The sequence below is a fragment of the Pseudopodoces humilis genome, chromosome 21, assembly GCF_049639895.1.
Source record: "Pseudopodoces humilis isolate 2021_Gansu_Grassland_sample_001 chromosome 21, ASM4963989v1, whole genome shotgun sequence".
Lineage (NCBI taxonomy): Eukaryota > Metazoa > Chordata > Aves > Passeriformes > Paridae > Pseudopodoces > Pseudopodoces humilis.
Genome location: NC_142220.1, coordinates 10,903,562 through 11,020,969, shown reverse-complemented (window position 1 = coordinate 11,020,969; position 117,408 = coordinate 10,903,562). Strand labels below are relative to the sequence as shown.

The 117,408-nt window shown below is 56.8% G+C and overlaps 5 protein-coding genes across 21 annotated transcripts; 1 reads left to right on the top strand and 4 right to left on the bottom strand.

Moving 5' to 3' along the window:
• Positions 1-14,760: 14,760 nt before the first annotated feature.
• LOC102100746 (TBC1 domain family member 24-like) lies at positions 14,761-19,772 on the bottom strand. 3 transcript variants are annotated; one of them, XM_005530954.3, is made up of 7 exons: positions 19,730-19,772; positions 17,672-18,710; positions 17,234-17,392; positions 16,818-16,881; positions 16,325-16,420; positions 15,846-16,122; positions 14,762-14,983 (listed from the first exon to the last, which is right to left on the bottom strand). In XM_005530954.3, the coding sequence occupies exons 1-7, from the start codon at positions 19,770-19,772 to the stop codon at positions 14,838-14,840; spliced, it is 1,824 nt and encodes a 607-aa protein (XP_005531011.2). In that variant the 3' UTR covers positions 14,762-14,837. The 3 variants fall into 3 exon arrangements, with proteins under 3 accessions (XP_014115149.2, XP_005531011.2, XP_087921673.1); XM_088065547.1 differs by lacking the exon at positions 19,730-19,772 and adding an exon at positions 18,797-18,964 and having other exon boundaries at positions 14,763-14,983; XM_014259674.2 differs by lacking the exons at positions 17,234-17,392; positions 19,730-19,772 and having other exon boundaries at positions 14,761-14,983; positions 17,672-18,964.
• A 5,461-nt stretch (positions 19,773-25,233) lies between these two features.
• Positions 25,234-28,613, top strand: CCDC42 (coiled-coil domain containing 42). The gene is made up of 7 exons (XM_088065605.1): positions 25,234-25,298; positions 25,574-25,679; positions 25,795-25,899; positions 26,253-26,450; positions 27,078-27,299; positions 27,751-27,909; positions 28,545-28,613. The coding sequence occupies exons 1-7, from the start codon at positions 25,234-25,236 to the stop codon at positions 28,611-28,613; spliced, it is 924 nt and encodes a 307-aa protein (XP_087921731.1).
• Positions 28,614-29,844: 1,231 nt separating this feature from the next.
• LOC102100384 (bMERB domain-containing protein 1-like) lies at positions 29,845-41,525 on the bottom strand. The gene is made up of 7 exons (XM_005530952.2): positions 41,355-41,525; positions 36,005-36,125; positions 33,993-34,066; positions 31,772-31,886; positions 31,568-31,641; positions 30,889-31,042; positions 29,845-30,122 (listed from the first exon to the last, which is right to left on the bottom strand). The coding sequence occupies exons 1-6, from the start codon at positions 41,428-41,430 to the stop codon at positions 30,924-30,926; spliced, it is 579 nt and encodes a 192-aa protein (XP_005531009.2). The 5' UTR covers positions 41,431-41,525; the 3' UTR covers positions 29,845-30,122; positions 30,889-30,923.
• Positions 41,526-42,920: 1,395 nt separating this feature from the next.
• PIK3R6 (phosphoinositide-3-kinase regulatory subunit 6) lies at positions 42,921-76,686 on the bottom strand. Of its 6 annotated transcripts, none has more exons than XR_015774315.1 (21): positions 72,433-72,744; positions 64,415-64,511; positions 63,057-63,140; positions 62,028-62,119; positions 60,052-60,120; positions 59,464-59,596; positions 58,497-58,566; positions 57,937-58,120; positions 57,095-57,242; positions 56,093-56,179; positions 55,075-55,519; positions 54,438-54,531; positions 53,557-53,673; positions 52,946-53,056; positions 51,235-51,325; positions 50,546-50,616; positions 50,259-50,349; positions 49,797-49,867; positions 46,462-46,574; positions 43,114-45,819; positions 42,921-43,000 (listed from the first exon to the last, which is right to left on the bottom strand). XR_015774315.1 is itself a non-coding variant. In XM_005530951.3 (21 exons), the coding sequence occupies exons 2-20, from the start codon at positions 64,425-64,427 to the stop codon at positions 45,663-45,665; spliced, it is 2,241 nt and encodes a 746-aa protein (XP_005531008.1). In that variant the 5' UTR covers positions 64,428-64,511; positions 72,433-72,744; the 3' UTR covers positions 43,081-43,841; positions 45,650-45,662. The 6 variants fall into 6 exon arrangements, 5 of the variants coding, with proteins under 5 accessions (XP_005531008.1, XP_087921502.1, XP_087921501.1 ...); XM_005530951.3 differs by lacking the exon at positions 42,921-43,000 and having other exon boundaries at positions 43,081-43,841; positions 45,650-45,819; XM_088065376.1 differs by lacking the exons at positions 42,921-43,000; positions 72,433-72,744 and adding an exon at positions 76,587-76,686 and having other exon boundaries at positions 43,081-45,819.
• Positions 76,687-76,750: 64 nt separating this feature from the next.
• Positions 76,751-115,666, bottom strand: PIK3R5 (phosphoinositide-3-kinase regulatory subunit 5). 10 transcript variants are annotated; one of them, XM_088065371.1, is made up of 20 exons: positions 115,543-115,629; positions 114,110-114,193; positions 94,245-94,354; positions 92,365-92,465; positions 92,029-92,097; positions 91,210-91,348; positions 88,964-89,033; positions 88,190-88,364; positions 87,546-87,699; positions 87,020-87,103; positions 85,705-86,437; positions 85,477-85,627; positions 85,249-85,374; positions 84,910-85,035; positions 84,102-84,195; positions 82,888-82,964; positions 82,278-82,371; positions 80,952-81,034; positions 80,658-80,770; positions 76,751-79,295 (listed from the first exon to the last, which is right to left on the bottom strand). In XM_088065371.1, the coding sequence occupies exons 3-20, from the start codon at positions 94,339-94,341 to the stop codon at positions 79,154-79,156; spliced, it is 2,628 nt and encodes an 875-aa protein (XP_087921497.1). In that variant the 5' UTR covers positions 94,342-94,354; positions 114,110-114,193; positions 115,543-115,629; the 3' UTR covers positions 76,751-79,153. The 10 variants fall into 10 exon arrangements, with proteins under 10 accessions (XP_087921497.1, XP_014115152.1, XP_087921496.1 ...); XM_014259677.2 differs by lacking the exons at positions 114,110-114,193; positions 115,543-115,629 and adding exons at positions 99,327-99,416; positions 100,369-100,491; XM_088065370.1 differs by lacking the exons at positions 114,110-114,193; positions 115,543-115,629 and adding exons at positions 99,327-99,467; positions 100,369-100,467.
• Between the last annotated feature and the right edge of the window lie 1,742 nt (positions 115,667-117,408).

Below are 117,408 nucleotides of genomic sequence, written 5' to 3'. Positions count from 1 at the left end.
CGTTTGTGTGAGGATGTGGGGCTTTTCCTTTCCCAGTTCTCTAACAAGGGCAGGTTGTGCCTCATGCAGTGTGGGAAGAATGGGTTTATCTAGAGCAGCTCCTGGCTCACTGAAGAGAAAAGCACTTGTTGTTTCTCTCTGGCCAGTTTTGGCCGGACACTCAGGCCTGGAGCATCCCACGCGAGCCAGAGCTGCAGTGCAGGGAGGGAGGGAGGAAACCCAGGCAGGGCTTGGGGAACCAGAAACCCAAAGCAACTCCTTAAGGAAAGTGGAGAAAAGCCTAAAGAAAAGTGAGGGGACTGGAGAGTCCAGAGGCAGGAGCTGAACTGAGAGCTGGATCAGAACCTGGTGTTTGTTAGAGGGGGATGGATGGGAAGGGAGAGCCGACAAACATAGCCAAGGAAATTGGTCTAAACTGAGAGGGTGAAACTCAGTCATGTTAAAAACCCCAAGCCTGCCAGAATTAAGAAGCACTGGGCAGTGAAATTTTTTTTCCCCGGGAACCTGTCAGCACGCCCCAGCTGCCCCCTGTGATGCCAGTGCAGGAATTCTGACAGCACACATCAGCCAACGACCGAAAACTGAATCAGTGTCTTTCCAAGCATAGGCAGAGGCACCCCATGGCTGTCAGTGCATCCCACCCGGCCTGGAGCAGGCAGCGGTGCCTTTCCCACAGGTAACTCCAGTTCATTCCAATTTAAGGCAATTTGCACACCGGAGTGAGCCTCAAGAATGCTCACCGTGTGAATCTGCCTTTCAGTGGCACTGTATTTGTCATCTTCCTTCTTTTTCAGGTCATTCTGAACGTGATGCCTTCCTATTCAGGCTAAATCAAATATTTATCAATGCTGCCGCATCCGGCACTGCTGGATTGCGTCAGCACTTTCTCCCTAAAATGCCTTTTTGGGATCTCCTGGCTCTCTCCAGCTCCTGCCTCTCAAGCTGCCATTTCCTGCTTCGGCTTCAGAGCAAATGTGGGGTGGGCAAAATCTGAGTGTCAAATACAACGAAGGGATGGAAACGTTTGGTCACTACAATGGAAAATTCCTTGTTGCTGGCATGAACTGCCTGGGACACCAGACAGCGGGATGGATACAAAAACACGGAGGGTTTGGGTTGGATTAGGGAGACACGGGGACAGGACAGCACTAGAAATGTTCCCTCTAGCTGGGCATCAGTGCCAGGGAAACGCTTGGATCTCCAGATAAAATCCTGAATAGATCTGAGCTGAACTGATTCAGGCCAGAGAGAAATCCATTTCCACGCTGCCAAATCATCCTGATACTAATAACAGAAAAGAAAGAGAAACCTTCCTCCCTGCCTGCTGCTCTCTGCCCTGGGACAATGTTTGCTTTCTTTGAGCTTCTCCTGCTCTTTTGGCACGGGCTGGGAACATCTGTGCTGTGGAGTGGAAATGTGCTTTCAACAGCCCCATCCTGCTCCCAGCCTGGGGGCAGCTGGGGGAGCCTGGGTGGGGCTGGGAGCGCCGGTCTGGGCTGGCAGTGCCCCCTCCTTGTCCCCTCCCTGCCTGCAGCACTTCTAGGGCTCAAGGCAGGCAGAGAAATCTCCCCCCTTGGAACCCCTCTCTCAGCCTCTGCAGCTTGGATTAAATTATAGATAGCAGAGCGAGTTATTTAATGCCCCATGAAAGATGCATGGGGCCTGCCTTTTTTGGGAGTCTCTTTGAGGAGGGACAACATCAAGGCAGGGAAATTCTGCTTTCCAGGGCTCAGGCTGATGAATAGAGCCGGCCATGCTCCGCCGGTTCGGAACGGGAAAGCAGCAGATAACCCCGAGCTGCAGGAACTCCTGCACTTTGTTTGCAGCAATTTCACTCAGGTTTTAATGCATTTGCTCCATCCCTGGCTGCTTCACTGAGCAGGTGTCTCTAGGCTCTTTCCACCCATTATCCCTGTGAACTGAGACGATGTGATCCCGCAGCAGGAGCTGGACCTGGGCGTGGGGAGGGGCAGCTGCACCTCGATCCAGCAGCGCTGAGAGGGGCTTGTGCCTGGAAAGTGCCCCAGGCTGTCCTGGGGGCTCAGCCAGGCTGGGGGAGCTCAGTGACCTCGGCTGGGCACCAGCCTTGGATGTCTCGGGGTAAATAAACACCTTGCAGAGGTGAGGCTCCAAACTCTGCCCACGGGGACCTGGCGGTGACAGAGCTCCTTGGGACCCCTGGGCAGCTTCACAGGCTCCAGTGCCCTCCTCATTCCCCCATACAAGCACAGAGCCTGTCCCACATTCCAGCAGCTGGGTCCTGGATCCCAAGCCCAGCGAGCCCTGCTGCAGAGCCTGTGGAACCTGCTGGTGTGTTTATGGCTCAGAGCACCAGGGGCTATGAAGGAAGAGAGCATGGAATGACCGAATTCCTGTGCTGAAGGCTCCAGTAATGAGAGCAGGGAATTTTCAGGCAGAAGGAAAAGGATTCGTTCAGTGTTTGATGGTCAGCAGAGGGGCACAGTCCGAAAGGATCCACCTTTGCTGTGCTGTGAGCAGGAAATGCTTTTAGTGGCATGTGAGGAAAACCAAGCAATGATACCTTTAAATGCCTGTCCCCCACTGCCTTCCAGAACTGTCAGTGCAGGTGTAGAGATAAATCATCTCCATTAACTAAAACATCTGAGATCCCCAGAATTAAGGGCTGCAGTGTTCTGCTGCATTTTAATTGATGACAGAATTCTCCCAGGTCTCCAATGCCTGCAAGAGAAATCCTTCACTTGCATCACTTCCCTGGCTGCTGCCTGCACTGATCTTTACACAAACAGTACTTGAGAGCTGTTGCTTTTAATCCTAGATGTGGTACTGAGCTAGTAATAAGTGCTTCTTCCGTGCAAATTTGGAGCCTATTTGAAGAATCAGGCCAGTGCCCAGGAATCAGAGTGTGTCTGGCTGGAAACACCCAGGCATTTTTAGCAGAGACTGCACTCTCCAGAACCAGGTCCCTGAAGAGAGCTTTAAATTGGACACTGCAAAAGAAGCAGCCCCAGCATCCCTAAATTCTTTTGAGAACATGGGGTTAAAATCTTGGCTCGAGAGAGCTTCCCAGTAAATGCCAGGAGTTGGATCTGACAGCTTTTTCCTTAATCAGGACCAGACAAATTAAAATAAACACAGAAGACTGAATTTACACAACAAGTCATTCATTAAAGGCAGGGCAGAAGAGGGGAGGGAAGAGGGATGGAGTGAAAGCGAGAGAGCTCCAAGAGGGAGCAGATCTGAGTCAGGCTGTGCCAGGAGCCTCTCGGGAAAGGTGGCAGTGACAACATGGAAGTGTTATAACAACAGCCAAGATGATTCTCAGAAGTGAGGAATCCTTCACGCCAATCTGAAAGGAACAGAAAACTCCTGGTCCCCCTGAATGAGTCAGACCCATTTTTTCAGTGCTGTGGGGGCTGTTGGGGAATCTGGTAAATGGATGACAGGAAACATAAAAACAGAGTCTCCTCTAATTGTAAAAATGCTTCAAAGTTACCTCAGCTGTAAGGAGAAGGATCACCTGGAGTAGCTGAGGAAGCAGCAGCCCCACAGCTCCTGTTCCAGCTGCTTGTGCGAGTCTGGGGAATTCTGGAATCCTGGAACCCCAGAATCCCAGAATGACCTGAGTTGGAAAGGATCTTAAAGCCCATCCAGTGTCACCCTTGCCATGGGCAGAGACACCTTCCTCTATCCCAGGCTGCTCCAAACCCTGTCTAGCCTGGCCTTGGACATTGACAGGAATGGAGAGTCCACACCTCTCTGTTCCAGCGCATCATCAGCCTTGTAGTGAAAAATTTCTTCCTAATTTCTAATCTAAACCTTCCCTCTTCTGCCTAAGCCTGTTCCTGTTTTCCCCACAGGCAGGGGGACATTCAGATATCCCTTTGCTTTTGGCGGGGTGGGTTAATCACTGGGGGATGTGACAATTTCTGCTTTTCAGCTGAAGCAGAGTCAGTGCCCAGCAGAGTGCAGGGCCTGCAGCAGCAGCTCCTAGGGAGCTGTGGCCAGAAATTGGGCCAGTAGCACAAAGGGCCTTCAAAAGGCTCTTTACTAGAATCCATTCCTCAGGTTAAAAGAACCGACAGCAAATCCATGGATTTAGCTACAGGCAATGCACACGATGCCACAGCTCCCTGTGCCTGAGGAGCTCCCAGAGGAGATGTCACAGAAGTGGCAACATGAGAGCCCGGGGCTGGCTGGAGCCTGCAGTGATTCCCACTCCTCCCTGGAGCCTGCCAGGATCCTGCACGAGGGCACTTGGACACAGCCCCCAAGCGCAGGAGAGCAACAGTGGAGCTAAACCAGGAGCAGAGCAGGGGGAAGCTTCTGTTACCTGTGTTCCCTCTATTCCCTGTGCTCCCTGTATTCCCTCTATTCCCTGTATTCCCTGTATTTCCCTGTATTTCCCTGTATGCCCTGTATTTCCCTGTATTTCCCTGTATTTCCCTGTATTCCCTGTATTTCCCTGTATTTCCCTGTGTTCCCTGTATTCCCTGTGTTCCCTGTGTTCCCTGTATTCCCTGTATTTCCCTGTATTCCCTGTATTCCCTGTATTCCCTGTGTTCCCTGTATTCCCTGTATTTCCCTGTATTCCCTGTGTTCCCTGTGTTCCCTGTATTCCCTGTATTTCCCTGTATTTCCTGTATTCCCTGTATTTCTCTGTGTTCCCTGTGTTCCCTGTATTCCCTGTGTTCCCTGTATTCCCTGTATTTCCCTGTATTTCCTGTATTCCCTGTATTTCCCTGTATTCCCTGTATTCCCTGTATTCCCTGTGTTCCCTGTATTCCCTGTATTTCCCTGTATTTCCTGTATTCCCTGTATTTCCCTGTATTCCCTGTGTTCTCTGTATTCCCTGTGTTCCCTGTATTCCCTGTGTTCCCTGTATTCCCTGTATTTCCCTGTATTTCCTGTATTCCCTGTATTCCCTGTATTCCCTGTATTTCCCTGTATTCCCTGTATTTCCCTGTATTTCCTGTATTCCCTGTATTTCCCTGTGTTCCCTGTATTCCCTGTATTCCCTGTATTCCCTGTATTTCCCTGTATTCCCTGTATTTCCCTGTATTCCCTGTATTCCCTGTATTTCCCTGTATTCCCTGTGTTCCCTGTATTCCCTGTATTTCCCTGTGTTCCCTGTATTCCCTGTATTCCCTGTATTCCCTGTATTTCCCTGTATTTCCCTGTATTCCCTGTATTTCCCTGTATTCCCTGTATTCCCTGTATTTCCCTGTATTTCCCTGTATTCCCTGTATTTCCCTGTATTCCCTGTATTCCCTGTATTTCCCTGTATTCCCTGTATTTCCCTGTATTCCCTGTATTCCCTGTATTTCCCTGTATTTCCCTGTATTCCCTGTATTTCCCTGTATTCCCTGTATTCCCTGTATTTCCCTGTATTTCCCTGTATTCCCTGTATTTCCCTGTATTCCCTGTATTTCCCTGTATTCCCTGTATTCCCTGTATTTCCCTGTATTTCCCTGTATTCCCTGTATTTCCCTGTATTCCCTGTATTCCCTGTGTTCCCTGTGCTCCCCAGGGGACACCCGAACCTTGTTGCACTTGCACCTCTCAGTGCAAGGCCGAACTGCAGCACCTGCCCAGGCTGGGTCACAGCCCTTGTGCCAGTGCCTTCCCTCAGGGCTTCATTCTGGTTTCCCCTTCAGCTGAGCCCTTTTAGCTCCTTGTTTCCTTCCTGCCATCCTGGGTTCACTCCTCGCTTCTCCTGGGTTTGCCGTGACCTCTGGTCTGCTTTTACCCCCTGACCCGGGACAAGGTGTCCCCATGTGAGCGATGGCCCCGAGCAGCCCCTGCCCTTCCCTGGCTGCAGAGTCAGCCAGCACCTCCCAGAGCAGAGGGAGGGCTGTGCTTGGAGGGCTCAGGGACTGCAGCCCTGCCTTGGAACACAGCCTGGGGGCTTTCACCACATCACAAGCCCCAGACTTTGTGTTTCTGAGCTGCTGCAAACACAATTCCTGCAGGTTTGCTTTCCCTTCCGTTTGTTCCTCTGGGGGCTACGTGGTGCCCTTCATGGGAACATACACCTGAACTGAGCTGTGTTTTCTTGTAAAACACCTGCAAAATGTCTCTAAATCAGGACAAATCAGCAGGGCCAAACCCTAGACTCCCAGTGCCTGCACGATCTCTGCCTCGGATTTCTTTTTCTGGGTATTTTTGGGTGCTGGTCTCAGATCAGTGTTCCACAAAGCCTTTTGTGGTCATCAGTTCTCCCACCTATCACCGCTGCCCTGTGACACTTCTGCTCTGCTGTCATAAGAAGTGACATTTTCAGTCCAGGAGCTCTGTAGGTGCTGTTCAGCCAAGCCTTCCTGATCCTCACCACAATGCAGAAGATTTGGGATAGCTCAACAAGAGTCATAAAGTCCTGGAAAGCAGAGCCTAAACTCAGGAAATCCCCTGCTCCACCCCCTTGGCCAAGCAGGATCCAATAGGAGAAAACAACTTGAGATAAATGTTTGTCAGACTTTTCTGCCAGCGGAGGTTCTGCCCTCCTGGAGTAGATGGCTCTTTCTGGTAACTTCTCTTTCCAAATGCTCTTTGCCCCTCCTCCTCGCTGTAAGTTGTCCCAAAAAGAACAGAGTGACCCAACACAGACATTCCCAGCACTTTAAATCCTTTGCAGTCCTCCTGTCTCCCTCATGAGATCCCAGATGCTGCACATTCCACCAGGGCTGTTGTGGCACTTCCTCATCTGCACACAGGACACAGCAAAGGCTCCTACAGGGCTCCCTGCAGTTTGTGGCTCTTCCCACCAACCTCCCAGACCCTCAGCTGGAAATCAGCAACAGCCCTGCACCCCTGTCCCTCCTGGTCCTGACTGAGCTCAGCCAAGGCTGTCCTGAGCTCTTCTGTCTCCTTAGAACACAAACAGCAGCTCAATCTCCACAAGTGCCAGTGTTTTCCTGGGATGCTCTCACATCTGCCTCCTTCCACTTCTCTGGGTCCTTGAGTCCACTCCACTTGGCTCACAAATTCCTGGCCATTAACCCCAGCCCTTGTTTGGACCACATTCCCACTCTGCCTCACTTCGCTTTACTCATTCCCCAATGGGGAAAAAACCTCCAGTCCATGAGACATCTCCAGTGGTTCTTTAAAGATCAACAAGCAGAGCTGCTGAAATGGAATACAAGGAGCTGCTGCTGTTTGTGCCACACACAGTTCCAGCCAGTAAACACAAGCCAGCCTTTAAATCTCTGGTGTGAGATCTGGGCCCCAAAGCACCTCTTTTCCCAGGGGTGGTAGCAGCCAAAATCCTTTGGCTTTGAGGACTTGATCTCACACCTTTCATTTGCTGTCCCACTAGTGCCAGCTTCATTCATTTTTACGTTCCAGTGAGGGCAGATCCTAGGGAAGATGGGGAAATGCAGGCACTGCCATCAGAAGCAGAGGGAGCTGATCATCCCCATTTCCCAGCCTGAGGCTTTGTTAACCCCAGGATCAGGATCCGGCTCCCACTGCAGGAATGATCAGAGCATCCAGGTCCTTTAAGGGCCCCTGAAGTGGCAGCTTTGAGGGACTGGTTTGGACAGAAACACGGGTGTTTCAGAAGAGCTTTTTTGTGTTCCCAGTGAATGCTGCAAGTGCTCCCCTGCAGTTCTCATTTCTATTTAACCAACCTTTCGCTGTAATTCAGTCTCAGCTGCCTTTGTCAATTCAGGGATGAAGTGAGCAGAGCCTGGGCCAGTCTCTATGTGGGAAACAGGATCCAGGGCCTCATCCAGTGTTAATCAGCCGAGGCACTTCTCTGTGCTGCTCCCAGGAAGGGCTGGAGTGCTCATCCTCTCTCCTGCCTTTGTTCAGGGAGAGGAGGCACTGCTCTAACGAGAGCGGGGGCAGAGTGACTCAGAACGATGCTCCAGTGGTTGGGACATCAGCCTGAGCTTTGGAAGCCAATTCCTCACTCCTGCTTTCCCATAGCCTCTCCAGCACAGCTCTGAGCCCTTCAGCTCATAGGGAGATAAATCACAGTTTAATCCATCACAATTCAGTGTCTGCCTCTAACCAGACACAGGGAGGACACCCAAAGCGAGACAAGAAACTGAACAGGAGCCTTCCAAGCCTAATTACTGATTTTGAATATAAATAACCCCCTGTGGTAGAATTATTTAAACATCAGGAGAGGAGTTTCACTTTCCTGACTGAAAAGAGCCACTGCTCTGTGAAGCAGCCAAAGTACATGGAGTTTGTTGTGTATGGCTGGAGAAAAGTGGTTGAATGATGGTGCCTACAAGATAGTTTTTGGTTTTATTATTTGTATTGGAACATTTCCATACTGCATTGGAAACAAAGTTGTTATTATTAGAGTCTCATTAACACTGTCACCTAAATAGGGAGTGCCATTGCAGGAAACGGGGAACTCACGCCACAGAAAGTGCAGAGATTTAAAATGAGCTCTTTGCTGTGAAATAAATCCAAACAGGTCACTGTGCACAGGACAAGGAGCTCTGGAACTCTGACGGAGAAAGTCTCAGCTGGAGCACAGATGGAGCCTTGGAAGAGGTGTCAGAAGCAGGTGTTGCAAATCCAGGGGAGAGACATGGACAATAAGAACGAGGAGCAGATTCTGCACTACCAGGATTTCCTGAGGCTGAAGAAATCACATCCTGCCCTGAGCCTTGCATCTCTCAGAGCCAGGGGTTTGGGCTCAGACCTTGCTGAAGTGGAAAACAAGAACAGCTCACCCTGACTGAGCAGTTCCTGACAATTCTGTGATAAGAGAACAGAGCTACTCCAGGGTTTAAATAAAAATTTCCTTCTCTTCATCTCCCCCACTAATGATTCATTCATCCATTCCCATGCACTGGGAGCAGCAATTCCTGCCACTCCCAGGCTTTGGACACTGTCAGTCATTGGTCCTTCAAGGCATGGGATTCCCTGCCATTCCAAGCTGATGAACATAAAGACACAGACAACCCAGGCCAACAGACTTTCCTTTTCTTTTTCCTTTCCCAATTAACCCTTTGTTAATTAAGTTTTTTTAATTAAGGTTTTAAAATATGCCCCCCAGTAGGTCACTGATGTACACGTGAAAACCTCTGTCCTGCAGAGAGAGTATCAAATAAGCCATTAATGTTTAATCCCCTTTTTATTTTTGGTCAGGGAGAAATTAATTGAATGGGTTCCCCTTTCTGGAAGCTGTGAATGTATTTCCCATATTTAATGTATTTCCCTACTGGATGCATTTCCACACTGAATGCATTCCCACACTGGATGCATTCCCATACCAGATGCATTTCCCATATCCAATCCCCAAGCCCTCCCGTGTTGCTGTAACAGACACAAAGGAGGTGTGGAGGTGCTCCTGCCCCGATTTAATGCCAAGGACGTGCAGCAGCCTCACATTGTGAAAATGCCATTTTTTCTCTCTCTCTCCAGCTGGTTCCTGCTCAGCATCGCTGAGGGCAGTGGGGAGGATGGCAGGAGCCTGTTTGGAACACACTTGTTCTACTTGTTGGAATAAAAGAGAGCTGCCACAGGGCTGATGCTTTCAGATCAGCTCCAAAGCACACAAATCCCAGGGATATGACAGAAAGGGAAATCTAGAAAGAACCTCAGGCTTTTGTTCAACGTCCCCTAAAAGTCACAAAGATGAACCAGGGCAGGGAAAAGTGGCACAACAAAAGGGGGCCCCTTTCAAGCCCAGCTCATGAGGTGCTTTGTAAAGCAGGAGAACAGCAGCAATTCAGGTCTCCTGAAATGAGCCAGAACTGGGAAATTGAGGCTGGATTTCCTCATCAGGGATGTGCTTTGTCAAGAGCAGCTAACAGGTTAAAAATGAACCCTCAGTGCAATGTGGTGCTGTAGTCCTCACAATTCCCTCCAAGCCCAGCCCCTCCAGGGAGCTCTGGGGCAGGGAGCAGTCAGGGAAGCTGGCATCACATAAACCCAAAGCTGCAAAGGGTTCACCCATTCCTTCAGAAAGGTGTGGATTTCCAGGCTGTGCCAAGCAGGGAGAGCCTCCTGCACTGCTGGACCATGGAGACGTTTGCGCCTTTGTGCCATGCCAAGTAGTGATCAATAACATAAAATAAAATAAAAACCATAACAACTTTCACTGGGGACAAACTCTCCTCCAAGGCCAGGTTGGATAGGGCTTTGAGCAACCTGGTCCAGTGAAGGGGCCCTGCCCACAGCAGGGGATTGAGATGGGATGATCCCTCGGGTCCCTTTGCACCCAAACCAGCTCCAGGGCTGCTTAACACAGGAATAGAATTAATGAGGGTGGCAGAAAAGAATACTGAAAGAAAGTAATTCCTGATTTGTAATTTCCTCGCATGGGATTTGTTCCTTGGTCTGTTTCCAGCATTTCCGTGGTCTCCTGTAATGCCAGAATTGATCCCTGTGGAAAACACAGCCCCCAGCAGGGATTTCCTGCCTCACTGCAACAGCACACCAGCCAGGCAGCAGCTTCAGGCAGGTACTGAGCAACAGCAGGAGATCAAAGGGATTCCTTGAATCAAGAACACGATCCACCAACAAACCCTTCCTGAACAATGTCTTAAAAACTTTCCTATGAGGTGTTGGCAGAATTTTAGGAGCTGTCTGTTATCACAGCCCCATCAGATGCTTTTGATCTGGAGCTTTGCAATTTTCCCTGGAAAAGGCTTCCCCTGCCATGACCTTTGGGTGTGGCCTTGGGACAGGTGGTGGGATCAGAAATCAAACCTTTGGCTATGGAATTTCTCTGATTAAAGCTCCCTGCTCCTGCTGATAAATGAGAGGGTTTGCAGCACTGCCAAGGATACTTTAATTTTTTCAATGAATTCTCTTCAGTTCTTCACTTTGTGAGAGAATAGGGGATTAAGACAGAAAAAAACCACCTTAAACTGTATAGGATTCAATGTCAGGCTCATGAAATCATGGAATCCCAGAATGGGTTGGTTTGGATGGGACCTTAGAGCCCATCCAGTTCCAAACACCATCCCTGTGCAGGGACACCTTCCCCTGTCCCAGGCTGCTCCAACCCCAGTGTCCAGCCTGGCCTTGGGCACTGCCAGGGATCCAGGGGCATTCCAAAGATGTGTTTTAGTGAACCATCACCCTTTATCCCTAAAACCTTGCTCACAATGGGAATTACGAGCCCCTGGCTCCCCATGAAACTCTAAACCTGGAATCCACAGCCCTCCAGGAGAAGTTTATCTTTAAAGAAAGGGTTTCAATCTGCTGGGGGAGGGGAAGATGTTTATTGAAAATAAGTCAGGTCAACCTTAAAGGAGCTCTGCCTTAGATATAGGAGAACTTGTTTATTCCCTCTGCCTGATCTGAAGATTCCTTTGTTTCTGTTTTGAGAAGGAGTGGCAGAACACTTCAGTGGGGTGATGATGATGTTCCTTGTTTTCCACCTACATGGAATTATCTGTAGGTGCATTCCTGTGAGCTCTATAAATACTGGGATAAACAAGAAAATTTGTTTTGATCCCTTTCACAGCCGAGCAGCTCCAAGGCTGCTGAGGCAAAGGGGTATGCACCACTGGAAATGCGTTTCCAGAAAGGGTAGATTTGCACAGAAAGAAAATTAAAATATGTATTTAGAGGAGGTGAGCTGGAAGAGTTCACAGGAGATCAGAGCAGGACAAAGAACAAATATTCCTGCAGGGGAAGGGGTGGGCAGGCAGGGTTTCTGATGGTGTTTTTATTTATAATCACACTTCAAAGCATCAGGTTCTTGCTGTAAGGAGTAAATAATGAATGGAGATATTTTTAACCTCCTACACAGACTCTGTGTTTCATCCACGAGAGGTCTGGCAGCAGACAGAGCATTAATGGAGATGCCTGGCTCCTGGGGTAGCGAGAGCAGCCCCAAGATCCCTGTCTACAGCCTGGGCAGAACAGAAGTACAATTATGGAGTTAACATGGAAATCAGAACCTGGGCAACTCTGTGGGACCGGGCTGGGAGAGCTGGGGGTGTTCACTTGGAGAAGAGAAGGCCGCACAGAGAGCTCAGAGCACCTTCCAGGGGCTAAAGAGGCTCCAAGAGGCACTTGGGACAAAGGATGGAGGGACAGGACACAGGGAATGGCTCCCACTGCCAGAGGGCAGGGCTGGATGGGATATTGGGAAGGAATTATTCCCTGGGAGGATGGCAAGGCCCTGGCACAGGGTGCCCAGAGCAGCTGTGGATGCCCCTGGATCCCTGGCAGTGCCCAAGGCCAGGCTGGACATTGGGCTTGGAGCAGCCTGGGACAGGGGAAGGTGTCCCTGCCATGGCTGGGGTGGCACTGGGTGGGATTTGAGGTCCCTCCAACCCAAACCAGTCCGGGATTGTGTTTTTCAGATAAATTACAATGAGGTGCTGAAAACAAATGGGAGGGAGGGAGGGAGGGAGGGAGGGAGGGAGAGTTCCACCAGGGGCTGCATGGCCCAGCTCCCCTCCACAGAAGGGAAATTCCCTCTCAGGACAGGCAGTGCCCATCCCCAAATCCCCTTTGAGCCCAGGGCAGCTGTGCGCTGAGGGACACCAGAGCTGGAATGTTCCATACGAGCCCCAACACCTGCTGCATTTCCAAGGAAAAGTCCAAAGATGCCTTGTGGAATCACCCAGCTCTGCAGGGGGGAAATAAAATCAACACTTCTCCCAGGGTTAGCAATTCCAGGGACTAAATTGTGTGGAAACACATTTGTTTTGATAAATGCTGTGAGTCTGACTGGAAAAAACATCTGCAAAACCCCTCCTGTGGCACTGAAGGCCCTGCTACAGCCAGAAATTTCTGCCATCAGACATTAAATGTGAGTTCCACGAGGAGCTGGTGACAGTGTAGTGGCAAGGAATTGTTCATGTGTGCAGCAGGTGGGCGGGAGGGGAATCACTGCATGGAGTTGGGAAAGGGAAATGGGAAGGATGAAAATGGATCCATCAGTGGTAGGAGAGAAAAATGTACCAGGACCTTCTTCCTGACTGCAAGAACACCCTGGGCCTGATGGATTTCCCATTTCAAGGCTCTGGAAGCTGCATTTGGTGAGAGTGAGGGAAGAGGGCAGGGAGGAAGGAAAGGAGAGGAGAAGGGAGGAAAGGTGAACGTTTGTCTGCTCCAGAATCCTGGCTTTGAACAGAAATGTCTGGTTCAGGCAGCAGGAGAAGGGGGAGGCTGGAAGCACTGCTGATTACTTCCACCCTGTGTCCCTCCTCCCTCCTCTCCCTCTCTGTCTCCAAGCCCTCAGTGGACACCTCCTTTCCCAGAGACAGCCCCTGTGGGAATCAGCTGTGGGGTGAGAAAGGGATGGTTTGGGACACTCTGAGCCATTTTCCGATACAGTGTAACTGCACCACTGCAGCCAATGCAGAACCTCTGCACCACCACCTCCAGGGGAAGTGGGAAAATTTCCAAGCCCAGCATCCAGGACGACAAGGGCATCCACAGCCCCCCCAGATCTCCAGGGAAATCAGGTCTGACTGTCACAAAATGTGCTTTTTGTAGCAATTTGTTTTACAAGCCAGTGGCCAATTGTCCCTCACCTCTGGTGGGGCAGGAGATGACCCAGACCTGCAGGATGGGATTGTCACTTCATTAATTTGTTGTCCAGAGCCACTCTGGGGCTGCTCTTGTGCCAACAGTGGCAGCTCCATGTTCCAAAGGAGCCCAGAATCCTGCTCAGGGAACAGGAGTCAGCCAGGTGGGTCCCTGTGCTGCTCCAAGAACCCTTTTGTGTGGCCAAGGAGCAGAAGTGCCTCAAAGGGGTGAGCCGAGGGATATTCCAGCTCCTTTTGGAGCACACAGGGGCTGAAGTTTCCTTGGATTTCAGTAAAGACCCTTAGTCAAAGGAAACGGGCTAAGGGGGTGGCAGGGTTGGGCTACCCTGGGGCTATAGGGTGAGGGGTTGGGATGATGTGGCACTGTAGGGTGAGGGGTTGGGATGATGTGGCGCTGTAGGGTGAGGGGTTGGGATGATGTGGTGCTGTAGGGTGAGGGGTTGGGATGATGTGGTGCTGTAGGGTGAGGGGTTGGGATGATGTGGTGCTGTAGGGTGAGGGGTTGGGCTGCCAAGGGAACACAGGGTGAGGAGCTAGGGTGCTGTGGGGCCATGGGGTAAGGGGTTGGGGTGCTGACCCTCTCCAGGGAAGTGAGAGCAGGACACAGATCTCTTTATATCACATTATACATACCTGCTCCCCCACTGTGTCTTTGTGCTGGATTTCTTTTTTTTAATTCTTCAAGAGTTTTGAACTTTATTCAGCAATGGAGTAAGGGGCAAGAAGAAAGGATCCCTTTCAGCACTGTAAAGGCTCGGTGGAGCTCGGGGATCCCACAAACTCCAGGCAGGGTTTTGCCATCACCGGCAGCACTTCCAGCTGGGGACAAGAGGAGTCTCTCCCGGTGCTGGTGGATCCCAGGCAGTCCTGGGTACCCACGGGGGCTGCACAACTCCGTGGATGGCTTGAAGGGCTGTGCTGGCCTTGGGTCCCGGGGGAAGCGGATCTGAGGGTGTTTCTGGTGAGCTCTGGAGCTCGGTGTTTGGTTTGGCCTGGGCTCAGAACTCCCACAAAACCTGCTCGTGCCGACACCGGTTTGCTGAGCCCCGCGCTGCAGACAGGCCAGGGAGGTGGGAGAAACTGCAGAGCGGCTGCCCTCCCCTCCAGCACCCCAAACCGGGACAGAGCGGGTGGGGAGGGCCGGGCCCGAGCTGGGACGGCCGCTGGGATGTCCCCGGGGGCAGCGGCCGCAGTCCCGGCCCCGGCACGGCCTCGGCCTCTCCCCACAGCACCGCGAGGCCGCTCCGAGCGGGCCCGGCCCGCTCCGGCCGCCGAGGGCCCGATGGAGAGCGGGGCTGCCCGGGCGGCCACAGCCCGGCCGGGGGCGGCCAGCGCGGGGAGGGGTCCCCGTGCCCCGCTCGGGGGCTCCCCAGGGAACTACGCGCTCCGAAAGCCCCACACTTCCAAGAGCTGCACCTGGAAGTGCTCCCGGCAGAGCGGGGGGTTGTCGAAGGTCTCGCAGCGCTCCGTGTGTCCCCAGAGCAGGCTGGCGTCCAGGGACAGGGCCTGGCCTCCCCCTCCGCCTGCGGGAGCAGCGCAGGGTCGGGCCCGGCTCCCCCAGGCCCCGGCGGGGCCGCGCCCGCCCCTCGCTCCCGGCCCTTGTCCCGTCCTGAGCCCGCTGCCGGGGCTGGAAGGGGCTCGGGCTGTTCCTGCGGGCCTTCCTGACCCACTGCGGCTCCTCTGCCGGCCCCCCCGGCCCCGGGACACAGAGACCCGAGCCCGAGCCTCGGCGCCCTTCCTCGGGCCGAGCCCAGCCCCGGCTCCTCTCCCCGCCCGGAGCGAGGGAAGGGCCGAGAAGGGACGCGCCAGCCCCGGGCCGCGAGCCTCGCCGGGGTTTGGGGCCGTGGGGCTGCCCTGGGGGCTCTCGGCAGGAGCTCCCTGCACTGGAGGAAGGGGAGCTGCCCTCGCCTCCCGGACTTGAACCCGACAGAGCCGGGAGCTCTTCGGGGAACCCTCGGGTTTTAACCCGGAGCGGGCCCTTCCCAGCGAGGCAGCGGCGGGCGATGCGTGCCACCCTGGGGAGTTACCGATAGCGACCCCCCTAATCGATATCGATCCCTTTTACCGATAGCGACCCCCCCTTATCGATATCGATCCCTTTTACCGATAGCGACCCCCTTATCGATATCGGCCCCTTTTACCGATAGCGACCCCCCTAATCGATATCGATCCCTTTTACCGATAGCGACCCCCCTTATCGATATCGATCCCTTTTACCGATAGCGACCCCCCCTTATCGATATCGATCCCTTTTACCGATAGCGACCCCCCCTAATCGATATCGATCCTCCATTATCGATATCGATCCCTTTTACTGATATCAATCCCGATATCGATCCCCCTTACCGATAGCGATCCCTTTCACCGATCTCGACCCCCCCTTACCGATGACGATCCCGTCCCGGGAGCCGGCCATGAACATGGAGGCAGTTTTGGAGGGCAGGAGGAAGTGCCTGATGGCCAGGAACGGGGACAGGCGGGCTCTCCTCTGCGGCGAGGGCACGGCGAGGTGCTTGGGGCTGGGGCTGGGGCTGTCCCGGGAGGAGCCGAGCGGGGATTCGGGAGCGGGGGAAGGCGAGCGCTGCCGGGAGCGCGGCACGGCCTTGGCCAGCTCCGGCTTCTTGATGAGCACCCACTCGTACCTCTCTGCCTCGGGGCGCACCTGGGCAGCGGGACACACCTGTGAGCCCGGGCCTGGCCCTGCGGCACCTGGCCACCGCTGGGGGAAGGTGCTGCTGCTGCTGCTGCTGCTCGGGGGGCTGGGGCCAAGGGCTGCGTCCAGCTGGGCCTGGGGCACGGAAGGGACAGGGTGTCCTGGCAGGGCAGCAGTGAAGGGACAGAGCCGGGCATAAACCGTGACTTACAGTGAACACAAAGCACTCCCCTGTCCCAAAAAAGCCCGATGTGGCTCCGCTCTTCTTCCTTTCGCTCCAGTCGGAGGAGAGAAACGCCCCACACACCTTGGGAGAGAGCACAGGGAGCCGTCAGGGGATGGCCGGGAGCAGAGCCAGCCCCGGCGGCGCCGGGCATCGTCCCGGGCTCTGCAGGGCAGGGGCTCTGCCCCGTCCCCTGGGGAATCAGAGCCCAATCCTGCTGTGCCAGCCCCATCCTGCACTGCCCATCCCTGGTGCCCTGCAATTACAGTCTCACTCGTGGCCTCTCTCCCCCTCACCCACTCCTGTTTCCCCAGCACCCCCGGCTGAGCTGTGCCCCGGTGGCCCCGGTGTTCTCTCCTGGGAGCTGGGACAGACCCGGGGTGGGCAGGACAGGGACCACACAGCCCGTGGGTGCTCCAAGAGGAGCCTGTGGGGTCACCCACCCTGCTCCCTTCCCCAGCTCTGCCTGGGAAATGCTCACCTCCCCCTCGGTGGTTTTGATGAGCAGCACCGTGGGTTCGTAGCCCTCACAGCACGTGTAGAACCTGCAGAGATGGACAAGGGGTGGGTCAGGGGGAGCTGGAGCCTTGGGCAGGGTGTGCCTGCTGTCCCTGGCCGCTCACAGCGTGCCTGGCACCGTGTGGCACACGGGGACATCCCAGCCTGGCACATCCACAGGGCTCCCTGTGCCCCGGGCGGTGCCCAGGTGTTGGTGGCCACCTGGCCCAGCCTCTGCCCTCTCCCCTGAGTCACAGTCAGGAGCCTGAATCGAGCCCAGGAGGGTCCCCAGTAGCCCCAGAGGTGCCCCAGGGCGTTTGTGTTGCTCCTTTCTCCAGCACCGAGCCCTGCCCTGGTTTCCCCCACACGCCCGACCCCGCCGGGCAGGTGAGGCTTCACCTCTGCAGGCTGCAGCCGTCCTCGGAGGTGGAGAAGAGCAGCAGCGGGGGGAAGAGCGAGAAGCGCTCGGGGATCCAGGACCAGATGAGGCGCATCTCCTGCGCCGTGACGGTGCTGGAGCTGAAGTTCTGCATGTCCACAGCCAGGTGGAAGGACGGCCTGCGGGGAGGGACATCAGGCCGGGCTGTGGGGCCCCTCTGCTTTTCGGGGCACGGCCCCTGCACCAGGGTCTGTCCTGCTCTTTGCACCGTGAGCTCTCTGCCAGCATCCCCAGCTCCGGCCGTGCCGTGGCCCCTGGCAGGGTCCCCCAGGGGCTGGGAGGGCCCAGCACAGCCCCGGCTGCGGGAGGTGCCTGCAGCTGCCCCCGGCTGTTCTCCACAGGAGCTCACGTTTTGCCTGCTCAGCCCCCAGAGCCGGGGAGCGCAGAGCTCTCCTCACCTTCTCTGCACCACGGTGATGCCCCTCTCCACCAAGGCCTTCCTGTTGGCCATCTGGAGAAGCCAGATCTCCTTGCGGGAGAAGAGACGGATGCCAAAGGCTCTCTCCAGGAGTTTGTCCACAGTCACGTGCTCGGCAATGTTCCTGGCGAAAGCCTGCAGCTCCGCCTTGATGTCAGAGCCCTGCAGCCCGGTGGGGGCCACCGAGAGCCTGAACTGCCTCAGCAGGGCCAGGGCAATGCGGTACAGGACCTTCTGGCCCTCCAGCAGGAACACGTCCAGCACGCGCACGGCGTAGCCGAAGGGCAGCCCGGGGAAGAGCCACGACAGCCACTCCGAGTAGACCTCGAGGACGTTCTCGGCGGCGCCGGCGATGAGCTTGTGAGCTGCCGGGCAGTGCTTGCTGGCCAGGTCCCCGAAGGTCATGCAGGAGGCCTGGTGGGCCAGGAAGGACTGGTCGATGTAGGCGGCGTGGGGAGCGTTGCTGGCGATGAAGCGCGAGATGCTCTCGAAGCACTGGGCCTCGTCCTCGCTGTAGTGCAGCAGCAGCGCGGCCAGGGCCGGCAGGAGGGGGCTGTGGGTGATGTCGGGGAACAGGGCGCCCACGCAGATGAGGATCTTCTTCAGGGCGGTGACCCCCCGCGGGCTGAGGCAGTAGGTGGGCACGGGGCAGCCCTCCAGGAACTCGGGCAGGGGGTGGGAGCTCACGCTGGGCTTCCCGAAGAGCCGGGCGGCCACGTCCCTGTAGACGAGCGCGTCGGGGGTGACGAGGCGGCAGGAGACCTGCTGGATGAGCCGGGGGTAGAGCCGGGCCCGGCCCGCGTGGCTCCAGCCCCAGCAGCCTTCCCTCGCCAGCCTCTTCAGCTCCTTCGGGGGCCTGCCCAGGACGTCCCGCGGGATCTGCGCCGGCTGCTGCGGCTCCGGCATCTTGTCCCAGTCCACGAAGGGCCCGCAGCCCAGGCCCAGGGAGGAGGTGTCGATGTCCCAGGTGTCAGCCTCGGACGTGACCACGATGGTGATTGGGGATGAGCCGAGCACCTCTGTAGGACAAAGACCTTTTATTGAGCATCTCTCAGCGCCCCGCCAACAGCGTTTCACCCTGGCTGAGGGCGCTCTCAAGTCTCACAGCCACGTCCTGGATTTCTTTGCTCTGCCCTCCAAAGGGAAGGGTTTCAGGCTCTGCCCTCTCCCGCTCCCATCAGCTCAGGGCCCTGGAGAAGCGTGGGGCCAGGTCCCAGTGGGTGTCAGGCTTTCTTCTCACACCGTGAGGGGCTTTTCCCCCCTCCAACAGCTCTCAGCCCCGCGCAGGGCTCGGGCAGCCGCCAGCCCGGCGCTGGGAAGAGCAGAGTCCGAGCTCCTCCTAGAGAGACGGGAGCGGCGTTCCCGGGGCTGCGGAGAGCTCGATCCGAGCCCTGCGCGGGGCACGGAGCTGGGCACTGATTAGCGGGCAGGGATAAAGTCAATTAGCGCCCTCATTAACTCTCGGATGTTTTTATCGTGGCTGTGCTCAGCTGCTGGGGGGTCAAGGATGGATTCGCACTGAGCCAAGGGGACAACGGGGGGACCGCACGTGGTGGCACATCGGGAGGGTCCTGACGGCCGGGCAGGCTCCGGCTCTCGCTCTCCAGCTCAGTTTGGCGCTTGCCCAAGGCCAGCAGGAGCAGCGGCTCGGGCTCAGGCTGGTTCAGGGCAGCAGCTGTTGGATCCGGTGGCTCGGGCCGACTCCCTGTCCCGGACACAGCCCGACCCCAGCACAGTCACGGGGCTCCCGGCCACGGAAACCAGGCTGGGACAACACCGGGGGTGAATCAGGGGCTGTTTGCTCCCCAAATTCACCCCGTCCTCTCCGCAGGGTGCTGCCCTGCCCGGGTACCGGGGAGCATCAGCCCGAGCCCACCCGACCGCCGGTGCCCCGGCCCCGAGTTCCGAATGGAGGCTCCGGCTCCGCCCGCCCTGGGACGAGCCGGGGGGGGCTCGGGGCAGGAATTCGGGTGTGGCGCAGCCCCTGCGCTCCGCCGGCCGTGTCCCGGCACGGGCGGGTCCCGCTCGGCGCACTCACCTCGCCCGGTGCCCGTGTCCTCGCCCGCGGCCGGCTCGGCCATGGGGAGGGCGCGGGCCCCGGGGCAGGGGGGCGGGCGGAGCCGCACCGGCAGCTTTGGCCAGCCCGGCCCCCCCTGCCGGCCGCCCTCCGGCCGACCCGCCTGGCCGCGCTTTTAAGGCGAGGGCCAGCCCGCGGCAGCGGCGTTTATTTGGGGTAAATACAGCGAGGGGTGGAGCAGCTCCGCGCCCGCATCGCCCCTTCCTGGCCCGGTTCCGCGCCCAGCGATGCCGGGGGGCTGCCGACAGCCCCGTGGGCTGAGGTACCATGGAACAGCAAGGCGAGCAGTAAATGAAGCCTTCCTCTTCCCGAGGATCACCTTCGTGCTCCCGCTCTGGGGCTCGCTCCCTCCGCAGCGCCCGGGGCAGGAGGGGCTGGGGGCCCCGGCCACGGCCCGCTCCGGAGCGGGGAAAGCTCGGCCCGGCGAGCGGGGCTGGCTCCGCTTCCCGCTGGGGGGGTCCGGGGAGCCGGGCAGAGGAGCTGTGAGCAGCAGGGCTGGGAACCGGGGACGGGGGACACCGGGCCCGCGGAGAGAAGCGACCCCCGGCTGCCCCCGCCGGGCGCGGCCTCGGGCGCGGCCGTGGGGCCCCGGCGTTCCCAGTCTGCCCCCGGGGAATGGTTGGGACCGATGCTTGGAACAGCTGGGAGAGGCTCCCAGGACATCGGCCCGGGCCCACGGTGCTGCCGCAGAGCTCACAGCGCTTAGCAGGCACTTTTATTGGCATCCTAACATTTTAAAAGATTTTTATTTGCCTTTAAAATCGAATTGTTTCCGTTGTGATAAGAGCAGCTGCAGGTTGTTCCTGACCTGCCTCCCTGCCTTCAGGCTCTGAAACCTCCGACAGACGCTCCGGAGACGGAGATGGAAGCGAATTTGGGACAGGACGAGAGGACCTGTCGCTTCATGCGTTTTTAATGGCGAAATGTTAAATATGTAGAGGCCGTGGGGCTCCGGCTGAGCAGCAGCCGAGGGCCATGAATGTTTGATGGGCGCGGCTGCGGGAGCATCTCTGGGTGTGCGGAGAGCCGGGCCAGGGGACAGAGCCCACCCCGGGGGCTGCCGGGGCCAGCGGGGAGCTCCGAGCCCCTCAGGGCACTGCTGGCACTGGGTGCCCCTGGGCAGGAGCGGGGATCGGCCCCGGGAACGGGGGAACAGCGGGGATCGGCCCCGGGAACGGGGGAACAGCGGGGATCGGCCCCGGGAACGGGGGAACAGCGGGGATCGGCCCCGGGAATGGGGGAGAAACCCCAAATAAGTGGGATTTGAGGGTGGTATTTTCTCTGGCTTTGGAGTGTTGGAGGTGCAGATTAAATTCCTGCTTTCAGGACGGTGATGTATCAGAGTTGTACAGATACACCTCAACAACAGAAGACCAATAAAAAGATTGCTGCTTAATCTGTATTTATAGAGGGCAAAGTCCTCTGTTGCCATCAGTGCCACCTCTGAGGAGTCCAAACCCAAGGAAACGTGGGGTTGGTGTTGTTTGGAGCCTTTCTGGGGCTGGAACTCTCCGAGGTTGTGTTTTATGGAAACATTGCACGGGTGACTGACTTCTCCATAAAATCATTTGTTCCGTGCCCTGTGTTTTCCAGCTTCCTTTAATCCAGTAACAGGTAAAGAGGAATATTTAGCAGTGTTTGATTCTACTCTAAACAAGTTTCCAACAACGAGAGAGGTGTTTTCATAACAGAAACGCCTGTTGAGAAATCCACGGCTGAGCAGTCGCGTGTCCTGTGCCTCCTGAGTGCTGTAATGCAGGAAAATGTCTTTGTACAATCTTGGCCTTTTAGGAAGAATGTAAACAGGTTTTTATTTTTATAGTATTTTGCAATTAGCATGGCTGACAAACTTCTTGCATGTTGCTGAGCCAAAAATAGAGCATAAAATCTAAAATGGAAAAATAAACTGTGAGGAAAGATTTTAATCCAGCACTTACCATCTGTGAACTCTGCTCCATTGAGCTGATCTTAGAGTTTCCACTGTTTTTTATTCTTTTCTGTAATGGAAGTGAAATATTTTGTTCTCGCCGTGCAGTGGGAGCCAGCAGTGGGGTCTGTGCTCAGTGGCTTTCTTGGCTGTGTCTCCTTTGTGCTGTTCTGGGTCAGTTAAATTTCTCCACGTGGACACTTTTGGCATTGGTGGGAGCCACACAGGAGCTGCGTCCATAGCACACAAACCACGTTGGGCACAGACTTGGAATAATTCTCTTTTTCCTTCCATGTGTTTAAAGCACCCAATGAGTTAATTCCCAGAGAAAAGAGAGGAGGAAAGGGGTAGCAACAACCCAGCCTTGTTCCTCAGCTGGTAGCCAGCTATGGACAGCAAAGTGACTCTGCCATTTCCTCCTGAGGGGTGAGTTCCCACCCCTTCCCAACTGTCCATGTGGCTCTGGGTTTCAGGGGCTCAGGCAGAGACACTCAGGCCTTGAGTTTTGTGCCAGGAAATCCAACTTTGCTCTCTTGCCTGAGCCTGGGCTCTGTGTGGGTCTGTAGGGAAGGGGCTTGGAGAGATCTTGGAAGGACTTTGGAGGATCTTGGAAGGATCCTGGCAGGACCTGGCAGGAGCTGGTCTCAGGCAGGGAGCCCCCAGGGTCTGCAGGGCTCAGCTGCCGTTCCCAGCTCAGGGTCCCTCTGAAATCCTTGCAGAGTCCTGGCCCAGCTTTGGGATTCTGGAGGTGGCAGAGCCCACCCTGGAATGTGCCTGGAGCTGACACTCAGCTTTTCCCTGCATTAGAAAAATCAGCACCTGGAGTTTGATGAAGCTGAGCAGCGACACTTGCCTGGCTTGTGCTGCTTTTCCATATCTAATCCAGCCCTGATGTGACAGCCCACGGTGCCCAGGTCCTGTTCTTGCCAGCAGCCCTTCCTTTCATTAACCTTCCTGCACCACTGATCACATATTTATTGTCCCAGGGCCTGGGGCTGGGAGGTTTTCCCTGGAATTAAGCTGCTTTGCGTTTGGTCACCACTCAGTGAGTTTTACATCCTTTGAAAGCTGCTCTGAAGCTGTTTCTGGGGTGCAGGGCTGTGCTTTCATGCTCTCAGGGTTGATCCCAAGTGACAACTGCGGGCAGGACGCTCCGTGGCTGGGGACAGCATTCCTGCCCCTTCCGGCCTTAATTAAGGTGCCACTGGAATTTTCCAGGGAAAGGTTGTGCTGTTTGCCTGCCTCCCCTTGAGCAGGGCCGGTTACATTTCCTTTAACTGTCTTGTAATAACAATTTCAGTATCTTCTGCCCCCTTTCTCCTTGGGAGAGATCTGTGCAGGTTGTCAGAGCAGGGGCTTTAATGGGGCAGAATTCCCAGGGTTTCACTCCATTCCAAAGGCAGGGGTGGGAAAAGCAACCAGGAATGTTGGCTTTCTGTATGCCCCTCACATGTGTGAGGAATTTCGCATAGAAACAAGGAGAGGTGTGGAAGGAAGACACTGGTATTTGACAGGAGGATGGAAAATGCTGGAATTGATGGAAATGCTGATTGTAGCGTGTATTTTGAGGTCTTGGCTTTCAGTCAGACTTGTGAAATAAAATGTGGCCTGGAGCACCAGGCAGGCTCTGCTTTGGTGTTCAGCATCACTGGGGTGGTTAAGGGAGATGCTGTGATTTAAAACAAGTGGAGTTTAGTCACTTTTAGCAAAAAATAAGAGGGTTTTTCCCCCTATTTTTCTTTCAGAGAGGTTCCCTTGAGCTGGAGTGCAGTGCCCACGTTGCAATGGCCAGGGAGAGGAGCTGAGGAGCTCTCGTGTGTGGCTGATTTTCCAGCAGTGCTGCTCCATCCCATGGCCAGGAGATGTCCCCAGCTGCCCGGGATTCCTGCAGGAGCTCCGGGCCCAGCTCTGGGCTGTGCTCAGACACCTCCAGTGCCAGCAGGGCCCTGACCCCTCCTGGCCCCGCTGTCCTTGTGCACAGTGACCTCCTGGCCCGGGGCTTTGGCCACAGAGCGATGGCCAGCAGCTGTGGGCACCGGGCAGCATCTCTGCAGAGCAGCTCCATCAAAACTCAATTCAAAACATCAAAACAACTGCAACATTCAAATTTATGTTGTGGTGTAACTAAAAATCATTGAGAATTTGAGAGATCCTAAAAACTCTCTCTGTTATTGGGTTGTTTGTGGAAGTGCTCTGGGAAAGAACAAGTAAAAGTTTTATAAAGTCAGCAAATCGGCCTCTTTAGATATTTTTATGCTGTAGATTTTATTTTACATATTTTCTATATTATTATTTTATATATATTTTATTTTACATATTTTACACATTGTCTATAAAGCTATAATATATTATATATATAAATATATAATATATAATCTATTGGACATTATTATGTATTCAAATAAGTCTACATTTTTAGTATATTTTAGCATTAGTATTTGTTATATCATTATTATAGTATTTCTTAAGGGGGAATATTGGAACTGCAGTTTGGGAGGTTTTTCTATTTTCACTGTTTCAAGGCTTGTGGTGGTTGTTCTTTAAACAGAGACCAAGCAAAGGAGGTGCTGTGAAGGATCCAGGAGCTGGTCCTGGTGGGAGGAGGAGCACCAGGGACAGGGACAGTCATTAAAGTGGCTTTTGTGGGTTTTGTACCCAAAAATGCTCCCTGCAGTTGCCAAAGGGGCTGGAGCACTGTAAACCCTCTGTTCCAGCCGCTGCTGCAGCCCCTGTGCCCTGCCCTGGGCTCAGAGAGCAGCTCTGGGCTCAGCCTGGGGGAAGGCAAGTGGTGACACCCCCCGGGAAGCAGCAATTCCAAGGGCTCCATCATCCCCAGCTTCCCCCAGCTGGCCCATGAGCCCCACCCCTTCATTTTGGGTGGTCCTTGGTCACGGGCCCTCTTTTGAGGGAGAAATTAAATCCCTTAAGAACCAATCAGCTGATTTTTGGCAAACGGGAAAGCTCAGCCTGACCCAGAGAGGGAGCCCTGTGCAGAGCAGTGCTCAGCCCTCCCTGGGGATGGGCCCGCTCTGTTCCAGCTGGGCTTCGGGAGAAGAGCCTGGGAGTGTCAGGACAGGGGATGTGGCTGCCAGGGGACTTGACAGATCCCCAGGGCAGCAGAGGGCACAAGGCACCAGGGCTAATTCTGGGCAGAGAAAGAAGCAGAGAAGATTAATAAAAGAGAAGGGAATAAAAAAAGTCCCTATCCTCAACACAGTGGTCAGTTCCCCTGATGCCAAGGGGATCACAGGAGCTGTCACAGTGATGGCAGTAGCCACGGGATCTGTCACAGTGCTTGGAGTAACTACAGGAGATGTCACAGTGGCTGGAGGAACCTCTGGAGCTGTCACAGTGCTGGCAGTAGCCACTGGAGTTCTCACAATGGTTGGAAGAGCCACAGTGCCTCTCTCTGGGACTGAGAGTAGCCACAGGGCCTGTCCTGGTGGGCTGGAGTAGCTGCAGGGCCTGTGCAGGTGTTGCAGGAGCCCTGGGCTGTGCAGAGCCCGGGCCAGCAGCCGGACGTGCTGTGGCCGCAGCGATGGAACACGAGGACATCAGCTATTACCAGGGGCAGTACAAGGACAGGCTCCTGCCCCTGCTCAGGTGAGGGGCTCCTCCATCCTCTCCTCCAGTGTCTCCATCCTGTGTCAAGCTCCCATCCCTTATCTGTCCCCTCTGTACCTCCCTTTCCCTGCGCTGTTGTTCCCGGAGCTGCCCCGGCCGTGCCCGGGGTCCCTGCAGGGGGATCTGGGGAGGCCACGCTGCCAGAGGGGCTCTGAGGTGGGGCTGGGGTTCTGCCCACACCTGGGACACGGTCCAGAGCAATCCAGCATCCTGCCAGGACCGGATCCAGTGTAACCTCAGGAAATGTGTGGCAGGGAGCTCCGGGCCAAAGAGGAGGACTCCACAAACTCGTTTATCTGCGTCCTGAAGAAGATGAAAGAAGTGCGGCTGATGGAGAAGGTTGTGGAAGAGACAGAGGAGGTGAGGAAGCTGGGAGGGTGCTGGGACACAGCTGGGGGGCTTTGGGGGTGGCAGGAGCAGGCAGGGAGGGGCTCTGGCTGCGGCAGCTGTGTCACCCTCGCTCCCATGCTGCCAGGCCTTCACGGAGAGGATGGAGGCCCTTGCTGAGCAGTGGAGGGACCTGCACGCCAGGAGGGCCCAGCTGAAAGCCCACGTGGTGACATCTGGGACGACTGTAAAGGTACACCTGGCACACCTCGTACACCTGGCACAAGCAGCACACCTGGCACCGCCCCTGCTCAGCCACAGCACCAACTCCTCTCCCCTGGGAAGAGCCTCGGGTCAGCACTCAAAGCCAAGCCTCCCCTGAGGCTGGAGCTATGAGGAACAGGAATTTGTACCCTGGCTAGGAGAGAGCTTGTCCCATGCCCTGGGACCTCCCAGGGAAGGCCCCGGACACAGGGAGAGGGGGAATGGTCCTGGGGTGCTGCAGTGTTGGGGTCTCCTCTCTGGAGGAGTCTCTTCCCAGTGCCCTTGAGTGACCCAGCTCCACCTTCCCTTGCCCTCCTTCCCCTCTGGCTGCGTGTGGTGCAGGAGAATGAAAGGCTGAGAACCCAAGCTCTGAAGAAAGCCAAAGAAGAGAAAGAGGAGAATTCAAAAAAGGAGAGTGAGCTCTTGAGGGCCAGGGAGAAACTGGAAGCTCTCAGAAAACAGCACCAGAAATTCTCAAAAAAATTGCTGAAGTACTCCCTGTTCAAGAGGTACCTGGAGAATGTGGTGAAGAATTCACAGGTGAGTTTGGACATGGCTCAGGGAGGGCCTCACCTGGGTTTGAACTAGGGGGGATGAGGCAAGGCCAGGGAAATCCACACTCGAACAAACCCAGAGACTCCAGGTGGGGTGGGAAGGGTTCCTTTGCAACCAAGGTGGGCCACAGGGAGTCAGGAGAAGAGAACCAGAACAGATGGAGGATTGAGAAACTGAATGGAAACCATGTGAAGGGGAGAAAGCTCAGCACTCAGGGGTGTGGGGCGCCCTTGCTGTCATCATCCCAGGTCACACTGATGGCTTGGGAGAGGTGAGAAGTGCCCAGGGATGGGACCCAGGCAGTTGACAGGAAAGCTGTGCCTCCTCTCCAGGGTGCTGGGACATCTCTCCACGCATCCCTCGTGCTCCTGCTGCCTCCCAGGGCCTGGGCACATGGAGCTACTGTTTCATCCCAGTGCTGCTCCCCTGGGGCAGAGCTGTGACACCTCCCCTGTGTCAGTGCCAGGCCTGGTGCCCAGGGGATGTGGCCGTGCCCAGGGACGATGGAGAAGGGAAGATCTTCCAGCTGGGGAGGCCTTGGCCCTGCTTAGGGCAGGGAAAGCCGTTGAGGGGAGGGCAGGATGTCACTGACCCCAGGGTCCCATGCTGCAGTTCCGGGACATCGAGGACATCATCTCCTACTACAAGGCCCTGCTGAGGACACGCAAGGACCTGCTGCAGTCCCAGTGGTGGTACCGGCAGCTGATGGAGCAGGGCAAGGTCCTGCAGCAGCAGATCAGGGCAAAGAAGGAAGCTGAGATGCTTCAGTGCAAGAATGATCTGGGGCAGCTCAAAGAATCTCTTGAGCAGGCTCAGAGCGACATCCGCCAGTGGGTAAGGAGCTCTGGGTGGGCAGGGGAGCTCCCCAAGGCCTGGTGGAGTCAGGAGCGGCCGCTGGCTCCTCCTGCAGCCGCGGCTCGTGGCAGGGCTCAGCAACAGAGCTGCTGGTGGGAGGAGATGCCTGAGCCCACCCTGCCCCACGGGGCTGCAGGAGGAGCAGGGAGAGCCCGGTGGGAGCAGGTTTGTCATGAGGAAGAGCTGGAAGCAGGTCAGGGATGGGCAGTGCTGCTGCTGTCCTTGTGGTGGGGAGGGCACGGGGCTGGCAGGGAGGCCATGCCAGGGTGAGCTGCAAAGCAGCTGGGCTGGTTCTGGATCTGCTCCCACCACACCGGGCTGAGCAGGCCCAGCCCTGGGCAAGGCCGCGTTCTGCCCAGCCCGGATGAGGGTGGAACCTGGAGTCTCCGAGCTGAAGCAGCTTTGCTGGGATGTGTCTTGTGCCCCCCAGGAGGATCACTGGGCCGAGGTCCAGGAGAGGGCTGCAGGGAAGGCCACGGAGCTGAAGTCCCTCACCATGGCCATCCACAGCCTCTTCCAGGCCGCCAGCGCACGGCTCCAGCCAAAGGGCAGGGTGGCAGCTGGGGACAGCCACAGGCAGCTGGACATGGTAAAGCCAGAGCAGAGCCTGCTCCCCGCCCAGGAAAAGCAGCAGGAATGGCTCTCCCAAGGCGAGGGGGAGCCCCCAGGCCCAACACAGCCTCCCTTCCCCCCTGGGGTCCTTGGGCAGTGGTGGGACACCAGGGAAACCTGGCCTTTCCCAGCAGCTGGAGCAGGGAGTGGGAGCCAGGCAGGGACAGGGGTTTCAGGGACAGGCGGTGCAGGGACAGGCGGTGCAGGGACAGGGGGTGCAGGGGGTGCAGGGATGCAGGAGCTCAGGGATTCAGGGACAGGGGGTGCAGGGGGTGCAGGGGTGCAGGGATGCAGGAGCTCAGGGATGCAGGGACAGGCGGTGCAGGGGTGCAGGGGTGCAGGGGTGCAGGGGTGCAGGAGCTCAGGGGTGCAGGGACAGGCGGTGCAGGGGTGCAGGGATGCAGGGGTGCAGGAGCTCAGGGGTGCAGGGGCTCGGGGGTGCAGCGATGCAGATCCAGCCATGGCCAGGGTTTGGTTTCATTCCCCCATGGAGGCAGTCTGGTGCTGCATGTGCTTTCTTGTGCTGCCACTTAGCTTGGGGACATCTGTCCTGCAAGAGGGACAGGCTCTCCTCTGCCTCCTGCTCCCATTCCTGCCCTCTCCCTTTCCCAGATCCAGCAGTTTATCTACGACCTCCAGGACTTCACAGAGGACATGAAGGAGCACAGCCGACCTCTGTGAGAACCTGCCCTGCCAGTGGGGGAGCAGCAGGGCAGGCAGGGAAACAAGAGATGAGAGAACCCTTCAGATATTGCAGACTAAAACAAATAGCAAATATTTTAAGGCATCTTTTCATTTCCTGCTGATCTTCCCTGCTCTTCTGTGAGCCCAAATTCTCAGAAGCAGAAGAGAGAGAATAGCAGGAGGGACTGAGCCCTGCAGGCTCCCAGAGGTCTCACAGAGACACTGACGGTGCCACCAAGAGCTGCTGCCTGCTCTGGAAAAGTCAGCTCCTGCCCCATGCCAGAGTGCAGAGGATGCTGTGCCTTTGTGCCCTTGCATCTCATCTCATCTGTGACATTTCCAAAGGGATGGGATCATCCACAGCTGCCCTGAGAGCTGACTCAGCTGTCCCCTCCCAGGCCACCCTGTCACCCACATGGGTGCCTCTCGGTGGTGGCAGGAGCTGATGGGACAGGAGCAGCTCTGCCCCTGCCTGTGAGGGACAGCTGGGGGCACGGCTGCCCGCAGGGGCCGGTGGAGGACACTGAGGGACCAAAAGTGAAATGTGGGTCAGAGCCAGAAGTGGAAGGGTTGGGGCTGTTGCTGCAGCAGCAGGAGCTGCTCTGGGCCTTCCAGGGAATGCCAAAGCCCAGCCTGGCTGTTTAGGATCAGGTTTCTGCTTCTCTTTGCCCATCCTGGCCATCTCTTCAAAAGGTCCCAGGTAGGGAAAACGCCTACAGAGCTTCCAACAGACATTTATTCTCTTGGGTTGAGATCAATGCACATGAACCAGTGCCACTCCTGTGGGCTGGGCACTTTCCCAGCTGTTCCAGCAGTTCTATGTGCCCAGGGGAGCAGCCTGAGCCTTCTCCAGGAGCAGCCTCAGGGACTCAGGTGGGACACACAGACCCTGCCTGTCCTCCTGCCTGCACCAGCACTGCTTCCAGCCCAGGCTGGCTCCACAGGGGCAAGTTTGGAATCCAGGGCTCTTCCTGGCCTCTGGCTCCCTCTCAGCCCCACCAAACTCACTGGCTGGGTCACTCGCTGTCCCAGTAAGGCCCTGGGAAGGCAGGACAGAGAGGAGCCTTTGGGGAGTGTGGATCAAAGCAAATCCCTGTGGGCCAAGCAAAGCAGCCCTGGAGAGTCTCTGGAGGAGCAGAGAGGGACTGGCCCAGGATGGGATCGGTTCCAGGACAGGATCAGTTCCAGGATGGAACCACCCCAGGGACACTCCCAGGGTGGAGCAGGATGTTCTTCAAACAGCAACTCCAGGTGGTTTTTATCCCTCAGCCCAGGTGTGGGATGCTCTCTCCTGTACCATGGGCTCCCCGCTGCTCTCACAGCTTCCAGGCCAAGGTGGAGCGTGGTGTCTGTGCTGCCATGGAGGACATGGGGCCATCAGGACCTGTGCCAGCACCCAGACCTGCCCATCCAGCCTGGGGGCCCTGGGTGCTGCTGCTGCAGGGGAACTGTGGACAGTGATGGACATTGGATCTCTCGGAGGAGAGCAGGACTCTGGCTGCAGACCTGGGGAGCAAAGGCAGGAGGTGAGAAACCAGGAATTGAAGCCACAGATCCCCATGTGCCCCCTTCTCCAGGGGCCATGGAGCCAATCCTGCTTTCCAGAGCTCCCACTGCCCTGAGATGAACTCCTGCCTCTGGCCACAGGGAAACCTCCACTGGCATGAGATGAATCCTCCCCCAGAGGCTACAACCCCCTGGACCCCTGGCACCAGCACCTTCCCCTCACACAGAGCTTGTCCCACATGGGGTCAGTGGGGTGCTGCAGCTCTGTGCTCATCACCCAGGGGGTGAAGCCCACCCCAAGCTGCTTAGCCTTGCTGGCCTTGTCTGCACCTCCAAACACTGGTTTTGGCAGCAGGTGCTGTGGAGCAGAGCCATCCACAGGGCAGGGAAGCAGCTAGAGCCAGGCACAGCTGCTCCAGTGGGGATCCCAGCCCCACCTCTCCCAGGTCCCTTCAGCCTCCTTCTGGGGTGAGCTGGGGAGCCCACACCAGGCTGCACAGGCAGGCAGCACCTCGATGGGTCTGAATTCCCCTGGAGTTCAGGATGAGGTATGTCCTGACCCACTGGCACAGGATGGGAGTTGCCTGGTTGGCTCAGCAGCCACAGGATTGCCCTGTGCCACTGACAGTGCACTGGGCAATCCCTGTTCCCAAAATCTTGGCTCATCCCTGTAGGGTTCTCCAGGGAGAACCAAACAGCTCCAAGGAAGGGCCAGCACCAAGGAAGCCCCTCCTGCCCGTCCCAGACTGTCATGATGTGCCCCTACCATGGCCATGTCCTGTGCCAGGGGCTGGAAATGCCCTACAGGATGGAGCAGGTGAAGCCACAGCACTCCTTGAGCAGGGTCAGGCCTGTCTTGCTCATGTAGGGAGCTGACGTTTGCTGTCCTCTTGATGTCATCTTCTTCTCTCGGGCAGGAGCTGCAGGAAGAGGAGTCTGGGTCTGCCTGGGGACAGGGCACAGCCCAGGGCTGGTGCTCAGAGTTCCCCTGGGACTGCTGCTGACCCCTCAGAGCCACAGCTCTGCATAGCCGCACCACCAGCACACTGCCCTGGGTGCTCTGAGGTGTCCCCAGGGCTGGGAATGCCTCCCTGGGGAAGTGAAGGAGCACAGAGAAGGGGCTGGCTGTCATCCAAGGATGTGGTGTCCATCCTGCATCCACCTGAGGCGTGAGCCAGTGTTAAAGGGCCAGATGAAGTCTGGCAGCTCCAAGAGAGCCCCTCCCCAGCCCCATTCTGATAGGACATGGTGGGAAATGCCAGGAGGAAAATGGATTCCAAACATGTGTTCCAATTCCAGGTGGTCCCACAATGTGATCCCCCCGTTCCATTTCCCCACCCTCCTCCAGGTAAGCCAGTCCCAGTCAGTAAAATCTTGGAGGCAGAGTGCTTGGTGACAAATGCCCGTTAGGTTCAGTGCAAGGAATAAACGCTGTCAGCACCCACTTGCTCTCTGGAGGTAGCTTTTGGAGAGCTTGCTCTGCAGGAACTCGGCCATTTCCTTGTCTTCTTCCCTTTCCCTGTGACAAAGAGCTTGGTTACTGCTTGGGAAAGGAGCAGTGAGGCCCCCAGGAACTCTGGGAAGGCAGGACACAGCTCAGGGGATGGATTGCATTGTCCCCAGCACAAGCAACAGCTGACACCAGCTACCTGAGCCTCTCGAACTCCACATCATCCACCAGGAAATCCCTCGTTTCCACCAGCTTGTGGATCTGCTGCACCAGCTCCTCTTCCCTCTGCTTCTCCTCGTTGGATTTCTGGTTCTCTGCAGCACAGGGAGCACAGTTCATACCCACAGGGAGCACATTTCACACCCCCACAGGGGTCATCCCCTACCAAGGCCAGGCCTGCTCCGTTCTGCTCAACTCTGAGCGTGGGAGCAAAGCCAACCCAAAGGAAGCAGAGCAGGAATCTCGACCCAACCCCCCTGGCTGGAGGTGACAGCTCTGCTGCCCTCACATTTCAAGGTTTAGCTTCTCCCCAAACTTTTCCAGGGCTGAGCTCTGCCAGGTGCCACCATAAGCTGTGCAGAGCAGAGAAAGGACCCCTCAAGGTGCCCTCTCTGGTGGGAGGTGGCCACAGGGCCCTGCCCTGCTCTGCTGCAGGGCCCAGCAAGCTCAGATGTGTCAGCTCAGGTGTTGTCCCACAGCTGGGATGTGTCTGACCCCATTTCCCAACCCATGGAGCCCCAGCTTGGCCCTGGGGCTGGGTAAGAGCCCAGAGACCTTGGAGCCAGGTCCTCCCTGTGCCTGAGGAACCGGGGATTCAGGTGTCCAGGGAATTGCCAATGTCAATTACCCTGGGAACACCTCCCACCGTTCATTCCACACATGGAGACACGGAAAGCCTCACAATCCACTGGGTTCTATTTAGCGGCCTTATTTCCTCACTGGTCCTGGCAATCCCACCCTCTCCAAACCCCTTCCCACCCCAGCCACAAGTGTCTGCCAGGCTCTTCTGGAATCCCTCAGCCTTGGTTGTCACTGAGCCCCTGACTGGCCTACCCTGGGCAGGACCCACCCGTGCCGCAGCTCTTTGGGCAGCGAGTGAAGGCCTGCAGGACTCTCCCAGAATTCCTGTCCTGTGTATGGAATGGGATACAGTGGGATACGTGGAGCCAGCAGCCAGGGGGATAAGGAGTGGGAAGCTTCAATGGAGAGCCACCTTAGCTGGGAAGTCTGGCTGTTTGTGCTGTGTAATGCCAAGTCTGAATTCTCTAGCCAGCTCCAAAACCAGCCAGATGGATCAACCACGAGCCTTCGTCCAGCTAAATAAAAATACAGCAAAATTCACAGGATGGAGCCAGCTGGGTCTCAGCAGGTCCTAAACCAAGGATTGATTTGTAGCTGGAAGGATTGATCCAGGTGCTGCCAGGTAGGAGGAACCCCTCAGACACATCCTGTTGTAAAACATTCCCAGCAAACAAAGGATTTTCCTGTGGTCTGGTGCAGGGAATGAAGTCCCTGGCACAGGGACCTGCTCTGGCCTGGGGGCCGGGCTATCCCAGCCCCTGAATTAGTGCAGGGACACATGGGCACTGTCTCTGAGCAGCCCCCACCTGTCAGAGTCCCACTGGACAAACTCTGCTCCTTCCCCCCCCAGCTGATGTCAGAGCCCATCATGCCCGTGGTGATGATGATCTGAATCATTAAAGGCACCTTGGCTGGGGACATTTTGAGCCCCAGCCCTGGCTGGGCTCTGAGTAAGCACTGACGTGTTCCTGTCCTTATCCAAACCCAAGGCTGCTGTGGCTGTCTCACAAGAACGGGGATGTGCGGGATTTTTCCAGCACGGTCTGGTCTGAGTCAACTTATAAAGAAGACAAAAAGAGCAGAATTTCTGCTCTCAGCTGAGTCTGTGAGTGCTGAAAAGGCAAGAAATGAAAGCCCAAAGCAGATGAAGGAAAGCCAGGCTTATTTCTTCAGTAGCAGAAAAGACCAATTTATCTCTGCTCTGAGCCATGGTTTAGGGAAAATCTTGGTTTATGGACTGGAAGGGGTTGGAATTAAAAACCCCCTTGAGATTTAGGTCTGTTTTGCAAGGAGCTCCTGTTTTTATGGCAGGATGTTCTTGGCTGAGCCTCCATCTGGATGCTGAGCCAGGTCTATTGAAGTGAGCAGCACCTGAACATTAGGCAGCACCTGGGCTCTGCCTCCGTGCTGCAGGTTGCCAAGCACAGCCTGGTGGCACATGGTGGCACGGTGGCACCTGCCAGGGCCACGCTGGGCTCTGGGATAGCCCCGGGCACAGCAGTGAGGAGGAGCCTGGGGACACAGCTGTGCACAGCTGGGCCCTGTCTGTCCCTCTCCTCACCCCACCTCTGCTGGGCTGGGGAGCACAGCAGCCTTGTGGAGCTCACCCTGAGCCTTACCTGGCAGGGCCAGGAGTCTCTGGAGCTCTGTTTTCAGCCGGCTGATTTCCTTACAAAGCTGGATGTCGTCCATCCTGCGGAGACACAAACACAACCTCTGAGGGGGAAAACTGGGAGAGAAAAGGTTCAAAACCCCCAGAGCAACACCCAGCCAATTCCTGTGGTGGGGATCCCATATTTCCCTGCCTTCCCATGGGAAATGCCAGCTCGCTGCATCCCAGAGTTCTGTTGGGGTGCTGGTTGTTGGCAGAGGAAAATTTCATTACCTGAATTATAACAAAGCCTTATCAAAATCTGGCCCATCCACCAGACAAGAGCTGCTGTGCTTCTCCTGGCCCCAGAAAATAATCCCCAAAGAGCAAAATCCAAAAAGAAGTGGAATTTGCTGCCATAGAAAGGATCTTTTCTATCCCACCTTCCTGCAAAATTAAATAAAAGAAACATAGAAATGTGAAATATAACAGAGAGGGTGTCCAGAGCACCACGGGGGGGCCACAGGGACAACAGAGATTGCTGAGGTCACACTGATTAAAATGAAAATGAACAGTCAGACGAGAGCTGAATGATTATTACATTTAAATGAAATTAATTCTGGAAAATTTGATAAGGAGAATATAAAATAATAAATTTTATTTTCAATTAAAATTAGGAGGGGTTACAGGGACAAGCACGCAGGAGGCTCCTGCTGGGGCTGGGATTGTGGTGACACCTATGGCAGCATCAGCCGGAGCCAGGTGTCCCTGGCTGGTCTCAGGGAGCACTGAGGGACCAGGGTGGAGCTGAACCTCCCACAGGAATTACAGACCTTGCCTTTTGCTCTATAAAGGAGAAGTGTTTGGTGCCTCATTGTTTTCCAGAGCACAGACACCTCAGAAATGCTGGAATGTTTCAGTCTGACATTTCCAGCTAGGAGCAAGCACTGGTTTTTATCGAGGTCACTGCTCTGTTCAGCTGCACATCCTGGGAGTTTTCCATCTCCCTGGGCCCTGCAGTCCAGCCACCCTGAACATCACCTTTTCCCCGCACTGGGGAATCAAAAAAGGCCTTGCAACCCCAGCCTCCCACCTCTCTGAGCCCCTGCATAGCCCAGCTCTGGGATCCCCCTTCTTCAGCAGCAGTGCCCCAGGAAGCTCCTCAGCCTTCCCAGCCTCCCTCCTGGGCCCTGCAGAGCCAAGGTCGATTGCCCATCGCACCCAAAACCTCCCAGCCAGGCAATTCTGGCGTGTCCCAAAACCCACGGGATTGTTTTTGCAGCCAAGCCTGTCATGAGGTCTCTGCAGGAGATTTGCCTTTGGTTTCCAAGGGAGAAACCAAACAAAGCGTTAAGGAAACACCAGAGCTGGGAGCTTTGACAGCACCTGAGAGGATCAGGTACTGTTGCCATGGAAAGCCTTGAAGAGATACACTTTTGATGATTTCCAAAAATCCTCTTCAATGAGCTCAGGGGGAACTGTGCCCGGAGAGGCTCCAAATCCTCTAAGGCAGCTCCCAGCCCCACTCACAGCGGGTTTACCCAGGTGGTAAACCCACCCAGGTTGTGGGTCCCTCAGTGCAGGGACCAGTGGGGACCCAGTCACATCCAAAAGGCAGCACAGGAAGTGCTTCAGCCCAGGAAATGTCACCTTCGCCAAAATCCCCGTTTGTGCTGGGCTGGCAGGGTGGGATCTGAGGGTTGGGCTAACTACAGCCCTTTAGTGATATCAAAGAACTTCATCAACCCAAACTATGGATATTAGTCAGGCCTTTTCCTCCAAAGATTTAAAATGTCCTGCTAGACCCATGGAAAATGTCCTGTGTCCCCCTGAGTGGTGGGCACCACTGCAACACAGGGGCTTAGATCTGAAAAACCTGGAGAATTTTATTCCAGAACTTCTCTGATTATTGAAATGGAAGCAAGGTGGGAAGTAGCCTCAGCCCTGCTCATCTCTGGGATTGAGCTGTGCTTGGCCAGGCAGGAGGAGACCTGGGGTGTCCCTGGGAGGGAGCAGCACAGGAGGGGGACAGGGACTCACATGTAGCGCAGCTCTGACTCCCTGCGCACCAGAATCTCCCGGATCCGCTCAATCCTGAAGAGCTCTCCCTCGATCTCATCAATGGTGGTGGTGGAGTCGGCCATGGACACGATCTCGTCCTCTGGAAAAGTAATGGGAGCTTCCTGAGACAGCAGGAGCCCAGCAGGGACCTCAGGGCAGCCTTGGGAACAGCAGCACTTGCCCTGCTCCCAGGGCTGTGCCAGGCTCTGTGCTGTTCCCAGGGCTCTCCCCCTCTCTGAGCAGCAGGAGGCCAAGGGAGCTGGGAACTGCTGGAGGGAAGGATGGGAATGTCTTTTTCCAGAGCCGTGGAAGCCTCCAGCATGTCCAGCACAGAGACCTGAACCTGCCCAGCCCTCTTGGGCTGCACAACCAGGAGCAAACCCAGGGCACACAAAGCTTGGAGCTGAGGAGTCAGAGGGCTGAAATTCCTTCTGCTGCTCCCCCTCTACCACACGCTGGATCAACCCCCCCATCCTTCCCAGCCCACTGGAGTGGAGCCCCCCTGTTCAGCTCCCTCACCCTCTGCACTGCTGGGGATCACATCCAACCCCCACCTGGGGAAACTGAGGCAGAGAAAGGGGGGTCACCTGCTCAGGGTGAGAGGCAGGAGCTTCACCGAGAAATGTGGGATAAGGGGGCTGTAATTGATGTTTTAGAGGGATGGATAGGATGAAAGCCCATCCACCTCCATCTGTGGCTCTGACCAGCAGCTCTGGCTCCCCCTCTGTGACTCACACACAAATCCCACACGTTTGCTCCAGACTGGCCCACGGGTTTCCTCGTGGATGCTGTGTGGATCCCACAAAGACTCCCAGCCAGCTTTATGGGAAGAGCTGAGGATTTACTCCAGGCAGCTCCCAGCCTGGTCTGGCTCTCAGACACAACACTCAGCCTGTCACCAGCGTCAACACCTTCCTCACATCCCAGCTAATCCGACATTCCTGGGATGTGCTGGGGACAGGGGCTGCAGCAGAGCCAGGCTGTGGGAGAACATTTCCAAACCCTTCCAAATATTCCTTCAGGGGCTAAGTCTGCTTCCTTTGAACCTTCACTGGGCACACCTCCCCTCTGAGGTTTTGCCTTTCTGCAGCCCTGGGACTTTCCCAATGCAGGGAAAGCACGGCCATGGAGCTGCTCCAGGAGTGGGATGCCAGGCAGGGATGTTAGGAGATGTCAGGGTGTGTGGTGTGGGCATTCCAAGCAGGAGCCAGGCCAGTGCTGAGGGTTACAGGGCAGGAAGAGATAAACTCTAAGGCACAAGACCAAACAGTCTGCACTTTCTGTCCTCTCCTCATCACGTAACACTGCTCAGGAAATCATTTCTGGAGTGGGACACGTTTCCAAGACTTCCAGCAGGAAAGGTTTATTATGGAAATCTGATGGTTTGGATTCATGTGAGTGGTTTGGAGAAGAGTTTCCCACTGTTTCTGACTTGGAAACTCATGAGGACTTCTTGCAGGTTCTCTCTCTGCCCCCAGGCTCGAAGACCATGCTCAGCTGATGCCAGGGCGACTCCTCCCTCATTCCCTGTTCAGAGTGTCAGGATGCTCCCAGCAGCCAGTGCTTGCTCAGGACAGACAAACCCCTGGGCTGGGTGGGGTGTGAGGCTGGATGAGCCCTCCAGCAGCTCCTGCCCGGGCTCTGCACAACCACCTCCCTTTGCCTCGATTCCTGACCAGGTTGCCAAGGGACCGGCCTGTGGCTGCTACAGCATCACGATGTGGTTGCTAAGGGACCAGAGTGCAGTTGCTAGGGGACCAGGATGCCGAGGTCCCTCATCCCAAGTGCTCTGGGGCTCTGCTACCCCAAAGCTCCTCTGGCCTGGGATATTTTGCTGCAGCTGCACCCTGCTGAACAGCTGGGGATGGCCCAGGCAGATACTGGCAGATGTGCAGGTACCAGCACAGCTGGAGGGGCAGGTGGCACAGCTGGGATGTGCCTGTGGGCAGCCACTCCCTGGGGCTGTAGCTCAGCTCAGCCCCAGAGCTGTCATCAAAAGCTGCAGTGCTGTGTCCCCTCTGTGCCAGGGCTGGTGGCTGTCCCCGTGTGCCAATAAACACAGAGAGATCAGCCCGGAGCTTCCTGCTGCCTCCACCCCCAGGGACACACCGAGCAGCCCCGGGAGCACAGGGGTGGTGCTGGCAGGGGACGGTCACTCCCGGCCTGCCCGGCTGGGGAATAACCCAGAATGCTTCTGCTCTCTGCTGGTGAAATCACTGGCTGAGCTTCTCACAGGTATTCCCTGGGGGTGCCAGGGCTTGGAACAGCTGGCAGCATCCCTTTTCCTCCCTCTCATCCCAGAATGTCATTGGCACAAGCATTCCAGGTGGGAGAGGTGAATCCTCCCCTGTGTAGGCAAAGGGAGGAGGTGGCAGGACTGGAAGAGAAGGGAGTAACAGGGCTGGGAGGGGAGGGGGTGACAGGGTTGGGAGGGGAGGAGGTGACAGGGCTGCTTTGCTTTCCCTCACCTGCAGCAGGAGGCTGGGATGTAATTCCAGCCCCTGGGCAGTGCCCACAAGAGCAGAAAAGCTCCTGGCTCAGCTCTGGGGTGTGTCTGGCACCACCCTGCCCTCACACACTGCTCCAAAATCACCTTTCTGTCCGATGCCCACCAGGTCAGGAGTGTCCTGGGACATGGGGACAATGGGAAGGTCATGACACAGCCCAGCCAGGGCCACAGGGCTCAGCTGGAGGGTGCCAGCCCTTGGCTGTGCCTTCAGGTGCTGTGCTCAGGTCCTGGCACCCTGCATCCCTCAGGCCTTCCAGGGAACTGCTCCCCAAACCAGTCAGTGCTGGACAAGAAGCTCTGACAGGACCTTTGTGTCCCTGGAGCTGCTGAATTCAGGGCAGAAGCAGAGGGAGGGCAGTGCCAGGAGAAAACTCCTGGAAAATGAGTCCCATGAACCCTGGGAAGGGGTACCTTGAGAAGGTGATACCCAAGGCAGGGTGTTCTTTGAAGCTGGGATCAAGCCCACAGTCCAAATCTTCCTTTGGGGATGGACAGGGATGGCTCCAAGTGTGGCCACATTGCCCAGGGGTCCCTTTGCTCCCACAGCACAGCCACACACAGAACCCCCACTCAGAACCCCACACAGAAACCCCCCAAACAGAAACCCCACACACAGAAACCCCACACACAGAACCCCCACACACAGAACCCCCACACACAGAACCCCCACACACAGAACCCCCACACACAGAACCCACACACAGAACCCCCACACACAGAACCCCCACACACAGAACCCCCACACAGAACCCCCACACACAGAACCCCCACACAGAACCCCCACACAGAACCCCACACACAGAACCCCCACACACAGAACCCCCACACACAGAACCCCCACACACAGAACCCCCACACAGAACCCCCACACACAGAACCCCCACACACAGAACCCCCACACACAGAACCCCCACACAGAACCCCCACACACACAGAACCCCCACACAGAACCCCCACACAGAACCCCACACACAGAACCCCCACACAGAACCCCCACACACAGAACCCCCACACACAGAACCCCCACACACAGAACCCCCACACAGAACCCCCACACAGAACCCCCACACACAGAACCCCCACACACAGAACCCCCACACACAGAACCCCCACACACAGAACCCCCACACACAGAACCCCCACACAGAACCCCCACACACAGAACCCCCACACAGAACCCCCACACACAGAACCCCCACACACAGAACCCCCACACAGAACCCCCACACAGAACCCCCACACACAGAACCCCCACACAGAACCCCACACACAGAACCCCCACACACAGAACCCCCACACACAGAACCCCCACACACAGAAACCCCACAGTGCCTGAGCCAAAGGGATCCTGCTTGGCACCATTTTGGCCTGCCAAACCAAGGAGGGGAGAAAGCTTTGACAGAAATTTGGAGATGCTCTAACCATCACATCCAGCCCAGGGAGGGCCTCCTCCACTAATGAGGGGTGTAATAGCCAGAGACTTCCATTCCAGGTGGTTTGGGGAAAACATTTGGACAGCCAGCAGCAAGCCTGGGATGAGTCACCACAGCCAACAGCACAGGGTGAGTTTCAAGCAATTTTCTTCCTGATTAACGTTGGGAAATTGATTGACAGCCTCCTGTGGAGGGGTTAGAGCTCTTTATGGGGGCACCATCCCAAGAAGCCTCTAACTCAGCCATGTGTTTTCCTTTGCTCCTGACAGCAGCAGGGACAGGGGACGTTCAGCCCAAACTCCAGCAGGACAAGAGGCTCCAGGAGCTCAGTGCTGCATGCCTTGGTCTGAGCTTTCCTGGCTGGGAGCAAGCAGCAGAGCAGCGTCCAAACAGCAGCCAGGGATTACTGCCACGTTCTCATCCATCCCAAGGTCCCCAGGAGCTGGGAGCTCACAGAACTGCACTGAAACAGCAAAATCGCAGCCACCACAGCTCACAGGCACCCATGGGGGATGTCCAGGTCATACCCAGCACCCTGAGTCCAGTCCCTGGCCCACCCCGTTGTCACCCAGCTGCTGGAGCAGAGGATGCTGATGATGAAGGTTCTCAGAGCCCCACAGGAGGTGTGGCAGAGGATACACACTGCCAGGAAAGGCACAAAGAAAAAAAGGACCAAAACTTCCTACAGCTCACCCAGGAGCTGAGCAGCTTCCTGGGCACCACACACCCCCCCAGGCAGTACCCAGCAGGGTACTGGAGCTGGCTGATCCCTCCTCCCCTGCCTCTCCAGCTGCCTGTCCCTGCCCCACTGTGTGCAAGGGGCAGCAGAGGGGGACAGGGAAGGGGAGAGGTCGGACAGGGGGCAGAGCAGAGGGACTGCAGGCGCCTCCCCTCTGCACAACCCAGCACTGCGACCCTTCCTTCAAGGTCGAGAGCTCTGCTCAAGGCAATTCCCCTGCTTGGCATCCCCCGCTCTTCTCAGCTGGAGTCCTACTTGAGGAACTGGTCAGAGAGGGGCAAAGGCGGTGAAGGACAGGGTGAGCCCTCCTGTGCCCCGTGTGCAGCTGGGCAGCAGCAGTGAGATTTGACCGTGCTGCCCCGGTGTGTCCCTCCAGACATCCCCCCTGCCACCATCCATCCATCCATCCATCCATCCATCCATCCATCCATCCATCCATCCATCCCCACTCCCTGTGGCCGCTATACGGGGCTCCAGCGGCACCAGTGTCCCGGTCCGGGGACCCCGGCTGGGCTTCTTTTGGTGGGTGAAGCCGCCGGTTCCCGGCCAGCTCCCTGGGCTCCGGATTGTCCCGGAGTCCCGGGGGCGGGGGAAGTTGGGCTCGGGAGATGCCGATCCCGGTACCGATCCCGGTGCCGTCCCGCTCACCTGGCCCCGCGCCGGCCGGCGGCCACCGGGTGGATTCCATGGATCCGTAGCGGGGAGAAGCGCGGCTGCCCTCCATCCGCAGCCCAGAGCCCTGCGCTCCGCCGGGGCGGGGGCTCGCACCGCTCCTCCCGCACCGCTCCTGCTGCTCCCTGCGCTCCGATCTGATCCTGCTGCTCCCTCCGCTCCTCCCGCACCGCTCCTGCTGCTTCCACTGCTGCTCCCACCGCTCCTCCCGCACCGCTCCCACCGCTCCAATCTCGCTGCTCCCTCCGCTCCGATCCCGCTGCTCCCGCCGCTCCCACCGCTCCCCCTCCTCCGATCCGCCGGGGCGGGGGCTCTCACTTATCCCACTGCTCCGATCGGTTCCACTCCCTCCGATCCCATTGTTCCCACCGCTCCCTCCCCTCCGAGCCCCCGCCTGCAGCCCCCGGCCCCCGCAGCTTCAGCCGGTACTGAAGGCACCCAAGCTCTGTGGGGAGGGACACGGGGTGCCAGGGGTAAGGCACAGCACCCAACAGCCCCCCAAACCTGCTGCTGAGCCAGGGCAGCTCTGCTTTCCGGTAGATACAAGTTTTCCCCATGGAAAAACCCAACAGAAAGAGTTTGGACAATGCTCCAAGGGCTGAAATCCAGCAGGACCCTGGTGGTCTCTCTTCATCCAGGGCGACAATGGCCAGTGCCACTGTCCTGAAGGCTGGGCCCAGCAAATGGGCTCAGGAAGGTGGGGATGGGTGTGCGTTGCAAACCCACGGGGGTTTGTGCTCCCAGAGTGCTTGGGTGAGGCTTTACAGCTGTGGAGGGACACACCTCAACACCCCCTTCCCCAAAACACACCGAGGGGACACACAAGCGTCCTCTGCTGTGACACTTCTCAGCCAGCAGGTGCCCGTAGGTGACACTGCTGTCCCCACGCACAGGTCCAAAGGCTCAGGGACACTTTGGGAAGTGCCACTGGCTGGAGAACAGGGACACAGTGACACCAGAGAGGGCTCTGGGGCATCAGCCCCTGCCCAGAACCAGCCCGTGGGCTCTGATGGCAGCAGCCTCACCTCCAGCCAGTGAAACACACACCTAAGCAAATCTTAGAATTCCCACCTTCAACAGCCAAAAAAGAGCTCTAGTCAAGTGATTTGGAGCAGAACATGTGCCAGAGAGATGGGGCTTCATTCTTTGAGGATACCAGTGGAATATAAACATAATGAGGAGGCAAAAATTAAGTCTCTGTGTAAAAACAGGGGTGGGGAAAGACAGGACATGGGAGCTGCTGCTCTGGGATAGAAATGCAGCAGCAGCTCCTTGCTCCAGAACTCTGAAAATGCAGATGCACCTCTCCCAAGAGCAGCACAAAACCAGGAGGCCATGGAGGTGGGCTGTGAGCTGAAAGGGTGGTCCTTGCCAAACAGGGAGTTCCAGTATTCCAGGGAATTGCTCAGGAATGCCCTGGGTTTGTAAGGACCTGCCAGGCTCCCAGCTGTGGGACAGGGCCACCCCGGGATTGGTTTGGGTGTTTGGATGTGCAAGGAAGGAGAGCCATGAAGTGGCTGCCTCTCAGCTCATTAAATGATGAGCACCCACCAGCCCTGGAACCAGCAGGGTTGCAGTGACTCACCTTGTTTTGGTCACTCTGAAGCGCAGAGAAAATGAACCTGTAAATATTTTAATCATTTTTTCAGGCAATTACTCTCCAGGATGACTTTCACTGTGAGCAGCCAGATCTGCTGGGGGCTGAATTTGAGTTTAATGCATTTTATACACTCACTTTATCCCTAATAAAAGCATAGGAGTAAATCAGGCAGTCCAGAGTCTCCCACAGTCAGGATACAATTCACACACCATTGGATCTGGTGGATGGGATGGAATCCTCCTGGGAAAATCCACAGTGTGGAGGAAAGTGTAGATTGGGGACAGGAGCAGCATGTGCTCCACACCTGACAGGAGCAGCCTGGGCTTCTTCCCTCGCCCAGGTTCTGGAATTCTGAGGCTGAGGAGATTCAATGGATCTTCCTCTTCTCCTTAGGGAGATGCACTCGTGCTGTGAACATGCAGGATTCAAGAGAATGCCCAAAGCTGAATGTCAATGTAATAATCTTGCACAAACAGGTGTTTTTTTTAAGGTTATCAATCCATTAAACACATTTGGTGCTGATTCAGGGAGCTCCAGGATGGACAGGCACCTGTCACTCCGAGGCCTCTCCTTGTGAAACTGGAATCCAGCAGCTGCTGCTGTGCTGAGGCAGATGGAAAGGGCACAGCTCTCCCAGGTAATCAGCTTCTAACGAGGGCAGCACTGGCAGCTGAAGCAGCAGCTGCATTTCAAACCATTGCAGCTCTTTCTGTGTCTCTTACAAAGGCTCTGGATGTGCTGTGTGCAGGGATGACTGAGTGCAGGCAGATCCCCATTAACTCGCTTTGTTCCTCAGGTATTACACAATAACAAGACCAGGAGAAATTCTTGACATCAAAATTGCTCCACTCGTGTTTGAATTCCTGGGAGAAGATAACATCTTAATAAAAAGTTCCAGCTATTCTTGGCACAGGACAATTCTATCTATAGAGCCATTCCAGCAGAGCATTGTGCTGGCACAGAGGATTGGTGCTGGGAAGAGAGAGAGCTAATTACCCTGAAAGCATCTGATGTACAGATAATGCGGGATTGATTCATACAGAGAAAGGAATTATCACCCAGGAGTCCTTTCCTTGTCTCCAGCGCTTCCTGCCGAGCCCACAACACGGCAGGGTGACACACTGCCAGGCCATTTGCATATGCCATATTAAATATGCATTTCCATAAATATTCTGCTTTTTGCAGCTGCCTGTCTGGGCACTTGTGAGCCACTCAGGCAGATGTTACTAAAATCCATCCTTCTTCACAGGAATGATGCGATTCCCTGACCAAGGAATACCTGATCAATTGACAGCAGCCTTTGCTGGTGGCTGAAGAGACTCCAAGGCTCATTTAAACCCCACTGAAGATTTTTTGATGACATCAGACCATCGATGTTTCATTTATAAGCAAAACTTACCTCCTGGAGAGCAGCTGAAATCTGTGCCTTGGAGGTGAAGGCAGGGTGGGGGTGGGTAAGGAGGCTTAAGCCAGGAATGGGTTAAAAGAGGAAGGCTGAAAGCCAGTGGCTTCCAGCTGGGAATAACCTGGGATAACTCCATGTGGAGGAGATCCTCTGGTATGGACCAAGTGCTGCTCTCTGCTTGTGCGCCTGTGCCCAGGTATTGCTTTGGGGGTCCCCTGGTTAGTGAGGGACAGAAATAAACTCCCCTCTCTCTTTCTGGGGTTGTGGCTGTCCCTGCCTGGCTGTTTCAGCAGCTCGAGGAGCCCTGCTCAGGATCCATCTGACCCAGGCAGGATCAGCTTCCAGCAGTGCCAGGCTGGACCGACACCCCATCCTGCCCTCCAGAAATTTGGGGCTCGGTCACTGCACAGGGCAGAAACTGAACCTCATGTTCAAGTGGAACTCCTGGGCATCCATCCCCAGCCACGTGCAAACTCACAACAACAACCAACTGGCAGTTTCAGCTTGGGTTTGTCTTAATTTCTTTAAATTGGCATTAAAAGGATTGCACCTTCTGGTACAAGTGATCCATGACACCTATACAAATAATTTATCATCCATCTATGTAATTTACAGCTGTACAGAACAAACTCTGGACACACAGCCCACACTCCAGCCCAGCTCAAAGCCTTTTGGCTTTTTGAGCATTTTCTTTGTGTGTACAAACCCCGCAGTGAAGCCCCAAAGAATCAGAGGGGCATAGAGCCACTGGTCACCCCTAAAACCCCACGTTATCACAACAACAACAGCTGCTTGTGCAGGGTTTCCAGATGTGCCTGTGAGCCTTCTGCCTCCCTTCAGCTTCCTTCAGGGACAGGATGTTTGCTGCCCAAGTCTGGCATAGGGGAGCACCAACAATGTTTGGGCTGTGAGGTGAAAACCTGATCCCTGCTGGGCTGTCAGTCATCTTCAAAATAAATATTGCTGCTGCCAGCTGCGCTGGGCTCCAAAGGACAGCCAGCACCACCTCCCATGGGTCTTCCTCACTCTTCCTGAATGGAGGAGCTCAAAGCTTTTGCCTGACTTGTGCAAAAGGTGAAAGCTCAGTCCTGCAGCTTGGCTGTGCCCTTGGCAGGGCATGGTCACACTGTTACCAGCAGGGCATGGCTGTGCCCTCTGAGCCTGTCCACCTCTGCTGGGGCAGCTCTTTACACCACTGCTGTTTAAAGTCACCACTGGCAGCTTTTAGTGTGTGTTCTCTTTCCATGTCCTCTGTGCTGACCCCACCTTTTTGTTTCCTTCACTGGATGACTCCTGCAAAAGTGTTGATGGGCAGCAGCAGAGACTTGGGCAGGTATTTCACAAGCCCCATGTCTTCTGTTTTGTGAAGGTTGAATTTCATGGTCTTTGTCTTCTGCAGGCAGTAGCTGGGCTCGAGGCAGGGAGACACCTCCAGGCTGGAAGAGCACAGAACACACTCACTGCATATTCAGGTCTAATCTCTGAGTGAACCCCAACTCTCTGCACTGTCTGATGCAGGAGAGCTCTCCCACTGCTAATTTTATGCTTTTTCCAGCTGGGTTTGATTGCAGAGATGAGCTGCTGCGTGTCAGTGTTTGACACAAACCCAAGGTCCTGAGACTGGCTCAGTGTGACTCAGGAATTCAGTTTGTTGGCTGAACCTTGATGCATCAGCACATCCCATGTCACTGCAGCTGCTCCAGGCACATTAATCCTGGCCATTTCCACAGGGCTGGGTCCTGTCCCCCACCAGCACCTGCTGGAGACCCCCAATGAGGAATGCAGGCAGTGCAGAGAGCATCAGCATCATGATATAATTCATAATTCAGGAGGTCTAAGCTCTGTTTGTCCCTGGAGGTGCCTGCTTTTCTACTGTCTCAATGACAGCACCTTTTCTGCAAAGAACTGTTTTGTTCCTCACACCTTCACCTGAAAACACAAATGCAGGAGAGCCCCAGTGTGCCCTGCTTTCCCTGGAGAAGGAACATGAGGTTTTTGTCATGTATGAGGATCAGGGCTCCCTGGCAGACAGTGGGGGTGCAGGGCAGATGTGCAGAGCCTGGCACCCCAGTTCTCACCCGATCACATCCCTGTAGGTTCTCCTGCTGTCCTTGTCCAGCCGCACCGTGAAGGGTCTCTGCTCTGGGCTCCTGATCTTGACAGTCCGTGCTTTGAACCTGTTTGCCACGGCCTGGATGGGGAGAGGAGGGAGAGCCTGCTGAGGTGTCCCTCCCCTCCCCGGACTGCGTGCTGGGTGTGACAGGAACAGAAAATGACATTTCTCTGGTTTTCTTTTTCAGCCTCAGATGTGACAAAAAGCGAATCCTTCCTCTGCACTCAGAAGCTGGCCATGTTCTGAAAGGACAGACTTTCCAAACTGGCAGTGTTGGCTGAGTTTGGGATGTCTGCTGTGGGGTGTGGTCTGTTCTCCATGGCCATGGAGTATCTCTGTGGACAGTGGGGCTGCAGCACCTCGGTATTCCCAAAAGCCAGGTTAGAATGAGCAAAATGTGCTGGCTAAAAACACCAGCTGGGAGCCAGGGGCCCAAATGACAAGGCACACTAATATTTAATGCCATTGAAACTGCAGTGGCACATTACCACGGGCAGTGTCTCCTCTGGGGTCTGCTGAAACTCTCAAGTAAAACAAAAAGGACACAAGTCAAAATTTCAATCCTCACTCTTACAAATGCATCTTTGTGAGCTGATAAATAGATTCAGTGAAGTTCCTGTTTCTTGGCACTGACCAGCAGGGAGGGCACTGACCAGCAGAGGTGACACTGACCAGCAGGGATGACACTGACCAGCAGAGGTGACACTGACCAGCAGAGGTGACACTGACCAGCAGGGATGACACTGACCAGCAGAGGTGACACTGACCAGCAGGGATGACACTGGCCAGCAGAGGTGACACTGACCAGCAGAGGTGACACTGACCAGCAGAGGTGACACTGACCAGCAGGGATGACACTGGCCAGCAGAGGTGACACTGACCAGCAGGGATGACACTGACCAGCAGGGATGACACTGACCAGCAGGGAGGGCACTGACCAGCAGAGGTGACACTGACCAGCAGAGGTGACACTGACCAGCAGGGATGACACTGACCAGCAGGGATGACAGTGGCCAGCAGGGATGACACTGACCAGCAGGGATGACACTGACCAGCAGAGGTGACACTGACCAGCAGAGGTGACAGTGACCAGCAGAGGTGACACTGACCAGCAGGGATGACACTGACCAGCAGGGATGACACTGACCAGCAGAGGTGACACTGACCAGCAGGGATGACACTGACCAGCAGAGGTGACACTGACCAGCAGGGATGACACTGACCAGCAGGGATGACACTGACCAGCAGAGGTGACACTGGCCAGCAGGGATGACACTGACCAGCAGAGGTGACACTGACCAGCAGGGATGACACTGACCAGCAGGGAGGGCACTGACCAGCAGGGAGGGCACTGACCAGCAGAGGTGACACTGGCCAGCAGGGATGACACTGACCAGCAGAGGTGACACTGACCAGCAGGGATGACACTGACCAGCAGGGATGACACTGGCCAGGAGGGATGACACTGACCAGCAGAGGTGACACTGACCAGCAGGGAGGGCACTGACCAGCAGAGGTGACACTGACCAGCAGAGGTGACACTGACCAGCAGGGAGGGCACTGACCAGCAGAGGTGACACTGACCAGCAGGGATGACACTGACCAGCAGAGGTGACACTGACCAGCAGGGATGACACTGACCAGCAGAGGTGACACTGACCAGCAGGGATGACACTGACCAGCAGGGATGACACTGACCAGCAGAGGTGACACTGACCAGCAGGGAGGGCACTGACCAGCAGGGATGACACTGACCAGCAGAGGTGACACTGACCAGCAGGGAGGGCACTGACCAGCAGGGAGGGCACTGACCAGCAGAGGTGACACTGACCAGCAGGGATGACACTGACCAGCAGAGGTGACACTGACCAGCAGAGGTGACACTGACCAGCAGGGATGACACTGACCAGCAGAGGTGACACTGACCAGCAGGGATGACACTGGCCAGCAGGGATGACACTGACCAGCAGAGGTGACACTGACCAGCAGGGATGACACTGGCCAGCAGAGGTGACACTGACCAGCAGGGATGACACTGACCAGCAGAGGTGACACTGACCAGCAGGGATGACACTGGCCAGCAGGGATGACACTGACCAGCAGAGGTGACACTGACCAGCAGGGATGACACTGACCAGCAGAGGTGACACTGACCAGCAGGGATGACACTGACCAGCAGGGAGGGCACTGACCAGCAGGGATGACACTGACCAGCAGAGGTGACACTGACCAGCAGGGATGACACTGACCAGCAGAGGTGACACTGACCAGCAGGGATGACACTGGCCAGCAGAGGTGACACTGACCAGCAGGGATGACACTGACCAGCAGAGGTGACACTGACCAGCAGAGGTGACACTGACCAGCAGGGATGACACTGGCCAGCAGAGGTGACACTGACCAGCAGGGATGACACTGACCAGCAGAGGTGACACTGACCAGCAGAGGTGACACTGACCAGCAGGGAGGGCACTGACCAGCAGGGATGACACTGACCAGCAGAGGTGACACTGACCAGCAGAGGTGACACTGACCAGCAGGGAGGGCACTGACCAGCAGGGATGACACTGACCAGCAGAGGTGACACTGACCAGCAGAGGTGACACTGACCAGCAGGGAGGGCACTGACCAGCAGGGAGGGCACTGACCAGCAGGGATGACACTGACCAGCAGAGGTGACACTGACCAGCAGAGGTGACACTGACCAGCAGGGAGGGCACTGACCAGCAGAGGTGACACTGACCAGCAGAGGTGACACTGACCAGCAGGGATGACACTGACCAGCAGGGATGACACTGACCAGCAGAGGTGACACTGACCAGCAGGGATGACACTGACCAGCAGGGATGACAGTGACCAGCAGGGATGACACTGACCAGCAGGGATGACACTGGCCAGCAGGGATGACACTGGCCAGGAGGGATGACACTGACCAGCAGAGGTGACACTGACCAGCAGAGGTGACACTGGCCAGCAGGGATGACACTGACCAGCAGAGGTGACACTGACCAGCAGAGGTGACACTGACCAGCAGAGGTGACACTGACCAGCAGAGGTGACACTGGCCAGCAGGGATGACACTGACCAGCAGAGGTGACACTGACCAGCAGAGGTGACACTGACCAGCAGGAAGCCCATTTGGGGCTTTGGCTCAAACATTCAGACTTTTCCATGGAAAGCAACTACCAAACACTGTCTGAGCAGGGTGGCCCCAAAGCCCTCTCCTCCCCACAGGGCTGCCCCTTTCCCTGCTGCTGTAAGGGATTGTGGCCCCTGAGGGCCTGAGCCATGAGTACTCACTGAGAAGGACCGTCCTGCCAGGTTGTTGATCCTGATGATTTCGGTGATGGTCACACTCAAACAGCCCAGGCCTGTGACAGAAGCAGAGGGCTGGTCTGGGGCCACAGCACAGCCTCAGCTCAGCTTTCCGGGGCTCTGCCCCACATTTGGGTGCAGTGCCTGTGGACACACAGGGCTCCAGCAAGCTCCATGGGCAAAGGAACTGTGTGGGATCATGTCAGGGTGGAAAGCTGTGCTAAGGGCCAGGTGAAAGAGGAAGGCTGGAGCAGAGGGAAGGTGTTTAAATCCTGTCTGAGCCTCAGGCACGTCATTCCTGAGAAAACCCCAACCAGACCATGAGGACACCAATATTCCTGTCACTGATTCCCCCCACCCCACAGCCCAGACACAGCTGGCACCAAGGACCTGGCCAGATTTACTCCACTGAGCACCAGAAACCTCAGCAAAGCAGGAAGAACCCACCTTCAGCCTCCTCAGCAGGGATGGCTTTCATCAGCAGGCCTGTGGAGCGCAGGGCCAGGGCCAGCTCCTTGTGCCGGTCACTCAGCACAACCTGTGGGCAAGGCCAGTGTCCTGTCAGTGCCCCTGGCAGGGGCTGGCCGTGGGGTGGCTGTTCCAGAGGACAGCCTGGAGAGCAGTTCCAGAGGTTCCAGAGGAAAGAGGGAGGGTCAGACTCCCTTCAGGAGGTGTGTGCCCTGCTGGGCATCCCTGGGAGCAGAGACACTTGGGGTGCAGGGAGCCTCACACACCTTCCTGTAGGTCACGGTGAGATCGATTCCGGGGCCGTCCAGGCTGCTTTTCCTCTTGGTTGTGCTCAGGTCTGTGAGGAGGGAACTGGGTGGGATTCAGTGTCCCTCATCCCACCTGTCTGTGCTCAGCAGAGAGGGATCCTCCCATGGGCTGAGCTGCCCTCGTGTCACACAGTGGCCTTCTGTCACACTTTGTCCCTTCTGTCCCTGCCCTGGGAGCTGAGGCTCTGTGCCAGCAGGACAGACTCACTGCAGGCTCTGTGCCCAACCTCAGTGACAAATATCCGCTGGACTGGACACCAGAGTGCACTGATGGAGGTGCTGATGGGACTTCTGGAACAGTCCAGCCTTCAAGCACTGTTGTTCCATCCCTGGCAACTCGAGGAACTGGATTTCTAACCAGTGCCTGTGAAGCCCAGCTTGTCTCCTCAACTAAATCAGAGCTCTGGTCCAACTAAGTGTCCTGGAGCCGACCAAAGGCACAGACTACAAACCCTGGCTGAGCCTAGGAGCCAGCAGCCACCAGGTCTCCATTTAGCCTGATTTCCTGACTCCAGGAAGGAGATGGAGGCATTTGGGGAAGTCCTGTGAGGAACAAGGAGTACTGCCCAAGGCCTGGAGCTCTGCAGGCTGAGGGATTGGGGGGTGCAGCAGTCCTGTCCAGGCTGGGGCTGGGGGGACGCACACACCTCTGTGTGAGGGGCTGTCCTGCACCTGGGTCAGCAGCTCTGTGAGGAACACGTCCTCAGCTGGGTCCTGCGCTGGGTCCCGAAACAGGACCTGGAAGAGAAGAACATCCCTGGGAGAAACATTCCTGAGAGGAACATCCCTGAGGGGAACATTCCCATCCCTGACAGGAACATTCCTGAGGGGGACATTCCCATTCCTGAGGGGAACTTCTCTGACAGGAACAACCCTGAGGATGTCTCCTCTGTCCCCCTGAGGTGTCACACGAGGCTCGTAGCATGAACAGCTTCTCCAGAGCAGCCAAGGGGAGCCGGGACCTTTTCATGGCACTTAGGGCTCCTGTGGGACAGGGGAACTGCCCTGGCTCTGCTTCCTGAGCTCCAGGAGTATGGCAGGATTTGCCAGGAGCCACGGGGACCTGGCCAGACGAGCCACGGGCAGTGTCCCCTGCCACTGGATGTCACTGTGCCCTCAGAGACGAGTCAGCTCCCAGGCACACACCCACATCACCGGGGGCACTTCCCCAGGCCCAGCTGAGCTGCTGCTGAGCTCCAGGGGACATAGTTTCTCTCTGTTTCAACCTAAATCGCCAGATCACTCCAGCCCTATGGAATATTTTCTTTTCATGGGCTTGTGTTGGGCAAGAGGTGAAGAGCAGGTGCTGGAGAACCTGTCCCAGGCACTCCTGGCCCCAGGGCCAGCTCCTGTGGGATGTGGCTCGCTCCTGTGGGCAGCTTCCTGCAGCCAGAGAGGAACAGGGGGCTCCAGCCCAGGAGTGAAACTGGGGCAGTGTTGGCAGCCTCAGCCTGGCTGGCAGGAGGGCAGCTCAGGGGCCTCTATCTGAAAACCACATCTGGAGCCAGCTCCTCTTCCCCTGCCTGAATCACCTACGCTCTCACTGCCCAGTTTCACCCTGGAGGAGATATGACTGCAAGACAATTTCACCAGAAAACCAAAATGCCCAGCCACAAACCAAGGCCCAGGTGCTCCAAGAACTGACAGGCCATGGGTTATGAGTGAAGTCCTGGGGATGCTCCACCAGGAATTAACAAAGCTCTTTGCAAGCCTCGTGCCAGTTTGCTCATGCTGGGGCTCCTCGGGTGCTGGAATAGGTGCAGTGGCTGTGAGCAGATTAAAAGTGCATCAGTGCATCAGCCTGAGCTTTGGAGGGGTTGCCAGGGCTGCCAGAGCTGCCAGAGGAGCAGGGAGGGGAGGGTTAATATTGTGTGCTTGAACTTTGCCCTTCTTTGCTCTCCTATCAAGTGCCAGGCCTCGCTCTGATACCATTTCAGAGCAAAGCTGGCAGGAAATAAATCAAATGGTGCTGCAGGAAACCCTGCAAAGCCCCTGCAGGTACAGGCAGGTTTGGGCAAAGCTGCTCAGCAAAGCCCTGTTGGCTCCCAGCATCTAAATCAGGAGGAGGTACCAGGGCCCCTGAGCACCCTGAACCCAGCAGAGCAAGAAGTCTCTGACCCTGTGGGGGATTTCAAAGCTCCCTTGCTGAGCTGAGATCCTGAAATGGCCTCACCAGGATCATTGGCTCCAGCCGAGCTGAGCTCCAGGGTCAGCGGCTGTGGGAATGGGCAGGGAGGGCTGGGCTGGAGGGAACGGGAATCTCTGCCACAAGCCCCCCGACCCCCTGGCTCTGCACAGCTCTGCCAGCACTTGTGGGGGCACTGAAGGCCTGGGGACTGTTCCAGCTGTGCCACCCACCTTGACAGAGTGAACCTGGAAGCAGACGGGCTGGGTGCCCATGCGTGCGTAGTAGGCGATGACATCGGTGAGGAACAGGTCGGTCACCAGGGCCCTGCTCGGTGACGATGGCTGGGGGGCAAATCACAGGCTGGGTCAGCCCCTGCCACTTCTCAGAAACCCCACCACAAAGCCTCAAACCTTCCTGGACTCAGAGTGAGGGATGAGCTGTCCTCTGGCCTTGCCACTCACACAGAGTGGGAACTGCGCCCACCTCTCGGCCCTTTTTGTGCAGGCTGTCAGTGGAGGCTCAAACTGCCAGGAAATGAGAGCTGGGGGATTTCAGCAAAAGTTTTCTTTCTTGAAATCTGCAATTTCCTGTCCCCTGGTCAGAAAACCCATCACAGCAAATGGCTCTTGTGGGCTGGGACAGTGTCAGATACCAGCACCTCCTGGCAGGGCCCTGGCGAGGGTTTGCAGGGAGAAATCTCTGGGGATGGAGAGCCCAGCAGGGCCCTGGGGAACGTTTGCAGGGAAAAATCTCTGTCTGGGGATGGAGAGCCCTGCAGGGCACAGACCCTCTCCTCAGGTGCTGCAGGTGTTTTTGGGAAAGGGGAAGGCTTTCCTCGTACCATGCTGGCCAGCTTGGGGATCATGTGGCACAGAGTGTTGATGTTGCTCTCGTACCAGGGGTCAGCCCTGCCCAGGTACCCGGCCACTTCACACAGCCCCTCAGGGCCAGCAGCATCCTGCAGGGGAAACACAGCTCACAGTCACTCCAACCCGAGGATTGTTTGCTTTTCCTGGGCTTGTATTGAGCAAAACATGAAGAGAAGGTCCTGGAGAACCCCTCCCAGCCACTTCCAGCCCTAAATCCAGCTCCTGTGGGACTTGGTTCACACTTCTAGGAAGCTTTCTGCAGCCAAGGAGGAATGGGAATTCATCATATCAGGAGCCATAAGGAGCTAGAGAGACCTGTGACATTCCCCCATCCCTGTCCTTTCCCTGCTCCATCCAGAGAAGCTGGCAAACTCATTTAGCAGATGCTCCAGCACAAAACTTCTGTGAGGAATGAAAAAAAGGAATACTGATCTTTTAACAGCCTGTTTGTCAGGGGTCACAGCCAGCTCTGGGCCAGCTGAAAATATCCTAAATGCAATTGTTCATTTACCTCCGTGTCGAGGCTGTCAGAGGGGAAGGGATGTGACTGACATAAACCGCGAGTAGAGACTCACAGACCTAGAACTGGGGCCATGGCCAAGGGGGCAAAGTCCTCAATGAGCAGCAACTGCTTCCCCTCAACATTTGGGAGGTAGGAAAATCATCAGTCCTTGGCTAAACTTCATGGATCCTCCTCTGCTGAGGCCTGGAAGCAGGACTGAAGGACCGAAGGAGCTGACACCCCAAAATGAGCCCAGCAGCTCCATGTTGGCTGGGACCAGGCAGGAATGGGCAGGAATTCCTGGATCCCCCTGCTCCTCCCCAAAAAACCCATCCCCTGCCAGGCCCTCACCGCAGCAGCCGAGGGGTGTCCTGGCAGCACAGGGATGTGGTAGAACTGCAGGTTCAGCCTGGGAGTCAGGAACACTCGCCGGGCTTCCCGTTTCCTGAAATGAAAAATGAGATGTGCCAAGGGAAAGGGGCAGAACGCATCTCCTGGGCAAGGCTGGCCAGTGCCAGGACACTGCAGCTGCTCTGACATGTGCCCCCCTCGCTGCCTCCTTTCCCAGGACGTGCCCTGGCTTCCCCAGTCAAGCCGGGGGAGGTGATGGGGAGCCTCAGAGAGGTTTTTGTCAGGGCCCGGTGTCCCTGTGCACCCAGCTCTGCTCCCCAGGCTGCCCACACTGTCACCCACCCCCAAGCCTGGGGAACAGCTTCTCTGTAGAATGTTTCCCTTTGGCATGGGAAAACACCTTGCCTCATTTAACTGAGCCCAGGGACAGAGTGGAGGACTCACTGTGTGCATCACCTGAGCCAGGAGAGCAGCCAGTGGCAGTCGAGTGCATTTGGGAGCCAAACCCCCAGGACCCAGCCTGCCCCAGGTACTACCGAGCCCAACCCCGTCCCCAGCCCCTGGCTGTTCCAACAACCTGCAGGGCAAAGCAGCCACGCAGTCCTGCTGCCCGCAGAGCACAGGTGGCCGCAGGTACCTGAGGGAGTGAAAGGCTTGTGCCAGGCGGCCCAGGATGCGATCGTCTCCCAGCAGCATCACACGGGCGGTGTGCCGCCTCTGGAGCGGGGCCAAGGGCTGCGGGGCCGTCCCTGACCTCCTGGGCTGCTTCCCGGGGGGCTTCCCTGCAGGGACAGCGCTGCCAGCCTGCAGCAAGGCCACGCTGTCCAGCGGGGACAGCTTTTTCTTGATGCCGCCCTTCCTGTGGAGCCGGGCGGGCTCCGTGTCCGCGGCGCTGGGCTCGTCCTGCGCGGGCAGGTCCCGCTCGATGCCGCTGTCGGTGGACAGCACGGAGAAGCGGCTCTGCTCGCAGCAGCCACAGCCCGCAAGGATGTCCTGCATCTCCGTGGGATCCAGCTCCTGGCCCAGGCAGTCGGGCTCACAGCTCTGCGACAGCGGACGGAGGAACAGCACCAGCTCCTTCCCTGCGGGCACGGAGCGGCTGCAGCAGGGAGAGCCAGCAGCGCCAGGCTCAGCCCTGTCCTGCTGCAGCTTCCCCCCTCCCAGCGAAACCGCAGAGCTGAGATCTCCGCCGGCGGCTCCAAGAGCAGGCAGTCCCATTTCCCATGCAGAGAGTTCAGTACCACCCCAATACCAGAATCCCAGAATCCCGGACTGGTTTGGGTTGGAAGGGAAGATCATCTCGTTCCCATCTCTGCCAAGGGCAGGGATGCCTTCCACCAGACCAGGCTGCTCAGAGCTCCATCCAGCCTGGCCTTGGGCACTGCCAGGGTTCCAGGGGCAGCCACAACAAAGTCAGATACTCTGGGCATATCCTGCTGCAGCCCCAGCTCCTTCACCCCTTCACACCCCAAAGCCCCTGGCCTAGCCCCAGAAGCCCTCAGGGCTAGAGCAGTTAGCACAAATCTCCATGAGTTTGGCCTCGGGACAATGGTTCTAAAACTCCCTACCGAAGGTCAGGGCTAAGTGACCCCTCTGGGACACTGACCCTCGGGCTCAGACTGCCCCCCAGCTCCCCCCAGGCCCAGGGCACTCACAGAGCTGCTCATCTTCTGTCCACAGGTGGAAGCTGATGTTGGGGTTGGGCAGAGGAGTCCCCTGCAGCCCTTCCTGGGGAGCATTCCCTGGGAAAACAAGGATGCTTGGGGCACATGGCAGCATTTCCCCACACAGGACCACGAACCCCCGGGGCTGATGCTGGCTGAGGCAGCCCTGGGGCTCTCCCACCCCAGTGCTCCTGGCCAGATGTGAGCCTGTGAGGCCTCTGCTCTCACAAATTGAGCCATCACAAAGTGTCTACCCCATTGGTGGGAGGGAGAAATGAAAAGGGGGAAACAGGGGCACGGGCAGAAGTGAAGGACCTCGCTTGGCAGCCAGCAGAGGGATTGCAGAATAAACATTCTTCCAATGCACGTGGTGATCTGAACCCTCTGACCCCACCAGCACTGGCTCTTTTAACTCATGAGAGCTCTGTGGCAATAGTGGGACAATTTAACACTCACCACCCCCTAAAAAGTGATGGTCCTCTACCCCCTCACCACCCACAAAAGGTGATGGTCCCACACCCCTCCCGGCACCACCAGCTGTTCTTCCCAAAATCCTGCACTGGGACATTCTCCTGCCTTCTGGAGGAGGTTGGGACACTGGGAGTAGCCAGGAGAGGAACCATGACCCCATTTGCCTCTGGTTGTCCCAGATCTCTGTGAGGAGATGAGAAGGGTTGGGATTTTGTTGTAGTTTGTGTAGCCCCAGTGGCACCAGGCTGGAACAGAGCATGGTAGGGATGGCAGGAGGTGGCAGTGCCACCATCCAGCACATCAGAGAAGGGTTTGGGCAGGAAGGGACCTTAAAGCCCTGAATCAGCAGCAGGAATTTCCATTGTCCCTCTCCTCAGTCACAAATCTGCCTTCCAGGGCTGGTTCTCCCTGCTAGCCACAGGGTCACACAGGGAGCCTGCTCCTGCTGCTACAGGGGATGGCAAGGACACAGTGGGGACACAAGGGTTCCCTGTCCCAGAGCAATGTCTGGCTGGGGCTCACCTGCAGGCAAGGAGCCCAGGAGGCCATGGTAGATCCTCTCCAGCCGCGCCGTGTGCTGGCCCCGGTCCGAGCCCCCCTCACTGGCTGTGCCCTCCACGGCCACCACCACCTGCTGGAACCAGTGCTCCACATCCCCTGGGGCCAAGGCCTGGTGGGAGAGGGGCTGTGAGCACCTGGAATCACGTAGGGTCGCGACAGGGGCAGAAAGAGCAAATGAGTCCTGCAAAAATTGTTTCTTAGGCACACACAAAGGTCCTGTTGTGCCCAGGAGAGATGCTGTCTGTGCCGGCTGCTTAAAACTCCTTTTCTGGCAGCTTTGCAGCTGATGGGCACCGTGTCCCTTGGGGCACCCTCAGCAGTGCTGGCACTTGGGGTGACTCTTGGGAGAAGGGGACACCAGGCACACAAACTGTCCTTGGGGTGGAAATTGCCAAGAGCCCCTGCAAAGTTTCTGAGCCAGCCATTTGTGTTCCTGTGGCCCCACAGCTCCTCCCAGGAGGTTCTGGAGAAAACTGATTGGAACCTTTTCCCTGAGAGGTTCCTGCAGTGCCCAGGAGCCCTCAGAGGAGATAACAGAGGCTCTGTTTCAGCTCTGCTGGGCAAAACCAACACTCAGACTAAAGGTTCCAAACTCTGGCTCTGCTGTAGCCACTGCTTTCCATTCAAAGGAAAACTCATTTCCATTTGAGTTCAACCCCAGCCCAGCTCTGGGGCTGCTGGGGCTGTAGATCAGCATTGAGGAGCTGGGGGCTTTCTCCACTTGCCAAAACACCTGTTGTTTCTCCAAGATGTCCAGCCAGAGCAGGACCATTGGAAAGGCACCAGAGGAGCTGCTGCATTACCTGGAGTCGGGCCCTGAGGCCGTGGATGTCGCAGGTGTCACCCAGGGCCGCCTGCAGGGCGTGGGTGACCACGCAGCTCATGCAGCCCCGGGGGCTCTGGGACACTTGTGCTGCCTCGGTGTCGGTGACCAGCGCATTGCAGATGGCTTCAGGCAGCAGCTCTGGGTCAGCAAAGATGAAAATCCTGGGGGGGCAGCAGGGTGCGGAAAGAGGGAGATGCAGACTCGCATCACCCACATCAGGGCTGGCAGAGCAGCTCACGTCTCACTTTTGCCATTGCTGCTGTTGATATGCCCATTCTCTACCCTGTTTCCCCCCACAGGGGCAACTCCCTGCCTCCCAAAATAATTTGGGACACAGGAGGAACGTGCCCTCCCGACGCAAAGTGTCACTGAAATGTGAAGGATGTGGACGTCACCCACTTGTGTCCCCCAAGACCACATGGTTTAGGCCCAGGTTGTCTGTTCCAACCAAGACTAATTCCAAGTGTTGGAAAAGGACAGGTTTCCCTAAAAGACCACAAAATGAAAGCACCAACCCCTCCAGAGAGGAGCACTCACTTCTCCTGGTAAGGGAACGGGGCGCTCCACAGGCTCTGCTCGGAAATGACCATTCTTTGATACAAGGTTCCTGGGAAGGGCACAAGCACATGGAGTGAGAGCAGCAGGAATAACGCAGCTCTTGGGGCAGGTGTAGAGGCTGAGGTGGCTCTGCCATGTCGGGGAACACCCACTGAGATGAGGTCAAACAGCCAAGAATTGGGCCAGAGCTAAAAACAGCCAAGGACAAAGGCCAGGCTCCAGAAAAAGAAACCTCCTTCTATTCTGGGATGATTTCCTGTGTTTCCCTTCCTTTGTTTAGGGCATTATGAGCTTGAGAGTGGAGTTGGAGGCAGGAGGAAGAGCTCTGTCCCCAGGGCCACATGGGCACCATATTTGGGGCATCTGAGAAGCACCAGGGATCTCTGGATCAGGAGAGAGGCACTTCCCCCTCCCCCTGCCCAGGGGTGAGGATCCATCCACCTGCCCTGGCTCAGGGACAATCCTGTGCATCCTGTGCTGCTCGGAGAGGAGCCCTGCTGGAGATGCCCTCTCTCCACCCTGAACCACTCCTGTACCAAGAATCAGGGGAGATAGAGGTACCCCTTCGAGCTGCAGCCAAAGCAGTGCCAGGGCAGAGTGGTTGGGGTGGGCTGAGACTCCCCAGAATGGCACCAAAATTCCCCACCAGGTTTCTCCTGTTTCACCTCCCCCTCACAGGGTGTCTTCACCTTGCTCTGCTCTAAAGGACTGCTTTGAAAGGCTCCTATTAAGGAAAACTCTAACTAGAAGAACTTGAATGAGAATGGACAGAAAGAACACAGGGGGAAAAGGAACCAGGTGTCCTTGGGTTTGCTTCCTATGTGGGGTTCTTCCCTGCAGCCAGCACTGACATCTCAATGTCCACGGGGCTGGTTTAGAGCTGATTTTCTGCAGGCCAGCCCTCAAGGACCCTCAGTGCCAGGCTGGGACAGGGGCACCCCCTTACCTGGGGCTGTCCTCTCCACCTGCAGCCTGCTGGCATAGTCCAGCCCGATGGTGCAGAAGGGCTTGGGCAGGGTCAGCAACCTCTTGCAGAAGTCATAAACCCTGGCACAGAGCTCATCAGGGATGCAGGGAGCCTGCAGGAGGACAGGGAGGGGACAGGCAGTGATCCCTAAATCCCCTCCAACAGTACTCCTCCCTAGGGCTGGGAGGGCACCAAATTCCCTGCACCAAATTCCCTACGGTTTTAAATGCGAAAAACAGAGCAGAATTGGACCCTGCAGTGGTTTGGGAACCTCCAGCAATACCCACTGGAGGTTGGGGACACATTGTTTTTGCCAGGTTGTGGTTTCCTGCACCACCTCCAGAGAAGGGGTCAGGTGGAAGGACCTGGCACAGTGTGTGCCACAGGGACACAGGGAATGCACAGCTGAGCCCACCTGGGACTGAACCAGGGCTCTGCTGGTTCTCAGTGGCTGTTCCAGGTTGTGAGTGGCTCCAGGTGGCCTCTCCTGTGGCCCGTGATGTGCCTGGATGCTGCCCCAGGCCAGTGTATGGAAGCACAGCTCACCTGCATGGAGGCACAGCTCACCTGGATCAAGGTGTACATCAGCGTGTGCAGCAGGGGGATGATGTAGTGCCGCAGGTCCCCTCGCTCTGCCTGTGGACAGGGGGCAGGGAAGGCACAGTCAGGTCCTGGCAGGATGCTGGGCTGGGCAGGAGCAGCCCCAGAGTCCCCAAGGTGTGCCAGGTTCTGTCTCTGAGCACGGGAATTCATCCTGGCTCGAGGGTGACCCCTGAGTCAGGGTGGGGTTTGGGATCCCTCCCCAGGCTTTTAGGGTGGGCAGGATGTCCCTGGGGAGGGGCACAGAGGATAGTGGGAGACGGTGAGCATTAAGGAGCTCCTTTCCACTCCCATGGGACCACAAAACCTCTGGAAAAAGCCTGGCTTGGGTTTGGAGGGAGCAGAGGGAACAGGGAGGTGTTCCCATCCCTTGTCCCCATCCCTGCCCATGGGAATCCAGGGGATGCTCCAGCCCCTCCTGCAGCCCTGACTGGCTCTAGCAACAGCTTCAGCATAGGGATTGCCCCTGGATAAACTTGGGAAAGAGATTCCCAGCCCAGAGATAATTCTGGCCCCTCTCCTCAGGGCTGCTGAGCTCTGATGGGTCCGAGTTAAACGGAGCTGATGGCAGCAAAGCCTGAGAAAACATCGATCAAATGAACTCAGGGAACTGCTGAGTTGATACCGGCCCTGGAGGAACTCGGGCATGAAATTCCTAAATTATCATCCCTGCTTGGTGCTGATGGCTCAGAGCTGCTGAGAGTGAAAAAAACCACAAAAGCCCCAAGTAAGAGGAATTTCCTGGAAGAGCTTCAGGGAATTATGGAGCAGGAGGAGTGACACCCCTCCTGAGCAGGGGAAGAGAAGAGTGACAGAGTGATAACAGCTAGAGGGGAGGATTGGCCTGGCTGCTGCAGAGAAAAGCAGCCCTGAAACCCTCAGGGAGAATCCCTGAATCCACAACCAAGGGTGGCATGGGGGTTCCTGTCTGGATTTGTGAAAGCCACTAAATGAAATCCCTTCCCAAGGCACTGATGGAAACTGAACTGCCACAACACAAGAGAGATCCTGCAAATAACTCCAGAGCTACTTCAGAGACTGGAATTGGGATTGGGAGTGGGAGTGGGATAACTGCTGGATCACAGGGGAGACACGGGAGTCCTGGGGGAGGTGACAGGCTCAGCAGGGCTGCTCCAGCCTCCCAGGTCAAAGAAGAAATAGCAGAGATGCAGAGAAAATGGTCCAGGACACAGAAAATGGTTCTGGACAGGGGACAAGGAGTGGGGGCTCAGCTGTGGGGTGAGGAGAAGCAGGAGGGGAATGATGGCTCTGAGTAAACTGAGGCAGGCTCAGAAGAATGCAAAGGTGTTGCTTCTCCACAAGACACGTCCCCAACCCACCAACCAGGTCCCACCAGGATGCAGAGGCTGCTGGAGGTTTGTACCAGACCAGAAGATGATGTGGGAAATCAGTGAAACCAAAACCCATCACAGGTTTCCATTGATGGCTCCAGGGCAGGTTGGGTGGGGTGGAAATGAGAGAAGCGGGGGAGAAATTTCCGCTCTATCTGAGCCCACAGAGGGTGGGGTGGGGGAAGTCTGGGCTGTTTGGGAGGGTTTGTAGGGTGAGGGCTGCCTGCCTTGGGCTGCTGTGCAGGGACCAGCCTGGGGGGTCCTGGCTCGGCTCAGCTTCTCTAAGAACAAAGCCTGGCCCCTGAGCACCAGCTGGGTGCCATGGGTGCCTGATGTCCCTCAGGGTTTCTCACTCTGTCTTCTGGAGGAGGTTGGGACACTGGGAGTAGCCAGGAGAGGAACCATGACCCCATTCGACTGAGCCCCAGTGCCCAGCCGAGCCCCAAAACCCCTGCTTGGGGTGGAACTGAGCCCATCCCTCTGCCTCCCCCAGCACTCAGCACAGAGGGGCCAGCCCTGCACTCAGGGCACGTCCCTGAGGTGGCTGTCCCCTCTCCAATGTGGCTGTCCCCTGTCTGAGGTGGCACTCACCCTTTCCAACTCCTTCACCAGGATCCTGACCAGGACACAGCTGGTGCTGGGGTTCTGTTCGATTTTCTTGTGCAGGGTCCATCGCAGCATTCCTGAGAAGGGAGAGCCAGGGCAGGGCAGCTCACTGAGGGAGGGATCTGGGTGAGGTTTCACAGGGGACTCAGGGACCTGAGCACTAGAGTGCAAAAATCCCCCCTGGGACGCTGCTCTGCCATCTCTGAGAGCTAAACCAGCCTCCTCTGCCTTCTGCTCTCTCCTCTGACCCTCTGCAAGGGCCAGACCAGCCCCTCCCTGGCTCTGGATACAGCATCGGTGTGTTGGATCTAATTCTGGGAAACCCTTGGGAATGGCTCCAAGACCTCCGAGGGCTGGAGAAAAGCAAGGATTTATTTCCCTGCTCCTCTTTATGCCCAGCTGCTTTCCCCACCTGCCCCAAGGAATTTGGGATCCTGCTGCTCCCAGCACTGGACCTTCAGAGCAGGGACCACAAAACCTCTCAGCCCTGAGGATGCCATGGCTCATTCCAGGCAAAATCCAATTTAATTAACTGTAAAATATCCTGTGTGTTCCAAGGAAGAGTTTTTTCAGAATTCATTTGGTTTCCCCGGGCTGTAAGAGTTTTATCCTCCAAACCCACAACACGGAGGAATCAGCTGGTCCCTCAGGCAGGGACGAGCTGGGCAGGGCAGAGGAACATTCCCACGGAGAGGCACCGGGAGAATCCAGCTCGGGGCTCGGTGTCTGTGTCACCCTGGGGGCTCTGCATTGATGTCCCAGCCCAATGCAGGACCCAGGGTAAGATAGAGTGTGCAGGGGTGACAGAAGGGTGACAGAAAGAGGGGTGACAGAAAGGTGACAGAAGGGTGGCAGTGGCTGCTGGGGCACGGATACAGCTGATGCAGGATTTGGCACCTCCAGAACAGGGTTAGGAAGGGCAAGTGAGCGAAGCCACCGTATCCCCACATGGCTGTGGAGGGGAGTTGGGCGCTGTGGCAGGCAGTGCCCAGCAGGGCAGTGCCACCCCCTCACCTCGGTCACTCTGGCAGGAGGGGTGGTGCCCGTCCAGCTCCCGCAGCAGCGCCCGCACTCGCCGCAGGATGTCCGACTCCAGCTCTGCAGGGACACGGGGCCGTGAGCCCGGAGCACAGAGCTGTGCCCAAGGCCACTGCAGCGGGTCAGGAGAGCCAAGGGCCCCTGCAGGGACACGGCAGAGCAGCTCTGCAGAGCCCAGGCCCGAGCCGTGCGGAACCTTCCTCTCCCCTTGCTCAGTGAAAAAAAAATCTCACATTAAACACAGAAATGAACAAAGCTGGAATGAAATGAAGGACCCGGAAGCTGGCATGGGGAAGGAGCCGAAGCCCCTCAGCACTGGGCACTGCCCAGACTGAGCCCCAGCCTCACAGGCAGTGCAGCCAGGGCTGCTGCCCACCCCAGCACGTCACCCCCGTGGGGACCCCGGGCAGGGCTCAGGCTGCAGCGTCCCCTCGTGCCCCCACAGGACCCCCACAGCCTCGCCCCAGGGCCCCGAGCACCCCCTGCTCCCCAGGCAGGGACCCCGGGCAGAGCTCCTGCCTGGCAGCCCCTTGTGTCTGCCAAACCCCAGCTGCTTCCTGCTCTCACCAAAAATAACTCGGGCAGCCCCAAAAAGAACTCTGACAGCCTCAGCCCCTGTCTGGGGCACGGCTCAGACTGGGAGCTCGAGTTTGGGGTGGGAGCTCGAGTTTGGGGTGCTGCTCGATTTCACTCTCCTGTTTACTGGTTTGGCACACAGGAATTATGCTATCGAGGACTATTTGAAATTTCCTGCTCTTTTCCTTTGTGTGTGTTTGTGATCACCAGGGGGGGCTTTTCCTGAGCACTGATATCAGTCCTGTCCTCTCCTCCTGGATCAAAGCAACCCCAGCACTGAGGGTCCCTCACAGCGAGCAGAGCAAAGAGATTGACCCAGCACAAACAAGAGGCACTTTGATCTAAAAACAGAAAAAAAACCATAAAAATATAAAAATCCCAGCAACAAACAGCAGTGGCTTAGAAATGGAATAAAACCTTTCATCATTGACATCCTGACCGTGGGAGATTAACAGCACCTCTGAAATAGCATGAAAATAAAACATGGTGGGGAAATGGACTGAAATACAATAATAATAATAAATATAAAACTACTTTAAAACTCAAATGTTTTGTTGTATCTGAGTGCCCCACACTCAGCAAAGCTTTTGGCTGCCCCTGAAGTGCTTTGTGCCTCTTATCCCATCTTCCAGCAGCACCTGCCAACACCTTGGAAATCATCCAGGTGTTCAAACAGAGGAACATCGAGGGGTAAGAGGTGGCTGAGGGTTAATTCTTGGCTCCCCCTCCCCAGCCCCGGGGGGCTCAGGATCACCCACCTGAGCTCTCCATGGCCACACTGAGGCTGCAGCTCGTGGGGGAAGTGCACAGAACTCCTCACTGCACTCGGGCATGGCCTTGGATCTGGGGTAACACCTGCAGAAAATGAGGACACCCTTGGCTCAGGTGGGGGCGGAGATCAAGGTCAGAACCTTGGGGGAGCACAAAGTCATCAGGATGCTGTGGGACCCCCATGGGGCAGAGGCAGAGCCTAAAGGTGAACCCAGGCTGTGTTTGGGGCAGAAACCAGCTCAAAGCTGATCCCATTGGGATATTTGGCCCCCAAATCCTCCTGCAGCAAGGAGTTCCCCAGGGATGAACAGCAGCCGCCTCCCTGAGAAGGACAGGATTGGGATCCTCATCCTCCCAGGATTTAAAAAATGTCCAATTTAAGTCAAAATGAGTCTGAAATACAAAGTTCATCTTGGAATAAAAAGGAGGGGAGAGAGCCTGAATTTCCAAGATTAAATTTTTTTTTGTTTAATTTGAAGATTTAGGGCCAAACTCCACCCACCCAGGTAGTTCCTAAATCTGTAAATCTCCATCACCAAATCCAACAAACTGCAGCTGCAGGAGGAGGAGAAGGGACACGTGTGGGAGAGTTCCTGCCAAGCACCACTCGGGCACCCTGCTCACAGCAGCTCCCAGACACTCGTTAAAGGTTTCCTGCAGCACCCGGAGCCTCCAGACCCCTCCCCAGCCCTGCGTGGGTCCTGCTCTTGCCCTGGGGCTGGAGAAAGGCTCCGGGCTGAGGTACTCCCAGGGACTTCCATCTCCCGCTAGCGGGGAGGGCGATGCGCCAGTGCCCTGCCTTCCCCTGGCACCGGCGCTGCCCAGCCAGGCTCCAGGCGGCTCCAGAGACAGTGAGACAGGAGCGGGATGTGCCCGCTGGAATGGCAGCCTGGGCCACCGCAGAGCACCGAGCCACCCTGCTGCTGTCCCAGCTCACAGACCGCCCCTGAAGCCCCGGCTGCAGAAGGAAGGGGATGGTGCTCCCGGTCCCTGCCGCGCACAGGACACCGAGCAGCGTGCCAGGGGAGGAGCTGCCAGTCCCGGAGTTCAACTTGCTGGGCAAGCACCGCGCTCCCTGGAGCCACGGGAGACCCCCGGCGCTGCCCTCGGGCTCCTCCCGGCTGCGCTGCCGGAGGAAGCGGCGCTAAATGCGGCTGAAGGTGCCGGTGGCTTCCCACATCCGCATCCTCCTGACAGAGCGGGGGCTGCTGGCCCGCCGGAGCTTCCACATTTAGCAAAGACCAACGTGAGAAACTTTGGCTCTCGGTTCACCTGTCTGCTCCAAAACGGCTCCTTCTCTTCCCTGGCAGCAAAGGGCGGCTGAGGCTGAGCCCACAGTGCACGTGCTTGCCCCCAGGGCTTGGGTCTCCCCGGAAAATTCAACTTGAAGTGACAAGAACTGGTCCCCAGCACGTTCAGAACCCAGCCACGCTGCCCAGGGGAGGACAAGCAGGTGCCATGGGTGAAGAGGATGAAAGGACACGCACAGGAACAGGAAGAGTGGCGTCAGCCAGGGTCCTGCCAGGCTCCAGCCATTGCTTCTCCCTTGGCCAGGACCAGCACGGGAACCCAAACGAGCAGAAATTCCCCAGGTTTCCCTGGGATGTTTTGTGCCTGCTGTGCTCCCCGAGGTGAGGGTCCAGCCCCTCAGCCCCGGCTGTGCCCGGTCCCAGATCCCAGCAGGGCAGGCAGGGGTGCTGCCAGCCCAGAGGAAGGGGAACTCTGGGCACCAGTGCCAGCCTCTCTGTCTGCCACAGCTCTCCTGAAAGGATCCCTGGCACGAGGAACAGGAATTGTCCCCATTTCTGGGGATGGACCCTGAACTGGTCCCAGCACCTGCTGGACTCAGCCCCTTTCCCTGGGGACCCCTCCCTGCTCCCAGAAGTCTGGGAAGCTTCCCTGATCCACACCAGGAGGGTTCTCTGCTCTCTGTCCCCCTCCTCTCCCTGGATCTCCCTGCAGCAGACACAAGGCACAGCTCATCCCAAACCCGGGTATTTTATTGTCTGCCACCTCAGCAAGACCAGAGCCTTCTCTGCATTCATCCCACTTCTTTGCAGAGCTGCAAATCTCCACTTCCTCTCTTCAATTCTTAAAATACCCATAGCATCAGCTGGATTTTATTCCTTTTTCAGGGAAAAAAATTAAAAAGGAAGGGCAAGAAGAGAAGTTGCAATTCTTCCTCCAGGTTTTGATAATTCTGAGATTCATAGTGCAAAAAACCCCAAGTGACCCCAAAGCCACCTTCCCCAAGAGTTTGGGGCAGTTTTGGGAACACCTGGCTCTATTCTTAAAAATGAAGGACTCAGCAGTGAAAGTGCAGCTCACCCTGGACACTGGCAGACAAACTCACAGGTTAAGGGACTTACAGGGTTAAGAGGAATCCTCCTGTTCCAAACTGCAGGTGCAGGAGACAGCGAGAGTGGGACCTGGCTGAGCACCCCACAAACCCCTCCTGAGCCCCTCCTCTGCCAGGCAGTGGCCGTGGGGGCCCAGGCTGGGGAGAGGCTTGTACCACTGCTCCATCTCAGCCCCACTAATCCAAGGTGAAGTTCTGTCCCATTTGGGGATCCTCTGGCCTCTGCCTCCCTCTCACCTCTCCATCCTCCCACTGCTCATCCCACTGAAGCTCCTTCCTCCTAAGCAGGGATCCTTGTTTGCTCAGGCCCAGGTGTGCACAAGGAAATTGTCACCTCCCTCCAGGGTTGTCCCTTCCCTAATCCTTCCAGGCAGAGAGGAACACTGGGGACAGCACTACAAGTGCTGGGGACACTACCCTGAATACTGGGGACAGAACCCCAAGTGCTGGGGATGCCACTCCAAGTGCCCTTGCCCTTCTCTGAGGGCTGATCACCAAGACATTGTCACCTGGTGGGTTCCAGCAGATCAAACATCACCCTGCAGGCTTTGGGCATGTCTGGAGAGTCCTGGGCAGCAGCAGGTACAGCCAGTGGGTCACTGTCCCCATAGGGCCATCGGGCCCCACACAGAGCCCAGGCTGGGCTGCTCCTCGTCCTCCACGAAGGAGGATCCACATTCTCTCAGCCCTTGTAAGGAACTGCTGAAGGAACAGTTCATCCCAGGATGAACAGGAAAGCACAGCCCCGTCCCCACAAAGGGTATTTCCCTCTTAGCCCCGTGGCAGGGGCTGAAGCTCAGCCCTCTGTGAGGCGAATGGGGTGAGACTGAAGATCCCATTCAGAGGGACAGGGACGTGTCCCTGCAGGTGGGTCACTTCAGCCCCACCGTGGTGACTCGGGCTGTCCCCGGGAAATGTGGGGCTGCACAGGCTCCCCAAAGACTTCCTGCTCTGTCTCACAGGCCATCAACACTGGCAGAAGTCACTAAACCCCAAACCCCCGACCAGGTGAAACACGAGAGGCACAGAAATAGCTGAAGCGAGGCAGAAATAGCTGAAGCCACGAAAGAAAACCTAACCCCAAACCTTTCGGTGGGAGCTGGGCTGGCAGCAAACGAGGCTCCCCTGGGAAGCTCCAGCATGTCCAGGATCTGCTCCCGGCACACCCTGCCTGGCTCCCAAACACCAGCGCCTGGAGCAGGGCTGGCCACAGCCAGCCTGGAGGATGTCGCTGTCCCCGCTCCCCGTCTGCCCAAGGACAGCGGAGCCACAGAGCGAGCACATCCCCTCGCTCTCTCCAGTTACACTTATCGGCCCCAAAGCCATCTCCCCACGCCTCCTGCAGCCCGTGTTTAGACACGAATTCATCGCCCAGGCACGGCTGAGCTTTCCTGGGGCTGTTTATCAGCTCCACCATAGAGAGAAACCGCACTCCGCACGGGCACAGGGCACGGCTCTGCCCTCTGCCCGTGCCACCGCAGCCACCGCCCCCTGCCAGCCCTCCCCAGCCGGCGCTGGCCCCCTGAAGGAGGGGCACAGATCGCACAGATACCATCGGAGGATGAGCGAGAGGCTCCGCGCCGGAGCGTCCTGCGGGAGCCGCGGGGACCCGAGCGCACGGGCTCCGAGTGTCGTCACTGCGTGACAAATGGCCCGGGGACAGCCCAAATCCGCCACCCCCTCGTGCCCGCGGCTTCTGCGGGCGAGGCTGGCTCGGAAAGCGGCACATCAGAGCCTGGCACGGCTGCCGGCACCCGCCCAGCCCGGCTTCGTCCCGGCTGGAACACGGGACGGGACGGGACGGGACGGGACGGGACGGGACGGGACGGGACGGGACGGGATGGACGGGACGGGACGGGACGGGACGGGACGGGACGGGACGGGATGGGATGGGATGGGAACCAGAGGGGAGTGTGGGAGCTGAAGGGCCGTGTCCCCCAAGCTGCGCTGGGGGTCTGACATTGCATCCTCTGGGCTGCCCCAAACTGCACTGGCAGTTCCCAAACACTGAGAAACAGCTCCAGCAGCATCCCTGACACCCCTTAATTCCTTATATCCCTTCACCCCCTACACCCCTAGCTCCTTACACCCCTAGTCCCCTAACCCTTTCCATCCCTCACACCCTCACCGCAGACCAGGCTGGAGCTGCAGGGCACCCCACCAGAGGCAGATCTGTGTCCTGTTTGCTCCCTCCTCTCAAACTCTGTCTGCCAGTGCAGCATCCACTGTCTCTGGCCTGGATCCCGACCTCCAGCCCAGCTGCACAGCCCAGGTAGGAAAGCAGGACAAAGGCAGCTTTCTCTCCTCCAGCCCTCCTGGCTGTCCAGGCAACAGCAGCTCCAGGGCCCTCTGGACCGTGGCCAAGGGTGAGCAGCGAGGGCAGGCTCTGCTCCTCTGCCTTCCATCAGCCGCTCCAATGGCTCTCTGTTCAAATGAAAACTGGGAAAAACTTTGGGTGTGACACTCAAACCCCACAGAAAGCTGCCCTGTCTCCTTGCTGGTCCCTTTGGACATGCCACTGGAGTGGAGACCTGCAGGAGGGCTGGGAGCACCACATGTGCTGGGGCCCAGCCTGAGCCCCACTCCTGCTCTGATTTCCAGTTTTAACTCCAACCCTGGAAGGGCTCTGGCTCCAGACAGCTCTGAGATGAAAGTATATGCTCTCCCTCGGGCTCCTACTGCCAAGGAAGAGAATCTCGAGCCCAGACTTGGCTTTTCAGCATCTCTTTGAGGCTCCATTTGCCTGCTGGCTGCTCTGAGAAGGCACAGCCCTGCCAGGGGAGCCCTGCCCATGGAGGGGGAGAGCATGGATGGCTCTTGGGGGCAGTTCAGTAATGAAACGCCTCCAGTGGCACTGCAGTGGGTGTCCAGCAGCCCAGCAGGAGCTCCCAGGCCTTTGCTGAAGCTGTGGAAGTCCAGCAGCTTCCTGGACACCACCGACTGTTTGGAGACTTCCTTGCCAGCGTCACATTTCATTCTTCCTAAGGAAAGAAAAGAGTTTTCCGGAAACAGCAGCTTTTTAGATTTAGAATCTCTTTCCATCCCCAGAGTCGACTTTGGAAAAACAATCACAGGGAAAAAATATGTGTGATTTGAAAGCCACTGCCAGGATTGTGCTGACAAACAGCAGACAGGCAAACCCTGTCCACCTGAGGGGAAATAAAGCAGGGACAGCTCAAACTTCCAAATGTGGCCAACCTGGGAGTGGCCAGGCTGCTTTCCTGGGGTGGGAGGGGGCACAGCTGTTCCCAGCCTGCCTCCAGCCCCATTCCCGGGGCACTCCTTCCCTTGGGCAGGACCGTCAACCGGACAGCCCTGCACTGTCACAGCCAGCTGTGTCACCGGCTGGGACAGAACAGTGTCCCCATGCCGGCTCTGTGCAGGGTCACAGGGCTGTCCTGTCCACAGCAGAGGAGCCCCAGCCTCTGCTGGGAGCTGCCCGCAGGTGCCGCAGCGGAGCTGACTCGGGGAGGCCACGGAGGAATGGCCTGGGGGTGACAGGAAGAGGGTGACCAGAGTGAGCACAGCACGCTCTGCATGGCTCCCACCCCTGTGGGCAGCGGCTGCCCGGGCTGGGAGTGCTCTCTTGGCACCGTGGACACAGAGGGATGTGACAGCTGCTGGCAGGGAGGGTGCAGAGAAGCCCTTAGCAAGGAAGGGACGAGGGTTTAGGGTTGCACCGGGACAATGAGGTCAAAAAGGGAATTTAATTACAGGGCACAGACAGCAACTGCCCTCTCTGCTTTCAGCGAGCACCCCAGAATTCCAGTCTGGCCTGTAGAGCTGCAGCACCCTAAGCCTCAGTCAAACCCGGACCAGAACAGATCTCTCACAGCAGCTCTCCTGCCCCCTCCACTTCTTCGAGGAGTGTCACACCTCAGAACAGAGATGTGACTCAGCCCCTGCCTTCAGAGCAGCCAGGAATAGAGCACAGCCCAGCCAAGGCAGAAAGCCACAGGGAAAGCAGCCCCTGAGAGCCCCCCTGGCCAGGTGGGGGCTGTGCCACCACTAAGACAAGGCTCCTCCAGGGTCTGTGCCTTCCCAAGCACTTGGAGCAGTGGGGTCCAAGGGAAAATCAGAGTTTGGCTGCTGGGGAGGGGTCCTGCCCACATCCCACCACATCCAATGGATGAAAGGTCGTGGTGGCCCTGTCACGGCAGCAGCTGTGCCTACCCCACCTGTCAGAAGCTGGGGAGGAGGTGGGAACCTGAATCCACCTGAGCTGGGGAATGTGAAAACCCCTGCCAGCTGTGCATGACCCTTGTCACCTGGGCGGTGACACCACATCCCAGCGGGGCTGCTCTGAGCTCAGAGGACCCCAGGGGGAACCCTCTGAACACGCAGAGAACACGGGAGCTGCTCCGGTGGGGATGCACAGGTTGGTGCCTGAGCAGGAGCCACTCATGGCCCTTCCACGAGCAGAACTTCTCTCATTTTGGGGCAAAGAAAGAAAGCAGTGTTTGTGTCACAGAGCAACCTGGACACATGGTCCCACAATTGGGAACTCCAATAAAACTACTGCTGGCTGCCTGTGCCATCTCACCGGGGCCAAGACAAGTCTGTGTGATACTCAGAGGTGATAAATAAGTCCTGGAAGCCCAGGGGAATTTGTTCCTGTGTTCAGGCTTAGTCAGGAGGAAGAATCCCAGAACCCCAGAATCGTTTAGGTTGGAAAAGACCTCCAGGATCACTGAGCCAAAGCTTTAAGTGAAAGAAAAGAAAAAGAGCTGCTGACCTGCACAGATGCCTGGAGAGCTCTCGTGGGAGGGAACAGCATCCCGGGGAAATAAATGGTCGTGGGGAGATGGCTCTGAGCAGCCAGAGGATGCCGAGGAAAGCACTCAGGGAAGGAGCACTAAGCCCTGCCTGCTGCAGAGTTGGCTCACCTGCATTTTTCACAGCTCGGGCCCCGAACTTGCAGATTTTTGCTTCCGTTCTGGACGGGGGCCGCGCTCTGTGCTCGTTATCGCCGCTGCCATCGCTCTTTATTGCCCTGTCACTGCAGCTCGGGGCCCCAGGGGACAGCAGAGGCTCCGGGCCAAGGGCAGGGGAGCTGGGCAGCCGCACTGCCGCGCACAGCCAGGGCCAGGGCCGGCAGCACCCCCGGCCGTCCCCAAATCCCCAGCACGACCCCTGGCAAGGGAGCTGGGACACGGAGCCCCGGGGGTGGCACTGGCCAGGTGACCGTCCCTTGCAGCTGCTGTTCCGCACAGAACAAAGCGAGGCAGCCCGGGCTGGTGCCGCAGCAGCCCCGGGAGGGGACGGAGCTCGCTCCCTCACCCAGCCGGGCCGTCCCCGGGGGTGGCCGAGGGCCCGGCACCAAACCAAACCCAGCCGGGGTCCGAGAGGGTGCAGGGCAAAGGCACTGCCCAGCGGGACCCTGTCGGCTGGCAGGGCAGCTGGCACAGACACTCCTTTAGCAGCACATTCCTGATCTCCTGCACCATCGCTGCTCCCTCCCCCCACTCTTCCCGAGAAAAGGAACGGCTCTGCCCCCAGCCACGGCTTTCTGTCACCCCTGGCACACCATGCCCGGCCCCAGACAAATCCCTGGGCACTGACGGAGCAGCCTCGAGAGCGGCGGGGCCGCTCGGGGCAGAGCCGGAGCCACAGGAATCCCACGCCCGGCGGTCCCGGGGCTCTTACCTTCCTCAGGGGGGGCTCGGGGGGCCCAGGGAGTCACAGCCTCCCCCGAGGGCCCGGCCAGAGCGGGGGGCACGGCGGGGTCCCGCAGGGGACATCGGGGGCCGGAGGAGCGCCGGCAGCTCTCGGGCTCTGCAGCCGCTTCAAAGCGGGCAGGGCAGAAAGGGAAGCGCCGAGTTATTTGGAGACAGCTTCCTCTTTCGAAGAGAAAAGTGACAGAGCCGTCCCCGTGCGCCGAGAGCTCTCCGGACGGGCGGGAGGCTCAGCCCTGCCCTGGCTTCAAAGCAGCCCCTCAGGTCGGGCTGCTCTGGGATGAGTCTGCGAGCCCCGGCACCGCCCCTGGCACCGGCCCTGCCGCTGGCCCGGCCCCTGCTCCGCCGCCAGCTAGCCCGGGAGGGGACGGGCCCCGATCCGCTGCCAGCCAGCGAGGCTGGGAGAGCCTGGGTGCTCGCACCTCCCAACAAACAGCGTTGCTCCGGGACACCAGGAGTCCATCCAAGGACACTTTTCCAGCCGCCCGTTCCAGGCACGGCGCTTGTGCCTCTGCCAGCGCCTCCCGCCCGCAGCATCTCCCACATCTGCTTTTGCTCAGAGCTCCTGCGGCTGCCCCGGCTGCTCCTGCCCGCTGCCAGCTGGGGACGCAGCCTGGGCAGGGATGGGCGGCCCCTCTGGAATGTGCTCCTGGAGCAGTTTGCGCCCTGACAGAGCCTGGAACAGGTCTGGTCGTGCTCAGCAGGCTGGCACTGTCACCACGTGTGACTCTGTCAGGAGAGCAGGGCTGAGACCCAGGCCCCCCCGGTGAGGCTGCTCGGGGCTCTGGTGGTGACCTGGTGCTTGGAGCATCCCGAGATCCGTTTTCAGGCTGGCACAGTCCAGGGCTGGCACACGGGAGGGGTGTGGGGGCCCAGCAGACCCAGCCCAAATACGGAGCTGAGCGCTGCTCCCTGTGGGGTGTGGGCAGGCTGGGGTGAGGCCAGCCCTGCCCGCCTGGCTGGAGCCCCGTGTGCCCCACGCGTGTGCCCCGGGCTCCGCTGGGCACCGTGCCCAGGGCAACCCCATCCCAGGGAACCTCGCCAGCCAGCGACTGCCACGACCAGAGCTGTCCCCACCTGTGGCCATGGCCGTGCCGGATCGGCCTCTCGCCCCACCTGGTACCTAGAGCAGGGTCCGAGGCTCTGAGCTTTGCTGAGAAGTGGTTTCGGGAAGAAAATCCTTCTGGAGGGAGCGTGGGAACTGCAGCTGACGCCGCATCACTTCCCGTTTCTTTTGCACGAGGAAAAGCCTTTGGTACCGCTCCGTACCTGGCCCCAGGTTTAAAAATAACCTCCTTCCTTCCTGAGTGGGACAGAAAGGCAGGAGGAGGCAGCTCGGGCTATCAGCGACCCTCGCCAGTTCCCTGTCACTGCTCGGGTGCCGAGTCCCGCATCCCCCTGCAGAGCCGCCCGGGGCAGGAAGGCTCCGCGAGCAGCAGCAGCGATGGAAACGTCCCCAGCCCTGTGGTCGCTTCCAGGGACACGGCCCCGCGGGCAGGAGCATGGCCGGGCACACACGGGATGATGTCTGTCCCTGCCAGGGTCACAACTGGCGCCTTCAAGAGCCCAGGGGAAGGTTTGGGGCGTCGCTGCTCAGTGGTGCGTTGTCCCCTGCCTGTTCCGCTGTCTTGGTGCCACCTCTGTCTGTCCCTCCTCAGCAGGAGTTTCCCAGCGTGCAGGAGCTGTGGCACGGGCAGGACCTGCTGCGCTCTCCTGTTTTCCATGCAAATTCCAGAGGGAAGAGGATTCTGGCAGGACTGAGGGGCGAGCCCCACACTTTGCATAGGATGGGAGGAGTGGCGGGGGCTCCAGGGCCGCTCCTTGTCGGGTGTGCTCTTGCTCTGCGGCGTCTTTCAGGGCCGGGATCTCCCACTTGTCCCGGATATTTGCACTCCTCCCCTCCAAGCTGGTCACTGCAGGCCCCAAGCCTTCACCATCCCGTTTTGCCCTAGAACTGGGCTCTGTCCCCCTGTGCAGAGCAGGGGGAGGTCACTCAGACACTGCCCACAGCACACACCCAACGCCCGCTCATTGCCACCAAGTCCGGAATCCCAGGCCGAAAACCCGTTTCACTGAAGGGTCCTGTTGGGACCCTTTAGCCTCACCCTATCCCTTCCCCTCCTGCCTTTTCCATCTCTGCCACAGCACCATTAACCCTCCTGCTGTAGGGCCGCGTTTCCTTGTGGCAGCCCATGGAAGGGGGAGGGAGAGGTTGGTTCCCCATATTTTCTGATGTAATTAAACACTAAACCACAGATGACAGAAACCCTCAGAGCAGCACAGGGAACTGCCAAATCCCCCCAGATAACATCAGCTCCTGGCCATGGAGAGAGGAAGAGCCAGGTATCACCCTGCTCACACAAAGCCTTCAGTCAGAAGGCTGGGGAAAAAAAAGGAAGAACCAAACTGAAGCAGAGAAAGAACCTCTTGCGTAGCAGGCCAGGGACAAATGAGCTCTTTGTTCCTGCAAATGCTGTGCTCTGGGATTTACAGGTATTTTGGAGCCCTGCCTGGTCACTTCTGTGCATGGGTGGGGTACAGAGAGGTTTTGAAGCACTTTGAATCTTCCTCACATGGAAAAACTGTCTCCTGAAGTGATCTCCTGATACTCCGAGGACTGGAGCCCCTCTGCTCTGGAGCCAGGCTGGGAGAGCTGGAGGTGTTCCCCTGAAGAGGAGAAGGCTCCAGGAAGACTTCAAAGACCCTTCCAGTGCCTAAAGGGGCTCCAGGAGAGCTGGAGAGGGACTGGGGACAAGGGATAGAGGGACAGGACGCAAGGCATGGCTCCCAGTGCCAGAGGGCAGGGCTGGATGGGATATTGGGCAGGAATTGTACCCTGCAGGGTGGGCAGGGCTGGCACAGGGTGCCCAGAGCAGCTGGGGCTGCCCCTGGATCCCTGGCAGTGCCCAAGGCCAGGTTGGACATTGGGGCTGGGAGCAGCCTGGGACAGGGGAAGGTGTCCCTGCCATGGCTGGGGTGGCACTGGGTGGGCTTTGAGGTCCCTCCCAACCCAAACCAGTCTGGAATTCAATGAAATAGAAAAAGCTCACTGGAGCACTAATTGCAGAGGGGGTTCCCCGCCTGGAGAGGACCTTGCTGCCCAGGAAGGGGCTGTCCTGCCATGGGAGCAGCCACAGCTCTTTTTGCTCCGGAGATCCCGCTGCCACCTGAACCCGTGCCGTGAGTGGCAGCTCCTCGCCGAGGTCACACGGCTGTGACACCCATGCGGGGCTGGCTCCCTCCTGCTGCTCACATTCCAGCCCCTCAGAGCCCCTCAGCTGCCCCAGGCAGGGGGGACAGTGGGGACAGTGGCAGTGCCAGAGGAGCGGTGGCAGTGGGACAGTGGCACTGGGACAGTGGCAGTGCCAGAGGAGTGGTGGCAATGCCTGGGGACGATGGCAGTGCCCAAACTTGGGGGTGTGGCAGTGCCAGGGTGACAGCGAGTGGGGCCAACAGGGTCGGGGCTGTTTCTCCTCCTCCTCCTCGTTCGGTTCCGATCTCGGCCCCTGCCCTGCACCCTCCCGGGCCAGGGGAGCTCAGGCCGGCTCCTCCTGCCCTGGCCGCTGTTCAGGGACGTGTTCCCCTCTCTGTTCCCCCTCCCAGGGCTGCTCTCAGAGCAGCTGGGGCCGAGGGGAGCAGGGGGTCAGAGCTGTCCAAGCCCCACTCCCATCCTGCAGGGAAAGCCACCCCCGGCACCTGGCCAAACCCAGGCCTGGGTGATTCCTTCCAGGTTGGAAGGGAACAGGTCACAAACTAAACACTTTTGGTGCTGTGGCTCTATTTTCTACCCTGGCCTTCAGCCCAGGTCTATTTTTAGTCCAGCTCCAGCAAATATAGAAGATCTGGGGAGAGGGAAAGCCAAGCTTTGTTTGGTGGTATTGAAGTTGCCTTTTTCATTTCTCTAAACTGAGTCATCTCCAACCCTTTCTTTCCTTTTTTTTTTTTTTTTTTTTGTCTTTAAAAAAATTATAATAAGGAGATAAAAAGATGATAATAATAAACCATGGAGTGTTCAAGTCTGGGCAGCATCTCCTGTGAGGGTGGAAAAATATAACTTATTTGCTAAAGACTGTGCAGGTTGTACCTGCAGGTTAATCCCAGGTTACCCCACCTGTGAGCCCGAACCTTTGGAGCAGCTGAAGGAAAAATCCCGGTGCTGTGGTGGGTGCTGGAACTGTCTTGTGCCAATGACTCTCGGAGCCTTTTCCTGCTCCCAGGTCAGCTCCTCTGGAAAGATTTGAAGCCTCCTCCTCCCACCCAGGAATTTCTTGACCCAATTACTGCTCCTGTACTGGAAATAAACCAACTTTTAATATTTTACAATTACTTTAAAAGTTCTCTGCACAATACTTTACACAGATTTGTTGAGGCTTCACAAATGTACAAAGATGACCCCAAATAACTCTGGAATTCTTTCATTTCCAGAAAGCATCAGAGGTCAAAACCTTCTCCACAATTCTGAGTGCCTGGAGTTTATGCTTGGTTTTCTCTATGGGGTGGAAATTCTCTTCTCCAGGATTGCTGCAGGGCCAACTGAACCCAGCGGGATTTCTGTCCTGGCATGGATTTAGCCACAGATACCAAGATCCCTGAGAGGAGTGTTTGACAGGGTAAGGTGCTGTTTTAAAACCCTGAACAAAAACAACCACCTGCCAAACTCCAGCCCCACTGGAGAGAACACACCACAAACCTGTTTTGGGAAGGAAAAGTCAGTGAGAAAACCTTTTCCAAGTGCATGAAAAGAGCCACTAAAATTAGATTTGGATCCTTGGAGCCTATTTGGCTGAAAATAGTTCTGGAGAGGAGGGTCCAGGTATCCTGGAGCAGGGACAGCACAGCAGAGCCTGGCTGTGCTGGGGGTCCCTGCAAGGACAGACACTGCTCCGTGCACTTGGATAAGCTGGGTGCTCCTGGAGCCACTGTGAGGCCAGAGAAGGGGGATCTTTCCTGGGAGACCACCCTGGCTCTGCTCTGGGCTGGGGCCAGGGCTCCTGTTTGTGCCCAAGGGATGCTTCACCCCCCCGAGGAGCTTTCCTTGATCCCCAGGGCAGCTCCAATCTGGGGTGGTGGATTCAAGCAGGAGGGGGAAGTGCAGAGGCCTCAGGAGCGCTGGCACATCTAAGATTTCCTCATCTCTGGCCCTGATGGGAGCTGCACCCAGAGCTGCTGAGGACACCAGGGAGCACCTTGGGGACCATGGTGCTCATCCCTGGCCCAGGCCAAGCTGTCCCCAGCAAAGGGACAGTGGCCAGCAGCAGAGTCAGGGCCACAGGAGGGATCTCAAACACTTCCAGCAGGGATGGGGGGATGCAGCAGACAAACCTGACCCCCACTCTGATGAGACACCTGAACCCCCAGGAGCTCTGGCGCTTTCCCTGGCAGATTGAACCTGAAATGACACTGCTGATGTGCCGCCAGCCCTTGGGGACAGTGCTAAGAGCTCACCAGGTCCTGTTTCCTGGAGGATCAAGGGACCCCCTGAACTGACCCTACTGTGGCTGAGCCCTGCAGCCCCCAGCAGTGCCAGGGGTCCCTTCCAGACATGTCCAGGAAACAGAACCTTGGGATCAAGCTCCTTTGAGTCTGCAGCACACAATGAGCTCTTGTGCTGCTAGCAGTGATACAATCCCCAAAAACCACCCAGAAACAGCCTTATGTTTTTGTTCACAGAGTCAGACTATTCCTAAATATCCTCAAATATTGCACCTTTCTGTATCCACAGCCTTGCAGAAAGGGGGAAGAGGTTGGAGTGTTTGTGGGGAGGAGGATCTCAAATCCTGCTGTCACTTGCAGGTGTTACTCGCTGGGTTTGGTGCTGGGTCCTTCTCCAGTAAAGGTGACCCCGCAGGTACCTGAGGCAATGCTGGTGCTTCCCCCAGTACTTCCCTCCCTGCTGGAGATCCAGCACTGCTCCTGATGGATTTCCAGCAGCTACAGAGGGCTCAGCCCTGGGCTGGCTCTGGCACACAGTGCTGGGAGCAGGATGCTCCTGGACTCAGAGTACAGGTCAGTGCTGGAGTCCTGCAGGAACTGGGAATTCCTCTCCTGGATGTACAGGAAATACATGGATCCACCACCAGCTGTCCTTGCCCTGGGATGCCCTATTGCACTCAATTCCCTGGACACAGGCAGCCCATGCTGCAGGATCCCTGCTCTGTTTCCCTGCAGGACACACAGCCTCCAGAAGGGAGGAAACCTTGGGAAACCTGTCCCCCATCCCAAAAAACTGTACTGAGCATCCTCGACCTCACAGGTGAAATACCACCAGGACAGGGGCTGGTATTTCACCAATACAATGGGAGCTGTAATTCCCATGCACTGACGGACACCTGACACCACTGAGCCAAGGACATTCCTTTTCCCAAATATCCCCCCCATATCCCACCTGCACCATTTTCTGCCAGGGAATATCCCTGTCCTTGCCCTGCCCTCCCACCCCGGTGTTGACATCTGCTGATCCACAGGGAGATATCCAGGAACCACCTTCCCCCCCTTGCTGAGGAGTCCCCAGTGACACCAGAGCACAACGATCCCACTTCCCGAGGAGGGGCTGAGCCTGGAGCAGGAGCAGGCACCACCCCGACACCACAACAACTCTTCAGCTGCAGCAGCTCTTGGCCAAGCAGGGCTGGGCATCCTTTTCCTTCCCCTCACTGGATTGGTGCGGGATGGTCTGGAGGGACACGGCCCCTCTATGGCAGTGCCCCACTGAAGGTGGCAATGGGCAAACACAGCAGGGAGTGGAACTCAGAGGGGTCCTGGGAGGGCACTGGGGACCCTCTGGGTGCCAGGGGGTCGCTGTCCCTGGGCTTGTAGCACACGGAGATCTCACACCTGCAGGGAAACACGGAAACAACCTCTGAGTGGGCTGAGAACCCTCAGGGGCAGCAGGAACAGGGCTGCAAACCCAGCTGGAATGGGAATGGGAACAGGGCTGCAAACCCAGCTGGAATGGGAATGGGGGTGCAAATCCAGTGGGAATGGGAATGGGGCTGCAAACCCAGCTGGAATGGGAATGGGAACAGGGCTGCAAACCCAGCTGGAATGGGAATGGGGGTGCAAATCCAGTGGGAATGGGAATGGGGCTGCAAACCCAGCTGGAATGGGAATGGGAACAGGGCTGCAAACCCAGCTGGAATGGGAATGGGGGTGCAAATCCAGTGGGAATGGGAATGGGGCTGCAAACCCAGCTGGAATGGGAATGGGAACAGGGCTGCAAACCCAGCTGGAATGGGAATGGGGCTGTAAACCTAGCTGGAATGGGAATAGGAATGGGAATGAGGCTGCAAACCCAGCTGGAATGGGATTGGGGCTGCAAACCCAGCAGGAACAGGGATGGGGCTGGAAATCCAGTGGGAATCAGCCTTAACAGGACTGGAGTCTGAGCACTGAGAGTTCAGGACTTTCAGCTGGCTCAGGCTGGGACCTCAAGCAGCATCTCAGATCCAGGGCATTTGTAGAAATTTAGTAGGGAAAATAAGAACCTCTGCATCCCCCAAGTTTGGAGAAAAGGGAAGGAGCTCCCTTAGTATTTCATGAACTCCACCAGCCCCCTGAGTTTCACAATGAATGAGTTAAATGCTTCTCTTTGGGGTTATTTAAGAAAAAAAGATCCCATATATTTTTCTGCTGGAGGCAACTTCACTTTGCAGAGTTCTGCTCAATCTGAGGGTGGAATTACAATGTTTGTACATCTAAAACTAATGGGTCAAAACCATGGATTGACTTCTTGTGCTCATGGAAGCCCTGTCACCTGGGGAGCCAGGCTGGTGTCCTGGGGACAGCACTGATGGGTGAACAGCCCCATGAACACTTCCTGTTTTAGCCCAGACTCTCCCACGAGGCTCACAAGTTCCCTCTGCAGTAGGGATGCCAAAGGAGGCATCCAAAGAAGGTTTAGAAGGTGAAGGGTCTCCTCACACACCCTGAGCTCTCCCAACACCTCCTTTATCTCCCATAACCTCTGGCTCATGACTGCTCCTGCTGGAAGAGGAGTCTGGGGTTAAAGGTTGTCAGGGCACCACCCTTTAGACTGTGGAACTTCCTGAAGGTGAACTCCTTCTGGGATCTGAGCAGGAGCGTCCATCCAAGCTGAGCTCAGAGCTTGGGGCCCAGGGGGCCAGGACCCCATTCCCACCCACAGCTCAGGGACAGGTGAGGATGCCCCATCCCAGGAGCTCTGGCTGCAGTTCCCACCTGGTCACACTCTGCAGGATCTTCTGCTCATCCTGGTCCAGGCACACAGCGAAGGAGGACTGGACCCCAATGATCTGGACCTTGTCCACTTTGATCTGGGACATGCTGATCTGCTGAGAGGAAAGGCTGCAGTGAGGGAGCTGCTGCCTCAGCACATTCCCTGGGCTGGGCAGGGGGCCAGGGGCAGCAGCAGGCGGATCTCCCCAGGAGCTGCTCTCTCCACCCCTGCTCCCCTCCCAGCTGGGCCAGGCCAACCCCATCTCCCAGATGTAAGAGCTCCAGAACTGGGGTTACCTGATTGAAACTTTTCTTGGATTTGGAGTTCTGCCTCTTGACCACCTCGGTCATGGTTAAGTTGAGACATTCTGTCTTCGAGGCTGCAAGAGAAGGAAACTGCCGTGACCTGGGGCTCTGCTGGGAACCCAGGTGGGCCCTGCACCTCTCAAAGCATCCCAGAGCTGAAGCTGCAGCAGGATCCCACTGCTGGGGGAATGCAGTGCAATCCCAGCTTTCCTCCCCTCCTGCTGAATGTCCTCTGTAATTCCAGCTGCTTTCCAAACAGCAGGAGAGAACATTTGCAGCCTTGGGCCGCAAACAGGAGAAAACCCATTGCCCATCACCGTGAGGGAGGAAAGGCTGACTCTCCTGAGCCCAGCTGGAGATGCCTCCTCGTGCCTGGAATTACAGGGACATCCTGTGGTCAAACTGCTGAATGGGAAAACCACCGGAGCCAAGGGGATCAGATTCCTCTTGGAAGGACAGAGATTCACAGAGAGGTTTCTCCCCCGATAGGAGCTGAGGGCACCCCTGATGCAAGCCCTGAACCAGAGCAGGAACATCCAACTCAACATTTAGAAGGGAGTGAGAAACCCACTCTGACGTTTTTCTCCCAGGATTGGCTGCATGGCTCCACAGATGGGGAGGGACAGTGTGGAGCTTGTCAGAGCTTGTGGAGATGTCTCATGTTTGGTACAAGAGGATTCCCCTGATTATCCTGCTGACAAACACCTGCCAGGCACCGGCCACACCAGGAAAAGGGACCTAAACCCCCTCAGCCTCCTCAGAACCAGATATGTCTGATGGCCAAACCAGCAGCTCTTAAACAAGAACAAGCCAAATATACACATGGACCAAGAGCCTTGGAGCTTTTCAAAGGCTCAAAGCTTGATTAATTGGAAACTTGATTAGAAAAAAGGTTGCTGAGGCAGGTGGCAGGGAGCTGTGTCTGGGCTGCAGGAAGGCCATGCTGAGGCAGGGCTGCTGTGTATGCAGGACCAGCACCTTGGTCCTGCTCCATTTCAGTATTTCACCTGTTGGTCCTCCTTGCTAAATAAGGGCTGTTCTGGAAAGCATCACTCTCCAGTGACCGTCCTGGTGTTCAAGCCACCCCAGCCCCATCCCTAGTGGATGGTTTTCCAGCTGGAAGTTTTGGGACAGTGGGACATGTCCTTTGTCCCTGATGTGGTGCTGAGGATTGGCACCCAAGGACTACAGCACAGCTGAGGGAACATCAGGAGACTCCCACGTGTCTCCTGTGTTCTCACCTCCCTCATTTGCTCCAGCCAGGAGACCCACAGCGCTCCCTCGCTGCCCCAGTGCCTCCCAGGACCCTGCACCCACCGAGCTCCTCGTGCTTCCTGCAGGCCTTGCTGAGGTTGACGGATGTGCAGACCTTCTCCACATCATTCCAGTGACTCCTGCCACTGGCAGCTGTCTGCAGGGACCAGCCAGAGCCCAGGGGAGAGAAACACACAACCATTCAGCTTGGAAAAGACCTTTGAGGTCAAGTCCAACCCTAAATCTAACCCTGCCAAGTCCTTAAGAAAGAACCCTACATCTTTTAAGCATTCCCAGGGATGGTGACTCCACCACTGCCCTGGCAGCTGTGCCAGGGCTGGAAAATCTCTTCTATGAAGAAATATTCTCTAATGTCCAATCTAAACTTCCTCTGGCCCAGCCTGAGGCCGTTCCCTCTCCTCCTGTCCCTGTTCCCTGGCAGCAGAGCCCGACCCCCCCGGCTGTCCCCTCCTGCCAGGGACTTGTGCAGAGCCACAAGGGCCCCCTGAGCCTCCTTTGCTCCAGGCTGAGCCCTTTTCCAGCTCCCTCAGCCCCTCCTGGGGCTCCAGACCCTTCCCTTTTCCTGGACACACTCCAGTCCCTCAGTTCCTTGCCATGAGCATCCCAGAGCTGTCCCCAGCACTGGAGGTGCCCCAGCAGTGCCAGCACAGACCTTGCTGTATGCAATCTGTAGTGTCAGTGGGATTGCTTCCCTGTCTCCATCTATTCCCAGCCTTTTGCTGCCTGGACCTGCAGGAAACAAGGAGCAAATATCACACAGGGGCTTTTTATTCCCAGCCTTCCCTGGCTGCTGATACAGCAGCACATCCGTACCTGCAGAAGGGGAAAAGGGCTTGCTGAGCACAAAAAAAGAGAAAAAGTGGCTTAAAAGCTGCAGAAAGCAAAGAATCCAGAGAGGAATTACAAAACCACTCAGGAGAACTGAAAGTGGCTCTGGCTGAGCCAGTGCAGAGGGAAAACACGGAGCAATAAAAGCCACAGCCAGCTCCTGTTTGCTCAGGCAGACTTGTGCCCACATTAAATTAGCCCTGAAACACTGGGCTTGACACTTTCTAACTGTGCTTTCTCCCCTGGATAGTTTTTTGCAGCTGTGAAGAGGTGCCAGACAAGCCAAGAGGAAAACACCGGATTCAGCACTGGCGCTTTCACGGAGGGAAGAGCCTGCCCTGGGCGGAGCAGGTGGGCACACGGCACAGGGGGGATTTTATGGGCTCTGTGTCGAAGGACACGTGGAGCTCACAGCAAAGCCATCGGTTAAAGGCACGAACGGGATCAGGTGCAGTACTGGGGACCGGCCATGGGGTGTCTGTGCGAGCTGCGCTTCACCACAGCAGCCCGTCCTGGGTACCCGGAGGAACTGCAGCCAGATGTTCCTGCCGCTGCTTCTGCTCTCTTAATATCGCTAATGTCATAAATTCACAGCATGAAAGTGCAAAAAATTACACGCAGAAGGCTCCAAGCATGCACACAAACCTGACTTTGCCCAGTAGAATAAGGAGATGAAAAGAGGGATTTTATCAATGACACTTTTGAACAAAGCACAAAGAGAAAGCTGTAAAAAGGAAAGATAAAGAGCTGCATTTGGCAGGTGCTGATGAGAGGAAGGAAATGGGCTTGGAGGTGTTTTATTGTAAATGCATTCCAGAGCTAAGAGCAGCACAAACAATCAAACATTGCCATGGTTTCCCTCCTGGAGAGAATACAAAACTGGAATGTTTCTCCCCCAAACCAGCGAAGAGCTGTCTGGATCCTCGCTCTGCCTGGCTCAGACACCTCCTGCAGCCCAGGCTCCCCCAGCCCCTCCTTCCCATCCCTCACAGCCCCCAGACCCCCAGGGCAGGTGGGGGTGCAGAAGCAGCTACAGACCTGAGGCCTTGATGGCCCTCGTGGCTGCCGAGTGCCCCAGCTCCAGCGAGTGGATGAAGACCTCGGTCCTCTTCTCCCCCCCAATAAAGGTGAGCTGCCAGGGGGACAAGAGGGGACAGGTGGGGGTCAGGGGACCAGACAGGCCAGGCCAGGCAGCCTTCACCCCTCTCAGTCCTTAGGAAATGGGTCTGTTTGGGAAAATCCTTCCACATTTTCAAAGCACCTTTCAGCAGCTGCTTGGGGTAGCACCTGCCTTTAGCTGGACTTCAGACTGTTTGGACAGATCCCCAAAACAACCCAAACCTCTCTTTTTCACCTAAAACTCCGCAGACCACTGGGAAAAAACCCACAATGAGCCAATAGCAGGGTCTGGGAATTGCTTTGGAAGCACAAATCCTGTGAGCTCTGTTCACCAAGCCCTGCAGCAGGTGGTCCCCAGCCACAGCCCCAAATTCAATCCTCCCCAGGCACACAATGGGGTGTGGAAAACTCGCTTCATGGAGGGGCTTGGTTTGGAAAGCAGAGCTCTGGAGAGATTCCAGCGGTGTGGAAAACCTGGCAGCACTGTCAGGCACGGCTTTGTGCATGGGGAACAGTGCTGGGGTGGAAAACTGCTCATGGGACTTCATGGTCCAGGCAGGAGCTACTCTCAGTCCCTGAGCCAGGAGCACCAGGCAGGGCACCACAGATACCCCAGGGATGAAGTGGACTGAGCTCTGCCACAGCAGAACTTGTGCCACACCCCTGTACCCCACAGGCAGAGCCACCCCTCCTTTCCCTCACCAGGCTGGGCTGAGCCCTTGCCCACCTCGGTCTGGTAGAGCTGCAGCAGCATGGGGCGTGTGGCGAAGCGGCAGTAGTAGAGGATCATGTCTGCCAAGATGGGCAGCTGCTCCTGGGAGTCCTCCTGGGGCTCAGCCTCAGGCTTGGCACACTGGGGTGGCAGAATGAGTCAGAAATGTGATGGGGTAGGTGGTACCTCCAGCCACAGCTGCCCACCCCACGGGATGGGAACCTCCCACTGACCACCAGGAGCCCCATCTCCATCCTGCACCCACGTGGCATGGCAGAAGGTTCTCCCAACAGCTGCTCAGTTCCCCGAGGAAGGGGCACGGCACGGCCCGCCCTGCCCATGGCACACACGCACCTGGCACAGGACGTCCATGGGCAGGTTCATCAGCCCCAGGACGTTGCGCTCATACCAAGGGTCCAGCAGGCCGATGTAGTGCGAGATGTCGTTGGTGCTGCCCTCCATCCCAGCCAGGGAGGGGTCCTGAAACCGGACACCGTGGTCACCTCGAGGGTCCCCTCGGCCAAGGACAGCAGCCCCAGGCCAAGCAGAGCCCTGGTGGCACCGCGGGGAGGGGACACCCACCAGCGCCCGGGGCAGGGGGTCCCCCAGGGCCAGCGAGGGGTGATGATGCATCTGCGGGGTGGATGGAGCCGCACAGCTCCTCTTCACGGGGATGTAGAAAAACAGCAGCCTGAAGTACCGTGTCAGTGAGGGGCAGGAGCTCTCCTTGAGCCTGGGGAGGCAGAGAGGTGGCTGAGCAGGGCGTCCGGGCAGGGCGAGGCACCGGTGGCCGCCCCCAGCCCGGCTCACCTGAGGTCGCGGTAGGCGCGGGCCACCTTGCCCGAGATGCGGTCCGAGCCGAACACCACCACGCGCAGCGTGCCCGCCTTGGCCTCCTCATCGCAGCTGAGGAAGGGGCGGCGGGGGAGCCCAAGGGGCCGGGGGGCGAGCGCGGCGGGCCCGCAGCAGCCCGGGCCGTGCTGCGGCAGCGAGAGCGCGCGGCGGGAGCGCGCAGGGACGCGCGGCCTGGCCGGGGACGCGCACAGGCTCTCGGCGCGCCGCAGCGACAGCGAGCACGGCCCCGGGCACGGCTCCCGGCGCTGCACCAGCTGCTGGCTCTTGTTCTTGAACAGCTTGTAGAGCCTGTTGGTCAGCGACTGCCGCTGCCTGGGGGGCGGCCTGTCCGTCCTGGCCACCGTGTCCAGAGAGCTCTCGTCGCTGTCCTCGGCGTAGCCACTGTCCATGCAGTCCTTCAGGCTGGACACGAACGACTTCAGGGACTTCCTGGAGACCACCGTCAGCTCCGAGATGGACTCCCTGGAGGAGGCGAAGAGGGACACCTGTGACGGCTTGGAGCTCTCCTCGGACAGCACGGAGTACACGGAGTCACTGGAGATGGCACAGAGCGGGGACAGCAGCGAGTCCTGCTCGGGGGAGCCACCGTCAGTCTCCACATCCTCCTCATCCTCATCCTCCTCCTCATTCTCTGAGGCCAGGGGCTCAGCAATGCTGCACTCCTTGCTGAGGACATCATTGAGGATGTCTGAAAGCAAGCAGAGGGAGCAGGTGTCTGCCACAGGCTCCAACAGAGCCACTGCAAACATGGTGACCCCAGACACCACTGCCACTCATGGCCAAGGCTCTCCTCCACCCTGGTGTCAAGCAAGGAGCTGGAAACCTCCTCCTCAATGTTTTTGAATTTCCACAAAAGCCTCCATTGCAATGCCAAGGAAATTGTGTTTCTCTGCTCGAAGTTCTGGCTGGGTTCTCAAAAGGCAAACTCCAGCTGGGCTTTTGATTCCTTCCGCCCCAGCTTTCACCACATCCTCACGTCTGCTCCAGGTTTAACCAGAGGGCAGGAGCAAAGCCAAGCCTTTGGCTGATCAAACCCCATTGTGACCCACCCTGGCTCCCTGTCAGGGCTGGCCTTCAGCACAAAGCCTGGGCCAGAGCTCTGCTCCCGCTCGCTGGGGCCAGCAGGGAAGGAACACGGAGCCTTCCCAAGAACACAGGAGGTCCTTCCAGGAATGGGGAAGCTGGAGGCACCAGCTCAGCACAAGGGGATCCTTTTACTTGTCCAAAGCTGTTGGGCCTGGCTGAGAGCTCAGCAAAGGCCCCGACTCACCAAAGGTGTCCTGGTCCCAGCTGTAGGTGTAGCAGCGAGCAGGGGGGACAGGGATGGGCTGCAGCTTGCGGGGCTGGGCCTCGCCTGGGGAGAGAGGAGGGACAGCAGCTGGTTTGCAGAGTCCCTCTGTGCCACTCCTGCCAGCTCTCCCGGCCTGGGAGGTGCCACCCACCCCCTGCATGCCCAGGCTTGATGCTGCAGTCCTTAGCTCCGGGCAGTCCTGTGCAACTGGGACAAGGGGACACTTCACACCTGCACAGCCGCCAGGTGTCACAGCTACCATGGGTTTCTGACAATGTTTCATCTCACCCTTAAATTGTTTGGAGGCTGGACAACTCATGTTGTGGCTGTTAAATGAAACCATCTGTGGCTCACGGTGTGGTTGTTAAACAGGACCTGGGTTGGTGCTTTTTTAGCGCAGTCCTTGCACGCGGCTGAGACTCCGCAAAACCGCTCCCTGCTGCTGCGGCTGCAGGGGCTGGGCTGGCAGAAAACCCCAGGGAAGAGAGGGATGGGGGATGCTCACCTGCAATGGCAGGAAGGGAGGCAGCCCCGGCAATGTCACGCAGCATGGCCTGGAGCCGCTCCCGGGCCAGCGCAGGGTCGCTGCTGGCGGCCGCCGCCTCCTGCGCATCGGCAGCACTGGCATAGAGCTCCAAGAGCTCCTCCAGGGGCTTGGACTGCGGAGCAGAGCCAGAGAAGACGTTCAGGGGGTCCCTCCACTGAGGTAACACATGGGCAGCATCACTAACAGGGTGACTGTCTCCCCTCCACTGCCCCCACCACCCTCAAGTCCTCCCCAAACTTTTCCAAGGAAAATAAAAACTACTTTGAAAACACCCCATGTGGTTCCTTCATTATTTTTTTGCCTCTCCCCAAGTGTTTGTCTGGTCAAACAAACACTTGCTGATTTTCAGATCTGAGGGCCCTTCCTCTCTCCACTTTGGGATGGGAAAGGAACCACGGGGTAAAAGGGGAGTGAGCCCTCTGCACACATTTCACAAAACACTTCAGACCTCAGGTCTAACCTGAGAAGGGAAAAATGTGCATTTTTCCTCCAAGAAGCATCACCAAAACTCTTTGCCAAGCCAGTCCCATGTTGGGTAGGAAATCCAGCAGCCAAGTGCACTGCTTCCATGGCACCCCGGGGCGGGCGCTGCCCCAGCCCACCTTGAGCAGGTGCTGCAGCCTGTCCAGGTCACAGCAGGTGCCGAAGTTGGCCTGGTAGAGGTGCTGGAGGAGCAGCACCAGTGTGGAGTGCTGGGGGGGCTCACTGGAGCTCAGCTTCTCGGCGATGGACAGGAACTCACCCTGGACCTCCGAGCGATTCAGCAGCAGCACCGTCCTGTGGACGTGGACACCAGTCAGGCCAGGACACTGAACCCACCCAGAGCTTCAGCCCAGCAGCCACGTGGCCTCACAGCACATTAGTGAACTCAAAACATTTCCCTCCTGAAGGTGCAGTTCTGAGGAGAGACTCTGAGGAGGGCACGGGTCTGTGTCCCAGCCTCATTTCCCTGTTTACAGATGAGGATTGGCAGGGAAAGGTTCAGCCATGGAATAAGGTGCAAAGTCTGACTGCTCAGAGCTGCAGGGCTTTCACTCCTTGCTGCACTGGGGCTGGAATGGATTCGCTCCTGGCTCCCAAAATCATGGATCACAGCATTTCCCAGCTGCTCCCCAACATCTGCTGAGATCAGCAGCACCTTGGGGAGGAGACTTTGCCTTCCCCAGTATCTACAGCCCTCCAGGGTCACTGGCATGGGGAGCCCAAAGATCCTGTCCTCCCAAGGCTCTGGAAATGCCCCAGCTGCTCTCCTCACCCTTCCCACAGCTCAGCCCAGCTTCCCAGCCCTCCTCCCTGGCCCCTGGGAGATGCTGCAGCAGTGCCAACCCATGGGGATGCCCCAGGGAGCCCCCAGCAGTGCCCATGGCCACACTTACACTGTGGAGCTCTGGTAGTTCTTCACAGGCAGCCCCTGCTCCGTCCTCACCAGCCTCTGGAATGTGATCCCTGGGGGAGAGCAGAGCCGTGAGGCACAGAACACCTGCAGGCTGCTCTGCCCAGCAGCACTGAGCTGGCTCTGCCCCCCAGGGCAGCACTGAGCTGGCAGAGCCCTGCCTGGAGCAGGAATGGCAGCATTAAGAGTCCTCTGGGACAAGGCACAGCCACCGTGCGAGGGGCCAGGCTGGGAGCAAGGGAACTCAGGATGTGAAGGGTGAAAACCCAGAGTGATGGGTCAGGAGAAACCCACAGGATGGGACAGGAGACCTGCTCCAGCCCCAGTCCCTGCTGCCCCACTGCTGGTGTGGGATGGGAATTCCATGGATGACATTTATCAGCTGCTCCCCCTCATTTTAGCCCCCCAGCCCCACAGGGCCAGCAAGTCAGCACCACCTCCTCTCCTGCAGGGATGGAGCCCAGACTGATGCAGCAGGAGAGGAGGTGGTGTGGGCAGCCACAGCCTGGGTGCCCCCCTGGGACTGTCCCCAGGACACTAGGTGACATCCCATGGATGTGGGCTGGGTGCCAACAGCAGGGCCCTGTCACCCCAGAGAGCAGCACAGTGGCACAGCTTGGGAAAGCTTTATGGCATCAGCAAGATCCAGCCCTTATCAATGCAGGGAGCCACATCCCACCTAGCTCAGCACCCACAGGGGGCCCACCCTGATCCACAGCACTGACCCCTCCTGCAGAGGTGCCCCCGGGTGCAGATCAAAGCTGTTGCCCTGCTGGCAAATATTGACAGCAGCTCATTCTCTGTTAATCTTTACCCTCATCTCAGTACAAAGCTTGGGCCTCAGCCCCCCAGCAGGTCAGGGGGCCATGAAGCAAGCCTAGAGCAGCCTGCAAGGTCCTGGCAGCTGAGCAGCAGGGGACAGCCTCACTGCTTCTGGAGAGGGATTCTCAAAGACAGCAGCCAGCGCCTCCCACACAGCACCTCTGGGAGAAAATCCACTCTGCTGTGGGAGGGGAAAGCTTTTGGGCCAAAGCCCCCCTCCCACAGCCTGGGGCACTGGGGATGGCGCAAGAATGGGATGCAGCAACCCCCACCCAGCACCAGAGCTTTCCAGAGGTGTGTGAGGCACAGCCCTGAGCAGAGGCACAGCAGGAAATGACCAGGAGGGAAGTCCCATGAGTGTCCTCAAGGCCCTGTGGCCCTGCAGCTCTGAGGTGAGGCTGGATACAGCCAGACCCTGCCTGGTGGCCATGGCCATTTGTGCTGGGGGTAAAGCAGCCAGTCCAGAGCTCCCGCTGCATAGGTTGGGACTTTTCCATCATTCTGTTCCTTTGAAAACACCTTTCATCTCATCCCCAGCTTCCCATCTCATGGGAATTGCTGCCCTGACAGAGAGCCTGCATTTCACATCCCCCAGGGCTCCCCAAAGCACCTTCCCTGTTTGAGGGGGAGGGGAACACCCCCAGCCACAGCCACATCCCCCTCCCAGGCCTCCCAAACCCTGCCCAGGATTAAACACGGGCTGCAATGTGCTCTGTGTGATAACAACTCTTCAAAAGCCCCCAAAAGGCAGGGAGATTAGGAAAAAAGGCTTTGAGAAATAATTGGAAGAGCTGCTCCATTGGGAACAACAGGACATCCACAAGGAGTCCTTAATTAAGAGGAGCACTGGTGCTGTCCGTGCATGTGCCCAGAGCTGGGTCACAAGGAGTGTCTGGGCTGGAAAGAACAATCCAGGGAATCCCTCAGCCCTATGGAAATCTCCATGGAAGAGCAGGTTTGGAGGCTCCAGCCACCCTGATGCCCATGAACGGCCCCACTGTTGTCCCCCCACTGAGCACCTCACACAAAGGGCGGGCTGGGGGGAGCAGCCAGCACGTGATCTGCTGGGGAAAAGACCCTCCAGACTGAAAGCCAGCCAGGAAATCGCTACCCATGTGGCTAATTGCCTCAGATCCACAGCTGGGAGACCCTGGGATGCTCCTTGCACACAAAGGACCCACCAAAAACACCATCTTACCCTTCTCCTCCAGAGGATTCCGGACCACCCGGGAATACCATCCTAGGGAGGAGGGAGGGCAGGGTCCTGACCCCTGGGAAAGCTGAGGTTTGGGATGGACACTGCACTCCCAGGAGTCAGGAACCAAGCACAAATGAGACAGGAGCAGCAGGGGGACAAACTCCGGGGCTGGGCTGGGTTTGGCACCAGGGCAGAGCAGGAGCACTCACCTGGTGCCTTGAGCTCATTGCTGATGAAGGTGAGCAGCTCCCGGAAGGTGTCACAGTAGGGCACGGGCCACGTCAGGAAGCTGTGGTAAACACTGGCAGCTTTCAGGAGCAGGTCTGAGCCAGGTGGGAAGTGAGGAGCCTGTGGAAACAGGGACAGGAGGTTCGAGAAGAGCAAAGACCCCAAGGGCTGTGTGAGAACTCCAGAGTTTAGGCTGGAAGTGAGAGAAGCAAAGCAGAGGTTCCCCCTGCACCATCCAATCTCCTCCCAAGGAAGGGCCACAGGATCCCCCCCTGGGCACAGCTCCAAGAAGCTCCTTCCCAACCTCCCCAAGTGGGGCTCACATGCCCAAGCCTAAATATAAATTCCTTTTTAAGCCCCGCAAGCCGTACAGATGAATTCCATTCAGCCTGTGCTTGTGCAGGATCTGGCAGCAATGATTTCCTTGGGATAACGATGCATTGTGCTGGGAATAATAATAATAAAAAAAGTATTTCCTGAGAAGGCTCAAGGCTCTGCTCCTTTTCATTCACGTTGCCTGTGTGTTTTGCCCAGCTATAAAGGGTAAAGAAAAAAATTCCACTTTATTGTCCATCTCTCTTTCTGATTAGCCCAGCCTTAAAAAAATAGCTTCAAGACCCCTGAGGCTCATTTTTTTTGTCTCTTGGCTTGTGCAATGGATGCTTGATCCCTCTAGATTCATACAGAATCTTTATTTTTTGGATGCACTGATGAAAGCAGGCTGGGCTGTTCCAGCCAAAGCCACCCTGATTTTGGTGCCTGCCCTGGGCTGGGGTGGCTGCAGCAGCCTCAGGACTTACATAGAGCACGGCCGAGTAGAAGAGCAGAGCCAGGGGCATCACCAGGTCGTAGTCACACCTCTCCTGCACCTGTGGGAACAGTCCGAGGGCACGGGGATGAGCTGCTGGCCAGGAGCACTGCCCAAAACATCCCTGGAGACTGCAGCCCCCAGCTCCCACCACACCCAGGAGATTCCCTCATCTCTGTGGGAAAACCAACCCCAAAGCCCCACCCAACCCCCGGCACGATCTCATGACCCCAAACCCCCACCCAGCTTTGCCAAAGCCCATGCTGAGCAAGCCACGGATCTGCCAATACCTCGGAGCCTGCAGCTCCCACTGGCAGCCCCCACTCACCTCTTTGGTCTTGCCCAGGATCTTCTCCACCAGGATGAGGTAGTTGCTGGCGTCCCGGCTCACCAGCTCCTGCAGGCTCCAGCAGTTCAGGCACAGCCCGGCTGTGGAGACACAGAGCCGCGGTCACTCCGGAGCCGTGGTCACTCCCTGAGCCGCGGTCACTCCTGGCCCGACTGTCACTCCCGGAGCCGCGGTCACTCCCGGAGCCGCGGTCACTCCTGGCCCGACTGTCACTCCCGGAGCCGCGGTCACTCCTGGCCCGACTGTCACTCCCGGAGCCGCGGTCACTCCTGGCCCGACTGTCCTGGACACCACAGCGATAATGAAACTCTTGTTTGTAACTTGAGGCAGGGTGTGACAACATCCCCAGAAAGGCAGGAGGGGACAGCTCTGGGCTCTGCTTTCCTGGAATCTTTCCTGCCATCACAGTGACCAAACGCTTCTCACTCCTGCACGGGGTGGGATGGGGGCTGCAGGCCCTCGGGGGGGGCACTGGGGGTCCTGGGGGTCCCCAGCAGCAGCACCGAGGCTGGGGCACAGCAACACCCACCCAGGGCACGCTGCAGATTCCTGGCAGAGCATAAATCCTTGGGATGAGATTTTTGAGGTGCAAAACGCCCAAAACTCTCCCAGGACTGTTAGGTCCTTCTGCCAAAGCCCATGAGAGCCACAGGAAGGGGCCTGGGAGCCAGGGGAAATCACCGGGATGGGACTGACAGGGACTTGGCACAGCTGTCCCCAGCACAGACCCCAGCCCTGAGCACCTCAATCTTTGCTAATGAGCTGCAGAAGTGATGGAGTCGTTGTGTAAAAGCTTCACCAACACAAAGAGCAGCGCCGAGGGGCTGTGAGTGACACGGGAACTGATTGATGGTAATTGCAGGAGAGGTGAGTTCTGGGCACACAATGACCTGCTTGGCCACAGGGGCTCCTCTGGCCACGAGCTGTCTTCGTGCCAAGCACGAGGTCGCACTTCCAGGAACCAGGAATGTGGGTCACACTTCAGGGCCTGCTTCCCAGAGCAGGGGAAAAGAAAAGGACATGGGAATCTGGGGCAGAACTGCCCCAACCAATCCCCCAGATGATGCTACAGCATGGAAGTGACATCGCTGCAGTGGCTGGGATTGGGATGGCAAAGGGAGTCCTCTGGGATTTGGCAGCAGGTAGGATCCTGTCTGCATCTCTTTGTTGATCTTGTAGGGAAAAAGAAAAGTAGAAAGGGTTGAGAGAACTGCACAGACCAAAAGGAATCAGAATCTGAGAGCCCCCAGATTCTTTCATCCACAAGAGGGTTTTGCAGTGATTTAATCACAGCTCACAGACACAGCTATGAGGCAGAAAGGTCAGAATGACATTCAGAAATTATTTCTGCTCGCTGCTGCTCTGCCCTCACCACATCAGCCCCAATCCCTTCACAGCCCCCTGAGCAAGGCTCCACTTTTTGTGGCCTCCACAGTACCTGAGCCAGGGTTAAACTGATAACAACACCTCTGTGCTGTGTGTGACAGGGCAGCAGAGATCACAGCCCTGCCCCGGGGGCCGCAAGCATCACGAAGAGCTGGCTGATCGAACAAAGGAGCCTTTCCTGGCGCTCAACAAAGCCTTCTCCTCTCCCCAGCTTCCTCAGGGACAGCGGGCAACATGCACGGCTGCCCTGCTGAGTCCTTACACGGGTCAGACCTGACGTGACCTGTTCAGGGTCCTGGAACACCTTCCTATTCCAGCAAAACGTCCAGGAGGACTGAGCAGTTTGGATGCTACCTCTGACTCTGACCACTGGAAGGGAAAAGGCCTCCAGCAGCACCGACAGCCCAGAGAGGGTGCTGGGTGAGATGTGGGCCCAGGTGGATCACACAGAGAAGTCCATGTTGGTCACCTACCAGCCCATCTGCTGGACACAGCGTCCCTGCTAAGGCCGTGGAGACACCTTTCCAGAGCGTGGTAGATCCTGTCCTCTGTGCACGTGGTGTGCTGCATTTTAATTCATCTCCTGCATCAAAGGGGAAAGAAGGAGGAGAGTTAATAAAGCCCTTGATGGCTCCAGGGGTCACTGGCAATGGTCACAAGCCCACCCCAAGTGGCCACGGAAGGCTGCAGAACCATCCCCTCGCTGCCACACAAACAGGAAGGAAAGCTCCATGTGCCTTTGTGGCAATGGTGGAAAACTCCGAGGGGACATGAGGGCACTGGGAAATGGTGGGAAATGGTGGCTGCAGCCATCACACTCAACCTCTCCTCCAGGGCCCAGGGTGCATCCTGAACCTTGGCTGGCAGAGACTGCTGGGGAGGAAGGTTTTATCCCACCCAACCTATATCTATCCACCTGGGATGCCAGGAACAGCAACTTCCCAGGGGCACTGCTCCCATGTTCCTGAACAGCTCCCATGCTCCTGACCGTCAGCAAGCACAGGTGACCTGGTGGACATTCCCTCCTCCCCTGCAGCCCAGAGGGACCCTGGGGCTGGTGTCCCCCTCTCCAAGGCACAGAGATGGGTCCATCCCGCATATTCTTTGCCTCTTGTTTAGAAGCAACACAAATGCTCAAAAATAATTGAGTAAGAAGAAATAAAAGCTGCCAATGCTGCAGAACCACCTGCAAGGCCACCCTGGACAGCACCCATGCCACACACCCACAAAATTCCCAAAGATATCCTAAAATGCTCCACTCTCTGCTCATTTGGCCAGCATTTTGTGACAGTTCCCAGCAGAGGCTTTTCCCACCCAGCCCTGCCCCAGAGCCACTGTGACCTCGGCAGAGGCTCCACGGCCCTCCCTGCCCCGTAGCCTTGGCAGCTCCCTCAAAAGGGCTCAGGAAAGCTGTGCCTGGCTGCTGAAGCTCCCTGGGAGCACAGGGAGCCACCTCCAGCCCTGCCCCTGCACTGGAGAGAAGCCAGCAGCTCCCCCAAGGTGAGAGCAAGCACACCGTGAGCACCACTGCTGAGCTGCCCAGCCTGTGCTTCACCCCTTCGACCCAGGCTCCTCCTCTCGTGTGCCACTGCCAAAGCCTGGAACTGGCTCTGCAGCAGAACTTTTATCTGTGCCTGGTGCAAGGAACACCGAGGAACACTCTGGTACCACGTGGAGGAACGGGGAAATCACAGCCCAGCACCTCGGTCATGCTTGTGGCAGGAGAAGGGCAGTGAGAGCCCAGAGTGACTCACGGACACCTCTGCAACACCCGGCTCAAAACACAGCTCAGTCCTCGAGGGGAGCACCACACAGCAACCCCACTATCCCTTCCCTCATGTCCTAGCACACAACAGGCAGGGAATTTAAAATAAAATACACCCTAGACTTTGCCATAACCTTCAAACCACAGAATGCACTCTTTGGGTGGTTTTCCCTGCTGTGCCACAGACCACACATGAACCTGAACCTCCTCTGCCAGGGCAGTGCTTATGGAAGCATTTTCCGTGGGAAAGGCAGCAGAAACTCTGCAACCTTTTCTGATGCCTCCTCCTTGCCACCCACGCTGAGCACGATGACAGGGCAGGGGACAGCTCTGGAGAGCATAATCTGACTTTCAGGAGCCCTGTTGAACATCTTGAGAACACCAAGAAAAACAAGAGCTGAGGTCAAGGGTTTGGAAAATGCTTTGCTTTTTATGAGGGTGTTGAGCACCTCGACATGACACCACCCCAGGGATGGCACAGCCCTCTCCACACAGCAGGGACAGCCTCTGGCTTTGAGAGCCCCAAGTTCTCAGAGAAACCCATCTGCCTCAAGGTTGTGCCCCATTTTCAACAGATGCCAAACAATTCCCAGCGCCAGGGCTCAGGGCAAGGTTGAATTCATCCCCTCTGAAGGTGTGAGTGCCTGGAAGGGCAATTTATAATAATTAATTTATAATAATTTTCTAAAAAAAAAAAAATACACTGATTAAAGTGAGTGAGAAAAGGCCCAGCACACCAAAGCTCAGCTTGGGAAGTATCCTAAGATTATTTGTGAAATTGTCCTTGCATGGGTGCCAGATCCTTGGGGAATTTCCATCCAAGACTGCTTAGTTAGAGGCTTCATTCATCTCTGTGGGCCACAAAGGTGAACAGACAAATATTTCTGTTAATTAACACCAAACCAGTAAACATTTCCCCCTTCGTGGGAAGTGGGAATTTGCTGACCACTGGTTTTAGATTTTCCCATGTCCTGCTTGAAGGAAAAAAAAAAATCAAATAAAGAAATAAAGAAAAAAAAATATTAAATAGTATGAAAAAGAATTAGCAACAAAGTCTTTTCCTGCTGAGCTGTGAAGCCTGAGGTCACGGGAAGCCCTTGGGTAATTGCAGCTCCCTGGCAGGGACTTTTCATTCAGCTGGGACCCACTGGGGTTTCCCCACTTGCCTTCAGTGCCCTGGGACCTTCCCCTTCCAGGGCTTTTCTGCTGCTCAGGACTCATGTCCAGGAGCAGGAGGTCCCTCAGCAGCCAAGGTGACAGCAGCAGCAGCTCTGGCACGGCTGGGACAGGGCACAGAGCTGCCTTGCCTGTCCCATCTTCAACACTCAAAGGACTTCTCTGAGCTCCTTCTGCAGAGGCAGAGCCCAGGACAGCCCCCAGGAGATGAGAACAGAGGGAAGAGCTCGAAGATCCAAAATGAAGGTGTGAAGAGGATCAGACCCCCCTTGCAGGATGCCTCTAACCCCCCCAGCAGAGCAAATTCCTGGAGCCAGCACCCCAGGCAGCAAATGCTCCAAAACCTGGAATGTCAGGTCCCAGGCAGGAACAGAACAAGCTGAGATCTCCCCTCCCACGGCAAATCCCAGCAGCATCTCCTCGGGACGCCGAGGGAGGAAAGCACCTGACAAAGACCTTTCCAGAGGGAATCCTGCAGCAGGGAAGCGCCACTGCTGCCCCAGCACTGGGGACAGCCCGCAGGTACTCTTGCCCTTTCCTGCCCGGATTGTTCTGGGGCTGAGCATCCTGAGGAAACAGAGAGGGAAAACAAAGCCCTGGGGCCTCGGGAGCAGCTCTGAATGCTCTGCCCAGGTCTGGGGACAGTGGCAGCAGCTGGAGGGACACAGATTCCTTGCCTGGGCTGGTACCAGGATGTGCTTCAGCACCTGGATTGATGCTGCTGGAGGGCTTTGGGCCCAGGGGGGACCAGAACAAGCCTGATGAGGCTGAAGGAAACAGGAGCTTGGGTTGATGCTGCACCAAAAGGAAAATCACTTAATTTGGTTTAAAGCAAAGGGACCCCACCCAGAGATTTTTTCAAGGTAAGATCCTGACACAAGCTCCCCAGAAAGGTCAAACTCCTCTGAGCTCCACCTCAGCTTTCTGCCTCCTCCAGTTCATCCTCCAAAGCGGCAGGACAGGAGCTTTGGGAGATTCATCCTCACTGCAGAGGGAGAGCTGGATTTGGAGCAGTGCCCTGGGCACGGAGCCATGCCAGGCAGGGCAGCAGCACGTGCCTGGTGCCCGCTCCTCCCGTGGAACTGCTCTTCTTAGATTACAGAGGAAAATCCTGGCTTCAGCTGTTTGTATGCAAGATTTTATTGCCTCCCCTCCACCTCATGCAGGAGCCAAAGATAGAAACCCAGAGCGAGGGAGGGAGCAGCTGGAGGAAGCCTTTGTAGAACACGGGGCAGTGCGGGGAGAAAGCTGCGATTTTCAAGAAAAGCTTCAGCCTCAGTGTTCATCAGGCAGGCGAGAGCTCTGCACGGAGTGGAGATGAGTGCGATAAGATGTTCGCTCAAACCACACAAAGGCAGGGTAGCAGGAGATCCAGGAGGCTGCTGGTTTGACAAACATCCTCTCAGGGTGCCTGCAGAGCAGGCTGTGCCCTCCAAACCACTCCTTGTAGGGCTGCGTTCCCATCCCACTGAGCGGGGCAGAGGCTGCTGTGACGCTGAGGACACACCGAGCCATGGCAGGGACAGGACATTCACTCCTTGGGCTCCAACCCTTGCTCCAGGGAGCCCCCACTCCCTGAGCAAACAGGGAAGAGGCAGCAGAGGAGGAACACAGAGAATCTCTTCCAAAGAGCAGTTTAGGCAGTGATTTCATCTTAAAGCAGAAGATGAAACTCCTGCCACAAGAAGAAAATCGAATTCTGGAATAACAAGAGAACCTGTGCCTGCAGGATAACGGTGCTGAGGGGCAGGAATGACACAGGACATCCCATTGCTCACAGGAGGAAGCTAAATCCTGAGTTACTAGTGGGAAATGGTGTTTTGGGAAGAGAGGAGGTACCTGGCAGCTCCCTTGAGAGAAAAAAGGGACCAAGCCCTACCCAGGCAGCCTTTCTGAACTGCAAAGCCTCATTTACACCAAAAAAAGTTAGAATTGGAGAATTCTCAAAGAGCCACAACTGCAGAGCTCCCTCAGAGCCAGAGATCACCCCCTGCTCTCGCTGTCTCTGAGCACTGGGCTGAAGGAGGGGCTCCCACCATGGGGCAGGGACAGCAGCGAACGTGCAAAGCGCTTTTGGAGTCCCTGAGCATCAAACAGCATTTACAGAGCGTGACACAACAGGGGCACAGCAGCAGCCAGGATTTACACTCAGGGCTGGCTGCCTGCTCCCCCTGTGCCAGCTGGGCACCCACAGTGGGCACTGGGGGGCTGGGGGTGTCCTTGGCAGCAGTGCTGGAAGGGGTGATGAGCCCAGCCCTAGGAACTGAAAGGTAACCTGTGATTCATCCAAGCTGCCAGCAGTACAGTCACACAGCTCTGTGAGCCACATCCTGCTGCTCAGCTCCTGTGGGGGACACCCACCACGGGCACTGTGCCCTGCCTATCCCTCTGCACCAAAGGCAACACCCCAGCAGCAGCCAGCTCAGGGCTGCAGGGCTGAGCCAGCACAGATCTACACCCTCAGAGGCTGCTTTGCACAAAGAAGCCCAAACTAACGCACAATTCCCGTTGCCATAAGCAGATGGGGAGGCACCTTCTGTGGGAAGGCACAACCGTGCCTTCCATGGCCAGGGCACAGAGATTCCTGTCAGACAGTGGGGAAGTGAAGCCTCACCTAAGAACTGCACGTGTGTGGTCAGTTCTGCTGCTGCTCTGTCTGCTGGGCTGACCACAGCCACACAGCACCAGGATGTGGCAGAAAGATCTGCAGTCAGAGGGGGAAGGTCTCCAACTTAGGAAAGAGCTTCAAAACAATCTGCAACCAAAGGATGGATCATCACCCAAACAAGGGAAAAACAACAGCTAGGAAAGGCAGAAGGAAGAGAAGCGCTCTGCCTGAGGTGAGCAGCCTCTGGTCACCAGTTGTGTCCAACCAGCAAACCCACACCAAAGGCATCAAACCCAGCTGAAGTCTGGAGGTGGGGAGAGCTGTGTGCCCTGGGTGCCAGGCAGGGGCGAAATCCCAAATCCAGACATGGTCTCACCCCAGACCAGGCAGGACTGACTTTTCTCGCTCAGGTCTCTCAGGGAGGGGAGAAGCCAGTAATCTCTGAGAGGCAGCGAGACCCAGGCAGGGCGAGAAGGGGACAGGGGACAGCAGAGACGCACACATGTGACACCAGCAGCGCTCAGCACCGCGGTGTAACCCCAAGCAACGCCACCCAAAAACCCCAAATCCCCTGCCTGCAGCCAGGGTGACCCTGCTGTGGGACCAGCCCGAGCTGCAGAGGGGAGAGGCTGCCAGGGCTCAGAGCCCGAGCCATCAGCAGTGGTTTTATCACCCCAGCCTCTCCCCACAGAGCCCAGCCTTGGGATCAGAGCAGAAAACCCACAGCAGGCTCAGAAAAGCCCAAGACGAGTCAGCCCCACTCAAAGCCCTCCAGCCAAACCTTTGGTGTCACTGCAAAGGGGAGTTATTAAATGGGATCTCCCAAATTCCAGCCCCAAGATTACCTGCGTTAGCAGCCAGAGCTCAAGGCTGGGCTTGGGAGGTGAAGGGTCTGTCAACGCCAAAAAAATAAACCCAAGAGGTGCAAATAAACAGCAACAGCTCCAGAGAGTAACTGCCTTTGTTTGGGGGATTTGGAGACAAAGGCTCCACTGAAAGAAAGGAAAAAAATCAAAAATATCAGGAGCAGGGTCCCAGCACTGCCTACCTCAGCTGCCCTTTGCTCTGGGATGTGCCATCCTCGAGCTGATGAAATCCCAGAGATGTTGCTGGAGCATCAGGAACAGGGCTCACACCACTCCCAGGGTGAAACAAGCCTGTGGGGGCTCCCAGCATCATGAACCTGCTGCCAAGGAGACACCTTTGCCACATCCTTCCTGCAGGTCAGCACAGGAGGAGGCCTCAGGAGCAGCCTTGGTGATAACGGAGATGCTTGACCTGAAATTTGGGATTGAGTCATCCCAAGGGTGTGCAACCAAAGCAGCAAACTGAATCACAGGAGAAGCAGAACCAGGACTGCAAGAGACTCAGCAAAAGGAACAAAATAATCCCAGAAACTGTTTTGAGGTGAAGGAATTCCTCAGTGAATGGAGAGGATGTCAAAAGAATTAATCTGCCTGGAGGGTACACAAGGAGAGATGTGGAGACCCTCAAGGAGTCAGAACATAACCTTGCAACTCATCATTTCAAAACAGTTTGTCCTCATCTGACTGTGATTCAAAAAGCAAAAATCAAGCCAAAAAAAATATGAAACTTCTCACTTGTGATCAAAGGAGACATTTTGCTCCACACACCAGTTTAGACTCACATGGCAAAGAGCAAGCCCCCAGCAGGCCAACTCTCCCTGGGACCAGCTGTTGCTGGGAGAAGTGGTGCCCAGGTGGGAACCTGCCCCCAAGGACATTCCTGTGCTGGTTTGCCCTTCTGCAGCATCCCTGAGACATCTGAAATCTGGAGCTCTAACTGTACTCCTGTGTCTCCAGAACTCCCAGTCACTGCCACTCATTTCCACTCCCTGTAGAAACACTCGTGGCTTCCTGGGATCAGGGACAAAGCATTAACCCTGTGTAAGGGCAGGTGAAACACCTGGATCAGAGTGGGGAACTTCCCTGCAGCTGCCCCTGCACAGGAGCAGAATTCCTGCCCTGGACAGTGCCCTGAGCAGAGCCCAGGCAGGGGCTGAAGTCTCTTCCCTAGGGATATTCCAGAGGTGCTCTGGGTTGTCCCTGCTGGAGATGAGCCACCAGGATCCCAAGGGCACCTTAAACCCTGAGCATTTCCCCCTCAGAGCTGCTATAAAATCCAGTCACCAGAGTTATCCTGTGCTTGTCTCAGCTTTTCCACCTTTTCTATTTTAACCTGCAGCACTCACAGCTCAGCTCACACCTGGATTCAGCTGAGCACTCGGGACCAGTTCTGGGAGGTTTTTCAACATTGAATTTTTTTAAAATAGAAACAGCTTGGGCAAAGCGAGGTCACTGTCTCAGCACAGAGGGAGGCTCAAGGCACATCCACGCTTCCCACCTCAGCATTCCCGGGCTGGCAGCAACTCATTCCCCATCTCACTTACCTCCGGGGAGACCTCACGTTATTTCTGTGCTTTTTAACTTCAGAACGTGAACCCAGAATAGCTGAGGTTATTCTGCCGGAGTCCAGGCTGGTGGCTCCCAGCTGCAGCTCCCGGCTCGCCCCCAGCACGGATCAAAGGCTCTGCGAGCTGACAGGGGTCACCTCCCGGCAAGTCCAGCTCCCTCTGGGAATACGCTGCACTCTTCCAATTAGCAGGGGAGGTGTAAAGACCCGGCTAATTAGCCGGCCTGGCCCCCGTGCTATCAGGGCAGCCAGTTAGCGGCAATGCGCGGTGGATGAACGCTCGCTGCTGCTCGGGGAGCGCGGCTCCTGCGTGGGTACAGCCCAGAGCGCTCTCGGTCACAGCTCTGAGACACCTCGCAGATATTTCTGCTCTCCTCCCCCAGCTCCAAAACTCCTTCCAGGAACCGCAGCGGCTCTGTCCCGCACACCCTGCCGGGCAGCGCTTGAGCAGCTTTGTTTGTGCATAAACATGGAAAAGTGGAATCAGTGACTTGCCCGTGGTGTTCCGGGGATGAGGAGCTCCTCCAGCTTGAGGGGTTATCCTAAAGCTCTGTGTTTCACAGAGTTTGTTGGGTTTTTTCCCTCCCCCAGGTGGATCTGTAACTCGGCAGCACTGGGAGCATCCTCCAGCATGTCCCAGTGCCCAAGGGGTGACAAGGCCCCAGCACTGGCCACCCTCCTGGACTGCTCAGCCCCTACACCGAGACAACACAAGCTGGTGCTGCCCAGTGCTCCCAAGAGGGAACCACAAGTGCACAATCAAAGCCCAGCATTCAGTGAGACCTCTCTGTGTCTCAGTTTCCTCTCCAACAGGGGCTGCAGAGGCTCCTGCTCAGCACAGTCCCTCAGCTGCAAAGCAGTGGCAGGTAAAGATGAACCAGAATTTTCCTTCATCCTCTCACTTTTATCTCCTATTGTAACCTTCCCAATCTCATAAACCTGGCAAAAGGCAAAGCTGGCAGAGCAGGTCATGCCAAGAAAGCATTTTTATAATGCATAAAAACATCCTCATACTTCACCGAGGTTATTTCTAACCCACAAGAACCACTTGCCTTAACCAAGATATCCTGCACCCAGCACGGTACCCAGGCACCATCCTCAAACTCGAGCAGCAAAACAATGACACACAGCCAGAACTGCCCATGCAGCAGCAAATTGCAGAAATAAAGCTACACATGAGAAAACCACATGTTCCCAGCAGCACTGCAAGCGGGGGAGCTGTGGATTTGACCACTGGGACCAGAACTGCCTTGGAACTGGGTTGTTTTTATTTTTTTAAACCCCAAATTTCTAAGAAACAAAATACAGAACTGCCTTGCCTAGACTCTTGCTGCTGCAGCAAGCACTCAGCTCAGTAAATCTAATTAATGAGCCAGGAAAAGTGTCACTCGTTTGCTAACTACTGCACCCAGGGCTGCCAAACAGACAGATAAAGGATTTAGCTGGAGCCTATTCCAGCCAAAGGAGCTGGGAACCTGGCAGGGAAAGCAGGAGATTAGAGGGGGCTGAAAAGAAAAGGAGAGGAGGGGGAAAGAAAAAAAAAAATCCCACTAGATTAGCACTTTGCAAGTGCAAGCATGTAAATCAGCTTAGGTTTGATATAATGCCACCCTTGTGAGCATCTGGGCACAGCAGCACGCAGGGCCCGGCTGAGCTCGGCTTTATTTGGGCTCGGGAGTCCCACGCCAGCAGCTCCCTCACAAAAACAGCAGTTTTGTTTTTACCAGCTCTGGAAGTTCGCACAGGAAGCCAATTAGGGGAGACCTGGGAACAGAGGAAGATTCATAATTGCAATTAAGGCTTCAAAGTGCTGATCCCAAGCACGGCCATTACAGATCAAGCTGGGGGAGGGAAGAAACCAACAAACTCTTTGAAACATTGGGATACCCCCAAGCTGGAAGAGCTCCTCAGCCCCAGAACGAGGCAGCACCTGGCAGAGAAGGACTCAGCTCTGAGGGGCCCACACAGGACCAGGAGATTTGGGGTTAATCTGCATCAAAGGGATCCAATGTCTGTCCCTTGCTGCTGCTGACCACACTCCTTCATCCCATCCCATCCAAAGATGTCCTCATGGCTCTGGCCCCAGACATGGATCTGCTGCTCAACCGTGCCGCTGGCAGGAGAAAGGGTTGAGAAAAGCTGAGAAAAGGAAACTCACCCAAGGTGTCAGGGCCACTCCCTGGAGATGTGGGGAGAGCACAGAGCAGCTGTAGCAGCTCTTGTGCCACTCAGGACAGCTCCACTCTGCCCTTGCCTGCTGCCAGCCCTCACAGACACTTCCCTGTGCTGGCACCTCCTCTCCTCACAGGCTCCCAGCTTTCCCTGCAGCCCCTCCCAGCATCTCAGAACAGCTGGAGAACACAGCAGGCTGCCGTGGGACCCCAGAGCCCATAGGGACAAGGTGACCTCCCCCAGTCACCTCCATCCACAGCACATCTCAAACCGCTGCTGCTCTCCCCCACGGGTCCAACTCCTCCTCTCCCTCCTCAGCTGCCCTGGGGAGTTGCTCAGGGAGGCTCAGAATCTGTGGTGTGACCTTGGAAAGTCCTTTGTGTCTCTGGAAACACACTGGCTCTGGGTTTTTTTGCATAAACTACTCACCCTGGGATGTTTTGCCCTAGTGCTGAGCACTCAGGGCTTGGTAATCAAATTAGGTCAAAGAAAATCCCAGCCAAAAGCCCAGCAGCCTCAGTGGGAAGAGCCAAGAGCATCCCCATGAGCGTGGCCCGGCCAAGGGCTCTCCCTCCCAAGCACCACAAGAGAATCACCTCGAAGTGGGAATTCTCCTGTGGAAATCAGCAGCACTCCATGAGATCCAAACCAGCCCATAGGCAAGCAAGGACACGGGATGGTGGTTCCCAAGGGTGGAAAAGCAGGAGCAGCCCCCCATCCTCTGGCTCTCCTGACATTCTAAGACTTCCCAGCTGAGGAGGAAGCCCCAGGCCGGGATCTGAATCCATCCCCACGCAGATCCCCCTCCCCAGGGACACAGTTTCCAAGAGCAACCCACACTTCCGCAATTTCAGAGATCCTCTTCCCCCACCTTCCACGTGCTGTGCCAAAAGGAGAAGTGCTCTGAGCCAGGGGGAAGTTGTGGCACCCTTTCCTATTCTGGAGGAGGATTTCAGGCTCCTGCCACATCCGAGGGCAGCAGCTCTGGCCATGCTGCGCAATGGGGCTGGCACTGCAGAGGGCCCTGCCTTGGGGCAAGCAGTTCCAGGAACCTCAACAGTCGTGAGCAAGAAAATACAGAAATAAAGCCCACACACAAATGGTGTGGGCAGAAATAACCAGGCTGTCCCTGGCACTCTCCAGGCTGTCAGATACCCCAGCAGGGCACGTGGCCAGGGAGGGCTGGGCACCAAGGCACAGGAAAGCAGCTCCAGGGCCCAGCAAGGACTCTGAGCTCCCCTAAACCATGGCACACGTGGGTAAGCTGGGCTCAGGCAATCCTGGGTGCTGGTCAGGAGCAGAGCCAGAGCCAAGAGATCCACTCCTCCCTGTGTGTTCATGGAGCTGGATCTTCCCACCTGGATGCTGAAAGAACAGCACCATCCTGACCAGCTGCTGCCAAGAACCGAAGGAAAGGCTCTTCCCACCACCCATCACCAGAGTTTGCTCCATTTGCTCAGCATGAGGGCTCTGGATGGCAGACTCATGGATCACTCCTTTCCTTGCAGCCATCAAAGCCTGGATTTCTGCTGCTACAATGGAAATTCATCCCCATTTAGTGAAAGATCTCCTGCCTCCCTTCCCCAAGGGGTTTAAGCCCCATTACCTGAAGCTCTCTCCAGCATACCTAAAAGTGGCTCAGCCCTTAACACATTCACTATTCACAAGTTCCTTCTGTAGCCAGAGAGGCACCTCGAGGTATTTTCAGAGGGAATTTCCATGAGCACTGGAATTACAGTGCATTAATTAGCAGGAAGAGCATGCCAACAGACACCAGGTCAGACCACAACACTCAGAATTCATACCTCGTTGGGAATTACTGAGGGAACAGATCTGCCACCTCCAAGGGCTTCCATCCTCCCTGAAAAATGAGGAAAATTGACTTTCTCAGCTGGACCAAGTCCTCAGAGACAGCAGAGCTCACTGGGGGCTCTACAGGCAGGTGGAGAAGGAAACTCAAGGCCTGATAGTCTGGGGCAGAGCCAGAGGGAAGAAATAAGGGATGGTGAATATTTGCTCTTCTGGGATAAACCACAAAGAAAACTTGGCTGCATTTGGTATCAGTGGCCATTTATTCTCCTCACAAACAATGCAGCCTCAGCCTTTCAGATGGGGCAACCTGAATCTGAGGGATGGAGTTGCCTGTGTGAAATGTCTGATAAGATCAGAGAGAGTTTTAAGTTTGTAGGCCACATGGACAGGCAGATTCACCTTCCTGAGCCATTTAGGTCTCTCCTGAGGTAGTTCATGCCCTGGCCAGCCTCTCCTGTCCCATTGGGTACAAATTACCGGCAAGGAGGTGTCAGGCAGGTCAGGCTGGGACGTGGCTTCCCACAGCTCCCACTGCAGCAGAGCACAAGGAGCTGCAGCCCAGAGCAACGGCCCCAGAGAAGCAGCTCAGGTTCCATCATTGCTGAGCACCACAGCCCCACCACAGGAGGGGATTCAGCAGGAAAACCCAGTTCCCCTCCAAAAACTCCCCAAAGCACGGCTGCTCAGAGAGGGAGAAACCACTGCAGGGGTCAAGTCGAGGCTCACCACCAGCTAAAGAAGGAAACTGCCACTGCTGGCCTACAAAATACTGATCTTGACAAGGATTCAGTTGAATTCAGCCGTCCAGGGCTGGCTGTGGGTGGTCAGGGGCACTGTGCTCCCTAAGGAGTTTGTGGATAGCGTGCTTTGGGTTGGAAGGGACCCTGTCATCTTTGTGAACTTCTGCCCAGCCAACAGCACACGAGGCACAGCAGCACTCCTGGTGTCCCGTTCCTTGCAACGTCAGCAAGGCCAGAAACCTCAGGGTTATCATCCTAAGCCCCAAGAAATGATGGAGTTGGAGCAAGGGGGAAAACCAATAACTCATGCAGTGGCCTTGGAGCACCCCATCAGCTCCTCCCTCTGCTGGGGAGCTCCATGCTGGCTCCAGGTCTGTCCAGGGACAGGAATCATTGCCTCCAACTTTACCTATGCAAAACTGAGGTGATCAAACAAATTAACATCTCCAGACACAGAGCACCTGCTGTGGAGGGCAGCTCACCCCAGCCAGCTGGAATTCCTCTTCAGGGCAGTCTAAGTGGAATCTTTAGGCCTTTTAGGCTATCCCCAAGCAAGACAGCTCCCATCCTTATTCTCCTGAGCTGCTTCCCACCTGCACAACAGGAATAATCACACTTCCTTTCTTTGCCAGCAGTTGCACAACCAAATGTTTCAAAGCCCATAAGAAGCTCAGATAATGCAATTATGGGAACATGGAAATTGCAGCCAGGCTTAGTTTGGGTTTTACTGCTTTCATGCCCAAATCCAGTTCATATCAAACAAAAGTGGAGCCCAGCATTTGTACAGGTGATTTTGTCTGCTGAGGACCCTCAGGATTCCTTACTAGAATTCCACCTCCAGGAAGCCAGGTGCAAAATCTGAGTGCCACAGGTCAGAATGACCAGCCTTCCAACAATCACCACTCTAAAAACCTCTGCTCCAAGTGATTCCCACCTTTGAAGGTGGAGTGTGCACTTTAAACCTTCCTGAGGTCAAGTTTTGGCAGGTATTTCACTGATGAGTGAAATAGAGAGCTGATAATGAAGAAAACACAAATTAGAGAAAATAAAGGCATCATTATTTAGTCATTTGGAGCACCTGAGGGGTGGCAACAAACAGCCAGGGACATCAACAGCCTGGAATGTGTGGGTCAGGGCAGCACAGGTCTCATTTCCACAGCCAGGTTGCATTGGCTCTTCAGCCAAGAGCAAAATTCCCATCAGCTCTGGCAGGACCAGGCACAAAACCACACCTGAGCTTATTCAAAAACTCCCTGTGCCTCTAACCAAGCACCTCCCAGCCCTCCTGGAGGGAGATTCACCTCCCACCCACCCTGCCAAGGCTCCTTCAGGACCAGCTCCAGGGAGCTCAGCAGTTGTGTTCAAGTGGGATTTGGAGGCAGAGGAACGGGCAAGGCTCCAGCACCCGAGTGCCCACAGAGGATCTTGGCTGAGAGCTGCAGTCACTGCCTCTCCTCTCAAGTCAACTCCTTTTTCAATCACTTTTTTACAAAGAAAAGTTAGGCAGAGCTGCCCCTAAAACAGACAAAACCCAAACACAACATAATTTGAGTGATTTCGGGATGAAACCATCATCCTCTCTTGTCATCCTGGTGATGAACTTCTCATCATTAGATTTCTGATCAGACACCTGCTCCAGGGCCTTGGGTACTTCCAGGGATCCAGGCACCCTGTGCCAAGGTCTGCCCACCCTCACTGGGCTCTGTAAATTTGGCAAAACTCAGCCAGGGCGAGAGCAGTCTCTATTTTCCTCCTCAAAAACCCCAAGGCCAACAGAAATGACACAGATTTGATGTGAGTAAGAGCAACCCAGTTTTATAGCTCAGTTTTCAGAGAGGAAATGCTCTTGTTCCTGGCAGCAATTCTGAAAACCCCTGGCCACATGATGCAAGAGTTAATTTTGGCCTCTACCAGTCATTGTCACCACAGTGAAGGCTGAAGTTCTGCCCAGCATCACAGGCAATTCCTGGCTCCAAGTGAAATCCCACGAGGATTTAGACTGGGGACAGCTGTGTTGTGGTCACAGCCTGACAGGAGCAGAGTGTCACCAGCAGGGTGTGGGGGAAGCCCCAGGGCTCCTCTCTGGGGATGGTGGAAGTTCAGCACAGAAGTTCCTGTGTGTCACCAGAGAGAAGGGGTGGGGGAAAACAAAAAATTCAGGAAGCACATAATTTAGAGGGGAAAAAATGGTGTTTCCCAAAGTACAGCAGCAGCCCAAGCTGTTCCTGCTGAGAAGGAAGTGAAGGACACAGCAGTGCCCAGTGATTCCTCCCAACACTCCCCAGGGACAGGGCACAAGGGGATGTCCCTGCTGGGAGGGGGGGTCTGTGGTCACTCACCCAGGGTGAAAGTCCATTTTGAGCTGTTTCCATGCTCAGCAGGAGAGCCTCCCAAAAGCCGGTGGGACACCTGGGCCTGGGGTCCATGCCCACACAGACTCAGTACTGAGCTCCTCCCATCAACTCCTGGCAGCTGAAGATGCTCCAAGGAAGGGTTTGGGTCAGGAGGGCACCCAGCACCTCCCGCTGCAGGCACGGTCCCTGTGCCACGTTTGCTACAGCAGCTGCCCTGTACGAGGGGCCCTGGGGAAAATCCCTGCTCCCGTGCAGGTCACGTGTGGGTGGCACTGTCACGTTTGGGGCAGCATCGAGCAAAGGGAAACCCCAATACTGCGACAGCAGGAAAGCTTCTCATCACCCACTCTGCATTCCACTGAGCCAGCGCTTTCCTGCGCCTCTCCAAACCCTCCCCAAGATTTCCTGCACCCCACAAATGTCCTATGACTCCTTCCTCCGCTAGTCTGGCTCATAGGGAGGGGTGCTGGGTTGGGACTGTTGGGTTTTTTCTGTTGAAAAAACATCTCCCAGCCTGAAGAGGGGCAGGAACCATCCCAGCAAGGTGGCACAAGGGTCCCTCCCAGAGGGGACCCCAATCCCTGCCCCACTGCCTTCCCCTTGCAGCTCCCTCATGATGCAGGAGGGGAGAGTTGATCCTAATTCCTTCTGGCTGTTTGGGAAAACAAGTTTACACGTGAGATTTCAATTGGCTCTGTCTCTGCTTAACTCCTCCAGCTGTGAAACAAAGTAAGTGAGAGACAAAGCCCTACAAACAAGCAGCGTGACCATTTCTGAGGGCTTTTTGTGAGCTCTAATGCCAAACCCACTAAACAGATTAACTTCCAGCATAAACAAGCAAGTAAATCTTTCCCCCAAGGCCCTGTGTATCCAAAGGAAGCTTTAGAAGTTGCTTCCTGCCATTGTGGAGGCCCTGCTGGGAACCCAGGAGCCTTTTCAGTCCCTGGCTTGGTTGCCCAAACCCTTCAGCCTGCTCCCAGCACCTCTGGCTGCAGCGCCACAAAGGACAGAGGATGGCAGGGATGTTTTCAGCAGTCCCCATCACCCTCAGGACAAGGCTGGGATTCCCAAGCCTGATAGGAGGGTGCAAGCCCCACGTGGAGTGGCACAGCCACAGCATCCCCATCACAGTGTGGGGAAGAAGGGAAGTCTCCAAGGGACAGCCCAAGGAGAGGGCATGGCCAGGCCCAGCAGGCTTCATCCCCTGAGCACCCTCAAACAGCCACGGCAGCATCCACACTTCTTTGTGAGGGAGAACAATGAGCCCAGAGCCTGAAACCTTTCCAAAGGCCATGTTCCCCTCTGGGAAGCAGCAGGCTCAGTGCTGGAGGCCATTCCCGTGTCCCAGGCGTGCCGGGCCTGCAGAGGTGAAGCGGGACAGGCAGCACAAAGGGAAGGTGCTGGCACTGGGGAGGCTGGGGCAGTCCCACCACAGTAAGGCGGTCCAAGCCCCTGGGCTGTCCTTGCCTGAGGGCAGGGCCCTGAGCTGGACCACCCCTTGAGCTGGCCTTGTACAGCCAGAGCTACATCCCTGGCAGCCCAAAAATCCATGGAGAGCACAAGGCAAGAGGTGCCCCCTTCTCCACGTGAAGAACCCGTCCATGACTCTCCGTCCCCTCTCCCCAGCTCAGGGACTGGATCTGAAGGTGACGGCCACAGCCAAAAGTGACACTGAGAGCAATCCAGCTCTGAAGAGCCTCCAGCTCTTCAGCCTGGGGACAATCCCCAATTAATGATCACCCCTTGGGAAACATTGACAGCTTTGATTGCAACCCAGCTAACTGATGCCTCAGGCAGGATCGCCACAGCTGGATGAGGAGCAGCAGAGGTCTCTCCCAGGCTGGAATTCCCTCATTCCCACTGCAAAGCCTCCACACCTGAGAGATGCTGTGACTCCCCCAGGCAGCTGCACACTCGTGTGTACCCATTTATGAGCTTTATCAACACAAAGACACCGAGAATGAAGAAACATTAGCAGAGTTTCACGTGTACAGACTGCCAGGAACAATGAGAAAAGGGAAATGCCACCTGAAAGGATGGGAGCTTGTTTGCCGAGAAGCCTCTGGGCTGAAGGGTTTAAATAGACAGAGAGCGAGGGGGGAAGCAGCTGAAAGGGGAAGTGTTTCATCCTAATTTGAGACAACAAAGAATGGGCCTTTGTGGAAGGGATGAAAAACACTTCTGCAGGCTCAGGGCAGCCTTTCCCAAAGCGTGCACACAGCAGCCGTGCCCCATCCACACAGCCCTGCACTGGAACCGGTGAACACGGGAGTGAAAACACCCCGGAGTTCAGAACACACAAACCCTCCATCACAGGATCCAGTAGTGGCAAATTCCGCCCCCGGCAGCTGCTTAGGGCAGTCACAAGATGAGAGTGAAGCTGAGCCCTTCCTGCTCAGACACAGCAGCCGCGAGCAGCGTGACACGGGCCCTGTGCCCTGCAGCCCCAGCACATGGGCTGCTCATGCCAGCTCTGCTCACTTCTGCTTCAACCCACCCCAAAACAAGCACCGGCAGCGTTTGGGGAGTGCCCAAGCTGCTCTCAGCCCAGGCACTGTGAGGATTTCGAGCAATGAAAAACAGCATTTGAGGGGAAGCCAAGGCCCAGCCCCAACTCTCTTACAAATAGAAACAGAGCCCCTGCAGCACCCAGTCATTGATAATTATCACTGGTAATTGCCATTGATAATTGTCACTGTTAATTAATTGTCACTGATAATTGTCACAGCGCCACGGGCACCGCCCCACGCAGCCAGGGAGCGCTTTGCTATTCCCGGTTTAACTCAGCCAGCGGCTCACGCTCACATCTGCGGGCCAGAACCTTCTCCCAGGTGGGCACAGGTGCGGCGGCAGCCCCGGAGCCGTGCCCGGGCACCCCGACCTTCCAGCCCCGTTCCGGGAAGCGCAGCCCAGCTGCGAGCGCTGAGCCACAGCTGCCCCGGCAGCTCCGGCCTCCAGGCTCGGCTTTACCAAGCCAGGAACTGAATCTGGGTGAGCTCTCAGCCGCTGTAGGTTCGACCAGCTGAGGAGAAACCAGCCCGGCCTCGGGCTCTAAACGCCGGCACCACGGTCCCGGAGCATCGCTCTGCTCCAGCCGCACATCTGCCATCCCAGCCAGGAATTCCTGCTGCGCCAGGGAACCCAGCAGCCGCAAGCTGAAGTTGCTTTATTTTCTTGGGGTTTTTTTTGGTTTTTTGGGTTTTTTTTCCAGTTGCAGAGCTTGAAATCAGAGATGGACAAGTCTGAAGGAGCTCCTGCCTGGCCTCTCATGTATTCCAGATGCACATGCTCCAATCGCCGCTTGCCAAACAGGATACGAGGCGCAAGGAAATAAAGCATTTTATCTTCAAGCTTTTCCAAGAGGGTATTAGAAACAATGGGGAGGAAATACAAAATTAACACTAGAGAAGAGCAATTGGAAGTGCCCTTGCTAGGCTGTTCTTCATTACAAGGCTGCCTATTCAGCGGCTTTCATTAGGAAAATCACATCGCAGAGCCATTCCCAACAGTGTCCCTATTTCCTAATTAGGCTTCGCCAAAGAGCTGCATCTCTCAGTTCCCGCCCGGCACACAATCACAACAATTACCATTTCATTGCACCCGGCCGCCGAAAACACCGCAATTAAAGCATCTGAGGAGTCACACGGGCGCGTCAGCAGGGAGACAAGTTCTCACATCGTGCTAATTGGCGGCCAAAGACGGATCAGAAGGACGGGAACGGCGGGGTTTGGTCACCGTGCTGGGAAAGGCGCTCGGGAGCTGCGGCCGCTCCCCGGGCTCCCACCCACGAGGCCGCGGACGGGGCTCGGTGCCAGCGGGGAGAGCTGGTGACGGGTCCTGTCCGCCCCTCCGGATCCTCGGGAATATCCTTGGATCACACCCCCGTCACCAAACAGCCCTGGGTGGGTCACCTGGAGCCCTCGGTGATGGCTTTGGATGGGTGGGACCCTGTCCTCACACCGGACCTGAGAGACGGGACAAGGATGGGGAGTCCTGAGCCTCTGAGGGAAGCGAAAGCAAAGGAGACAGGAGGGAAGGAGCTGCAGCTGCAGAGCCTGGATTGCATCCACAGCTCCCGTTTTCCTCCAAGCAGTGACATTTCCAGCCCGAACCAGCAAAGCACAGAGCTGTAATGACGGCAGCCCTGCAAAACCCAGGGATTTGGGGGATAGAGCTTCCATAAAAACCTCATCTTCCCTCCCCACCCTCTCACCTGGAAGTTCAAACCGCTGCTGGGAGCAGAGTTTAGACACAAAAGAAGCCTCTCACTGCTGAAAACCACCTGGAGCACTCACCGGATCACTTTCCCCTGACACCCTCAGGCACAATTTTCCACTTGCAGAGGAGTAATGCAAAATTGGGCAGCCCTGCCATGCTCAGCAGGCACCCAAAAACGAGAAGTTGAAACTACTCCAGGGTGAGCTGCAGTATGGCAAGGTCCCTATGCCACGCTGGGGTGTCCCTGGTCCCTAGCAGAAGCAGAGCACTGATTTTAGCATCCCTCAGCCCTGGGACTGCTGCAGCACGGGCAGCCCTACCAGAGCAGCTCATCCTGCTGGAGCAGTCACTGCTCCGCTCTGCCAGCACTTGCCACTGCTCTCAGTTCTTCTTTCTCAGTGCAAAACCCACATCTTCATTTTCACCTTCAGCAAAAAGGCACACGGGGTCAGTTTTGGTTTCTGTCCCAGCTGGATGCCCTGATCTCCATGGGGAGGAGGGAAAAGCCAGTGGCACCACCCTAGAGCCCAGAGACGTGGGGCTGCCCCTCAGCCAACCAACACCAGCACTCCACCTTCTCCTTCTGAAGAAGCACCTCCAACACGTCTCACACCCTTTCCTCTGCCCTGAGCAGGCTGCAGAACCGTCGTGAGCAGGGCAGGGGTGGCCACACAGAGCCAGAGAAGGCAGAGCACTGAGCTCTCCCCGCTTCAGTTCAGCGGGACCACATGGCAAGGCTGCAGCTGGCCTTGGCCCACGCTCACATCCCAGCTCCTACTGGCTCTGCCCAGCTGCTTCCTTCAGAAAGCTGTGGAGCACCCCCAGCATCACCTGGGCCCTCCAGCCTCACGCAGTTACCGTGGCTGAGGGACAGAACCACTGCAACCATCACAGCCGGGCTCTGGCTCCTTATCTTCTCACCTTTCTATATTTGAGCTCTAATCTGAGCAACCCATAGCTCCAAACCGCTTTGAAACCAGGTTTCGGAAATGCTTCGCAACTCCATCCAAGTTTGTGCTTTGAACAAGAGAAAAAAACCCCAAACACCAAATCAACAGACCTTTCTGACAGCCAGGAAAATGAAAGCCTTGACATCCTGCATAATCCCTGGAGTTTGCAGAGGACCGAGATTTAGAAAATTGACCTAAATGGGAAAACAAAATAAATTGCAGCTGTTCATCATCAGGGCAAGCAGCAGGAGCAGCACCAGCCTGCAGCTGCCTGAGCAGTTTCACTGCACTGGGAGCAGCACAGCCCCGAAACCAGCCCTTGTTGAAGCTAGCGGGTGCTGGGTGACAGCAGCCACATTGTCACAAACATGAAAACAAAGGGCTGAAAGCTCTTTTCTCCCGCTTTCGTTAGTGATTTGAATCAGCAGAGCCTTTTCCTCCCTCAGGGCTCGCACCTCCAAGGCAGCTCGGCATCCCCTGGGCGACGCCGGCGCAGGAGGGAGCGGGACCCGAGGCCGGGCTGGGCTCACTGGGTGACACCGGTGACACCGGGAGGCCACAGAAGCACCTGATGGAAGATGCTCCTCGGCTGGCACAACAACCAGCACGGGCTGCTGCAAGAGGCAGCACGGGACTGCCGCGTGTCCAGCCCCCGGTGCCGGAGGGGTGACGCTGCTGAGCTTGTCACATCCCAAACTACATCCTGTTGCCAAAGCAGAGCCTTCCCTGGGGCTGCACCTCAGCCCCTCGGACACCCAGCCGAGGGAGCAGCAGGCGGCTGGTGACCTTTAGGTCCCTTCAGGGAAGGGCTCCTGTCGCAGTGACCGGGGTAAGTCACCGCCCAACCTCCGGGTGGGATTTCCCGGGGACCCCCCCACGGCACGGTGGTCCCTTGGGGCGGGCAGGGCCCCACACCTGGCCCTGAGCAGCAGCTCCGTGGGGCCACGCGGAGGAAAACAAACACGGAGTCCCGAAATGAGTCACAGCAGCCGAGCCGTCCTCACCCGCGGGGTGACACCGGCTCCTCCTGGCCAGGCACGCCCGGCCACGGGCTGCAAGGGCAGCCCGAGGGAGACGCGGCGCTGGGGGCCCCTTCCAAGGGGAGAAACCCCCACCCCAGGTAGTGACACCCCCCTTAAGAGGAAGCCCGCAGTTACACGGGACCACCACACGACACCGCTCTCTGTCCCCCTCCTGTTACCCCATTTACAGCGAGCCCCCCGCAAACCACACAGCCCCTCCGGGCACGGCGGTGCCCAGCGCACCAACGCGCCATCCCACGGCTTTCACGGACACCCCGGGAGGGAGCTCTTCCTGCTCAGGCACAGGGTGTACGGAGCCCCCGCCCGGGTCACCCCGGGCTCGGTGTGTGCACGACCTCCCCGTCCCGGTCACAGGGACACCCCGTGCTCGGTGTTTCTCCCCCGTCCCGGTCACAGGGACACCCCGTGCTCGGTGTTTCTCCCCCGTCCCGGTCACAGGGACGCCCCGGGCTCGGTGTTTCCCCCCGTCCCGGTCGCACGGCCCCCCCCGGCTGTCCCACCTGCGGGGCGGCTGCTGCCGGGGCTCCGTGCCCATCCTCGGCCGGCCCCGCCGGGCTCTTGCCGGGCTCCGCTCCGCGCCGGGCGGCACCAGGGCAGGCGGTGCTGGCGGCGGGTCCGCCCCGCACATGTGCGCGGCCCGCCCCGCCCCGGCCGTGCCCCGGCACCTGCCCCCCGCCCCCCGCTTCCTCCGCCCACCCAGCCCTCTGTCCTTCCCTCCCCTCACGCAGCCGTCCCTCTGTTCCTGCCTCCCTGCCAGCACCGTGCCGTTCAGCAGCCAAGCATCCCCTCCACCCATGGATCCATCTATCGTGGCACCACCACCACTTCCCTTCCACCCTTCACTCTTCCATCCATCCATCCATCCATCCATCCATCCATCATCCATCCATCCATCCATCCATCCATCCCTCCTTCTATCCCTTGTTCCTGCCATTCTGCCCCTCATCCATCCTGCTATTCATCCATCTGCCATTTCCCCCACCAATTTTTCCTTCTTTCCATCCATCCATGCACCTTTCCAACCCTGCACCTGCCACTCCATCCATCCATCCATCCATCCATCATCCATCCATCCATCCATCCATCCATCATCCATCCATCCATCCATCCATCCATCCATCCATCCATCCATCCATCATCCATCCATCCATCATCCATCCATCATCCATCCATCCATCATCCATCCATCCATTTCTCCCTCCCTCTCTCCATTCCTCCATCCTGTGCACAATGTTTTCCTTCCCTCACTGAGCTGCCCTGTACCCTCAGCCCCTCAGTGACAGTGCCAAGCCCAGGCTGGTGACACCAGGCTGGGGATGTGCTGCCGGAGTCTGCTCTGGTGGCACCTGGGAATGGCCTTTTCCTGCTGCCCTCGCAGCTGCTCCTGAGCAAAGGCCCATCCCACCCTGTTTTCTGCCCCCACACCTGTCCCTGCCCCACAGTGCACGGGGCTTGCAGCCAGATCCTGCCTGGCCCTTGCTGAGGGCAGGGATCTGGGTGGGTTCCTCTGCGGATTTTGGTTTGTCCAAGAGGGTGACTGCTGCCCCTGCTGCTCGGAGACTCGAAACCTGCTTGGGGGCCAAAATAGCTGCGGGTTCTTCAGTGAAATTCCAGTGAATTTTAAAAAAGCAAGCCCAGTCAGAGCCAAAATCCCCTTTCACGGGTGACCCACGGAGACAAACGCCCGCTGTGCACAGCACGTGGGATGAGAGCCCCGGGTGCCTGTGTCACCTGTGCCAGGTGACACCCCCGTGGAGGGACATGGGATCAGCCTTTGCCAGCTGAGTGGCCACCAAAGAAATCAGAAGATCACCTTTTTCAGAAGAAATCCTGAGGCAGCAAAAATAGCAGGACAGGGAAGGTGTGGTGTTGATTTCATGATGCCACCTGCCCCAAGGCCCAGGGAATGGCCAAGTGCTCGGGCAGAGCTTTGTGTCCCAGCTCCTCTTGGCCTGAGCTCTTCACTGGATGCCAGTCTGGGATGCCAATCTGACCTTTCCCACCCCTTCTCCCCCATTCCCACCTCCTCGTTTCAGACACAGCTTTTCAGGCAGATCCCTGAACTGGAGGAACTGGGGGGTGTCTGAAGGGCCAAAGCTGCAGAAGCCAAACTCCTCTGGTTGCTGGGTCTGCAGTGTGTCCCCTCCTGTCCCCTTTCCTCCCACCTGAGGCACTGGGAGCTCCTCGTTTTGCTTCTGGGGGCCCGGAGCAGCTGAGGAAGTTACCAAACATGGGCTGGGGGAACTCGCGGCGGCGGAAGGAAGCGGAGGAGGGCAGGGAGGGGCCGTGCCAGGGCTGCAGCGGTGACAAACAGCACGTGGGGCCACCAGGCTGACACAGCCAGCTCGGGGAAAGGGCTCTGGAGC

What these genes read in the sequence shown, in the direction of transcription:
- LOC102100746 (XM_005530954.3), bottom strand. Translation starts at nt 19,772, where the DNA reads ATGGCCGAGCCGGCCGCGGGCGAGGACACGGGCACCGGGCGAG. An exon ending in GGACACGGGCACCGGGCGAG is followed by an intron (nt 18,711 to 19,729) that starts GTGAGTGCGCCG and finishes TTTGTCCTACAG; the next exon opens with AGGTGCTCGGCTCATCCCCA. An exon ending in CCGGGACGGGATCGTCATCG is followed by an intron (nt 14,984 to 15,845) that starts GTAAGGGGGGGT and finishes CTGCTCCCGCAG; the next exon opens with GCGGAGGGGGAGGCCAGGCC.
- CCDC42 (XM_088065605.1), top strand. Translation starts at nt 25,234, where the DNA reads ATGGAACACGAGGACATCAGCTATTACCAGGGGCAGTACAAGGACAGG. An exon ending in ATGTGGTGAAGAATTCACAG is followed by an intron (nt 26,451 to 27,077) that starts GTGAGTTTGGAC and finishes CCCATGCTGCAG; the next exon opens with TTCCGGGACATCGAGGACAT. An exon ending in GCCACAGGCAGCTGGACATG is followed by an intron (nt 27,910 to 28,544) that starts GTAAAGCCAGAG and finishes TCCCTTTCCCAG; the next exon opens with ATCCAGCAGTTTATCTACGA.
- LOC102100384 (XM_005530952.2), bottom strand. Translation starts at nt 41,430, where the DNA reads ATGGAGGGCAGCCGCGCTTCTCCCCGCTACGGATCCATGGAATCCACC. An exon ending in GAGTCAGAGCTGCGCTACAT is followed by an intron (nt 34,067 to 36,004) that starts GTGAGTCCCTGT and finishes GTGTCTCCGCAG; the next exon opens with GATGGACGACATCCAGCTTT. An exon ending in GAGACTCCTGGCCCTGCCAG is followed by an intron (nt 31,887 to 33,992) that starts GTAAGGCTCAGG and finishes CCTGTGCTGCAG; the next exon opens with AGAACCAGAAATCCAACGAG.
- PIK3R6 (XM_088065376.1), bottom strand. An exon ending in GGACAGCCCCTCACACAGAG is followed by an intron (nt 50,617 to 51,234) that starts GTGTGTGCGTCC and finishes CCCTCCTCACAG; the next exon opens with ACCTGAGCACAACCAAGAGG. An exon ending in TCACCGTGACCTACAGGAAG is followed by an intron (nt 50,350 to 50,545) that starts GTGTGTGAGGCT and finishes CCTTGCCCACAG; the next exon opens with GTTGTGCTGAGTGACCGGCA.
- PIK3R5 (XM_014259675.2), bottom strand. Translation starts at nt 94,341, where the DNA reads ATGCAGCACACCACGTGCACAGAGGACAGGATCTACCACGCTCTGGAA. An exon ending in TACAGATTGCATACAGCAAG is followed by an intron (nt 82,372 to 82,887) that starts GTCTGTGCTGGC and finishes TGGTCCCTGCAG; the next exon opens with ACAGCTGCCAGTGGCAGGAG. An exon ending in CCAAGAAAAGTTTCAATCAG is followed by an intron (nt 80,771 to 80,951) that starts GTAACCCCAGTT and finishes CTTTCCTCTCAG; the next exon opens with CAGATCAGCATGTCCCAGAT.